General features: G+C 42.7%; 1 protein-coding gene across 2 annotated transcripts; it reads left to right on the top strand.

Annotated features, from left to right (window-relative positions):
* Window positions 1–30,412: 30,412 nt before the first annotated feature.
* COL2A1 (collagen type II alpha 1 chain) lies at window positions 30,413–141,152 on the top strand. 2 transcript variants are annotated; one of them, XM_069231047.1, is made up of 54 exons: window positions 30,413–30,655; window positions 38,251–38,460; window positions 40,782–40,798; window positions 43,146–43,178; window positions 43,643–43,675; window positions 43,834–43,887; window positions 44,034–44,135; window positions 47,422–47,499; window positions 48,150–48,194; window positions 49,753–49,806; window positions 54,335–54,388; window positions 54,685–54,738; window positions 58,190–58,243; window positions 58,359–58,412; window positions 62,411–62,455; window positions 62,742–62,795; window positions 65,838–65,882; window positions 66,281–66,334; window positions 75,419–75,517; window positions 76,979–77,023; window positions 77,277–77,375; window positions 79,176–79,229; window positions 80,995–81,102; window positions 82,247–82,300; window positions 84,250–84,348; window positions 86,544–86,597; window positions 87,443–87,541; window positions 90,391–90,444; window positions 91,118–91,171; window positions 91,887–91,940; window positions 94,290–94,343; window positions 95,068–95,112; window positions 95,941–96,039; window positions 97,763–97,870; window positions 102,145–102,198; window positions 102,981–103,034; window positions 105,799–105,852; window positions 107,314–107,367; window positions 107,771–107,878; window positions 109,042–109,095; window positions 110,240–110,293; window positions 111,038–111,199; window positions 115,731–115,838; window positions 117,519–117,626; window positions 118,388–118,441; window positions 120,463–120,570; window positions 122,698–122,751; window positions 123,190–123,297; window positions 124,315–124,368; window positions 125,449–125,556; window positions 128,052–128,340; window positions 138,041–138,228; window positions 138,395–138,637; window positions 139,689–141,152. In XM_069231047.1, the coding sequence occupies exons 1-54, from the start codon at window positions 30,562–30,564 to the stop codon at window positions 139,833–139,835; spliced, it is 4,476 nt and encodes a 1,491-aa protein (XP_069087148.1). In that variant the 5' UTR covers window positions 30,413–30,561; the 3' UTR covers window positions 139,836–141,152. The 2 variants fall into 2 exon arrangements, with proteins under 2 accessions (XP_069087148.1, XP_069087149.1); XM_069231048.1 differs by lacking the exon at window positions 38,251–38,460.
* Window positions 141,153–144,179: the final 3,027 nt, after the last annotated feature.

Raw genomic sequence — 144,179 nt, 5'->3', positions numbered from 1 at the left:
CTGGCTATTTAGGGTCTCTGCTTTGGGGAATTCCTTAGATAACGAATGCAAGAGCTCATCAGAGTTCCTCTGCATCTCTCTCTTCACCTTCTGCCAAGGAATCGACTGCTGACCGCGCTGAAAGCTTGCAAAACTGCAACAAAGTAGCAAAGATGACTACTGCAACTCTGTAACGCTGATCCTGCCGCCTTCTCGGCTGTTTTCCTGGTGGTGCATGCTGTGGGGGTAGTCTGCCTCCTCTCTGCACTAGAAGCTCCGAAGAAATCTCCCGTGGGTCGACGGAATCTTCCCCCTGCAACCGCAGGCACCAATGAACTGCATTACCGGTACTCTGGGTCTCCTCTCAGCACAACGAGCGAGGTCCCTTGATTCCAACAACTCTATCCAAGGGACTCCCACAGTCCAGTGACTCTTCAGTCCAAGTTTGGTGGAGGTAAGTCCTTGCCTCCCCACGCCAGATTGCATTGCTGGGAATCGCGTCTTTTGCAGCTACTCTGGCCTCTGTGCACTTCCGGCGGAAATCCTTTGTGCACAGCCAAGCCTGAGTCCACAGCACTCAAACCTGCATTGCACGACTTTCTAAGTTGTCCTCCGGCGGCGTGGGACTCCTTTGTGCAACTTCAGGTGAGCACCGTTTCACTCTTATTCGAAGTGCCTCTTCCAGCACTTCTGTGTGTGCTGCCTTCTTCTGAGAGGACTCCTTGTCTTGCACGATGTCCCCTCTGTTCCCACATGCAATTGGTGACATCCTGGTCCCTCCTGGGCCACAGCAGCACGCAAAAACCTTTACTGCACGATTTGCAGCTAGCAAGGCTTGTTGGCTGTATTTCCACAGGAAAACACTTCTGCACAACTCTCCACGGCGTGTTGGATCAATCTTCCAAAGGGGAAGTTTCTAGCCCTTGTCGTCCCTGCAGAATCCTAAGCTTCTACTGTCCAGTAGCAGCTTCTTTGCACCCAGCGTTGGCATTTCTTGGGCATCTGCCCATCTCCGACTTGCTTGTGACTTTTGTACTTGGTCCCCTTGTTCCACAGGTACCCTCATTTGGAAATCCATCGTTGTTGCATTGCTGGTTTGTGTCTTTCCTGCAGAATTCCCCTATCATGACTTCTTTGTCCTTTGGGGAACTTTAGTGCACTTTGCACTCACTTTCAGGGTCTTGGGGTGGGCTATTTTTCTAACCCTTACTATTTTCTAACAGTCCCAGCGACCCCCTACAAGGTCACTTAGGTTTCGGGTCCATTTGTGGTTCGCATTCCACTTTTGGATTATATAGTTTGTGTTGCCCCTATCCCTATGTGTCCCCATTGCATCCTATTGTAACTATACATTGTTTGCACTGTTTTCTAAGACTATACTGCATATTTTTGGTAGTGTGTACATATATCTTGTGTATATTTGCTATCCCCATACTGAGGGTACTCACTGAGATACTTTGGCATATTGTCATAAAAATAAAGTACCTTTATTTTTAGTATATCTGTGTATTGTGTTTTCTTATGATATTGTGCAAGTGACACTAGTGGTACTGTAGGAGCTTCACTCGTCTCCTAGTTCAGCCTAAGCTGCTCTGCTAAGCTACCATTATCTATCAGCCTAAGCTGCTAGACAACTATACACTAATAAGGGATACCTGGGCCTGGTGCAAGGTGTAAGTACCCCTTGGTACTCACTACAAGCCAGTCAAGCCTCCTACATAGGGTGTCTAGCAGCTTAGGCTGATAGATAATGGTAGCTTAGCAGAGCAGCTTAGGCTGAACTAGGAGACGAGTGAAGCTCCTACAGTACCACTAGTGTCACTTGCACAATATCATAAGAAAACACAATACACAGATATACTCAAAATAAAGGTACTTTATTGTTATGACAATATGCCAAAGTATCTCAGTGAGTACCCTCAGTATGGGGATAGCAAATATACACAAGATATATGTACACAATACCACAAATATGCAGTATAGTCTTAGAAAACAGTACAAACAATGTATAGTTACAATAGGATGCAATGGGGACACATAGGGATAGGGGCAACACAAACCATATACTCCAAAAGTGGAATGCGAACCACGAATGGACCCCAAACCTATGTGACCTTGTAGAGGGTCGCTGGTACTATTAGAAAATCGTTAGGGTTAGAAAAATAGCCCACCCCAAGACCCTGAAAAGTGAGTGCAAAGTGCACTAAAGTTCCCCAAAGGACATAGAAGTCGTGATAGGGGAATTCTGCAGGAAAGACACAAACCAGCAAAGCAACAATGATGGATTTACAAACGAGGGTACCTGTGGAACAAGGGGACCAAGTCTAAAAGTCACAAGCAAGTCAGAGATGCGCAGATGCCCAGGAAATGCCAATGGTGGGTGCAAAGAAGCTGCCACTTGACAGTAGAAGCTGAGGATTCTGCAGGAACAACAAGGGCTGGAGACTTCCCCTTTGGAAGATGGATCCCCTAGGCCGTGGAGAGTTGTGTAGAAGTGGTTTCCTGTGGAAATACAGCCAACAAGCCTTGCTAGCTGCAAATTATGCTGTAAGGGTTTTTGCGTACTGCTGTGGCCCAGGAGGGACCAGGATGTTGCGAATTGCGTCTAGGGACAGAAGGGGCGTCGAGCACAATAAGGAGCCCTCTCAGAAGCAGGCAGCACATGCAGAAGTACTGGAAAAGGCACTTCAAAGAAGAGTGAAATGTGCTTACCCGAAGTTGCACAAAGGAGTCCCACGCCGCCGGAGGACAACTTAGAAAGTCATGCAATGCAGGTTAGAGTGCCGTGGACCTAGGCTTGGCTGTGCACAAAGGATTTCCGCCGGAAGTGCACACAGGCCGGAGTAGCTGCAAAAATCACGGATCCCAGCAATGCAGTCTGGCGTGGGAAGGTAAGGACTTACCTCCTCCAAACTTAGACTGAAGAGTCACTGGACGGTGGAAGTCACGGGGACAGGGTTGCTGGAATCAAGGGACCTCGCTCGTCGTGCTGAGAGGAGACCCAGAGTACTGGTAATGCAGTTCTTTGGTGCCTGCGGTTGCAGGGGGAAGATTCCGTCGACCCACGGGAGATTTCTTCAGAGCTTCTAGTGCAGAGAGGAGGCAGACTACCCCCACAGCATGCACCACCAGGAAAACAGTCGAGAAGGCGGCAGGATCAGCGTTACAGAGTTGCAGAAGTCGTCTTTGCTACTTTGTTGCAGTTTTGCAGGCTTCCAGCGCGGTCAGCAGTCGATTCCTTGGCAGAAGGTGAAGAGAGAGATGCAGAGGAACTCTGATGAGCTCTTGCATTCGTTATCTAAGGAATTCCCCAAAGCAGAGACCCTCAATAGCCAGAAAAGAGGGTTTGGCTACTTAGGAAAGAGAATAGGCTAGCAACACCTGAAGGAGTCTATCAGAAGGAGTCTCTGATGTCACCTGCTGGCACTGGCCACTCAGAGCAGTCCAGTGTGCCAGCAGCACCTCTGTTTCCAAGATGGCAGAGGTCTGGAGCACACTGGAGGAGCTCTGGACTCCCAGGGGAGGTGCAGGTCAGGGGAGTGGTCACTCCCCTTTCCTTTGTCCAGTTTCGCGCCAGAGCAGGGCTAAGGGGTCCCTGAACCGGTGTAGACTGGCTTATGCAGAAATGGGCACCATCTGTGCCCATGAAAGCATTTCCAGAGGCTGGGGGAGGCTACTCCTCCACTGCCTTCACACCTTTTTCCAAAGGGAGAGGGTGTAACACCCTCTCTCTGAGGAAGTCCTTTGGTCTGCCTTCCTGGGCCAAGCCTGGCTGGACCCCAGGAGGGCAGAAACCTGTCTGAGGGGTTGGCAGCAGCAGCAGCTGCAGTTAAACCCCTGAAAAGGCAGTTTGGCAGTACCCCGGTCTGAGCTACAGACCCGTGGGATCATGGGATTGTACCAACAATGCCAAGATGGCATAGAGGGGGCAATTCCATGATCTTAGACATGTTACATGGCCATATTCGGAGTTACCATTGTGAAGGTACACATAGGTAGTGACCTATGTGTAGTGCACGTGTGTAATGGTGTCCCCGCACTCACAAAGTCCGGGGAATTTGCCATGAACGATGTGGGGGCACCTTGGCTAGTGCCGGGGTGCCCACACACTAGGTAACTTAGCACCCAACCTTTACCAGGTAAAGGTTAGACATATAGGTGACTTATAAGTTACCTAAGTTCAGTGGTAAATGGCTGTGAAATAACGTGGACGTTATTTCACTCAGGCTGCAGTGGCAGGCCTGTGTAAGAATTGTCAGAGCTCCCTATGGGTGGCAAAAGAAACGCTGCCGCCCATAGGGATCTCCTGGAACCCCAATACCCTGGGTACCTCAGTACCATATACAAGGGAATTATAAGGGTGTTCCAGTATGCCAATGTGAATTGGTAAAATTGGTCACTAGCCTGTTAGTGACAATTTAGAAAGAAATGAGAGAGCATAACCACTGAGGTTCTGGATCGCAGAGCCTCAGTGAGACAGTTAGTCATATACACAGGTAACACAGTCAGGCACACTTATGAGCACTGGGGCCCTGGCTGGCAGGGTCCCCCTGACACATACAACTAAAACAACATATATACAGTGAAAAATGGGGGTAACATGCCAGGCAAGATGGTACTTTCCTACACAACCCCCCCCCCCCCCCCCCCCAAACGAAAGACAATAAGACTAATCATTACCAGATGGGTCTTCATTGTCTAAGTGGAAATATCTGGAGAGTCCATCTGCATTGGAGTGGGTACTCCCAGGTCTATGTTCCACTGTATAGTCCATTCCCTGTAGGGATATGGACCACCTCAACAATTTAGGATTTTTACCTTTCGTTTGTTTTAGCCAAAGTAGAGGTTTGTGGTCTGTCTGAACAATGAAGTGAGTGCCAAACAGGTATGGCCTCAACTTCTTCAGTGCCCAGACCACAGCAAAGGCCTCCCTCTCAATGGCAGACCAACGCTTTTCTCTAGGGGTCAACCTCCTACTAAGAAAAGCAACAGGTTGATCCTGGCCCTCAGAATTAAGTTGTGATAGGACTGCCCCTACTCCTAATTCAGATGCATCAGTTTGGACATAGAATTTTTTAGAGTAACAAGGGCTTTTCAGGACAGGTGCAGAGCACATGGCCTGCTTCAGCTCCTCAAAAGCTTTCTGACAGTTTGCTTTCCATAATACCTTCTTAGGCATTTTCTTTGAAGTGAGGTCATTAAGAGGGGCTGCAATGGAGCCATAGTTCTTAATGAACCTCCTATAGTACCCAGTGAGGCCTAAAAAGGCTCTCACCTGATTCTGAGTAGTAGGGGGAACCCAATCTATAATAGTCTGGATTTTCCCCTGAAGTGGTGCAATCTGTTCTCCACCAACCAGGTGTCCCAGATAAACCACCTTTCCCTGCCCTATCTGGCACTTTGAAGCCTTGATAGTGAGGCCTGCCTTTTGCAGGACCTCTAAAACTTTCCATAGGTGGACCAGGTGATCATCCCAACTGGAGCTAAAGACAGCTATATCGTCCAAATATGCTGCACTGAAAGCTTCCAGCCCTTGCAGGACTGTGTTCACCAACCTCTGAAAAGTGGCAGGTGCATTTTTCAATCCAAAAGGCATTACTGTAAATTGGTAATGGCCTCCAATGGTTGAAAATGCAGTTTTAGCTTTAGCATCTTCTGATAATTTGATCTGCCAATACCCTGCAGTCAAATCAAAAGTGCTTAGATACTTGGCAGATGCCAGTGTATCTATGAGCTGATCTGCCCTGGGTATAGGGTGAGCGTCAGTTTTGGTTACCTATTTGAGACCTCTGTAATCTACACAAAACCACATTTCCTTCTTTCCATCATTGGAATGGGGTTTTGGTACAAGTACCACAGGAGAAGCCCATGGACTTTCAGAGTGCTCAACCACTCCCAGTTCTAACATTTTCTGCACCTCTTGCTTTATGCAGTCTCTGACATGGTCAGGCTGCCTATAGATCTTACTTTTGACAGGCAAGCTGTCTCCAGTATCTATAGTGTGCTCACACCAAGAAGTGGTACCTGGCACAGTAGAGAAGAGTTCAGAAAACTGACCCAGGAGATTTATGCAGTGGTCTTTCTGCTCAGCAGTAAGACAATCTGCCAGTACAACCCTTTCCACTAGAGCATCTTGTTCTGTGGAAGAGAAGAGATCAGGAAGAGGATCACTGTCTTCCTCCTGTCTCTCATCAGTTGCCATGAGCAGGGTGAGATCAGCCCTGTCATAGTAGGGTTTCAGGCGATTGACATGGAGCACCCTAAGGGGACTCCTGGCAGTGCCTAAGTCAACTAAGTAGGTGACTTCACCCTTTTTCTCAACAATTGTGTGGGGTCCACTCCATTTATCTTGGAGTGCTCTTGGGGCCACAGGCTCCAAGACCCACACTTTCTGCCCTGGTTGGTACTGAACCAAAACAGCCTTCTGGTCATGCCATTGCTTCTGGAGCTCTTGGGTGGCCTGAAGGCTTTTGCTGGCCTTTTTCATGTACTCAGCCATCCTTGATCTGAGGCCAAGTACATAATCCACAATATCTTGTTTTGGAGCTTTTAAAGGTTGTTCCCAACCCTCCTTGACAAGTGTTGGTGGACCCCTCACAGGGTGTCCAAAGAGGAGTTCAAATGGGCTGAAGCCCACTCCTTTCTGGCGTACCTCCCTGTAGGCAAAAAGGAGGCATGGTAACAGGATATCCCATCTCCTGCGGAGTTTTTCAGGGAGACCCATAATCATGCCTTTGAGAGTTTTATTAAATCTCTCCACCAGTCCATTTGTTTGTGGATGATAGGGTGTAGTGAACTTGTACGTTACACCACACTCCTTCCACATGGCCTTCAAGTAAGCAGACATGAAATTGCTTCCTCTCTCTGATACCACCTCTTTTGGGAAGCCCACCCTGGAAAAGATTCCCAGGAGGGCCTTTGCCACTGCAGGAGCTGTAGTGGTCCTAAGAGGAATAGCTTCAGGGTATCTTGTGGCATGGTCCACTACCACCAAGATAAACCTATTGCCTGAAGCAGCAGGAGGGTCAAGGGGGCCAACTATGTCAACACCTACCCTTTCAAAGGGAACCCCAACAACAGGCAGTGGAATAACTGGTGCCTTTGGAGTGCCACCTGTCTTGCCACTGGCTTGACAGGTTTCACAGGACTTACAAAACTCTTTTGTGTCCTCAGACATTCTAGGCCAATGAAACAATGGAACAAGCCTGTCCCAAGTTTTCATTTGCCCCAAATGTCCAGCTAGGGGAATATCGTGAGCAAGAGTTAGGAGGAACTTTCTGTACTCCTGAGGAATCACTAATCTCCTGGCAGCTCCAGGTTTAGGATCCCTTGCCTCAGTGTACAAGAGGTTGTCCTTCCAGTAAACTCTGTGAGAGTCACTGACATTCCCATTAGCCTGTTTGACAGCTTGCTGTCTTAGGCCCTCTAGTGTGGGACAGGTCTGCTGTGCCACACTCAGCTCCTCCCTGGCAGGCCCCCCTTCACCCAAAAGCTCAGCGGTGTCTGCTTCCAGCTCCTCTGGTGTACGTTCTGCACAGGGTGGAAATTCTTATTCCTCAGAAGTAGAATCCACTGTAGAGGGAGGGATAGTAGGTAGTGCTTTACTTCTACTAGCCCTAGCTTTAGGGAGCACTTGGTCCATTGTTCCAGGATCCAAGTCACCCTGTCCTTTTTGCTTTTTGGCCTGAGCCCTGGTTAAAGCAAAGATATGCCCTGGAATGCCCAGCATTGCTGCATGGGCCTCCAACTCCACATCTGACCAAGCTGATGTCTTCAAATCATTTCCTAGTAGACAGTCTACAGGTAAATCTTAGGCTACCACAACTTTCTTTGGACCAGTAACCCCCCCAGTTAAGATTTACAACAGCCATAGGGTGGCTAAGTGTGTTGTTGTGAGCATCGGTTACTTGGTACTGGTGACCAAGTAGGTGTTGTTCAGGGTGGACCAGTTTCTCAATTACCATAGTAACACTGGCACCAGTGTCCCTGTAGGCCTGAACCTCAACACCATTTATTAGGGGTAGTTGCTTGTACTTATCCATGTTAAGGGGAAAAGCAACCAAGGTGGCTAAATCAATTGCCCCCTCAGAGACTAACACAGCCTCTGTGGTCTCCCTAATCAGACCAACCCCAACTAAGTTACCAATACGAGCCCAGCTACTCCCTTGGATTGGCTTTTGTAGGTTTGCTCCCACCACCACTGCTATTAGTAGGGACACTAGGTGTAGCAGTAGGGGTTGTAGTGGTAGGAGACTTGGTGCTTTTCTTTGGACAACTGGGATCTGTTGTCCAATGGCCTTTTATTTTACATAAATAGCACCATAGTTTCTTTTCTTTGTTTTGATTAGAAGAGGATTTGGGCCCACCACCCCCACCAGAGTGTTTTTGTGGGCCTGATGAAGACTCATTTTTAGATTTGTCCCCACCCTTGTCAGAAGACTTACCATCCTTCTTCTTATTGCCATCTTTGTCACCCCTTGTAGGAACTTTTCTGTTCACCCTTGTTCTGACCCATTTGTCTGCCTTCTTTCCCAATTCTTGGGGAGAGGTAAGATCAGAGTCCACCAGGTACTGGTGCAACAAATCAGACACACAATTATTAAGAATATGCTCTCTCAGGATCAAGTTATACAGGCCGTCATAATCAGTAACTTTACTGCCATGTAACCACCCCTCCAAGGCCTTCACTGAATGGTCAACAAAATCAACCCAGTCTTGTGAAGACTCCTTTTTGGTCTCTCTGAACTTCATCCTGTACTGTTCAGTGGTTAAGCCATAACCATCCAGGAGTGCATTCTTAAGAACTGTAAAATTATTGGCATCACTTTCTTTCACAGTAAGGAGCCTATCCCTACCTTTTCCACTAAATGATAGCCATAGGATAGCAGCCCACTGCCTTTGAGGGACAACCTGTACAACACAGGCCCACTCAAGTGCAGCAAACCACTTGTTAATGTCATCCCCCTCCTTATAAGGGGGAACTATCTTGTGCAGATTCCTTGAATCATGCTCTCTTGCAGGATGACTATGGGGAATACTGCTGCTGCCACCATGGGTTTCTAAACCCATTTTCTGTCTTTCCTTCTCTACTTCTAAGGATTGTCTATCTAAATCCAGCTGTTGCTGCTTAAGCTTCAGTCTGGATTGCTCCACTCTCAATCTATTGAGCTCCCTTTCTAACTCTGTCATCAGGGTGGGTGGGAGAGACATTCCTAGACACAGAAGTATGGTGAGAATGGACAGAAGGAGACCTGTTCCTAACAGATGGCATCCTAACAGGTTGGTTAACAGAAACATCACTTCTACTGTGGTGAGAAGAAACACTCTTGCTATGATGTGAGACCACACTATCAGTATGGTGTGACCCTACTTCAGTACCAACTATGCTAGGCTGTCTGATAGGAGGCAGGCTAGGAAGTTTCTTTCCCGAATCTTTTTCTAGGGGAGTCCCTGGATCAGATTGGGAACCATTAGCTACTTTTTCAACAGAAGGGGCACCTTTTGCCTTATCTTGTTCAACAAGCATGTTAACCAACAGTTCTCTGGGGGGATTCTTACCTACACTCAAACCTCTTTCTATGCAGAGACTCCTTGCTCCTTTCCAGCTAAGGTGATCATAAGCAAGTTTGGACAGATCAACAGTTTGGCCTGTGCCAGACATTTTAGAAAGTGTTTAAGTGACAGAAAAAGTGAGAAAAAACTTTTCAGAACTTTTTGAAAGACAGAAAAAAAAACTTTTAAAACTTTTTAAGAACTTTTAGAAAGTTTAGAGGTACTTTTCCGCACTTTTAGAAAGAAGTGAAAAGAGGAAATGCAAAACTTGTTGGTTATGTGTACACACACTGAACTTGTTTTGTATATTTTTCTCTTATGAAAAGTACAGTGACAAAAGTGGTAAGTAGTTACAAAGTACTTATCCCACCGCTGCACAACCAATGTAGGAGGCTGGACTGGCTTGTAGTGAGTACCAAGGGGTACTTACACCTTGCACCAGGCCCAGGTATCCCTTATTAGTGTATAGGGTGTCTAGCAGCTTAGGCTGATAGATAATGGTAGCTTAGCAGAGCAGCTTAGGCTGAACTAGGAGACGAGTGAAGCTCCTACAGTACCACTAGTGTCACTTGCACAATATCATAAGAAAACACAATACACAGATATACTAAAAATAAAGGTACTTTATTTTTATGACAATATGCCAAAGTATCTCAGTGAGTACCCTCAGTATGAGGATAGCAAATATACACAAGATATATGTACACAATACCAAAAATATGCAGTATAGTCTTAGAAAACAGTGCAAACAATGTATAGTTACAATAGGATGCAATGGGGACACATAGGGATAGGGGCAACACAAACCATATACTCCAAAAGTGGAATGCGAACCACGAATGGACCCCAAACCTATGTGACCTTGTAGAGGGTCGCTGGGACTATTAGAAAATAGTTAGGGTTAGAAAAATAGCCCACCCCAAGACCCTGAAAAGTGAGTGCAAAGTGCACTAAAGTTCCCCAAAGGACATAGAAGTCGTGATAGGGGAATTCTGCAAGAAAGACACAAACCAGCAATGCAACAACGATGGATTTACAAACGAAGGTACCTGTGGAACAAGGGGACCAAGTCCAAAAGTCACAAGCAAGTCGGAGATGGGCAGATGCCCAGGAAATGCCAATGGTGGGTGCAAAGAAGCTGCTACTGGACAGTAGAAGCTGAGGATTCTGCAGGAACGACAAGGGCTAGAGACTTCTCCTTTAGAGGATGGGTCCCCCACGCCGTGGAGAGTTGTGCAGATGTGTTTTCCTGTGGAAATACAGCCAACAAGCCTTGCTAGCTGCAAATAATGCGGTAAAGGTTTTTGCAGGCTGCTGTGGCCCAGGAGGGACCAGGATGTCGCCAATTGCGTCTAAGGACAGAAGTGGCGTCGAGCAAGACAAGGAGCCCTTTCAGAAGCAGGCAGCACATGCAGAAGTGCCAGAACAGGCACTTCAAAGAAGAGTGAAATGGTGCTCACCTGAAGTTGCACAAAGGAGTCCCATGCCGCCGGAGGACAACTTAGAAAGTCGTGCAATGCAGGTTAGAGTGCCGTTGACCCAGGCTTGGCTGTGCACAAAGGATTTCCGCCGGAAGTGCACAGAGGCCGGAGTAGTTGCAAAAGTCGCGGTTCCCAGCAATGCAGTCTGGCGTGTGGAGGCAAGGACTTACCTCCACCAAACTTGGACTGAAGAGTCACTGGACTGTGGGAGTCACTTGGACAGAGTTTCTGGAATCAAGGGACCTCGCTCGTCGTGCTGAGAGGAGACCCAGAATACCAGTAATGCAGTTCTTTCGTGCCTGCGGTTGCAGGGGGAAGATTCCGTCGACCCACTGGAGATTTCTTCGGAGCTTCTAGTGCAGAGAGGAGGCAGACTACCCCCACAGCATGCACCACCAGGAAAACAGTCGAGAAGGCGGCAGGATCAGAGTTACAGAGTTGCAGTAGTCGTCTTTGCTACTTTGTTGCAGTTTTGCAGGCTTCCAGCGCGGTCAGCAGTCGATTGCTTGGCAGAAGGTGAAGAGAGAGATGCAGAGGAACTCTGATGAGCTCTTGCATTCGTTATCTAAGGAATTCCCCAAAGCAGAGACCCAAAATAGCCAGAAAAGAGGGTTTGGCTACTTAGGAGAGAGGATAGGCTAGCAACACCTGAGGGAGCCTATCAGAAGGAGTCTCTGACGTCACCTGCTGGCACTGGCCACTCAGAGCAGTCCAGTGTGCCAGCAGCACCTCTGTTTCCAAGATGGCAGAGGTCTGGAGCACACTGGAGGAGCTCTAGACACCTCCCAGGGGAGGTGCAGGTCAGGGGAGTGGTCACTCCCCTTTCCTTTGTCCAGTTTCGTGCCAGAGCAGGGCTAAGGGGTCCCTGAACCGGTGTAGACTGGCTTATGCAGAAATGGGCACCATCTGTGCCCATGAAAGCATTTCCAGAGGCTGGGGGAGGCTACTCCTCCCCTGCCTTCACACCTTTTTCCAAAGGGAGAGGGTGTAACACCCTCTCTCTGAGGAAGTCCTTTGTTCTGCCTTCCAGGGCCATGCCTGGCTGGACCCTAGGAGGGCAGAAACCTGTCTGAGGGGTTGGCAGCAGCAGCAGCTGCAGTGAAACCCCTGAAAAGGCAGTTTGGCAGTACCTGGGTCTGAGCTACAGACCCGTGGGATCATGGGATTGTACCAACAATGCCAGGATGGCATAGAGGGGGCAATTCCATGATCTTAGACATGTTACATGGCCATATTCGGAGTTACCATTGTGAAGCTACACATAGGTAGTGACCTATGTGTAGTGCACACATGTAATGGTGTCCCCGCACTCACAAAGTCCGGGGAATTTGCCCTGAACGATGTGGGGGCACCTTGGCTAGTGCCAGGGTGCCCACACACTAGGTAACTTAGCACCCAACCTTTACCAGGTAAAGGTTAGACATATAGGTGACTTATAAGTTACCTAAGTGCAGTGGTAAATGGCTGTGAAATAACGTGGACGTTATTTCACTCAGGCTGCAGTGGCAGGCCTGTGTAAGAATTGTCAGAGCTCCCTATTGGTGGCAAAAGAAATGCTGCAACCCATAGGGATCTCCTGGAACCCCAATACCCTGGGTACCTCAGTACCATATACTAGGGAATTATAAGGGTGTTCCAGTATGCCAATGTGAATTGGTAAAATTGGTCACTAGCCTGTTAGTGACAATTTGGAAAGAAATGAGAGAGCATAACCACTGAGGTTCTGGATAGCAGAGCCTCAGAGAGACAGTTAGTCATATACACAGGTAACACAGTCAGGCACGCTGATCCTGCCGCCTTCTCGACTGTTTTCCTGGTGGTGCATGCTGTTGGGGTAGTCTGCCTCCTCTCTGCACTAGATGCTCCGAAGAAATCTCCCGTGGGTCGACGGAATCTTCCCCCTGCTACCGCAGGCACCAAAAAGCTGCATTACCGGTCCCTTGGGTCTCCTCTCAGCACGACGAGCGAGGTCCCTCGAATCCAGCAACTGTGTCCAAGTGACCCCCTCTGTCCAGTGACTCTTCAGTCCCAGTTTGGTGGAGGTAAGTCCTTGCCTCCCCACGTCAGACTGCATTGCTAGGAACCGCGACTTTTGCAGCTACTCCGGCCCCTGTGTACTTCCGGTGGAAATCCTTTGTGCACAGCCAGGCCTGGGTCCACGGCACTCTAACCTGCATTGCACGACTTTCTAAGTTGGTCTCCGGCGACGTGGGACTCCTTTGTGTAACTTCGGGTGAGCACCGTTTCACACATCCTCGTAGTGCCTGTTTCTGGCACTTCTCCATGTGCTACCTGCTGCTAAGAGGGCTCCTTGTCTTGCTCGATGTCCCCACTACCTCCTGGTCCAATTTTCAACCTCCTGGTCCCTCCTGGGCCACAGCAGCGTCCAAAAACGCTAACCGCGATTTGCAGCTAGCAAGGCTTGTTGGCGTTCTTTCGGCGGGAAAACACTTCGGCACGACTCTCCACGGCGAGTGGGATCCGTCCACCAAAGGGGAAGTCTCTAGCCCTTTTCGTTCCTGCAGAAACCACAGCTTCTTCTGTCCAGTAGAAGCTTCTTTGCACCCACAGCTGGCATTTCCTGGGCATATGCCCATCTCCGACTTGCTTGTGACTTTTGGACTTGGTCCCCTTGTTCCACAGGTACCCTAGATTCGAAATCCATCGTTGTTGCATTGTTGGTTTGTGTCTTTCCTGCATTATTCCTCTATCACGACTTCTGTGTCCTTGGGGGAACTTTAGTGCACTTTGCACTCACTTTTCAGGGTCTTGGGGAGGGCTAATTTTCTAACTCTCACTATTTTCTAATAGTCCCAGCGACCCTCTACAAGGTCACATAGGTTTGGGGTCCATTCGTGGTTCGCATTCCACTTTTGGAGTATATGGTTTGTGTTGCCCCTATCCCTATGTGTCCCCATTGCATCCTATTGTAACTATACATTGTTTGCACTGTTTTCTAAGACTATACTGCATATTTTTGGTATTGTGTACATATATCTTGTGTATATTTGCTATCCTCATACTGAGGGTACTCACTGAGATACTTTTGGCATATTGTCATAAAAATAAAGTACCTTTATTTTTAGTATATCTGTGTATTGTGTTTTCTTATGATATTGTGCAAGTGACACTAGTGGTACTGTAGGAGCTTCACTCGTCTCCTAGTTCAGCCTAAGCTGCTCTGCTAAGCTACCATTATCTATCAGCCTAAGCTGCTAGACACCCTATACACTAATAAGGGATACCTGGGCCTGGTGCAAGGTGTAAGTACCCCTTGGTACTCACTACAAGCCAGTCCAGCCTCCTACATTGGTTGTGCAGCGGTGGGATAAGTGCTTTGAGACTACTTACCATTCTTGTCATTGTACTTTTCATAAGAGAAAAATATACAAAACAAGTTCAGTGTGTGTACACATAGCTAAAAAGTTTTGCATTTCCTCTTTTCACTCTTTTCTAAAGTGCTGAAAAGTACTTCTAAACTTTCAAAAAGTTCTTAAAAGTTTAAAAAGTTTTTTTTCTGTCTTTCTAAAAAGTTCTGAAAACTTTTTTCTCTTTTTCTATCACTTTAACTCTCTCTAAAAATGTCTGGCACAGGCCAAAATGTTGACCTGTCTAATATTGCATATGATCACCTTAGCTGGAAAGGAGCAAGGAGTCTCTGCATAGAGAGAGGTTTGAGTGTAGGGAAGAATCCTTCCTTGGAATTGTTACTTAACATGCTTAGAGAACAAGATAAGGCTAAAAGTGCCCCATCTGTTGAAAAAGTAGTTAATGGTTCCCAATCTGATCCAGGGACTCCCCCAGGAAAAGATTCAGGAAAGAAACTTCCTAGCCTGTCCATTACTAGACAGTCTAGCATAGTTGGTAATGATGAAGAGCCACACCATACAAATAGTGTTGTCTCACATCATAGCAAGAGCATTTATTCTCGCCACAGTAGAAGTGATGTTTCTGTTAGCCAAGCTGCTAGGGTGCCCTCTGTAAGGGACAGGTCTCCTTCTGTTCATTCCCATCATACCTCTTTGTCTAGAAATGTCCCTCCCACCAACCCTGATGACAGAATGTTAGAAAGGGAACTCAACAAGTTAAGAGTGGAACAAACCAGACTGAAGCTTAAAAAGCAACAGCTGGATTTGGATAGACAATCTTTTGAACTAGAGAAGGAAAGACAGAAGTTGGGTTTAGATACCCATGGTGGCAGCAGCAGTATTCCCCATAGTCATCCTGTAAAATAGCATGATTCCAGGAATCTGCACAAGATAGTTCCCCCTTATAAGGAGGGGGATGACATTAACAAGTGGTTTGCTGCACTTGAGAGGGCCTGTGTTGTACAGGATGTCCCTCAAAGGCAGTGGGCTGCTATCCTATGGCTATCATTAAGTGGAAAAGGTAGGGATAGGCTCCTTACTGTGAAAGAAAGTAATGCCAATAATTTTACATTTCTTAAGAATGCACTCCTGGATGGTTATGGCTTAACCACTGAACAATACAGGATAAAGTTCAGAGAGACCAAAAAGGAGTCTTCACAAGACTGGGTTGATTTCATTGACCATTCAGTGAAGGCCTTGGAGGGGTGGTTACAAGGCAGTAAAGTTACTGATTTTGAAAGCATGTATAACTTGATCCTGAGAGAGCATATTCTTAATAATTGTGTGTCTGATTTGTTGCACCAGTACTTGGTGGACTCTGATCTGACCTCTCCCCAAGAATTGGGAAAGAAGGCAGACAAATGGGTCAGATCAAGGGTGAACAGAAAAGTTCATACAGGGGGTGACAAAGATGGCAACAAAAAGAAGGATGGTAAGTCTTCTGACAAGGGTGGGGACAAATCTAAAAATTAGTCTTCATCTTGCCCACAAAAACACTCTGGTGGGGGTGGTGGGCCCAAATCCTCTTTTAATCAAAACAAAGAAAAGAAACCATGGTGCTATTTATGTAAAGTAAAAGGCCATTGGACAACAGATCCCAGTTGTCCAAAGAAAAGCACCAAGCCTCATACCACTACAACCCCTACTGCTACCCCTAGTGTCCCTACTAATAGCAGTGGTGGTGGGAGCAAACCTACTAATAGCCAATCCAAGGGAGTAGCTGGGCTCACTATTGGTAACTTAGTTGGGGTTGGTCTTGTTAGGGAGACCACAGAGGCTATACTAGTCTCTAAGGGGGCTATTGATTTAACCACCTTAGTTGCTTGTCTCCTTAATATGGATAAGTACAAGCAGCTACCCCTAATAAATGGTGTTGAGGTTCAGGCCTACAGGGACACTGGTGCCAGTGTGACTATGGTCATAGAGAAACTGGTCCACCCTGAACAACACCTACTTGGTCACCAGTACCAAGTAACTGATGCTCACAACAACACACTTAGCCACCCCATGGCTGTTGTAAATCTCAACTGGGGGGGGGGGTTACTGGTCCAAAGAAAGTTGTGGTAGCCACAGATTTACCTGTAGACTGTCTACTAGGAAATGATTTGGAGACATCAGCTTGGTCAGATGTGGAGTTGGAGGCCCATGCAGCAATGCTGGGCATCCCAGGGCATATTTTTGCTTTAACCAGGGCTCAGGCCAAAAAGCAAAAAGGACAGGGAAGCTTGGATCCTGGAACAATGGACCAAGTGCTCCCTAAAGCTAGGGCTAGTAGAAGCGTAGAAGCAAACCACTTCCTACTATCCCTCCCTCTACAGTGGATTCAACTTCTGAGGAAGAAGAATTCCCTCCCTGTGCAGAACCTACACCAGAGGAGCTTGAAGCAGACACTGCTGAGCTTTTGGGTGAAGGGGGGCCTGCCAGGGAGAAGCTGAGTGTGGCACAGCAAACCTGTCCCACATAAGAGGGTCTAAGACAGCAAGCTGTCAAACAGGCTAATGGGGATGTCAGTGATTCTCACAGAGTTTACTGGGAGGACAACCTCTTGTACACTGAGGCAAGGGATCCTAAACCTTGAGCTGCCAGGAGATTAGTGATCCCTCAGGAGTACAGAAAGTTCCTCCTAACTCTTGCCCACGACATTCCCCTAGCTGGACATCTGGGACAAATGAAAACTTGGGACAGACTTGTTCCCTTGTTTCATTGGCCTAGGATGTCTGAGGACACAAAAGAGTTTTGTAAGTCCTGTGAAACCTGTCAAGCCAGTGGCAAGACAGGTGGCACACCAAAGGCACCCCTTATTCCACTGCCTGTGGTTGGGGTTCCCTTTGAAAGGGTAGGGGTTGATATAGTTGACCCCCTTGACCCTCCTACTGCTTCAGGCAATAGGTTTATCTTGGTGGTAGTGGACCATGCCACAAGATATCCTGAAGCAATTCATTTAAGGACCACTACAGCACCTGCAGTGGCAAAGGCCCTCCTGGGAATATTTTCCAGGGTGGGCTTCCCAAAGGAAGTAGTATCAGACAGGGGAAGCAATTTTATGTCTGCATACTTAAAGGCCATGTGGAAGGAGTGTGGTGTAACTTATAAATTCACTACACCCTATCATCCACAAACAAATGGACTAGTGGAGAGATTTAACAAAAATCTCAAAGGCATGATTATGGGTCTCCCTGAAAAACTCCGCAGGAGATGGGATATCCTTCTACCATGCCTCCTTTTTGCCTACAGGGAGGTACCCCAGAAAGGAGTGGGCTTCAGCCCCTTTGAACTTCTTTTTGGACACCCTGTTAGAGGTCCACTCACACTTGTCAAGGAGGGTTGGGAACAACCTTTAAAAGCTCCAAAACAAGATATTGTGGATTATGTACTTGGCCTCAGATCAAGGATGGCTGAGTATATGAAAAAGGCCAGTAAAAACCTTCAGGCCAGCCAAGGGCTCCAAAAGCAATGGCATGACCAGAAGGCTGTTTTGGTTCAGTACAAAGCAGGGCAGAAAGTGTGGGTCTTGGAGCCTGTGGCCCCAAGAGCACTCCAAGATAAATGGAGTGGACCCCACACAATTGTTGAGAAAAAGGGTGAAGTCACCTATTTGGTTGACTTAGGCACTGCCAGGAGTCCCCTTAGGGTGCTCCATGTCAACCGCCTGAAACCCTACTATGACAGGGCTGATCTCACCCTGCTCATGGCAACTGATGAGAGACAGGAAGAAGACAGTGATCCTCTACCTGATCTCTTCTCTTCCACAGAACAAGATGCTCTTGTGGAAGGTGTAGTTTTGGCTGATTGTCTTACTGCTGAGCAGAAAGACCATTGCATAAATCTCCTTGATCAATTCTTTGAACTCTTCTCTACTGTGCCAGGTACCACTTCTTGCTGTGAGTACACTATAGATACTGGAGACAGCTTGCCTGTCAAAAGTAAGATCTATAGGCAGCCTGACCATGTCAGGGACTACATAAAGCAAGAGGTGCAGAAAATATTAGAACTAGGAGTGGTTGAGCACTCTGAAAGTCCATGGGCTTCTCCTGTGGTACTTGTACCAAAACCCCATTCCAAAGATGGAAAGAAGGAAATGCGGTTTTGTGTAGACTATAGAGGTCTCAACCTGGTAACCTAAACTGATGCTCACCCTATACCCAGGGCAGATGAGCTCATAGATACACTGGCATCTGCCAAGTATCTAAGCACTTTTGATTTGACTGCAGGGTATTGGCAGATCAAATTATCATAAGATGCTAAACCTAAAACAGCATTTTCAACCATTGGAGGACATTACCAGTTCACTGTAATGCCTTTTGGATTGAAGAATGCACCTGCCACTTTTCAGAGGTTGGTGAACACAGTCCTGCAAGGGCTGGAAGCTTTCAGTGCAGCATATTTGGACAATATAGCTGTCTTTAGCTCCAGCTGGGATGATCACCTGGTCACCTATGGAAAGTTTTGGAGGCCCTGCAAAAGGCAGGCCTCACTATCAAGGCTTCAAAGTGCCAGATAGGGCAGGGTAAGGTGGTTTATCTGGGACACCTTGTTGGTGGGGAACAGATTGCACCACATCAGGGGAAAATCCAAACAATTATTGATTGGGTTCCCCCTACAACTCAGACTCAGGTGAGAGCCTTCCTAGGCCTCACTGGGTATTACAGGAGGTTCATTAAGAACTATGGCTCCATGACAGCCCCTCTTAATGACCTCACATCCAAGAAGATGCCTAAAAAGGTATTATGGACAGCAAACTGTCAGAAAGCTTTTGAGGAGCTGAAGCAGGCCATGTGCTCTGCACCTGTCCTGAAAAGCCCTTGTTACTCTAAAAAATTCTATGTCCAAACTGATGCATCTGAATTAGGAGTAGGGGCAGTCCTATCACAACTTAATTCTGAGGGCCAGGATCAACCTGTTGCTTTTATTAGTAGGGGGTTGACCCCTAGAGAAAAGCGTTGGTCTGCCATTGAGAGGGAGGCCTTTGCTGTGGTCTGGGCACTGAAGAAGTTGAGGCCATACCTGTTTGGCACTAACTTCATTGTTCAGACAGACCACAAACCTCTACTATGGCTAAAACAAATGAAAGGTGAAAATCCTAAATTGTTGAGGTGGTCCATATCCCTACAGGGAATGGACTATACAGTGGAACATAGACCTAGGAGTAGCCACTCCAATGCAGATGGACTCTCCTTGTATTTCCACTTAGACAATGAACACCCATCAGGGAATAACTAGTCTTATTGTCCTTCGTTTGGGGGGGGGGTTGTGTAGGAAAGTACCATCTTGCCTGGCATGTTACCCCCATTTTTCACTGTATATATGTTGTTTTAGTTGTATGTGTCAATGGGACCCTGTTCTCCAGGGCCCCAGTGCTCATAAGTGTGCCTGAATGTGTTACCTGTGTAGTGACTAACTGTCTCACTGAGGCTCTGCTAACCAGAACCTCAGTGGTTATGCTCTCTCATTTCTTTCAAATTGTCACTAACAGGCTAGTGACCAATTTTACCAATTTACATTGGCTTACTGGAACACCCTTATAATTCCCTAGTATATTTTACTGAGGTACCCAGGGTATTGGGTTTCCAGGAGATCCCTATGGGCTGCAGCATTTCTTTTGCCACCCATAGGGAGCTCTGACAATTCTTACACAGGCCTGCCATTGCAGCCTGAGTGAAATAACGTTCATGTTATTTCACAGCCATTTTATACTGCACTTAAGTAACTTATAAGTCACCTATATGTCTAACCTTTACCTGGTAACGGTTAGGTGCAAAGTTACTTAGTGTGAGGGCACCCTGGCACTAGCCAAGGTGCCCCCACATTGTTCAGGGCCAATTCCCCGGACTTTGTGAGTGCGGGGACACCATTACACGCGTGCACTACATATAGGTCACTACCTATATGTAGCTTCACAATGGTAACTCCGAATATGGCCATGTAACATGTCTATTATCATGAAATTGCCCCCTCTATGCCATCCTGGCATAGTTGGCACAATTCCATGATCCCAGTGGTCTGTAGCACAGACCCTGGTACTGCCAAACTGCCTTTCCTGGGGTTTCACTGCAGCTGCTGCTGCTGCCAACCCCTCAGACAGGTTTCTGCCCCCCTGGGGTAAAGCCAGGCTTGTCCCAGGATGGCAGAACAAAGGACTTCCTCGGAGAGAGGGTGTTACACCCTCTCCCTTTGGAAAATGGTGTGAAGGCAGAGGAGGGGTAGCCTCCCCCAGCCTCTGGAAATGCTTTCTTGGGCACAGATGTGCCCAATTCTGCATAAGCCAGTCTACACCGGTTCAGGGACCCCTTAGCCCTGCTCTGGCGCGAAACTGGACAAAGGAAAGGGGAGTGACCACTCCCCTGACCTGCACCTCCCCTGGGAGGTGTCCAGAGCTCCTCCAGTGTGCTCCAGACCTCTGCCATCTTGGAAACAGAGGTGCTGCTGGCACACTGGACTGCTCTGAGTGGCCAGTGCCACCAGGTGACGTCAGAGACTCCTTCTGATAGGCTCCTTCAGGTGTTGCTAGCCTATCCTCTCTCCTAGGTAGCCAAACCCTCTTTTCTAGCTATTTAGGGTCTCTGTCTCTGGGGAAACTTTAGATAACGAATGCAAGAGCTCATCAGAGTTCCTCTGCATCTCTCTCTTCACCTTCTGCCAAGGAATCGACTGCTGACCGCGCTGGAAGCCTGCAAAACTGCAACATAGTAGCAAAGACGACTACTGCAACTCTGTAACGCTGATCCTGCCGCCTTCTCGACTGTTTTCCTGGTGGTGCATGCTGTGGGGGTAGTCTGCCTCCTCTCTGCACTAGAAGCTCCGAAGAAATATCCTGTGGGTCGACGGAATCTTCCCCCTGCAACCGCAGGCACCAAAAAGCTGCATTACCGGTCCCTTGGGTCTCCTCTCAGCACGACGAGCGAGGTCCCTCGAATCCAGCAACTGTGTCCAAGTGACCCCCACAGTCCAGTGACTCTTCAGTCCCAGTTTGGTGGAGGTAAGTCCTTGCCTCCCCACGCCAAACTGCATTGCTGGGAACCGCGACTTTTGCAGCTACTCCGGCCCCTGTGCACTTCCGGCGGAAATCCTTTGTGCACAGCCAAGCCTGGGTCCACGGCACTCTAACCTGCATTGCACGACTTTCTAAGTTAGTCTCCGGCGACGTGGGACTCCTTTGTGTAACTTCGGGTGAGCACTGTTTCACGCATCCTTGTAGTGCCTGTTTCTGGCACTCCTCTGGGTGCTAGCTGCTGCTAAGAGGGCTTGTTGTCTTGCTCGATGTCCCCTCTAACTCCTGGTCCAATTTGCGACCTCCTGGTCCCTCCTGGGCCACAGCAGCATCCAAAAATGCTAACCGCATGATTTGTAGCTAGCAAGGCTTCTGCACAACTCTCCACGGTGAGTGGGATCCGTCCACCAAAGGTGAAGTCTCTAGCCCTTTTCGTTCCTGCAGAAACCTCAGCTTCTTCTGTGCAGTAGAAGCTTCTTTGCACCCACAGCTGGCATTTCCTGGGCATATGCCCATCTCCGACTTGCTTGTGACTTTTGGACTTGGTCCCCTTGTTCCACAGGTACCCTAGATTGGAAATCCATCGTTGTTGCATTGTTGGTTTGTGTCTTTCCTGCATTATTCCTCTATCACGACTTCTGTGTCCTTGGGGGAACTTTAGTGCACTTTGCACCCACTTTTCAGGGTCTTGGGGAGGGCTAATTTTCTAACTCTCACTATTTTCTAATAGTCCCAGTGACCCTCTACAAGGTCACATAGGTTTGGGGTCCATTCGTGGTTCACATTCCACTTTTGGAGTATATGGTTTGTGTTGCCCCTATCCCTATGTGTCCCCATTGCATCCTATTGTAACTATACATTGTTTGCACTGTTTTCTAAGACTATACTGCATATTTTTGGTATTGTGTACATATATCTTGTGTATATTTGCTATCCTCATACTGAGGGTACTCACTGAGATACTTTTGGCATATTGTCATAAAAATAAAGTACCTTTATTTTTAGTATATCTGTGTATTGTGTTTTCTTATGATATTGTGCAAGTGAGACTAGTGGTACTGTAGGAGCTTCACTCGTCTCCTAGTTCAGCCTAAGCTGCTCTGCTAAGCTACCATTATCTATCAGCCTATGCTGCTAGACACCCTATACACTAATAAGGGATAACTGGGCCTGGTTCATGGTGCAAGTACCCCTTGGTACTCACTACAAGCCAGTCCAGCCTCCTACACCCAGTGACACATACAACTAAAACAACATATATACAGTGAAAAATGGGTGGTACTTCCTACAATCCCTGTCTAGCATTCTCTTTAATTGTCATAGGCCCAGTGGACAAATCCCACTGCCCAACTTTAAAACGTACAAATAGAAACTCTGAGAATGTATACACACACTGTTGGTTAGGTAAAAATCTCCAGACAGGGTGGTTTACATCCCCACAGAGAAGTAACCACACAGTGGACGATAAAGGGACTAAGCACTCTATTGCAGATCTACTCTCCACTTATCACACTTAATCAATAAAGTCACAACTGGCCAAGGTTAGACTTATTGTCCTTTGTTTGGGGGGGTTATGTGAGACGTAGCCACTTTCTAGCATGGTTACCCCCACTTTTGGCCTGTTTGTGAGTGTGTGTCAGTGTGTTTTTACTGTCTCACTGGGATCCTGCTAGCCACAATTCAAGTGCTCATAGTTAAAACCCTATTTGTCAGTGTGTTTGCTTGTCTCACTGGGATCCTTCTGGCCAGGACCCCAGTGCTCATAGTTTGTGGCCTATGTGTGTGTTGTCAGTAGTGCCTAACTGTGTCACTGAAGGTCTGCTAACCAGAACTACAGTGCTCATGCTCTTTCCACTTCCAAATTTGTCACTATAGTTTAGTGACTTCATATTTCAATTCCAATTGGCATACTGGACCCCCTTATAAGTCCCTAGTATATGGTACCTCGGGACTCAGGGCATTGGGATTCCAGGTTATCCTTATGGGCTGCAGAATTTCTTTAGCCACCCATAAGGAGCTCAGACAAGCTCTTTCACAGGACTGCAACTGCAGCCTGTGTGAAATAGTGCACACATTATTTCACAGCCATTTTCACTGCACTGAAGTAACTCATAAGTCACCTATATGTCTAACCTTCTTTTAATGAAGGCTAGGTGCAAAGTTACTAAGTGGGAGGGCACCCTTACACTAGCAAATGTGCCCCCACATAGTTCAGGGACAATTCCTGGACATTTGTGAGTGTGGGGACGCCATTACACGTGTGCACTACATACAGGCCAATACCTATATGTAGCTTCACAATGGTAACCCTGAATATGGCCATGTAAGGTGTCTAAGATCATGGCATTGTCCTCCCATTCAAAATCTGGTATTGGGGAGCCAATTCCATGCATCCTGGGGGCTCCACCACGGACCCCCAGTGCTGCCAAACCAGCTCTCTGAGGCTTGCAATGCAGCTACAGCTACTGCCACCTCACAGACAGGGTTTTGCCCTCCTGGGGTCTGAGCAGCTCAGTCCCATGAAGGCAGAACAAAGCATTTCCTTTGGGAGCAGGGTGTTACACCCTCTCCCTTTGGAGATAGGTGTTACAGGCTGGGGAGGGGTAGCCTCCCCAGTCTCTGGAAATGCTTTTAAGGGCACAGATGGTGCCCTCCTTGCATAAGCCAGTCTACACCGGTTGAGGGACCCCCAGTCCCTGCTCTGGCACAAAACTGGACAAAGGAAAGGGGAGTGACCACTCCCCTGTCCATCACCACCCCAGGGGTGGTGCCCAGAGCTCCTCCAGTGTGTCCCAGACTTCAGCCATCTTGCTTTACAAGGTGTGGGGACACTCTGGAGGCCTCTGAGTGGCCAGTGCCAGCAGGTGACATCAGTGACCCCTCCTGATAAGTCCATTCCTGATAAGGTTGCCAATCCCCCTCTCTGGGCTATTTAGGGTCTTTCCTGTGGGTTCTCTTCAGATTCTATTTACAAGTTTCCAGTAGGAATCCTCTGCAACTACTATTTCATCCTCTGACCTTGGATCAACCGCAGACTGCTCCAGGAACCGCTGTAACAGCAACAAACTATCCAGAAGGGATACTTTTCCTCTCTAACACGTATGCACACTCTGGGGATTCCCTGTCTTCACCCTGCACCAGAAGGACAAAAAAAATCTCCCGTGAAGTGACAGAGTCACTTCCCTGCTCACGCAGACACCTTCTAAGTCGACAACCGCTTCTTTTGGACTCCTCTCCTGGTGACAAGCGTGCTCCTTGGAGCAAAGAGGGTGGACCCCATCGACACAGACTGTCCTGAGGTCCTGCTTTCCAAATTTGGAGGAGGTAAGACCTTGCCTTTACCGAGAATGACAGTAGCCCTGTGCACTGTGTCTTCTTCACCTCCTGTGGCCTCTCTGCACTCTTTGCAAAATTATTTCATGCACAGCCTGGCCCAGGTCCCCATCAATCTATCCTGCGACGCTCAACTCGCTGAGTTGTTCTCTGGCGGTGTGGGACCTTCCTTTGTAGTGCTGCACGAACTACATTTTGCACCTCCCTTGTCCATGTGTCCTGGGTCTTCCGTGGGTGCTATCTGGTGTTCTGAGGTCTCTCTAAAGTGCTGAGAGGCCCCTCTTCCTCCTCACACAGAGTTGAGACCCCCAGGTCCCTCCTGGGTCCAGATAGCACCACTTTGATGCAAAATGCGACTTTGTCAGAACCAAGGCTTGTTGGAGGAATCCAGTGCCAAAACTCACTTGCATCCAACTTCTCTTCATGGGACATCCAGTGCATCATGCAGGAAACTGCTAACATCTTCCTTGGGTGCATTTCTGCAGTCTTCGTCCAACCAGGGGCTCTTCTTTTGAACCCTCTTCTAGGTTGGCAGGGGCTCTTGTCCTTCCTGGAACTTCTTTCGACTTCTGGACTTGGTCTCCTTCCTTTGCATGTCTTCAGGTCCAGGAATCCACCATTTGTTGTTTGCAGTCTTGCTTGGTTCTTGCAATAACTCTAATCACGACTTGTAGTGTGTCCTAAGGAAACTTGCAGTACTTTACTCCTGCTTTTCTGGGCTCTGGGGTGGGGTAATTTACCACCTTTCGAACTCTGCTTCGTGGGAATCTGCATATGAAACAATATATTTTGCACACCCTTCGTCCAATATTCTAAGCGATATATTAAACAGACTTTGTCTGGCATAATAGGCCCTCATGTGCTCTTTATTGTGCAATAACACCACAATTTTGATGACGACTACTTCTGCTGACCCATTATTTTATTGGTGACCCAGTCTTTCTGAATTAATTAATACCTGAAATGACATGCAGTGGTCACAAATTGTTTCAATTAGAAATATAAATGTTTTGGAGGTAACAAGGAGTAAAGCATAAGTGGAATTGCTGGAAATTGTAGAGTTGAATGATTTCTTAAGGTCATTCTTTTGTTTTGTTTTTTCTCATTTGGGGGGTTGTGTATGCAAAAGAATGGCCTTTTAGTGAGGAATGAGAAGTATTACAGCTCTAACAGCAAATTATGTAAATAACTTCAAAAATCAAAGTGGCAATAGAAATTGATCCCCTACGCCTTCATTTTACCACTGCTTATTTTCTTTGAAGAATGTGTAATGGAGAGGTGTTCATGTGTGAAAGGAAGTAAGAGAGACTTCTCCTCTGAAGCACATTCCACTAATTTTGCTAAGTGATGAGCATATTTTTGTGATTAGGTGTATGAATACCCATTTTTCTGATCATACATCTCACGAGTCTGTCCTAGACCACCTAACTCATTTGATGTTTACATAAACCAATCATTGTTGCTGGAAAGCCTCATAGCACAGGGTGCACTTCTGTTGTCCAGGTTTTTCTTTAAAACAATCATAACCAGTGAAACCTATTAGGAACTAGATTTTCCACGGTCAAAACGGAGTTACTAGTCCGTTGGTTGTTTTTGGTAATTTCTTTGTACAACAAAATATATATCTACAGAGTGTGGGGTATTGATAAATAGAATTACTCTACCACATCGTGTTTAGCAATATATATATTTTCTAAAAGTGCTATCCAAAATACACCACTGGATCCTGCGCACCCCACAACCCTGCCATGGAATGTAATTGTCTCATTATGTTCACTCACTGTTTAGGTGATTGCTGGGTTTTTGAGAGATCCTATATCACTAGTGAGGTGACGTTGATGGCCGGCACCTCAGCTTGTCTCAGCACCACTGTAGCAGACTTTGAGAGTCCCATACCATACACAGTGTGGGATGCTTAGATTGAGACTCAGTATATGCAGCAAATAGTGGGTGGTACATTCAGGAGAATCTCACAGACGAGCTCTTGCCATTGTGTCTGAATGTCATTTGGAGGAAAAATATGTCAAGGGTTGGTGTGATCTGGAGGTACCTGAGGGATTGCGAGACACATGTACAATGTGCAGGAGATATCCACCATGTCCTGCCCAAAACAGCAACATTTCAAAGACGTCCCCGAACGTTGTATTGTGGCAGAGAGTACTAAGGAGGAGTGCGGCCCACAATCAGAAGCACCCACTGCTTCCACTAAAGGAGCTCCACTATTGGCAGCAATGAGTACACTGGCCGAGCATGGTGCAGTACTTCAGCCTAAGTATTCTGGTCAGAGGATACTTATCCGTGCTATTGTTTTAATCCGACTTTAAGTCATATAGCAGTTTTCACATACATTTTTAAATACACGGTTTATAAAAAGAATGTTATGACGTCATAGACGCGATAAAGAAGTAGAGTGGCATTAGGAAATATTTATGAGAGCCGGGTAGCCTGCGTAACCTTAAGTACTCAGAGGGAAAATGGTAAATGAGGACTGTTAACCATGTGGGCGGGCATCAGCGCAAACAGAAGCAAAGCGATGAATAGAAATTCCAGAACGTTAACAAATAGCTGTTGTTCAAACCCCAGCCTGGTTCCACATTCGAGCAGCCCCGCCTGAGTGGAAAGCATACATCAGAGTTTAAACGTGATTATTTTGGTTAAACAAAATATATAAAAGTCGCTTGCTTCCCGATACGGAATCAAGCCTGCCAACGGGACTCAGGGTGATTTGGGAAACAAGGCTTACGTTGTGCCAGCGCGAGTTATATTTAGGGCAGAAAAGTTGGAAGCAGTGTTATATTAAGGGAACTCTCGTACAGGGTGCGGAGAGCTGCTTTTATGTTCTGGAGAAAGCTGGCCTCTGTTTCTGAGCCTCCTTTGCAGCACATGGAGCCCAGGAGGAAAAGCGAAGCTGAGGCTCTCGAGTACATTTGTACGTATTCTCATGTGCTCCCACCATGCCCAAACCTCAAGGAGAAGAGGCAGGATTTTTCCAGCGATGCTGCAGCCGAGCTACCTTGGTCTCCCATAGCTCTCTTTTTCAAAACGACTTCTGTTAGGGGTCGGGCGCCATAACAACCTCTTGAGGCATCTCTGTCTGTCAGCAGATTAAGTGCCCAGCGTGACTCCAGGAATGCCATCTGGGGACTATAAAGTACAACACAAAGACGGGGTGGGAGGCAGGGGGGCACACATGGAAGGGGTCATCATAAGGGGTGGGCAATAACCAGTGCTTGAAAGACGCTGCTCTAATTAGGGCGCCCCAGCAAAACTGTGTGCTCAGAATGAGCACGACTGAAAAACAGAAGTGAGATATGCCTTTGGGTGGTGAGCTACCTATGTTACAGGATACGATCGATCTTAGTCTAAAGGTGCAAATGCGGCTGCTGTACAGAGATAGGGAGAGAATCTCTCGTGTATTCAATTTGCATAATGGGCTGCCGCTGGAGTTTCTAGAGCACATGGTCCAGTGTGCCAACATCAAATAGAAAATGGCAACACAATCTCAATTATATTTTTAGATCAACGCATCTGCGCTACTCACTGAACGCATCACATTCAGAGAACGCTCACTGGTATGTCTAGAGCAGAGCCTCCGTGTATTAACCTCACTGTGAACGCTCACTTTATCGGGAGCTGAGCTTTACTGTTCTCGCATCACCACAGTTAGCTCTCGCGGATGATTTTATAGCAGAGCCTCCCTGCGTTCACCTCAGATACTCCGAGCTCCCGTGTTTTTAAAGCAAAGATTCCCTGTCTTCACACCTAATAGCTCTCACTCTTGTTTATATAGCATGCGTTCTTCGGTACTCCTCTCACATGCAAAATGAGCTGTCGCCGATTACAGCAAAGCGTCTCTGTACTCGTCTCAGATACAGTGAGCTCTGACTCGTCTTTCTAGAGCAAGTTCTGCAGTACAAACCTCACTCATAGAAAGCTCTAGAACAGAACGTCGTACATAGCTCACGGCACAGAGAGCGGCGTAGCACAGGCCACAGGTGCCTCTGAAGCCCAGGGGCCAACCCTTCACGGCTCCCTACCAATCCCAAGGGTGGGGGGGATTCCAACCGCTGATGTGTACACACTAGTGGTTCTTCTCTACCCATCTAAAACACACTGTATTGGTGTGTCTCGAGTAAAACTTTTTCTGTGCCCACCTCATATCTATTGTTGGAGAGGCTCTAAGTGTTGTGCCTGGAGCAGAGCATTTCTGCTTTTTCCGGACACAGTATGCTCTCTTCAGGATTCGCCACAAACAAGAGTACCAAAGGGGAACACCTGAACTCACCTCATGGTCTCTGGGAGCTCTTACGGGTGTGCTTGTGGTTCAGCTCCTTTGGTACCCGCCTTACATCCGGTACTGGTGAATACCTCAGTGTGTACAATTACTCCTGCAAATGGAGCTACCTGATGAGCAGCAGTGTTTTCTTTATTGAGCCCACCTATGAGAAACACTTCTCTCCCCTCTACACACACACACATCTCACATACACCTTAGGATTTTGGAAGAGGATGTGGAGTAAGGGCCAGTGCTGCAGGCTTTGGAGCTGGGGAACCAGGCTCCAGTCTCGTCGTCGGTTCAACATCCTGTGATTCTGGGGATATCTCTTAATCGCCCCGTGCCCACCCCAAAATGAATGTGTCCTTGTGTAAAATAACTGGCGCTCAGGTAAAGCACTCCAATACCTTCGGGTCCAGTTCCCGCTATGTTAAAACTGCGGGGGGGAACCTTGATCACCCTGATGCACCCCAGCGACTAAACCCTCTCCCCCCCCCCAGCCCCTCTGTCAAGTGGATTAACGACACTTGAGCCCCTCCGCCCCCCCACCCCCAAAGTACCTGGGGGGCTCTCCCCACTGTGCCCAGTCAGGGTCCTGCCGCCCAGGGGCACTGGAACTCAGGGGGGCCGCATCGTTGAAGCTGCGGGGGCCTTTGTACCGTCACTGCCCCTGTCGAGAAAAATTGTGGCTTCCCTGTCTACCTCTAGGAGAAGGGCCACAGTGTTACCGTCGCCGCTTTACTACACACCTCGGACTCTTCACTCTCCGCTCACCCCGTGCTCGTCAACAAGCTTTTAAATATATCACCTCACGGCGAAAAAAGTCGAGCAGATGTGGAGTAATTCTCCCTGGCCGCAGAACTGGTTCTTTTTCAGGCTTCTGGAGTGGGGAGTGACCCTGTTACTTACCGGTAATCTTCATCACCCGGTCGTAGACCTCCTTGTCCGAGTCCTTACTTGTAAGGTGGAATCGCCTCACAAGTAAGGACTAGATCGAGGATGACGAAAATGAGAGTATAATGAGAAGGGGCTGGGAGGGTAGAGAGCGGCTGGCGGCTCTGGTGGGGTCCCGATAGTCAGGGACTAGGCGCAGGAGGAGAAGGGGGGCTTTGAGGGCGCGGAGGGCTTTGACACTTGGGAGAGAAGAAGGAATGAAGGTTTCTGGACTTTGGAGAGGGATGAGTCCAGTACTTTCAGGGGGTGGTGAGAGGGGAGGGCTCCGAGTTTGACGAGGGAAGAGGTAGGGGCGTTGAGGTGATGGGAGGAGGGGCTTTGTGTCTCGGATAGGAGTGGGGACGGAACTTTGAAGAGAATGTGAAAAGGATGGTGGTCTCAGGTTGCACCTCCGCTGGGGGCAGGGCCGGGCTACGAGGCCCAGATATACGCCGACACCCGGAGGGCGGAGGGGACATATAACGGCGGTGCCTTGGCCAAGAGCAGTCGGGTTGAAGTTCCTGCTGGGGCCCGCACTGGATTCTCCTTCTTTTCCCGAGGGGTCGGCTGCATGAAGACTCGATAGCTGCTGGGAAAGATCAGCTCCTCCTCCTCCTCTCCACAAAGGTCCTGCATGTCTAATATTTAGACATGTTCAGCTTTGTGCACTCACGGACTCTGGTGCTATTAGCACTCACCCAGGTCATTTTATTAGCCATTGTCAAGTGTCAAGATGAAGATATCCGTAAGTAGCTTCAGCTGTACTTTTTTTCCTCTGTGGGGGCAGGTGCCCTTGTGATATCTCGCTAGACTTATGAGCGGGATAGCCTGTGGTCGAGGGCCTGGGCTGAGGGCTGTGGGTACCGGAGAATGGGGTAAATGTCGTTGCCAAATGTGAATATGTGAATACATTTTCAAATTTTCAGAAAGGTATGTATAGTGCATGAAATATGAGGGGAAACAGGCAAGCGTGGAGATACAGGGTGGAAAAATTGCAAAGGTGGATGTTCGTTTTGACATTTCTGGGAGTACTTACACCGGGTTAAATGTGGGGTATAAGCGAAGGAAATATGAAAGCTGCGGGCGGTAAATTTGAAAAAGGTAGTTGGGGGCTTACGGTATAGGCTTAAAGACAAGATGAACCAGTGAGTTATTGCTACCCACTGACACCTGCTGTATCCTGCGGGTCACCAGTTGGCTTCCCCTTTAGGGCAGAGTCGGTTGGTACATTTCGCACTATGAAGTGCATAATGACAACACCTGTTACGTACTAAGCTCCACACGACACGACACGTTTGGTATAACGTGGCGATGTGATAAAGCACATTCTTATTATTATTACGAGGACAAAAAGGAAGGTGTTGGATACCAAAGTCAGAAGCGGGCTTCGTGGAGACAAAAGTAGATAAGTTAGCGGGCAAGAGTAACATTTTAAGAAGCCGTTCAAAGTGTAATATAGCTTGAGGAGTGAGTTTGGCAAGCTTTGGAAAATCTGCAATTTTTGAACGATCTGGACAAATCTTCAGCAAGGCAGAGCTAACCCCTACTGTCCTGTTTCTCAGATTCACCCATGCTTAGTGTGTTTCAAGATTCAACTACCACTTCTGTTTTAGTCAACGTTTTAAATGTAAATCTACGCGTGGACTGTCAGCTGCACTCCCTTAGTGCTCACGCGCAGCTCGGCTTCCACTGAAGATGTGTTTTAAGCTTACTTTCTGTTAACGAGCCCCGGGGCTGCTGTTATTGTGAGACACTAACCCCCTGATAAGTGTTAATATATTCCATGGGCAGCTGCTGTTAAAATGGAGAGAGGGAGCCTCAAAGGGACCGACACAGAGATACTTTGCCCAGCACATTCCCAGACTATTTACAACTGCTTTCAGAATTAAAGAGCATTAATGAGCGGTCTGCGGCCAGGAGGAAGCACAGGTGTCACTCCTAGACACAACACAGACACCCACTGGAGAGGGCAGAAGCTGCGAGGTGGAGGCCGAATGCCACACCGGTGAGGCAGGGCCACAGGGATACACTGGGAAGGCAGGGGCTGTGGAACTAAGGCGCTGAGAAGGTAGGGGCATGCAACCCGAGGGACTGGGGAAGGAGAGAGCAAAGGACACCAGAGAATCTGTGGGCTAGATCCCTAGAGAAGATGAGAACTGTGGGGTTGAGTCACTGAAAATGTAGGGGCTAGGTCATTGGAATAGGTAAGGAAAGTGGAACTCCCGAAGCATTGCATATGCAGGGCCTGAACTATCAGTGAAGGGAGGGACTGGGCTCTACAGCACTGGAGAAGCAGATGTCTAATGCAGGCCTATGCACCGCCTATGGCTCCAGAGTCTCACCCATTCAGGTGGCTGCCATTCAATCTAAAACCTTGGATAGCTGTGAGATAGGCAGGTTTAGAGGGCCCCTTGTCCAACTTGTAGAGGGCGGCATCAGTTTGCTTTATGCCACTGTGAAGAAGGTGGTGGCCGGCATTTCAGTTTGTGGAGAGGGTAGAGGCTGGGGTTTAAGGACTCGGGAGAGCGTAGGAGCCTGGTACCTGGGCATTAAGTCAGTACTGAGGTTTTCCGGGGAAGGTAGAGACCGTGGAGGTGGAGCAATGGTTCACCATGGGCACAACAGTTTAGAAAGTAAAGGTTGCTTGCTGGAGAATGTGCTGCAGAGAAGGTAGTCCATGGGTGAAATCAGGCAAATAAAAATGACACCAGCAGAGTAGCTTATGCCCTGGAGAAGACAAACAGTAAACAGAATGTAGAACAAGGCATTACTCACCCAGTTACTGCAGATGCAGGGGTGACGTTAATAAAGAGGTGGGGCTGACGTACCAAAGAAGGTAGCACCTGGGGTGGTGGAGACAGCTGGCATTAGGGAAATGGGTACTGAAGAAGGTATGGACCAAGAGACTGTAGCAATGGAGAGAGCATGGGCTGTGAAGCACTAAACATGGGCATTGGAGAGGCTGAGGGTCTTGTATCCTGAACACTGGAAATGTCATGGCTGTGGGTTCTGAAGAAATAAAGAAGAAAAGGTCTGATGCATCGGGGCATTGGGAGGGCTATAGTCTGAGGTCTGTGGACTGTCCATATGGAATGCGGCAGAACATGGAGGAGCTTTGGCACCGGTAATAGCAGAGGCCGTGGTGGTTAGGCATTTAAGAAGGTAAAGATCAAAGGACTGTGGCATTGGTGAAGTCCTGCAATGTAGTCTGAGGGCTGTGGAGCTGGAATGCTACAGAGAAATGAGTTGTCCCAGCTGGTTACTAGACCTGGGATGGTGGGTGATGGGGCACTGGTGATGGAAGGTACCTTGGCCAGTGGGGCACCGGGGAAGGCAAAAACTGAAGTAGCTTGGGCTAGGAGATAGCATGGCCTGTAGTTTGCTGCCTGTGGGCTGTTGAGCTGGGGTAGGCTAGTGGCAAGGGGAAGTGGTGGCTGAGCAAGGCTACTGGAGGTGTGGAGGGCACCAGAGAAAGAAGCAGGGATTAGCAATCAGAGCCATGAAGGGGCAATTAGGGAGTTTGGAGCTATCCGAGAGGCCAGGGTACTGCCAAAGACATGTGAGAAGTAGGGAAAGAGATGGAGGTCCCAGTGGCAAGCAGCATTCTATGGCAGATTGATGGCCAACAGGTTGTGAGCCAAACAGAAGGAATTTCCAGAGAAAACACCTAAGGATGGCAGGAATGCAAGATTCCTCAGTGTGCTTTAAAATAGTACCCTAAAATTAAGTTGATGCAAACTAAAGTATTTTAAGCTCTCCAGGAGTAGACAGTTACCACCCTCTACATCTCACTTTGTCCTGTGAATGCCAATAGTTTGCAATCTGCAACACTGATGCTTTTCTGCAAGGAACAATGGATAAAACCAGCCTGGGGTTTTTCCAATAGTTCTTGTATGTAGAAGGGTGTTCCCCTTGTGCATTAGAGGAGGGCAACCTTCAGACAAAAAATGTGCTACGACATTTTTCAAACTAAGGTATTTCTTCAAGAGTATTTGGGTGGTAAAAACGTGTTTTTGGCCTGTGCGGGCAGATACCTGTACTTTGTACATTCCTTTTCAGTCTCCCCTTTCCAAAAGGTTGTAAATCAGATTTAAGATGCACTAGGGGAAACTGTTTATCTCTCTTTAATTATGCTATGCTATTTGGATTCCAGTACCAAGAAGTATAAAGATCCCAGAATCATTACATTGTGTTAACCGGTACAACCGAGAGGGTAGAATGTGTTAATGGTGGGTTTTGTTAGACAGAATGAGTTGTGTGGTGAGTGCAGACATGGAGCTTCGAAGACACGCCGCATTTAAAGAGTACTCTGTAAAGACCAGGGAAGCGCTGGATGTGGAAGACTTGTGGGAGTTCGCATGTAGCTAGCTTTTCAATGAACCAACCGAAGTAATTTGTCAAGTAATGTCTTGCTACCCATTAAAGAAATGCAGAGCTTCCAAAACTGTGAAATGGGCTAAACATGTCACCAGAGCTTATAAAATGACATTTTGAGCTGTAATTGATGTAATATGTGTATGGTGAGAGAATTCGAGGTGATGAGCTAGGACTCACAGAGCACCGTTTGTATTGTAAATGGCCACCGAAGCTATACTTTCCCGCTCTCATGTCTTGACGTGAATAAGCTCACCATTGCTCCCCCACTGTGCAGCGTATGAAGAGAGTGCGTTGTGGCCTCCAATGAAAGACGCCCATTCACCACTGTGGACGTCTATTTGCACTGGGAAGATTAGCAGCGATGTTTTCCAGATGGGGCTGACATGCCGTCCGTGTTTGTTTAAACCGGCCCCTGACCGGGAGCTCTGAATTGGGTCCTCTGTCTCCTTGAGAAAAGGCCCATTCATCAGTGGAAGGGTCCGCTGGGCTACCCAAGCCTGGCCTTGTCGAGGGCCGCCTTACCAGGCTCTCCCTACAGGGGCGGCAGGGGGCAACAAGACCCTACAGGAGTAGGACTGGGGGTCATACATTCATAAGCCCCCTGCAGAATATGCCCACAAGCCCCGTAGTGGAAGTACGCACCTAATGAGTCATCCTCCAGGTGTAGCGCGTCTCTTCATGGGCAGCAGTGGCATATTCAGGTACCCCTTTCAAGGGAAGAACCGGAGTACACACATGCAGCACCGAATAATAATATGCATGCCCGCTTGCAGGTGTGCCTACAAGGCTCCTAGTGGGAAACATACAAGCATCGACGCCCTGCAGCGGCAGCAGTTGCTCACAGACGTGCACGTTTTCCTGCAGAGGTAGCGGTGGATCAGGACACAGGGGCAGCAGTGGGGCACAGAGGTAAAGGGTTTCCTTGTAGCTGCAGAGCCCGCTATGGGGTACAGGTGCAAAAACAGTGCCCAGGGCGGAACCTAGGAGGACATACATTAAGTTTCACGGTGTTCCCCCAGGAAGGCACAGAGCACCATACCGTGAACGCAAATGGAATGGAAGAAGATGTGGCATAAGGACTGGAGCTTCCGACGTTGCAGCTGGGAAACCAGATTCGAATCTGGCCTCGGCTCAACGTCTTGTGATTCTCAGCACATCATTTTATCCGCCTTTACTTAGCAAATGTGTAAAGTACTCGAGTTCTCTTGTCAAGCGTTCTTATGTCACTGGGCCTGGTTCTTACTATACAAAACTACAAATAAAACAGTAGTTGGATTCAAACCCAGACCCAGCAAGACCAGTCATGGGATTCTGAAACCAAGGATGAGCATGAAGGAGAGTCGCAGGCCTTAGCACCATATAATTTACGTACAAGTACAGTAGCGTGGAACAGGGAACCCCACACTTTAACTAATGGTATCTACCTGTGGAGGAGCAGCAGGTCATAAAAATCTAGACTTTGTCTGCAGGGCCAGTGGAGGAACACATCACTCCGAATTTTACTGCAAGGGCCACAGGCAGCTATAAAGCTTCAGGTTCTGCGGCCAGTGTCAGTAGTTGGAGTTAGACCTGCAGGCTCTCCTTAAAGGGACAGTAGCAGGTTCTAAAACTCTGTAGGGACAGCAGATGCAGGCTCAGCCTGCAGAAGCAGTAAATGGCCACTCAGCTGTGTTTTGCTAATTACCAGTGCAGCAGATAGCCACAGACCTTTAGAACAACCCCATTGCTGGATAGTGGTGGAGGACAGAGATCCACAATTTGGTGGGAGTGGCAGAGCTCAGCCTTCTAGGCCCTATCAGACGGGGACAGCATGAAGAACAGAGCTCAGCTCCACTGTGCACTCTGCCACTGCAACTAGAGTGTCAATGCCCCCAGAATGCAAATTTCATAACGTTCTGAGAGTAAGTAAATAAGAGAATGCAGAAATGGTAATCTAGATCCCAAAATGTCTATACACGTCCATTTACCCAACACACCCCCTAAAGTAGAAAGAAATGTAAGCATATTACCATTAAAAAAAAATACCATTAAGAATGCACTTGCTGCAATGTTGCAAACTTTGTATATGCCCGTGTAACACAGCCAACCCCTCAACCACTCAAGTCTTTATCAAACTTGCATCAAGTTCCAGAAAACCATAGTAAACATGGCTGTAAAATTAATTCTGCTCCAGAAGTTGAAGCTGCTTGGCTGTCCATGCTCTACTACCCCTAGAATGCACATGCACTATCCATATGTGTGCATATTGACTACGGCAAAAGACCCTGATTGGTTCCTGCTATCTGACAGCCGTAACTGTAGACACAGAGCTCCATGTGAGGATTTCCGGTAAATATTGCTTGGCCAGACAACCAAAACACGGAGGGCGATCCCTTTTAATTCTGGCCCCTCACATACTGCATGACCTTGAGTCGGCCTTATCAGGACATCTGAAGTAATGCAAATTTAGGAAAGACCTTTAAATCTACCTTTTTGAATACACTTTCTGTACACTATTGCTTTCTCTGAATCAGCATTACACCATCTCAGGGACCAGCTTTTAAATTCCTTCAACTTCTCTTAAGACGAAACTTTCAGATATCCCAGGTACTCCAGGGTTCTCACTGTGTTACCTGCCTGGACCTTCATTTAAAACTGCATTCTACTGACCTGGTCTCTTCTATAAGGTTTCTCATATTGATTCCATCTAAATCACTTTAATTCCATCAAGCCCCTACAGTTGTCCCAAGGTGATACGGAGGAACAGCCAAACCTTTAATTCTACCGAGTATTTCCTCAGTGAATGGAACCCTTGGTGGCCGGTTTTGAAATGCCAGGGCCGCTGCTGGTGCCTCTGTCACTTTTCCCAGCTCCAGGTAATAATTGCGGCAATCATAGGAAGGCATAAAATGTGAGAGAAAGAGAGGGGTGGGTGGGCATGGTAAAGAGAAAGCATTCAGAGAGGAAGAAAGACAAGGACAGAGTTGTAATAGCCGGAATGGCAGAGAATGTGCAAGGAGAAGAAGTGAACGGGGCTGGTTTGAGCATTTGTGCCTGGGACACTTTTGGTTGCCCATTAGGACCTGACGATGTGCTAGTGACATATGAAATGCATGGAATGCTTTAAATTAACACGTGGGGCCAAAGAGTTTATTTTTGTACTTGTTCGACATATTATTCTCTCAAATGTTTAGGAAATTTACACTTAATCCTTTTTTATGATTGCAGCACAGAGCCAGGAATATAAGTAATGTCCGGCACAGAAAGTGTTAGAATGTGCTCAATATGTTGATGGACCACGTGTACAGTATTATGACTACTCATTAATTTCCAGTTCATTTGGAGTAGGTTTATAAGAAGGAGTTCAATAGTTACAGGAGGTATGGAAAATTAGGAATCAGGAAGCACACTGTTCTTTTGGGAAAGAGATTTTGCACGATAACCACTACTCTCAAAGGGGAGTAAGACAGAAAAGGTCACATATTAGGCTCTGACACCTGACTACTGCAGCACCAACCCTCCAGTGACACCAACCTGCCTTGGAATCTCAAGGCTTCACCAGAGTCCTTTTAATCTCGGAGCTTGTACGAGAGTGTGATTATCTTGGGTTATGAAATCCATACAAAAGGCGTATTGTGTACCTTCAGTGTTCAGGCACAGTAATATTCTTTAGCTGATGAATCCATGTCAGTCTGCTTCTTGACTTTTAGAATCCTTTGTGATCTCGTAATGTATTTGCATTGTTTAACTTGATGTCAGCCAATCTACACCACCCCTTTTATTGTATCAAGCTATTACATGAAAGCTCAGGATAAGTGAAACGTCTCATTGGTTACATGAAGTCATACAGTAAACCTATTTTTGTTGGTTACATGTCTGCATGCTTGCACAGAACGTTCAGCACTGTTCTAGAACTTGCAGGATGTGTGCTAAGTCGATGACGTATTTTTTCTTTCATTCTACATCTGTCTGGCCCATCCCCAGTGGACGCTGTGAGTTGCGTTCAAGATGGGCAGCGCTATAGTGATAAGGATGTGTGGAAGCCTGAGCCCTGCCAGATCTGTGTGTGTGACACAGGCACCATTCTCTGCGACGACATCATCTGCGAGGAGGCCAAAGACTGCCCTAATGCCGAGATCCCCTTCGGAGAGTGCTGTCCCATCTGCCCCACCGAGCCGTCCTCCACCACCAGTGGTCGTAATTTATTTATTACTGTTCCATAAATAAATTACCAGAATGTGCCAATGTCAGGATGTGCCAAATATCTCCCAGAGATTGCACATTCATGTGATGCTGCTGAGAGTGGAAGGTTGCACTGCTTCACTCAGTTCTGTCTCCTCCACAAACGTCCACGTGGACACCTTGCTATGTTCACTAGTCATGGAGATTAGAATGAATAGTAGACTGGTCTCGGTCCAAATATAGAGGGGTCTAGAGGCCAATTAGGAGATTTGTAAACGGATAATGATCTGTTAGAGACCAATGCAGCCGAGGGGGATTCAGTCACATGCCAAGCCTGGCATGTTGCTGACTCTACTCAGGTCTAATAGGCAGTTCAAATTGTCTTCCCTGTTTTTGTTTTGGAATCGGTGATCAAGTTTCCGATAGTGCATTACATCCCTGAGGAGACTTCTGCAGGTGAAGACAGCCTCCCAGACTTGCATTACCAGAGCCTAAAAGTACACCTCACAATGGACTTCCTTGTATATGAGCTCTATTTAATACACTTTTCTTGCACCCCTTTGTGCACCCTAACGCCACCATGTATGTTCAGTATTTAAAATCCGGCACATCATGGCGATAGCTAGGGGACTAGCATCACATTTTTTGATGCTAGTACGGTGCTTTGCGCTAATCCTGCAAAGCACCCTGAGGCCCATTATAAGCAATGGAAGCCTCCTTTTAATGCCTGCTATGAGCAGGCGTTAAAAGTGCTGAACAAAATGGTGCAAGAAAATCTCTTACATTTACTTGCAACATTTATTTGGCACCACTAACGGGGGATCGCCCCCTTTGCATACATTATGCCTAACGCAGGCATACTGTAGCACAAAGGGCTACAAAGTGGCACAATGCATGCAGTGCGCCACTGTAAATATGGTGAGGCATTTTTGGCCTTCTAACACCACATTAACATAAAAAATGATTCTAAAGTGGTGTTGGAATGGGGCTGGGGGCTCTTAAATATGCCCCTTTATTTACACACCAGCACTTCTTAGATGACCACCCACACCGACTGCTGCCGCTTAATAGGTCCGTTATCTCTTTCACACTGTTAATGCATATGTCCTGCTATCTCTTCCCTGTCAGCAGCACTTTTGTGGTATATATGGACCACCTGCAAAGACCACCTCGCTTCACTCACCACTCTCCATCACTCTCTCATATCACGCCCACTGCGCCTCCTCTCCAGAGAAATCATGCAGAGTCTAGTTTTACAGCATGCTCTCTTTTGTTAGGTAACAGTATATAAAAGGCCTCACGCGACTCACGGCTTTCTCTATATACATTAAAAAAACCTAAAAATAGTGCCACCACTACTTTTCCACCCAGTCTGATTCCACCAGTGCAAAATACTCTATGGAGATGTACACTGATGAGTGCACTTCCACACACACGGACCTCCAGCTATGATGTTATTCACCCTTTCTTCTATAAACGAAGCAAACATTTAGGGAGCACAGCTGTGTGGACCTTTATCTAAGAGACAGAACTGCCGTGAAGCAGACCGTGGTCTTTTTAACTCTTCACTTACTAGGGCTGCAAGATACCAGCTATTGTATGCTTCACTCAATATATGTCTACAAACTATAATAACCCGTGTAAGTGAAGGGTTAATTTACAGCTATTAACTGTAATCTGCATTTTGTATTTATAGTTGGGATAAATGCTGCTATTAATTCAATGCATTGTTATGCTTCTTGCAATCTTCTGAAACAGTTAGGCACATATTTATACTTTTGTTAGCGCCGCATTTGCATCTTTTTTTGACGCAAAAGCGACGCAAACTTGCAAAATACAATTGTATTTTGTAAGTTTGTGCCGTTTTTGCGTCAAAAAGCAGCGCAAATGCGGCGCTAAAAAAAGTATAAAAATGGGCCATGGTATCTAACATAAGCTTTTCAACTTGCATAATTTACAACTTGGGCTGCTAAATTAATACTCTTTTGTGGCTGAGCTGACATCTTTTACATAATAGCTTCTCACTTGACCCTTTGCGGCTCAGTGCTCTGATTTCACTCATTGTGCATGGATGTCTGACTCCTCTCACAACATACACCATAAGCCACATGCAGATTTAAAGACAACTCCACCCTACCAGACCTGCCACTGTACTACCCAGATGCGATTGGTGGAGAACTTTACAACTCGCCGTTGAATAGTCATCATTTGACTCTTTATTCCTTGTGCCCTGGGGTGCTGTGTATACCTGTGGACGAATCAAAGTGTTAGAATATGTTGAGTGTACATAGGCTCATAGACAGCTTCTGACCATCTCTTCTCTTCTTCAACAGGGCAAGCAGGACCCAAGGTAAATTCTTTTGAAACTCAGCTACCATTTGATCATACTTCTTTGGAGAAATGGCGATAGGACTGTTGGGCATGTAGTCACTGTGTTCACTAGGCTTATAAGATGCAGAAAGAAAATGTAAGGAATTCCCTCGATCTTTTCCAGGTGGGTGAGCAGGAGGAGGCAAAGACAACAGCTGCACGTCTTTCAGGAGAGGGTATAGCTAGCTACTGTGAGAAAATGTGCTGTTTGTGGCCGAATTTCTAATGACGAGGACACTAACGGGACTACTGACTGAAGATGTTCCACGCATTGGCAACGTCAATATGTCCGGGCTTTAATATTTGGCCATAAAGCAAAAAACATTCAAGGGTGGTGGGTTGTGTGCACACGTGCAGGCATTGCAGCAATCTTGTAATGCTTTTTGTTATGAAGTATAACATAATACATTACAACATTCTAAGATGGCCACCCATATAGGAGCACTCATGCTAAGAAATTATGTGCAGGACAAAAGCACATCAAGACAGGCAAACGGCCCAGTAGCAGTGTCCGGGGAGCTGTAGGGCCCTCACAAAATAAAAACAAAACATTGTTAAAAAACAGTAAATAAAAATCAGCATTGGCCCACGAGCCCTGGCACTGCATTACATTGCCAGAAGTGTGCTGATCTATTGCCCCACACTGTATGCTGTGATGGGAGAAGCATAGTGTGTTTGAAAATTTAACAGAACAAGAGATGAAGACCACTAACCTAAAGTCCAAATATGCATGTATATTACAAGTGATTATTTTGTTTGAAGAACCTATAGTCTGGTGAGACAACTAAAAGTCTTTCAAGGGCCAGACCTAACGATGTACTCTAAGTCAGAGAGCATAAAAGGTCAAAGAGAAAGTTAAAGATAAGTGTAGGAGAGGGCTACCACTACTTCAAGTCAAAGAGTATAAAGATGAAGTCAGTGGAGCAACACCACTCCTCCATGTCAGGGAAGAACATTAAAGTTGAGGATAGGAAAGGAAAGGGCTGCCTGTGCTCCAGGTCAAGGAGGAAGTAAACAGTGAAGGTATGAGAGGACAATCTGTAAGATCAGGGAAGAAGGTGAAGCAGAGGTCAGGAGAGGACTCCGTGTTCTCCTGGAGCGAATGTATTACAGATCAGCTAGAAAGGTAATCTATTCCATATCATTAAGGGAAAAGTGAGGCCAGAAAAGGACTGCCTGTACTCCAGGTGAGAGAGAAATCTAATGGCAAATACTAGTCAGCTGGGTGAAAGCGAGATAAGTGCAGTACTTCCAAAACGACACATCAGGAAAAAAGGTAAAGGTGAGGTCAGTAAAGTATTGTCTGTACTTCAGGTCAGGCGGGAAGGTAATAGCAAGGGGAAGGGAAAACTGTTTGCATCCCTGGTCAGAAATTAACGAAGAGGCAAAGGCAAGTGAGGGCTCTCAGTTACGAGGGCCTTTGTCCTAGAAGCTGTTTAAATTTCTTAGAGCAGAATAATTTAGGACGTGTTTATTGACTAGAAAAGGCAACAGGGCCCATATCGGTGAGTGGCATGCCTGGCCACCCTTCTCCCTTTATATATGAAGTGTACCAACCTGGCAAGTACCTGAGACAGAAACCTTATGAGGACTCACCTGGGAGAAGCACACACGAGTTAATTGTGTCCTGAGTGGGATTCTCTCTCTCTGGAACTGGTATCTGCTTAGTAACTGGAATTGGCTGAACTTCAAATTAAAGTGTAAAAGTTGGCATGTGTCCAACTAGACTAAAACAGTAAAGCCAGAGATCAAGTAGACCTCCAGTTTCCGCAGTAGATGAGGAAATAAGCTGCCTAATGTGAGGTACCTGTCCATCAATAATTTTTAAAGACTGCAGTCTAAAGGTGCTATGTGCCTTTGGCAGGCATTTCTAGTAGGCTTTGTCTCGGAGAAGCACAGCAAGATTGTGCAATGTGGGAGGGGGGACACACCTGTACTGGTTACATACTGTTTAATAGAAATAAACTATTCTTTTAAACATAACAGCACTTACTGACATGTAACCTATTACAAAAATAAAGGAGACATAGGAGAAAGGGAGGGTAGACCGGGTGAAAGTGAGAGGGGTAAAAAAAGACAGATAGAGGGGTGGAGAATGTACACAGAGAGCGTATGTAATGGACAAATGCTCGTGGTGCTCTCATCTCTGGTTTGATTGGCATTGTTAAGAAGTACGTTCATTTGACAGCAAACATATTCTCCAGTAAAATTAACTGGCACATCTTCTAAATAGCTTCATGGCATTACACTATAATTTTACTATCTTATTATTATGATGCTCCATTAACAAATTAATAAAACATTTTTTTTTTACTCTTACCTTTTAGGGACAAAAAGGTGAACCCGGTGATATTAAGGATGTAAGTTTGGCTTTCTCTGTATGGATGCAGGATTTCATGAAATTCTGATATGTATTATGGTGAAAAGAGTAACCCCACTATTGACCACTGTCGTTATAAGAGTGAAAAAGTCACATAACAAGTTACAGCCTGGCATTAACAAATTAGTTTGTGAGATTCAGTCACTTAGCATAGAATAAGCATAGAAAAAACTGACTACATTGCACGATGAAAGCTCTGGCAGACAAGCAGACGATTATGTGTCATGATTTATTATGGGCATATATCAATTATACAGGTCGATTCATAGAGTAATTACATCCAGGAAATAAGCTACAAGACTTAGTCTGCATTGCCATCAGAACATTTAGTCTAGCTGCTAGCATTAAGGACATTTTTAAATGGTCATGTTAATTGTTCAATGAAATTAACTTTCTCTTCACAACATTAATCCGAGTTTTTATTTTGTATTTACCGCGATAAAGGCCGTAGGACCAAGTGGACCCCCAGGCCCACAGGTAAATATTCAAATTTAAGACGTTATTCTTCTTAACATTTCGATTATGGAAAGACAATGATTTTGAAAAAGACTGTATCCCCAAAACGGTAGCCTGTGGTAACTAGCATGGCCATCACACTAGTCAGCAAGCTAACTGTTGCTGTTCCTCTATTTAAGGGACCATCTGGTGAACAAGGTGCAAGAGGCGACAGAGGTGAAAAGGGTGAAAAAGTGAGTATTTTTACTCTTAAAACAAACATCTGAATTGCGTTTGAATCTAACTAGCCTGAAAATGGTGCTCCTTGCTGTGACTTACATTCATTTGCAGGTTATTTGTTGTACATATATATTGTTTCAATCTTGTCTGTTGTACACAGGGTGCACTTGGACCACGTGGAAGAGATGGCGAACCTGGTACGCCCGGCAACCCAGGGTCTCCTGGACCACCTGGCCCTCCTGGCCCACCCGGACTTGGCGGAGTATGTGCTGTGCACTTTTTACTATCGTTTTTTAAGCCTTCATTGGTAGAATTGAACTCAAAATCTCACTGCTACTGTTTTTAAAATATACAGGGCAAGCCCTTATGACACATACGAGCCACTTAAACAAGCAATCAGAGGTCAATGTTCTTAATAGGGAAACTGAGAGGATGCGGTGGTGAAACGAGGAGCACACAGGGGAAAGTGGTAGGGTGAGAGGGAGGAAAGAGAGAGCCTGGCAGTAGAAGAAATGTCGAGCAAGACACATGGGAGGGATCCAACAGCAGCCAACAGAAAATCCTATGATTGAAAATTAGTCACTAGTGCAGTTCAAGGCAAACATTGCATTGGAAATAATACGTAACACCATAACAGACAATAGCATCAGGTGAGAGACAATCTTCCTCTGGACTCAGCCAAGATGCAATAAGCAGAAAAAAGCTAGTGGTCGAAGGGGACAGGCACAAAGCCCACCCTAAACCTATTGCAAGTAACAACTGTTTGACAATGGTGCTACCAACTCAGACCAAGTACATAAAACAATGTATTCAAAGAGTGCTTTGCAGAAAAGATAATAATCTAGAGCAGGCAAGAACCAAGCAGAGCATAAAATTTAAACTTAGAATTTTCAAAAAACCTAATTTTATCTAACCATGCCTTTCATGGTCCTGCTCCAAAATTCAAGATGTATTTACCAGTCTTTTAAAGGTCAGGCATTTACTGAACACCTTCATATTTCAAAACATATATGAAAAAATATATGAACGTTGTTGCATCACATATTCAAATTTATTGTACAGCTTACTTTAGCATGTTTTAGTTTGTGTTGCTGGACTGTAATCACCAGACGTATGAACACATTCTCTAGGTACAAACCGTCCAATTTGGTAAATCGTAGGATATGCAACAAAAAATTGTGTTTTTCAAATATGCTAAACCCATTTAGCAATTCGGTAACACGTTACTGAATCTCTAAATTGGTTTAGAAAAGCCTTTGAAATTGCTATTTGGAAAGGGCGTGTTTAGAAAGTCCCTTCCAAGTATCGATTCCTTATGGTATGTATTAACATTTTGCAAGCAAAATCTGATCTCAAGACATTCATATTTTCTAGACTACTGAACGGTAGTGGTAACCCATTCACAAATGTCTGTTTTCTTAAACATCCCGTTCTCCTTTAGAGAAGACAGGCTGCATTAAAAAAAAGATGATTGCTTTATTTAAAAACAATTACAGATATGGTATTCTACTGATCCCAGCAAACCTCCATCTCTCTTATGGCAGCGAATTGTAATGGGTCACAATTTGTGCCCTACCCCGTTAATGTTCATGAGATAGGATGAACAGTGATCCACTGCAATTCAGTATTTTGTGAAATTCCTATTAGTACATAGGTCGGTTCGCAAAATAGCATAGGATTTGCAAAAATTTGGCAAATTGCAACCATCTTTTGTGAAACCTCTCTTAGTACGTATGGCTCTAAGGCCCTCATTCCGACCCTGGCGGTCCAAGACCGCCAGGGCCACGGGCAACGCAAGCACCGCCAACAGGCTGGCGGTGCTTCATTGCCCATTCTGACCGCGGCGGTAAAGCCGCGGTCAGAAAAGGGGATCCGGCGGTTTCCCGCCGGACTTCCCCTGGCTGGGCTGAACCTCCATGGCGGTGCTGCAAGCAGCGCCACCATGGGCATTCCGACCCCCTTCCCGCCAGCCTGTTTCTGGCGGTTTTTACCACCAGGAACAGGATGGCGGGAACGGGTGTCGTGGGGCCACTGGGGGCCCCTGCAATGTCCATGGCTATGGCATGGGCATTGCAGGGGCCCCCTATCAATGGGGGCCCCAGCATGATTTTCACTGTCTGCGTAGCAGACAGTGAAAATCGCGACGGGTGCTACTGCACCCGTCGCACACCTGCAACACCGCCGGCTCCATTCGGAGCCAGTTTCTATGTTGCAGGCTGCCTCTAAGTTCCTAAAAGTGTAAAATAGTGTTAAGGGGCATGCAGTGAAGTTCCTAACCTTTGAACCGCTCTGCCACCTATGTGTACCACACATTTGGGAAAATCAAAGATGAAATGAACAAGGATTCCCTGAAAAAGTGAGAACAGACAAAACTGGGCTTGTGTCATCAGTACAGTTTATTTCTAGAACGGTCTGAGTATGCAGTACACTTGTTCTCCACTGAGACAGCGTTCCTTAAGGCAGATTCAACTGCTGAAATAATCTTTCTTCCACAGCAGTCCTCATGGATTTCAAGTCTAAAAGCCTTATGAGCACTCAATTCTATATGGGATGTACGCACAGTCCTTTGCTGAAAATTGATTTGTAAAATGATAATTGCCTTAAAAAGAACCATGTTGGATTTTGATTTTACCTCCACTTGCTTTCGTTCCTAGGAGGGGAACAACACTTTAGGGACCTCATTTACAAGGCCCATGGCGCAGCAAGTGCCTTGCTGCCCCACCCTGCACCACTGGGAAAGAGCAGGAATGCGGCGTATCTACAAGATATGGTGCATTTATGTCCTCTTCCCCTGTGCTGACGCACAAGTTGCTGCCTTGCGCCAATGTAGGCACCCTTGCACCATGGTGCAAGGGTGCCTGCGTTGCAGGGATGATTGTTTGTTCCTTCCTGTACAAAAACAATCACAAGAGGTGTTTTCCTCTTTCTACTTAGCACACATAAAAAGAGGGAGAAATAAAGATATTCCTCCCTTTTGCATCACTCTTACGTCACCCCTGAGGTGGCGTAGGAATCTGATGCACTCCCAGACTTGTAAATCTGGGAATGCGTCATATTCCTTCAGGTTCCATGGGAATTGAGTGGGAACAACCAGAGCAACACACATGGACCGCCCCTTTCATCCGGTGTTAAACGTGAAAGGGGTCCATATTTACAAGGCTACGAAAAGTAATGCAAGATGGCTTTCTGTTGCCTTGTAAATATGCTCTGGCACACTGTGCCCCTAGAGCATCAAAAACAATGATCCTCCAGTGATGCAGTTTGGCTCTAGAACCTCGTAAATGAGGCCCTAGGTGTAGACAAATAACAGCATGTGTTCATTACCATACTTCATATTTCACCACCTTACACTTTACATCTGCTTTTGAGCACACATTAAGAAATTAGATAGATTGAGAATAGGAGACAAAAAGTTAAAGTTAGCATGATCTGCACAATAAAACACAGCATTACGACCGCTAAAGCTCGGAAGAGTTTCAGCGGTAAATAGGAGTGTTCCCATGGGATGTATCTTCTATTTTTTGACAACTGCTTTACTTTGTTTATAGAACTTTGCTGCTCAGATGACAGGAGGATTCGATGAAAAGGCTGGTGGTGCTCAGATGGGCGTGATGCAAGGACCAATGGTGAGAAGATCTTCTGTCATTTGTAATCAGCCCCTTCAAAGAATCAGAACCTCTATGTTGCTGCTGTTAAAGCTGAAGCAGAAATTCTTGGCTTAAAGGTCACTGGAGAAGCCAACGTGCACAGCTTCGTGTTGTATCTGAGAGTGCTTATGTAACATAGCGGTGGACCCAAGGGAATGCTGAGATAATTGCTCTCGCCAATCTTCAAGTGCAGATGTCAAATACTTAACATGTTATAACACGGTAGCAAAAATGCCACATGCAAGTAATTAGAGGGTGGTTACTGCTTCTCCAGAACTCACTTTGCACTCTTTAATTTAGACAGCTGTTACTGTTCTTCTAAATTCCAAATGGTTACCAGAAGCAAATATCCATAATAGAGCATTTTTGGCGAGACGTGAATGAAATTCCAGCATGGTTCACATGGCGGCCTCCCATAACCACATACTGGAAGTGTATTTAAATAAAAATACTTGTGTTGTGGTATGTTAAGCTAGGCTTGAGGTCATTGCTTCAGTTACACATGGAAGTTATCACAAGCATGCGTCTTTTTTCTTTTCTTCTTGCACTATAGGTTTCAGATTTAGTGAACAGACAATGTTAGGGTACAGACACCGTCTTACTGATCATCCTTTTCTTTGTCATTATAGGGCCCAATGGGACCAAGAGGACCTCCTGGCCCCTCAGGATCGCCGGTGAGTATAATTTTACAGCACTATACAGTGTGTAATTGAGTGTACTCGACAGGCATGTAAAATAAACCAAAACAGATTGATTCAAGAATCCTCAAAGTGTTTGGAAGACTCATCATTAGCCTGTGAGGCGGTACTTGATGTGCACTATACAAATTACTATTTCACAAAATAGAATACATACTTGCATAATACAAAGGAATTGGAAGTCAGAGAAGAAAGCATCCCATTCTTGCATGCATGTACTTGAAGTTTCGATGTTTCCGGAAAGTAGACGCTATGTTCAAATAATATGGAGCACGTTTATGTCTGCAATGCCATTGCCGTTCTTTGAGGTGTAACCTAGACTGGTGTTCATTGTCTACTACAGCTGCATTATCTGAATCTCATCTGCTGATAATATTCACTTAGCAAAGGGCAAGGCCTTAACTAGAGGCACCATCGTGGCGAACAGCAGCGAAAACACTTCTTGCCCTCGGTCCTTTGTGGGGCTTTCCTGTTGGTTCCAGAGCATAAGCAAAGTAAGCAGACAGAACTCTCCTAAGTTGGAACGATTGGAGTTTATGGCATAGAAATCAGACCCTCTGGCTCAATGGTGAGGATCTATGCCCGTTTTTGCTACTATGGAGCAACTGTTGTCCTCGTGGGAGGACGTAGGCATTCTGAAGCTTTATGGCCATTATGTAAGGCAAAATGAGAGAATAAAAGAAATTCAAGTCTTGCTAAGAAAGCTAAACTGGGAAATTGTGCTGCATAGAGAACATTACCTTACAGAGACCATACGCTCTGCGTTCATGTCTCTTTTGCTAGTACCCACTATGAGGGATGGAAACACCTAGACAAATTTCACAGGGTTGTTGTTTAGTATGACATATCATGAAATGTCTTTTGTACATCACATTGCTGGGTTAATGGGTTTTCTATGATTTCATTCGCTGCAAGGCCTAGTTTGAGATTAAGTACTTTTTACTCTCATAGGTGAGTCTGGTAGAGTAGACCAAAAAGTTTCATATGAGCACCCTGTGTGTGCCATCTGTTCCAGGAGAGACCAATGGGTTTTCCAAGTGAGCAAATTCTAATTGCCATGGCAGTTTCCCAAGTGAGCAAATTCTAATTGACTAGGCAGTTTCCCAAGTGAGCAAATTCTAATTGACTAGGCAGTTTTCCACAATTCTTCATTGGGCAATCAAGAATGAGATTTTACCCTAGAAAATCAATTTATTTTTGTGCACAATAGAAGGATGAACTTCATGTCAGGCCTTTTCGATTCCTAGAGGAATCTTAGGGGAAGCCTTAAAGCGCTTTGAGGTAGGACCAACCAACATGTGAAGATACCTGAGCAAAAATGGACAGATAACAGTAATATTCTAACCAAACCTTGCAGCATTTGCAGCATGGAACACCGTTGAAACTACAGCACCATCACTACAAACACATTCACCACAAAAACGAGGCTACTAGAGGACAGAGACTGTGCATAAACTACAAGGCATGGCTCTATCTTTCAAGTTTTGCAATTGAGACAAACGTCACAAAGGTCTACTTCTCCGTTTTATTTTAGGGTCCTCAAGGTTTCCAAGGCAACCCCGGCGAACCTGGTGAACCTGGTGCTGCTGTGAGTATTATATCTTTACTATTAATATTATTTTCTCGAGACTGACGATCTTACCGTCACAGTGCCTCGCATCTCATTCTCACATGAAAATGCGGATGATACAAAAGAACCTTCAATTTGTGACATAATTTCTTTAAAATGACACAGCCATCACAGGTATTTCACAGTAATACTTATTAAGGCTACGCTATGAGGGCATATTCTTCCCTAATAAATTACTAACACACAGAAGATTGCAATCTCTTTTGCACCGATCACATCGACACGGAATCGTTTGAACCCTTAGTACTAAACTAGGGGCAAAAAGCTCCTTTGTTGGTGAGGTCCCTTTTCAAAATCCTCACCTCACAGAAATGTCATCTGTTCCGTCTGAAGGAACAGACTTTCGCTCGCGTTGAACAAGGCCCTTGTTACGTGGATGGTAAATCACATACTTTGACACTTAGGGTAAACGCCAGTCCACCAGCTGTACACACACACCGGCCCCCCAAAGACTGCAGCTCTATCAACATGGCTGTGTTTATTAGCAGTGGGGATGCTGAGTGTAGAATGACTCCAAGATAGCACAGTCTCACGGACCCTGGCACAGCATTAGTACTCATTCTCCTCCCTAGCTCCAAAAGTAGGGAACAACACATAACAACAGAGGCCAATAAAATACTATAACATTGCACACACTGCTCAAAATAATACCTGCGCATATCATAAGAGGTGTATTCAGACAGTATTCATTGGTATCAATCATGATTTTGGATGCTTTTAAAATAATGACATTTTAAAAGATAGCAGTATTGGAATGAGTTAACACTGTTCTTTGGACCTGTTGGTTTGACTAACTAATTGGTACCGAACAAAGGCAAGCAGGAGTTTGACTTGAGGACACTTCAGATTTTACACAAAATAATGGCATTTACAATTAAACGAAACAACATCTCTGAAGTCTGCTATTCAACCTGGGTCTAAAGTTATTTTCACTTTTTATCCTCGACACTATTCCTTTCTATTAACCACATTAAAGAATGACAGGGCTCAAATCACTTTCACTATTAAGCACATAATAAAACTTACGGAGCCCATGTTTAACTCGCAGCAGTAATAGTGCTACAAGAGTTTTCATTTTCCATAGCATGTTGTACACATTAATGTATAGCGTTCGTTTTGTAGTAATACTTAGTACAGTCTGAACACATAATACACATTTTAAAACACATCTCAAAATGAGACAAATAAATATATAGAGATTGTTAAGTGCGTTCAAGAAAACAAAAGGCAAAACATAAAATACAATTTATCTCTAAACACTACAGTGATTTTGGACAGATTCTGTCTATATATTGTCCCTAGTTAATCTCCAGTATGACATTTGTTTTTAAATTGACTCCAGACTAACATGTGTTATATTTCAGCGGCACATCCAGTCATTAACAATTGCATCTTGAAGTACCATATTTTCAGTACCAAAGCCACTGCTTGATGTTTAAAAAAAAACAGAATTGCAACGGCCCAGTTTTTTTGTAGGAGCTTGCACTTTGTGCTGCTCTCTTCTGGCACTGCTATCTGCCACCATCACTCCGATAGTTGCACCACTCTCTGACCTTCTATGTATTTTAGGCTATTGTTGCGTACAGTGCTTCAATGCACACTAGCTAGGTTTGCACAGAGCTACAGTAATACTAATGTATACTTTGCAGTTTTGCATTTTTTTAAAGAGGCAACATTCCACATGAAGGTAGATTGACCCCAAGTGTGACGGCCAGTGCCTGGTTAGTGTTGTTTTTATTTTACACACTGGCATTTGTATTCCTGCATTTATGATAGGGGAAGGGCGAGGAATTAGCACCTGGGACAGGTGAAGTGTGGGATTAGTGCCACTACCTCAATACCATAGAAGCAGTGCCTTTGTTGGACATCATTCACTATTAGAGATGCTGCTAGAGCAGTTGGAGGTTTTTCGTGGAAAATGCAAAACTGACTTACCACTGCTGAGCAAGTGAAATCATGAATGAAAGCGCTTTGATTAATTTCCAGTGATCTAATGAGTCTTCTGGTGTTAAGCTTAGTAAAATATCTAGTCAAAGTCAGTGCTCCATAGCACAAAGCAAGAACAGCTTCCAGTCCTCTTGTTTTAAACTCATTTAACATCAAGTACAGCCATTTCTGGTGCAGAGACGTTGTACACTAGACATGAAAAACAGAAATATGTAATCTGTTCAACTGACATGAGATCATGTTTAAGTGCATTGCCTATCCAAGGGCCAGTTCTCAGATATGCTCTTGGGCATGCCTTCTTTGAATGTTGGGTTACTGTGACCCTTTTCAATGTTAAAGAACATGCTTTGTGTGGGAAGTTAGATATCCGACCAGGCAGCTACCCACTGAAATGCATTCCCCGCTTCATTTTTTATGTTTTCATCTCCTAAAGGTTAAACACTCTTGTAAGATTAAATCCTTAAAATGTAGCCATTACCTTACGAAAACCAAATAGTACTTTGCAGAATGTGAAATGTACATTTTTGTTTCACACTATGGTAGCGACCTATACACCTAAGCCTTTACTTTTTAAACTCCCTAAAAAAATAGACATCTCCAGAATTCGATGGATAGTGGAAGTGAATTTATGCAAACTTCAACCCCCATTGACAGTGCATTGCTTTTTAATAGCATATTTTGTTGCTATTTAAGGAACATTCACAAACAAGCAACACAGAAAAAATTGCAGTGATAAACAGTCGCCCCCCACCCCCCCTCCCCGCAACTGCCTCTCTCCCAACTCTAGGACGTGGGACCATGATCAATTGAAGGATAAAGTCTTGCAATAGAGCATCGTGCTGAGGAGGGCCAGTTCCAGGTACCTGGTTCTCTGATACAATTTGACCTCCACCATGCCCACCCCAGCAGATGCCTGATAGGAGATGTCGCAGCTCTCAGACCTACTCTACCACAGACCAGTCGCCCCACAGTTTCTCAAACTTCTTTGGGCAGCACTGACCCTTGACATCGCGTTGTTGACAACCTGTCCCAACACTAGGTAGAGTAAGGGCTAGATTAAGGTCAAGGATTTTAAAGTAGGGAAATTAAAGTGTGTTGTTCGAGTCCTAATAATGTACAGTTCCTCCCACTTCCTTCATTGCCCTGCGCTTAATTTGAGCTGGTGGTTGCGGCGGGGCACTCTTTTTGTTTCCTCTCCTGACATTTTCCCAGAGCAATAGAAAGAAAAACATAGGGGAAAGAAGGAGGAAAATAAGGATGGGAATACATCACAAGGAGAGAAAGTAGGACCTGCAAAAGTGAAATAAATGACCAGGGAGTGTCTGGTAGTCAATGAAAGAGGCATGAGGCAGATTTCAGACCATTCAACCTTCGCATTCGGCATGCTGACATGAAATAGTACCAACCTTGGGCTTCTGAGCAGAGCTCCGGGCACCGGCACTCATGTTTTGCAAATTAAGCACTCGATTACCCCTGGTACCAGGGGTAGCTTGGCCAGTGCCTGGGGTGCCAAATGCATGCCATGGATAGCACCTGCTACCCCTGACGGCCCAAATTTGAAGTCCATGCCTAATAGTGGTTTCGATATGAGTTGTTTCTGTCTTAAAATGGATTACTTTGCACTGTGGTAATGCTCAGTGCTTCTTGGTTAAATGCCTTATCAAGCATTCGTACCAAGGTTCTGTCTCTTTCAATAAGGACACATTTTCAATTTTGCATGAGTTTATTTGGAACTCTGTTGTAAAATCTGGCTTCTGCAACTTCAATAAATTTTTCTTGGCCTCATCTGAGAAGATATGATTTTGTCATAGTAAATGCATACACCCAACATTCACATTTGGGCAAAATGTTATTCACACTGTCCAGTTAATAGCATACCTTTTGTACTTTAAATAATTTCCAAGTTCAAAATATATACATCCATCATTTCGTGCTTGGCATGGATTGTGTTGTAAAAGAAACATCATATACAATTAATTTTACTTTAGTTTGTGAACCTGAGGAGCATCATGGTCTTGATATCAAAGTAAGTAAATATCATGCAAGAAGATTTTGTAACCTAATACTTCCCTCCTACGTAGGATGGACAATATGCAAACAGCATGTAAATAGCTGAGTAGCTTCTAATGGGGTTTGGCCAGAGTTTCGGCTTCTGGAGCTCAACCTTGTTGTGCTTCGCAGAGAATCAACGTTAGTGTTTTCTGGGGGCGTTTATAGGTAAGCAGTCAGCCTTATCGTCTCATTCACTTTAGTGCTCACATACATGTTATGGTTTCCTCTGGCAGTGAAAGTAAGTGTTGTTTTCTTACGAATCTGAGATTGAGCAACAACACCTCACATGGGGAACTGGTCCTCTGAGAAAGAGTAGACAGAATTAAGACCACACAAGAAAATATATTTGGTCCAATAACTCAACCTTCGTTTGTTTGGCGTTTCTTAGTCTAAAACACAAAAATAAAAAGATTGTTTTGACTGCCAGCTTTTGTGATACCATAAATGACTAGGAATAACTGATAATTTGTGTTTTTTTCTATTTTAGGGCCCAATGGGTCCCCGTGGTCCTCCTGGCCCTGCCGGCAAACCTGGTGATGATGTAAGTAATAGTGCTATTCATGTAAAAGTTCTAATATCCAAAAATGATTCCAAATGTAAAAGTTGAACAAAGGTACTCAGTCCTAAAATCAGCACCTGGTAAATGATTGTTTATATTTTTAAAATAAAATAAATTGTCCTCATTCATGAATTATACAATTGCTATAGTTGTTAATCTAGCCTGCATAACATTAAAACTATATTTAGTAACTGATAGAAACAGCAACTGTATATTATTATAAATATAGATAACATTGGAAGTAGTGTTATAACCATCTACTTTTTTATTTCTATCAGGGTGAAGCAGGCAAACCAGGAAAAAATGGTGAACGTGGTCCTCCAGGTCCTCAGGTATGGCTTAAGCATATGATCATAAACAGGCAATTGCTGCAGCCAAAACACAGAGGCAAGTGGGTCAATAACTGACTGCACAGGCATTTCTGCAAAGTATGTCGTGCCCAGCATGAATAGAGATATGATATTTGTTTCCATTACTACTTTGTCAGCTAAGTTAATAAGAGAATCACAATAAACATTCACTATTGTCATATGTTTTCTAACTATGTAATTGGGTAAGACCCCCAATGTGATATTACCTCATTTCCCCCACTGTCCTGCAGCAAAATAGTGCAGGAATTTAGTTGTTTATCTTCATAGTAGTTCCCTGCTGAGGAACTCTGCTTTAAACGGTGATGGTTAGGTGTAGTGGTAGCATGTACCGGAAACGTTTCATTAAGATCCATGAGTGCTGACCACCGCACTGTCTTATTAGCTCTTGTGATTCCCCAGGGGAGGGAGCAATGTTAAAAATAGGAGGCTTTTCTCAATCTGCATGCTCCAGGACTCTCTCCAAACTGAATTCCAGATACAGCTTCATAGATCAGTTAGAAAAGTACATTGGACTATTAAGTAATAAAATGGTTTATACTCTAGATCTGCTAGATTCTTGTACAAATTATACACATTGAGGGGTTAAGAATATTTGTCTCTCACAATCATACTATTAGCTGTTTGTTGTATCATTCCAACTTCTTGGGAGTGCTTCATTTGCAATGCATGTAGGACTAACTTACATTTGAAAATGGCATTAATCCCCACACTCGTTATCACATTCAAACCATTATCTCAATCTCCTGCATAAATTCTAAAAACTAAGTAATCTATTTTTCCATGTAGCACTTTATGTGCTATAAGGCCTTTTTATGTATTAGTCAGGACTCAAATGAGCCTGACCTTATGATGGTGGCCAATAACATCAGGATAGCCCGACACTATGATGTCCACCCAAAAGTCTAGCAAGGAAATAAAAGCCACCATCGCAAAGATTTCGCATGGCCATCAAAGGGTCCGGCTGTCCAGATCATATAAAGAAAACCTATTCCCAACCCTGGGCCTTTACACTTCGAGTTCATTGTGGTTGTCTTGCTGCTGCTGCGTTTCTCCCAATGCGGACTAACGACTCACTTTACAATTCGAGCAACCAGCATCCAGCACTATGCAGCTGGGGTTGAGTAGGTTTTATTGGTAAATGTAGAGTCAACGTTTTTTTTCCTTCTAAATTACCCTTTCTCAAATCTGTAAGGAGTTTTTAACTAGAAGAGATATGCCAGCGGTGGGTGGCCAGATGTTTGCAAATGGAGCTGCAAAATATATATGCATTGGCTTTTCGACACCAGAAACTAAAAACATTTTTTGTTTTTTTTTCCACTTTCAGTTTCAAATGTTTGTGGGATGCTTGTTGGGAAATCGTTTATTTTCAGGGTGATATATTCCTCTCCATTGCACTGTTTTATAAATGGAAGTCCACTGATTACAATCAGTTTCATACATTTCACTGGAAAGATAGCATGTTATATTTTGGCTGGTTGATAAGACTTAATAATGCTGTGCTTCTCTGGAACTCCAGGTCTTCCAGAAGTTAAACACCATTTCGGAATTCCCTGCGTTGGATGTTTGTGTTTGCATGTGTTAGCACAAATAAAGCCAAGCTAAATGGCTTTGCCATGTTTGTGTAGATATTGCAGGACAGGTCCAAGTACTAAGGCTCATATGAACAGCAAACGGTAAAAAGAAGCAACTTGAATAATCATGTTTATTGTTATCATGTTAAATATTTCATGAATATCAAATATTGCTGAGTCAGTAGCCTTATAAGTACTTCGTGCATAAATTACTTAAACTGCTGCACTGAATTAGTACATATCACTTTTTTCTTAAATAAAGATTTTCTCTTGCTAGACATCTGTAATGACAATTAATGTGCTGCAAATCACTTGTTCATTATTAAATACAGGTATAGAATAGATGGGTAAGGTCCATTAAAAAGAGTGCATGCTGCAATGGCAAAGGGAATGATCTGAAAATGCTATTTCGAAAAGCATAAGATAAGCAACAATTTGATGAAAACACATAGCACCATATTTGCAGTATTTTTTTTACGCAGATGTGGCATTAAGGTGGCATTTTCCCCATGCCATATTTACAAAGCGGCGCAAAGCATCCATGGTGCCACTTTGTAACCCCTTAGTAGCCCCTTGCGCAAGGCATAATGTATGCAAGGGGGCGTTCTGGCGCTAGGAAGCCTGAAATAATGGCACAGTGAAATTTAAGAGATTTCACTGCACCATTTTTTCTGTCATTTTTAACTCCTGCTCAGAGCAGCCGTTTAAATGGCGCACTCATTTAAATGAAACTGATTCTTTGCACTTTGCTACACTAGCCTCAAAATTTGTGACGCTAATGTAGCAAAGCATCACAATAGTGTCATCAATTTCGACGCTATAGTTCTAACTAATATCTTAAAAATGGCCCAACCATGATGTCGTTAGGTGGTGTTAGAGGGCTCTGAAAAAGTGGTGCATCAGAGCTGATGCGCCACTTTTTCATAAATCTGGGCCATAATGTTTATTAGAATTGTGCAAATGAAATTGGAAACATACCACTTCGACAATCATTTCCCCTACTAGGGTCTCATACACATATTGTGGACATTTTTCAGATATATGGTAAAGGTTTAGATCTGTGCTTTTAAATTAATTGGGCCTACACAACTGTTTTATCAGATATAAGAACATTGGAATAGTGGGAGCTCCATTGAAGACAATGGAGTAGCTCCAGGCTTCTAATGGCTGGTAGTAGTAGCCTGGAGCTTCAACATTCCAATGTTTTTCACACAGCAACAGCTGTGAACAAAAGTCTCACAGAGTAATCCCTCAGGAATCTATGAGGCCTTTGTTTTATTTATTAGAACACTCTGCCCTCTAGTGGCGGAATGTTCTAATAGCCTTCTAGCCTTTCTTAACTAAGCTATATCGGTCATTAAAGTCCTGCTCCCTTGTTAAAGGCCCTCACCTTTGGCTCGGGCCTTTAAAACTGCAGCAGGCCTTTAATGGCCGATGTGGCCCACTACGGAGGGCTATAAGGCTATAGTAGATGCATCAAACTAAAGAAGAAATCAACAGTAGTTTACTACTCTGATTCACATTCAATGATAACCAGAACAATGGCATTTACAACTAAATCAAATGTAAAGATAGCTGCTCTTTTTACCGAACAATGTAGTCACAGTGATTGACATGGACATCAGTCATACTTTCAGTTCAGCAAAACAGGCATGGTGTGCGAGAAGAGATCAACAAGTGAAATGATTTATCATACAAAAAAGCAGATTCCTCAATATCTAAGATACTAGCAGGGTTTGAGAATGTATTATTATTGCAGTTAAAAAGTTACTGGAAATGTTAAGGTATTTTGTGCTTCCACTAAACAAAATCATTTTTTATTTGGTTCAAAAAATGTTTAGGGTGCTCGTGGCTTCCCTGGAACTCCAGGTCTTCCAGGAGTTAAAGGACACAGAGTAAGTCTACACTGTTTCAAATTAACACAGCACATTTTGTTCTATTTGTCATAGCCTGGGTCACAAGCTTGAAGTTTAAATTAACCCTTGTTCTTTTGAATGTATTTCTGTTCAGGGTTACCCTGGTCTGGATGGTGCCAAAGGAGAAGCTGGTGCTGCAGGTGCAAAGGTATTAGTTACACAATTTCTTAAATGTTTATAATTTAGGAGGAAGCTGTGGACATTTGCATTAATCGATTTACATCAAGTATGGCAAGACTGCAGACTATCTCTCTTGTTGCACTTTCCATCATCACCTGGGCCATATGCTGTGTAGTGTGCAGTTGGATAGACCTGTTAACATAGTGTCAGATCTGGTTTAGGTGGCCACAGGGAAATGAAAGGTATTGCGCTCCAGATGTGATAAATGGTGTCTTTTAACACTTTTGTCCTAGGCCTGCCACACTGTTGGATCCCAACTCAGCTTAACAAGTGTTCCCCTTCAGCACTTGTCTCTGGAGTAAATAAGGCAGAGCAGTTGAAGTATTAGGCAAGCAGCTGATAAGGCTTAGCATGAAAAATGCGGTGAAATACTCCAGTACCACTTCATACCTGAATATTCAGACAGTGCTTAACATATGATTAAAACTACTTTAATACATAGAATGAATACCTCTCATACAATAAACTCTCTTGCTTTTTCCACGCCATATATCCAACCCTAAATGTTGTTGAAGCCACCAAGCTCTGGAGTTGTCCTAAATGGAACCTCCGGCCAATGCTATTCTATTAAGATGTTTGAGATCAGTGTAGCACAGTCTGGCTTCGCAAACAAGTAACACAGGCTCACAACTTGTTGTCCTTTTACTTCAATGAGATCATCACTCTGTATACAAGCAGGTTCCAACTGTGAAACGCTAGTATACAATCTTAACTCGTCACTCCCTACAGTGCATGCAGCCGCCAGTAAGTCCATCAGTGACACTACCACATTTCATACAAAAATGTTTACCTTACTGAAATGTGTGCTACAGTTCAAAGCTGCATTTTTTTTAATGAGAATTCGATGCACATCAAGGATAAGTGACTCCCAGAAACCTTCCCAAATTGACCGGATGGGAACCCCCCAAAAGCCTGATAAGCCTAACTGTCATAAAAGGGTCAAGAGGACAATGTGAGGAACCTAGGGGCACGGTTCTGAGGGAGTCTACCAGCGCTACAGCTGTTCCCTGTACCCTACAGGTGGTTCCAAGTGCCCAGCCACTGGAATCCACCGTTCTAGGTACAATTCCTTAAAAGCCTTATATACCCTTATTACTTTTTTAAACACAATTTAATTGATTTTCAGCCTTTTGTGAAATTGTAATACAGACATTTCACACTGTGGGTGATACAAAGGTACTAACCAACTCTTCATACCATCATATATGATAACAACAGTAACAGGTTTACAATCTCATAACGAGGAATGATAATTGTAAATGGAAACACAACACCACAATGGCATTAGCAATCATCGTCTGTCAAACCTTTTAATCAGCACAAATCAAAAACAATTGAAACAACCTCCCCACCCTCCGTTAAACTTGACACCTCCCCTATAAGTTATCTCTTAGTGTAACATGTAAACATGGATCTTAATGGTGTATAGTAATATCTCTGAGGTTCTTGAGGTCCTGGAATTTTGTGGTGTGCAAGTCATGATAGTATCGTGGAGCATGTGTAATTGCGCTTCTGGGAGCTCTCATCCGAGTGCCCAAAGTGGTATGGCATGAACGGGACCATATGAGTGCATAAACCTTATCCTCTCCGCTAACCCCCTCCTTTCCACCTCCTCTCTTCGCTGTGTTATAATAGGCGCTGTTGCAGACTTCCACCACCTGGTCAAAAGCTGTTTAGCCAATAGTAATGATAAATCCACAAAGCATGCCATCACTTTTGTGCCCTTGGGCTGGGGATCAGCCCCAATATGCAAATTTCAAAGGTTTGCCAGGTTTCCCTCCCAGTCAGTTCAATCAGTGTTGTCTGGATCAGTATCAAGTAGAAGGATAAAGCAGGGCAGGACCACAACATATGTGTTAGGGCAGCACTAGCAGCATGACACTGAGGACACACCGAGGACACCACAGGATACATTACATTAAGCCTATGTGGTGTGAGGTACGCTCTATGCAATATTGAATATTGAATATATTTAAACCAGGAGTTGCAAGATCATTTTTTATGGTATTCGAGTAGGAAAGGCCAAGCTCCCAACCCAGGCCTTTCTCCCATTTAGTTTGCAGGGGTTTTATTGATATCAGTAAATGCTCCTGAAGCCCTCTGTACAGCCAACCAATCAGGTGTCTACCATGGCCCATAGTATTTATCGCTTGTACAAACTCATGTGTGGGGGAGTTCCATACCGCCTGGGTCCCAGTATTCTTTAATATTCATGTGATACTAGGATGCCTTAAAAACAAAGAATCTGAAATGTTGCGAACATTGGTAAAATCTGTGTGACTCAAAAGAGTGGTGTCACCAAATAAATCTCCAACAATTGTGACCCCCACCCCGCTCCCAGGAGCGCAACCTGCGATTCAACAGTACTCGAGCGGTCGTGGGTAAGCCCAGTAGGGGTAGATTGGGAGTGTATGGTGTTGTTGTTGCAGTGTATCGCAAGGCCAGTTTCCAGTATGCAAAAGCTACAGGCAGCAGTAAAGGAACCCTATAGGGGGTGGGAGACCTGGGGCAGATCAGGCTGTAAAGGTTGCCCTGGCTTACCACAGTCTGTGTGTAGCCTATCTCTTGCAGGTTCTGCCCTGCCAGTCAGTAAGAGAGCCACTGCAACTGGCCAGCTAAGCAGGAGGCTTTAAAATCAGGGGCCCCTATGCCATCCCATAACAATTCCCACAGGTTCCCTCTATTAAGCTTCCTCTGATTTTCTTGCAAACTGCACTCATACAGACAAGGTGCAGCACAGCTTATGCTTTCCACAGCCAACCCAGCATAGCTGCTATTCTTCCCCTTGTGTAGGGTCCAATCTTAGCCCACCTTGAGCAAAGGAGGGAAACCAGTATTGGAGTGCTGTCTCCGGAACTCAAGTTGATCTGCTACAGTGTTTGCAGCCCCATCTTTAGTTGATAAAAGTCACTGGAATTACTTACAGGTCAAGGTGTCCAGAACTTATAGTCATAGATGATAAATCAGCTCACTTGCACTGTTCAAATTAGGGGGACCCCTGATCGGCTCATGCCAGTGTCTTTGAAGCAGAACCCTCTTCTGAACTGATTCCCTCCAGCCCGGTGAGGATGGTTATTGGACTTAGATAGAAGGCAACATCTCTGGCAGATCAGTCAGTAAAGGAGGGCTGCTGACTCAGAGTGTTTGGGAGGGGGAGCAAACCTGAAAAAGGATATGCCCCGACATCCCCACTCACAGGATATAGGATCTATACAACAAGATAATCTGCAGGGGGGCTGGAGGAATGCACAGATGGCAGGCTCTCACATCACCAGTGACTTGAGAATACTCGCTCAATTCCAGTCACCATTTCAGACAACACACATATGGATCCCATCATATATTCTGTCTAATGTGCACACAGTCTTTACATACAAGACACAACACATGCGCACATACACATGCCATCCACAGATATCCAACACACATAAAGGTGAACATCTCATTTAAGTGAGACTTAAAGTGAAAGTAGTCATTTTCTTAAAAAGTGGTGAACGTTTGGAGCCACCTTGACCTTAGAGCACCACATTGAGTTTCATGACATTTTAACAGAGAGGCTCTCGGTGATTTCACCTGGTAGTTGGGGTTTACTAGGGTGAAAACAAAAAACACAGACTGCATAAGAAGAATGACGCAGGGGAGTAGTCTCTCAGGAGCCACGCAGGGACTTTCTTTCACAGCACCCAGTTATCTGAGCATTCCCATATTATGTTCATCCCTATTTGTTTTGCAGTTTCCACTTATTGCACAAATTGTTCATCCTTTACATCTACAGAAGCACGAAGGATGATGGACACCTAGTAGCTATTGACAAAGGATTGCCATGCTCTTGACTAGACCAATATGTCATCAACAAAAGTATCAGCAGCTCAGTGTTGCTGTGCCCTGCGTACATGAACAATCAGTTCTTCAGCACTTGTTTTATCAATTCAGAGCTCCAACCTGGCATTATATTTTTGTTCCTAGGGTGAAGGTGGTGCTCCCGGTGAGAATGGTGCTCCTGGTCCAATGGTGAGTAATGGACTTGCTGAGATACTATTGAAGAACAAATAAAATAAAATAAAATGACTTTGTTTCTTAATATAAGGTAGCTGAAAATGTATGGTTATATTTTAATTTATTGGAAGAGAAATACATTTCCAAACTATTATACTCAACTCTGACCTGCTTGACTTGGCTCAAATATTTTAATAGTTTTTTTTTGTGGTGTTTTCCTTTATGCATCCTAAGTATAAGGTTTAGAATGAAAACCTCATGAAAGTGCTCAGCTGAAATATGTGTCTTTTTTCTTTTTCAGGGTCCCCGTGGTCTTCCTGGAGAGAGAGGTCGCCCTGGGCCCTCTGGTGCTGCTGTGAGTATATCTTTGACGACCCTACTATCTTCCCCCGTGCAAAAACAAGTCTGTTCAACGTATGAAGTTAGACACAGAAACACAGTGCAACAGTGTAAACTGCGGAAAACATGCCACACCTACGAAACCCGGACTGGTCACCAGTGAATCTCTTCTCACATGTACTCTTAAACAGGAAGGTCCTGCTCAGTTTTTGCAGCTGTGACAGACCATGCAGGTGGAAGCATTTCAGCGTGGAATGCTGCTGCTTTCATAATTCCCGGAAGAGTCCACAACATTTATGTTGTCAGGTTACCTTGTAATTCTTGTTTTTAGTCACCTCATCTTCCATATCCCATGGCACCTGGTAATCAGTCTGCAGGCCTGAAACAATTCTTTTTAGGCACTTTGCTACTACCACTTTTATAATTAATTACCACTTTGTTAAAAGTCACAGGCCAGCCTATGTTACCGCCTCTGGATACGAAAGGTGCCTGCAGAATCCCTCCATGACCTTCACCGAAGGCATTATCTGAATAGCTGTTAAATGTATTTTAGGCAAGGTTATATTTCCAAATTCTCACCAAGACCTTTGGAAGATGCTGCTGATGCCAACATACTGGTTAGACACGTCAAACTATTTCAGTTTTCACCAGTGCGAAGTTTATAACAGTCATTAAATTAGTTTAATTTGTATCCCAGACATTGATAAAGGTGTCCACCAAACAGCATTTAATGGCTAGACCACCTATTCTTCAAGCTCAGCATCAAGATTGTGGCTGCCCCTTTCACCTTGTAGCCTTTATGCTTCGTTTACAAACAAATCTGAAAACTTTACCTACTGGTTAACTATTTTGCACGGGTGAGAGTTAAAGAGCTTTACAAATTAAAAAGGGTTATCAAGGTTGCTCCCAAAAAGCTGCGACAGCCACAGATCTCCAGTAGCCCTGTTTTTTTTTGGGTGACTTTTCACTTTCATTGTTGCGTACGGCATTATGCATTCATATTATTACGTTCAGTAAAACGTATTTGCATATCTATATTTGCACTTTTTCCTTTTTCTGCACATGAAAAAAACCACATCGAAAAACCCCTTTATTCGTTCCCCGACAGTAGTAAATCGGTGTTCTCAGCCCAGACAGTCGTTGAGTCTTTAAAGGTAGAAATGAGTAGAGAATAAGTTTATGAATAACCATAGGAGTCGGCGGACATTTTCAAATTTCCCTTGTTATCGCCACTGTGAAATGGCTTTGAGATTCCAACGCTGTGTTCCCCGTTTCTCTTAGGTATTTAAGCCCATATTTATGGTGGCCTAGGGCCACTCCAACGCCACATTAGCGTCATTGTTTTTACGCTAATGTGGCGTTGGAAGGGCAAAAGTGCCGAGCTACATTTACAAAGTGGCACAATGCTTGGATCCCAATGTGTTCAATCTGCAAAGCATCAGACTAGCGTAAAAAATAATGACGCTAGTCCCCCTGACTACTGCCATGGTGCGCCGTATTTTAAATACACGACACACATGGTGGCATTAGGGGGGCACTAAGGGACAAAAGAAAAGTGGTACTGCACTAGGTGCAGCACCACTTTTCATAAGTCTGGGCCTTAGATTGTCATGTTAACCACGGATTATTAGTGGGCTGTAGTTTTCCGACCTCTGCGCAGCTCCCTATTGGTGATGGGGTCGGAATTCCAAGTTGTCAGGTATTTATCATGCCAGTAATTACCGTGTGCAATAAAGGATGACTCTTCGTTACATTTCATAGGTCAAACCTGCTGGAATTTAAAAGGAGAAAAGTGCAGGATATTTTATGTAAGAAGACGAGTTGGGTGTAATAAGCAACACAATATAAACTTTAGTCCCTAAAAACTAAAATAGCTATTACACTGATTCTTTCTGAACACCTCGGTGTTTTTATAGGACAATACATTTTTCGCACCCATCGCAAGCCAGGACCTGAGTGTTTGGATTGCCTAGCTCATTGCTGCAGACATAGCTTTTTTCCAGTTAACTTTTGGGTGTTTGTATTGGCCAATTCACTGTCAGTAGTGTGGATTGTCTATTAATCCATTTGACTACCTAAAGTGTCTTGTTAGCTATAGAGTGGTTATATTGTCCTGCTACGAAAGACTCTTTGAATTTCCAGTCAAGCGCTATTCTCTTACATTATTTTCACAAGCGAGGCATTTCAATAAGTATCACTTGAACCCTTCGGTGCTAAAATCTTCCTAATTGTGTGATGACCGAGATATTGTTATGGGTTGCTTTGTATATTGTATAAGTGCCGCCCATTACCTCATGACTCAGTTATCTCTGTTTTTGCTACTTAATTTTCAAATCTAATCCTCCAAGAAATTCAAGTACTTATTTGAACCCGACAATACAGCAATATCGACCCACCTTAGAAGCTCGTGGTTAGGGATTTGCCAATCACGTGGTGCGGGCTAAGAATGTTATTGTAAGATGATCTCTCTTGGACCGCCCCCTACACACGGCGACATTTCCTGCAGTGCTTTGCACAGCAATGTGCTAGATGCTTTGTGTCTGGGCCTGCATCCAACATTCCTGGACTGCTCTCTATGATTTCTGGCTGTCGTGTTAACCTAGTTACTGTACCATAAAATTGCCCTCATTCTGCAAGCACAGTCTAAGCCATTTAAGCTACTGTGTGAAAGGCAAGTGTTTAGAGAGGCTTAGCACGCTATATTTCAGACTAGATCTGAGACTAGATCTTGCTCTCTGTTAGGGAAAAAGCTAGACAAAAGAGTGTATTAAGAGTATGAACGCCTGTGAAACCTTCGAGAGACACATATTTGTTAATTCTTATGTATTCAGAGCATTCCCCTTCGCTTGTCTCCTTAAGGCGACAGCACAATAATCGAGCTCACAAGTTCCAAACACCTCGACCACTTATATTAACAGTTATAAAATGTTTATGCTAAAACTTCCGTTTTTATTGTATTTATATAGCGCTTACTACCCACTACGAGTCGCTTGTAGTCTCAGACACAATATATTCACTATGTTTCAAAAGGAGTTGAAAAAGCCTTCTTTTTCTACAGGGAGCTCGTGGCAATGATGGCCTTCCTGGTCCTGCTGGCCCGCCTGTAAGTATAATCCATAGTTGATGTTTCTGTGATAACACCCCAGACCGTTTATGTCGAAAGAAGTATATATTTATGTTTTTGATGTATTTATTATTACGTTCGGTTCGGTATATTTCAAACTACACAAACTACAAGAATCAATTAACAATCCGGTAATAAAAAGTAACTAGAGACAAAGTCCCGTTTAGTCACTTATATTCTAAATTTGAAGTTCCTGTGATAAGAAATCCAAGTGAGCACTCTATGGTATAAACAGAGGTGCCTGTGAATTCACTCCCTGTTTACGACCTGTGTAGTGCTCGAGAACAATGCTTTAGCGCCCGCTTAGACTGTCTGCTTCTTCCATTATTGTTATATGACGATCGGTCTCTAACTCGACTCTGTTTCTCCCTCTCCAGGGACCCGTCGGCCCTGCTGGCGCTCCTGGTTTCCCCGGTGCTCCAGGCTCTAAGGTATGTGCAAAGTGCGCTGGTGCCCCTCCTAAACCACTGCTGGCAGGAAAGATTATGCTGGAAATTCACAGTCATGCACCTCAGGCTCTTAACCTTGTGAAAGCAACACTGTCTTGGTGCCTCCTTTCCCCATAGATCTCCCCCTTTCATCTCTACTCAGCTGCTCAGAACAAGTGAACAAACTAAGGGGCATATTTACAAGAAAATGGTGCATCATCTCTGATGTGTCACTTACTACGCCCCACTAACGTCATCATGGTAACACTGTATTTACTCTACAGCGCACCATGGCTCACGTCAGCACTATAGCGTCATACTTTATGAATCTATTGTGGTGCTTTGCTGTATTAACACGATAAATTATGGAACTAGTCCAGCAAAGCACAGGGAGGGCCATAGCTGTGACGCAGGCGTTAAAAAATGACGGAAAAAATGTCACAGTGAAAGAATGCCCCCTTCGCATACATTATATCTGGCGCAGGTATAATGTGGAGCAAGTGTCTACAAAGTGGCGCAATGCATGCATTGTGCCACTTTGCAAATATGGCGCACAATGGGGACCTCCTTTAATGCCTCCTTAGCGTAAATAAAATGATGCTAGGGCAGTGCAAGGGGGTGCAAGGGGCTTGTAAATATGCCCCTAAGTCTTTCAGCGTAACCTTCTGGAAGAGAAGCAAGCCTTTTGTATGAAGGCCAGCAGTGTTCCATACAAGTTGCTCATTGTTTGTAACTCTTTCTACAGAGATTTGCATACAGGTTTCAGACAGCTCGCTTTTCTCTCAGTAGAGCTTATATTGGGGACAAATAGAAGAATAATTGAATAGTCTCAAGTAGGACATATAGGTACTCACTGCAAACTTCTAGGACGCTGCATATATATGTGTGGCGTGAGGAACAACAAGTATGTGTGGTATATTATCAGGGAGGTGAAAAGGAGCTCTCAGTTGATGGTTTCATATGATTGACCTTAGCAGTACCGTGCTAGTTTGGCCTGTGGTGGACATCCAAAAAGAGAAACTGGAAGCATAAAGAAAGTCTGTTGACAGATTGGAGAATATGGTGCTATAATTAATTCCATAATTATCGCCACCAAAACAACTCTCAGTCCTGTTATTGGCATGCTGTGTGAGTTCCCGCACCTTAAACTAAAGGATGAAAAACATATCCGCTTTATGGCTAAGTGACCATTTGCATCCACTGGAGGGGCTCGAGGTTACCTCTGTGGTCAAAGGTTTGAATCAGAACACCTCCACGGACCATTTCATTCTTCTGACAATGGTACAATCAGCATTAGTGACATAGCTAACAACAAACGTTATCCGCACCAAGAAATAACTTTGGCAATCAGTGGCTTCATAACAGAATACTCTTATGTTATGTACGAGGTGAGATAAATTGAGTCTTCATTTAGTCAATGACTACCTGATTTTCAATCTCGCACAGTTGCTTTATCTTCTATCTCTGTAGCACCAATACATAAAGCTTAGCACTCATACTGTGGATGAATGTAGCCACAAATATAGTTGAATCAAGGTCTCAATTAAGAATGAATATTTGAATGAAGCTTTATAAACGTTATGGCAGTTAAACACATTACAGAAGTAGTCAATTCTTAAGAGGACTGCCCTGCCTCTCTTGGTCTATTAGACATACATTAATCCCATTCATAATTGGCCTGAAAGTCCCCCTCTACCTTAATATAAAGACATACATACATGATCATTTTCTGCTTCACCTTTTTGAGCGTCCAATGCTTTCCTCTGGCCTTGGTTTCTTCTTAAATTTAATTTAGTCTTTCTCTCATTCAGCCCCATAACTGTGGTGTGGTGTATATTTAGGCTGTGAGCAGTCAGACAGCAACCCTACATAGTATCTGCTTACTATAGTTTTGTATAAGGATGTCCTGATAGGCTATGAATTGTGATTCAATTGCTCTCTTCCATACAACACTCTGGTGATATAGCGGTTGTACAGATAGATCCATTATCAGCTGTAATTAAGCATCCATATACTCACTACCATCCTATGAAGATGTGAAAGGATAGGCTGCAGAGGAGCCTCGACTAAGCAATGCCCTTTTACATAGGCCCATCTGATGATATAAGCAGTGCATGGGTAGGCCATAAAGAGTGATCCAGCAATCCCAACATACTCTTTTTACTACAGAGACATTCATAAACATTCTAAATAACACCCCGAGCTTGATATTCCTTTACATGTTCTCCAACACATCCTCTCCAAGAGGACGTTGGGATTAGGATAGTGTGCACAATATAAAAGTTTTCAGTTAGCAACTCCAACAAAAAGTTGAGTAAAGGTGTTTACAGCATTTAGGGAGGGGGTGAGGCACTGCAAAATGACGTGGGACTGTTGTACAAAGGGCTGAAAGGATTGCCACTGCCTGGAACACAGTTCCAGAAGGATTGGTAAAAATGAGAAGTTACACATTCAAGCGCAAATTTACTTCTGCCAATAGTGCACTCAGTGCACAATCCTCGAGATTGAGAATGATAGAGGAGTATGCAGGGAAAGGCTCTACTTGTGTTACTAATGCATTAAACACCAGGAATTAGGACAAAACCTTGTTAAAATCTATGATGCATTTATTGAAAAATAATCTTTGGGAATGGAGCTCACAATGCATTGTTTGATCTCAGAATTTTATTTTTGAAAGTGCCTTTTGTACATTGTTAGTCCCGGGGGAGATCTTGGATTGAAATAGGAACATGATTAGGATTTACTTGTTCACATAAATTTGTTAATCTGCATCAGCCTATTCAATCATTTTTGTTTGCTTCACCTACAGTAGTGTGAAACAATGTCATTGAGTAAGTACCTCTCAGTGCCTATTGTATGCAGTGTCCCCTCCATTTTCATTAAGTACTTGTCATCTCATAATATCTCTAAACAACTAAATGCCCTGATTTGTAAAGCATACTAGACATCACTCAATTTTTAATATACATGAGGTAACTTTGATGTCTGTAGAGTACAAAATGCCACCAATGTCTATTAAGTGCTAGGGGCTTCATTTACAAGGAACTGGCGCATCGACTCTGATGCACCAGTTTCCTTGCGACGCCCTGCGCCCCCTAACAACACCATGGTAGCATTGTATTTACAGAGCTTTGCTTGACTAGCATCAACATTTTTGACAATAGTCTTGCAAAGCTAGGGTAGACCCATGGAAAAGAGCCTAGCGTTAGTTTAATGCCTGTCCTGAGCGGGCGTTAAAAAAATGATGTTAGAATGGCGCAGTGAAATCTTGTAGATTTCACTGTACCATTTCTTTTGAGCCTCCCTGTCGGGGAACGCCTCCTTTGCATACATTATACCTGGCGCAGGTATATTGAATCCAGGTGCCCTCAGAGTTTTGAGAACTATTCATCATAAATGGTTACTGAATATGAAATCCCCTTCAATGTTTATTGAGGGTGATGTGCTTTCAATGTGTATTGAGTACGAAATCTCTGTGAATGTTGATTCGGTGTTGGTGGACTTCATTATTTAGGAAGTATTAAGGTTCTCTCAATATGCATCGAGAACAAAGTACCTTTAAACGTTTATTAGGTATTTGTACCGTTTGTTATTGAATAAGTATGAGGTGCTCTCAATAGATATTGAGTATAAAGTCTCCATGAGTTTCGATCGGGTATTGGTGCTCTTCATTGCTTAAGAAGTAGGAGCTGCTCTCAGTGTGTATTGAGTACACCCCCCACCTCGTGAATATTGATTTAGCTTCAGTCACCTTCAGTACTTAGTAAATATGATGTCCTCTCAATATGGATCGTAAACAAAGTCCCCGCAAATGTTATTTGTGTCCTTTATTATTTAATGAATGTGAGGTGCTCTTAATATGTATTGAGTACAAAGTACACACGAATGTTGATTATAGGGTGCGTTCGATATTCAAGAAGCATAATGTGCTCTCTATTTTCTAACTACAAAATGCCATTGAATGTTTATAATGTATCGGGTTCCCGTCAAAGTTTAATGGGAATAAGTTGCTTGCACCCAGATGGGGGTTGGAAGAGGTGGGTGCGGGCGGGGGCCTCCAGAAGTTCAGAGAGAGCATTCTTTCAAGGTGGCGGGCTCTACAGATCTGCTGCTCAGGTTTCCAGCAACCTCGGCTCGCGGATGAATGGGAGTCATGTTGTTTTTAGCCCCAGGTTGATTTCTTCCTCGAGGTCTAGTTTCACAGATCGCCATGGTTACCAGGAAGAGCAGAAATCCGACTAAGAATCGAAAATACAAGAGCTACTGAGAAGAAACAGAAAAATGCTGAAACCCGGCCTTGTCCGAACACAAATAATTACACATTTTCAGCAGGGAGGTCTAAAGGCAGATGAAAGGAATGCCCGGAAATCTGATCCGCGGTTTTAAGAAAGGCACATTTCTCTGGCTGAGTCACCTGCGCCGACTTGTTTTTAAAAGCCTCTACCCTGATACTTACACTGGTCTATTCGTTTTGGCCTTACTTGGCATTTTTAGTAGAACGATTTTTAGGCGTTACATAAATAGTAAGGCTCATATTTAAAATTCTTTAGCGCCACATTTGCGCCATTTTGCGTCAAAAAGCGGAGCAAATTCGGCGCTAAAAAAGTATAAATATGGGCCTAAATATTTCTTCAAACGAAAATACATATTTAAGAGGACATATGCTTAACGGTGCCCTAGTATGAGTTCATGGGAAAACCTATTTTTAAAAGTTCCATATAACAATGCTTATCCATGCCTTTTTTAAAGGTAATGAACTTAGTTAAGTTAAACGGTCACTAGTGCCAATAAAAACACCAGAATGGAGACCATTGTATTGATCTATCTATAGTATCTATCTATACTATGGCGCCACACAATCTCTTATGTGGCCTGATTCATAAACCACGATGAGAAAAGGTCCACATTTGCTTCCATAGGAATTTGCTTGGAGAAAATACCCAGCTTGTATGGAATTCTCAAAGAATTCAAGGGCGATTCCTGAAAAACTAAGATGAAAGAACACACAGTCCAGCCAGTCTTTAAACATCTATTTCTTACTGGCTATAAATCCAATCACTATGCCAAAAATCACTGTGGCATGCAAAAAAACATCTATGAGAGAATGGACCATCTTACTACCATAAATATCCTAACTAGTTTCAGAAAAATACATCCCATCACTGTACCTCAAAATGGCAATAATGTGAAAGAAAATCATTGTATTCACACAGAAAACTCCCTAACGTTGGCATTAAATCCCTTTAGTTTTCCAAAAGAGCCCAATACACTGGCACAGATCTCTAATGGCAGCGAGAAGACACCACATGACTGTGCCAGCAAAATAAATCACTGTGCCAGACGATTCCAGAAACATCCATAAAATTGAAATAAAATGAAATCACTGTTCCAGAAGATCTCGCCAGTCTTCCAAATCCATATCCGTGCCAGAAAATTCCATCAAAGTGCAGGAATATTCTAGAACACTGCCTAACAAACCACCATGAAGACAGAAATTATAATATTTAAGTCAGTTAATTGCACTTTTGATAGAAAAATACTATAATTTTGTCAGAATATGCCTCGTTCATAGAGAAAATCTCAGCATTGTGCCAAAACATACCACCATATTCCCACGGTTGTTGCAAATCTATACCTCCTCCTGTAACACAAGAGATTTATGTATCAACTCGTAGGAATAGTTAGGTCTTTGGCAGCAGGGTCCTCAAGTCTCATTCAGTATTATTATTGATCAAATAGTACAATTATTTCCTGCCTCCTTTTTGACATATGTAAATTCATAATTTGGGAAGAAATCCACCGATGTGTATCCTCCTGAAAGGATTCTGTGTCCAACTACTACCCTCCATTTGTAACTTCTGTGCAATTGTAACTCATCAGCATTGTAGATTTATACATATCCTAACAAAGAGCATATTTTCCAATATTTGCTCTTGTAATTTAAGAGCATTTTTATTACGTACATCAAAAATTAGCAATATCTTTTTGTTCACTTTGCTGTGCCAGACTATATGATCATTGTGTCAGAAACTCTCATCAATGTGAAAAAATTCCAGTACTTTATCGAAATTTACACCATCAACGTAGGTCAGTCTCTTCATGCCCACCATGGACATATGTAGGAATCCCATAACATGAATTTGAATCCCAGCAAGTTCAACTCATCTTTTTATCCTTCAGAGGAAGGAAAATTGAGAACTATTAAAATAGGTGATTATGATACTAGCTAACCGCATTGCTTAGAAAGGTCAGCAGTGCAGAATGTGACAATGCCAGCACACTGCCCAAACAATACATACCCATTTCAAAGACAACTATTTTGCAATGACTTTAACATCTATAAAATCTCTCCTCAGCAGTGTAATCTGCAAATTCTGTGCAGTTTCTACCTATCCAGAGTGCAGATACTAAAACATGCAGTTTCTGGTCATTTGTACTAATAACATATGTTATAAAATACAATTCACCGTTACCCTTATCAGGACTGCGGGGAAAGTTTGTAAATTTAGTAGAGAGTGCGAGCTTTGTGTGCCTGCCCCTGTTTGTGGTCGCTAGATACCTCTCTACCCCTTTCCCCGTTCATTCAATCTTTTAGCAGAATGAGAGACCTCCAGGCTCTTACCAGTTAAACTTCAAGAAAGGGTGAGAAGGGCATTCCCAGTAGACTGGAAGTAATACTTCTTGATTGAAGCCATGGGGCTGCTTGGAGTTTTTGAGTGCCTTGTCTGAAGAGCAGAATGGCTCCTATGACCTTGACACAGAAGTAAAACTGCTTAAAAATGGGCATTTATTCTATACAAGCAAGGCCTGAACATCAATTCTAGTTAATCTGTCTCATTAGAATCTGTTGTAATTTACACATTACACGTTTGACAGAGTGATTGAGGACTTTCATATGCATAGAGATTCTTCTCTCATTCCAATTTATAAACACAATTTGTATCCCCCCCTAATGATTATCATCATTAGTTTATTTTTTACTGCAAATCTATTATGTAATGTAAAGTCTTTCTTTTACAGTCAGCCCTCACTCGATTAGCTTTTTTCATAGAAGTAGCTACAAAATTGGTTAATAATCTTCATTTCTTGGGCATTTTACCCAGAAGAGTGATCTATTTTCCACACTCAGGGGCATATTAAAGAGACCCTAGTGCCACCAGATCATCACTTTTTGTGACGCTCAGGTGGCACTATGCCCTGCGCCGTATTTAGGCCCGCCTCCCCCTGTGCATCTTTTTTGTACAGGAGGATAAATAAGGCGCTAGGGGCTTTGAGTAATGTTTGCACAGGAACACCTACCTTGCATCTCATTAATGCAAGGTGGTTTCACACATCCAAAAAATGACTTTAACTCCAATATTTTGATGCTAGACTGGTATTGCGTCAAAATATAAATTTGGAGTTAAGTTTGCGCTGAATTTGAGTCAACAAAATGATGCTAATTCAATGCATAGAAAGTGTAAATATGCCCCTATGTGCCTACCTGCATCAACTAAGAGGTGTTATCTTTGCAACTCTTGTATTTGTTGTAAACATATGGTAGAAGGATTACATAATTTCAGGACCAGCAAACGCAGAGAACTGATTACACTGATTATGTCATTTTCTTCAAATATGTCCAATGCATTTTTTGTGCCTGTTCTAAATTATTTGTTGGCTCCCAGAAACACATTCTAAAGCATAGATGAAAAGCGTATATACGAGGAATCAACAATTACGAAAAACAACATCCTGTAGTGATTCACTTTGCTAAAGGATAAACTATTGCACAACTAAAAGATCTGCAACTAATGTGGATCTACTATGGCAGATTGCATAGGCTTGATGGAGAAAGAAAAAAGCTATTATAAAGTGAAATCATCTCACACTAATCATCAAAATAGATATCAATAACAATCTTTAACCCTGTCCAAAATCATGCCAAGCCATGCATCCAGGATTGGTTATCTCCCTCTACAGAAATTAAAGAACTTAAATTTGAGATTTTATGGTATTAACAAGAAACAATGACATATGGCATGTAAAGTGAGTCTTAAAAAAGTCACATTAAAAAAGAAGCAGTTGACTATTTTAGGTACAATTCTGCAAAATCTCTAGATCTCGTACTACAGGATTAATTTATCACAAGTACTGAAATTTGATCAAATCTATAGCACTCAGTTCTGTTTAGGTTGAGCGTGCAAGTGCTCTGACGTGTTGTAATCTATCTGTAGGCTTTAAACTACGCCCATCACTATCACTCGTTCATGGGCTTGCCTTTCAAAATGCTTTTATCATCATTGGTAAATGCTTTACATTTGTCCCTCCTTGGGGCGAGTTTGTTACCGCCTTCGACACTGACACTGTTATGTGGATAATTGCACGTTTGCTGATAAGTTTGACTGCAAGTGAACTTCTTTTTCCTTTTGTATCTCTCTGACGCACTCACGCTCGTGGCGGCCATGGCGCTTTGAATTGGTTCACTTGTGTCAACTGTTATACTTTTCATTTTCAATTTATGTGTCATGAAAAGTCCAGTTAGGAATTTACAATGCTAATAGCTATAACTCAAGCAAACACGAGATCCATTGCATTCAAATGCTAGTTTAATCTATGAAAAGAAGTCAGACATCTGTCTTTGAAATAATTTACAATTTTCCAGAGGATGATGTTGGTATCAAATCCACACATCCTTATACATTACTCCTTTTCTTACAAGGATAAATGATCAGGTTATTTCTATGATGATTCGTAATGTGAATATAGCACTTCAACTAAACCAACTTGAAAACAATCTTTCATGTAGTTTCCTACCTCTCCTGTTGCAACATTATTTGCAATACAGTTTTATCACATTAACAGATGTCATATTTGTAGTTTGATGTCAGTTTCAAACATTTGCTTGATTACGTTATTAAGGTTGAACAGCAGCATGCATTCTGAAATAAGTGTGTGCGGGATCTATATTATGAGACTTCCATGCCATGAAATACAGATTGTACACCTGCACCTGACCATGCATTTTTGTTATAGTAAGTCTCTTTATCATATATTCATCAGATCAATTGCTGTAGTTATTTGAAATGTAATTTTGTGTTTTCCATTTAGGGTGAAGCTGGCCCAACTGGTGCACGTGGACCTGAGGGTCCCCAAGGTTCAAGAGGTGAATCCGGAACTCCGGGGTCTCCTGGACCTTCCGGGGCTTCTGTAAGTATTTGTAAAGTCAGTAAATATGACAGCAATTTCTGATCCTCTGGATAGGTCTGTAAAGGACTTTCATAGATGTGGGTATCTACTAACATAATGCTGCCTTTAGCCTGTGATCTCAGCATCTGTCAAGTAGGAGTCACTAGATCAGCCTAGAAGGATTACATAATGTTTGCAGAACTGCACCAGAGTTCTCTTAAGGGACACAGAGGGTGTCAGGCTTACTCAATGTCAGCAGCACTGCAGCTCTGCAACTTGGCTGTATTTTACAGCATGCATAGAATCAGTCTTACTCGACATTCAAAATGCACTATAACTCACATTTGATGTGGAAATGAGCACCGCAGATCGGGACACGTATGGCAGGTGTTGGGAAGTTGTAATACTCAAGTGCCTCCAGTAATTCAACTAGGGTCACAAACAAAGGAGGAGCATTGTGCTCTATGGAATATATGCAGCTGGGTAAAGAAGCTCAATATAATGCTGTTACAGGCCTATTTGACGTTTGCAGAACTGCAGTGGGGGACTATTACACCAGACAATGAGAAATTGTGTAGCTCAATATCTGCGGCACAGTGGCAGGGTTATTATACCAAATGTTGCGAAGTAGAACTCCAACGTACTTCAGCTTCTTCTACACCACAATATGGCCACAGCCAGCAGAGGAGCCCTGCTCAATTACATGGTTGTCTTTACCAGGTATAAAAAGTGGTGGCAACCAGTACCTGCAGCATTGCACCAGGGCTCTCACACAAGGTTTTGAGACATAGTCCTGCTTTGTGTTTTCAACTCTACAGCGGGGTTAGGTGGCAGACAACCAGTTAAAAGGCGGAGATGCAACTTTAAACATCTAAATCAATGCTTTTAATGAAAGTTTATTCCAACATAGTGCTTTATTTGAAAGTCAGGGTTATTGACTACATAAAAATATGTTGACCCACCTGTTTAGTCAGAACATTACATAATCATTGAGCAAAAATGTAATTGATAGCGTTGTGCGCCTCTCTCCATCCACTGTCAAATAAACCTTACATTACTCTAACATCTACTAAAGGTAGAATTAGAGTCGACAAGTTATTCAATACGGAATTGATAAAATCGACCTACTCAGAGTGATAACAGAAATACACATATTTAGCCTTAATTATTTGCTGTCAAATATTTCAGTAAATAAACTCGTAGAGAGGCGAACAGCTCCACACTTGCTTATTCAGTACAGCGGCCATCTTGTGACTCATAATATGAGTGAAGTCTCTAGAACCATGACTTAGCTTTCTTCTCAAGGACTGTTAAACAGAAAGGCAAAACTATAAAAAAAAGAAAACGTTGGCAAGGGAAAAAGTACTGCATCTTATCAATGATGCTGGGAAATCAGCTGTGCATGCTTTGTTCACTCTTTTTTATCATGTACTCCATTATATCATGAAAGTTTGGTTCATCTTTTCGTTTATGTATGTTTAGGGCAATCCTGGTACTGATGGTATCCCTGGAGCAAAAGGTTCAGCTGTAAGTATAAAATCATTGTTTTACTTCTCGTTGTCTAAGTTAGTTTAATGTATAAACAGCAAAAATATAGTCGGTTGTTGGTAAGCTGACACAATTATAATTTGGAGGTGGTTTTCTTAACTGTAATGTATGAATAAACTGAATGAATGAAGTGACCTCAACGTCTAGGGCTATTTGTTGATGGCTGAACACTGGTTGGTAACAGCATGTTTCTTGTGAGTAACTGTCCCGCTTCTTTTTTTCACTCTGCTAGGGTGCTCCTGGTATTGCTGGCGCTCCTGGATTCCCTGGCCCACGTGGTCCCCCTGGACCTCAGGGAGCAACTGGCCCTCTTGGTCCCAAAGGTCAAACGGTAAGATGCACACAACGAACATGTGTTATCATTTAGTTGGGAAATTATCACATTTTCACATCCAGCGTAAGCATGATATTGTTAACATCATCTGCTTTCAGACACATCACTATTCGAGAGTTATATGTAAAACGTTTTTACAGATAGATCTTACTACACCATTAAACACAATCGATTAGCACAATCGGGAAATCAGTGATATTTTAAATAATGCAAGTCCTGTCACAGTCTTCCAATAGATAATAGTAGGACATCAGTGTAATTTCATATTGACCCACATGCTACGCTGGCACAAATATGAACTGCCAAATGATGTTATGGTATACAACCACATAGAGGCGCACTGTCCCAATCTGCTTTTTAGGGTCGAGCCTGCTTTGCATGGGCTCGCGCATGCGTATAGCAGGGAGACTCTTTAGTGTTTAGAAAAGGGCTTTGCAGCCCTGTCAACTTCACGTCAGTGCTTTTTATTGGTTCGTGGGCTTCCCTAATTAAATCGGCTTGGTTTCATTAGTCGAAGGCATGCACACGTCATGCCTTTTCCGGTGGCAAGCCCTCCTCGAGCGCAGCGACCAAGTACAGAAAACATGCGAGGCTCGCTGTTTTCCATCGGGCTTGTGGACTTTTTTTAAAAACTAATTTACGAGCCCGATCTCGCTTGGCAGAAGTCGAGCGCTTTACCTACTTGAATTCACTTTTTCAGGTTGTGTACATAAATACACTTTTGCCCGATAGGTGAAAAGTCGGGTTAAGAGTTTACAACGCGATCAGCTCTAACATGAGCAAACGCGAGACCCGTCGCATTGTAAATACTTGTTGTTTCTACTTCACAGTGTCACTGCACTAAAAAAAAACAGGTATATAAACGTAACTATTACTAGAAATGTAAGCATTTTATTTGCTGAGTCAAGTTCTCATTCCGTGGGGGGTGCTTAGTTTGCATTAATGCATGAGAAGACATTTTATATTTTTTCACTCACCCATATCAGGACAATATAATACATTTGGTCAAATTTTCCAGGTGGTATACAACTTGACAACACAAGGCATATCACTTTCTCCTACTAGCCCGCAGTATGACAAGACAGCTCTTATTCCCCCACTAACACACATTATGTTTCCCCTCGTACATACAATAGAATTACAAAAAGGTGTGCTTTAATGTTAGGCAACCAGAACAAAGAAGGCGTTTTATTCCCCAATTTAAGAACACCGCAACATTATAAGATGTTATATTCATCAGCTCTCTAAAAATGGAAAGAGGCATCACCCTCCCTTTCCACTTTAATCAGGACAACAATTAAGGAAACACCTCGTCTTCCACATAAAGTTATTTATTTGATGGATACATTTACCCTTATGTTGGAAAATATTAACTGGCATTTTAACCTTAGTGCTACACTAAATGAGGAATGGCAGTGCCCCAAGATGGTCTGTTGTGTGCTTCAAGGCGGTAGAATCTTGAACCTCCTGAAGACACAAGAAGCAACCTTCGTAATTACAGTCATAAAGAAATGGAGAATAAGCGACGTACTGCTGCTTTCTTAACACTATAATAGACCCCAGGCCCAGTAACATGGGGAACACCGATTTTATATATGGATCAATTTGTTCAATTAGTTAGAAAGAAAGAGACAGAGTTTACCATGGAGGAGATTTAGCATCTCTCATTCATCAGATGAAATGTTGAGCTGATTTTCCTAGAAACACTACATATTTGAAACTCAAAATACTATCACTGCTTCAATTGTCAATGTATGAAGACTGCAAAGTGATGCATTTCATATATTTTCTTTTCAGGGTGACCCGGGTGTTGCAGGTTTCAAGGGTGAGCAAGGACCTAAGGGTGAAATCGTAAGTACCTGTCTACCAGTATTATAACGCAGCTATATTCAGATTATTGTGATGTATTTTTTTAATTAGACCATCAATATCTCCTAATAGGGTTCATATAATGTTCACTATCCATAACCAAGTGAATTATATGTGATGTCACACTTTAAGACATGCTAATGATTCATTGCTTTCCTTTAAAGTCAAAGTTGAAAAGCAACTAACAATGCCTTAGCTGTTATTGTCCTAAAATGATGTTGAAGGATCTTACTCCAAAAAACAGAGGGCCAGATTTAATGGTAAATGACAGTGCACGGCGCTCCACCAAATTTGCCAGCGTCGTGTACTGTAATTTTCAAAACACAGGGATGCACCAAATTTACTAGAATACGGTGCAGCCCTGTGTTTCTCCCTGCAACAGCACTAAATTTGCTGCAGTGCGCCAACGCAGCCACCCTTGCACCATAGAGCAAGGATGGCTGCATTGAGGGGGAGATTGTTTTTGTGCAGGAAGGAACACCTTCCTGCACAAAAACAATCTTAAATGACGATTTGCTCTTTCTATGTGTGCTGCAAAATGTAAATTCACAGGGTGGTCTTGGAAAGTATCAGCGCTCTCATAACCCTTCAATGCTTAAAATATGACTCAAATAGTACAGCGAATATATCTAACTAAACATGACCCTTTGTGCTGTGAGTTAGCGCCTCCATGTCCAGCCTATGTAGGAACCCTAGTTTTAGAAAATAGAGCATACACTTCACAACCACTCTTAGTCAGACCTATTGTCCTGGACTGGAAGATGCCACAGCGTCTCCTATATTTTATTTACTCAACTGTTGGTTTTCCTAAAAGATTTGCAAATCTTTTCCTGAGAGTGATGAATGAGGCAGTGTGGAGTCAAATGCCTATAAGATCTGTAGTGCGGCTGTAGTACATAATAAAGTTATATTTGAGTTATAGCTAGACTATTAAAATATATACAATCTCGGACTCGAAAGAACACATGTTCATGGTTGAAAAAGCAAACTCCAGAACTCCACAAATGCAGAAGCCCCCCCCCCCATATTATTTTAAGGAATTCTTGAATACACATATATTATTAACTTCTAATCTTTGAGCAAAATACTGACAAAGCATGCAGAAAGAGGCATACACCACTGTGTGACAGTAGGAGCACACGTCACTTTAGCTTCACATCGGGAGTGCTGTATTATCACACAGAAGTTGTCTCAGCTGTAAGTTGCATAGAACAATAATATCTGTCTCATAGAAATGTGCAAAAATATGCGACTTTAGTATTGCTGTTGGAAACCGGGCGGCAACATTCGTCCAGGCCAAAGGATACTCAGTGACAGCAAATATACTGCAGTGGAGGTAGCTGTCTTATGTTAATCATTTTTATATTGTATGTTTAAAACCATTTGAACAACAATAATAAAATATAATATAATACAGTACAATACAATATAGTGTAATATACTTCTCAGGGGCTGGCTGCAGTCTTTCGGTCATCTCTCAGTTTGCACAGTCTGTGTATTGGGCCATTTAAAGCTACTTTGGGCAAATAGCTTGTATAGCAAATGTGCAACTGTGGTCATAAAAGTGTCACATTAATTTTCACTGTTCAATATGTGATGAATTTTACTTGAAACAAATGAACCATCATAATATTACATTCCAAGAACATCAGATGCCTTTGATCCATGTGCTATGCATTAGAATGATGTCAGAAATATTTTTGCCTTGTGTACGGTATGTAGCAATTACTTGTGCTTTCACTTTTAGGGGCCCTCAGGTCCTCAGGGTGCCCCAGGACCTGCTGGCGAGGAAGGCAAGAGAGGTGCCCGTGGTGAACCTGGTGCAGCTGGGCCATTAGGACCCAATGGCGAAAGAGTGAGTAGATAAAACCTCAGTGACAATATGATCACATATGCATGCCATTACTATAAGTGTATGCATAGAGATTGTTTTTGACACAGACTAATGCAGGACAACTTAAAGGGATGGGTGTGTTAGATGTCATGAATCTTATAGATGGGACGTCAGTAGAATGTGGGAAGGCGGTGGTATCTCCATCTTTTCATCAGACACACTGATTGAATTATTTTACCTCTATAAAACACAGGGGCATATTTAAGAGCCCTTAGTGCCACTGGAGCGTCACTTTTCGTGACACTCCGGTCGCGCACTGCCCTGCGCCGTATTTACAACGTGGCGTTAAGCCACTTTTTGTGGCTTAACGCAACCTTGTAAATACAGCCCCTTCACACGAAGCCCTTTGCATGGAACGGATGTGCAATAGGTGTTGTTGTGGGGGTGCCAAAGCATACCCATTGCATTTTGACGCTGCCTCAGATTTACAAGTTTTTGTAAACCTGAGGCAGCACCAAAATCAAACACCACCCCAGGGGTGGCATTAGCAAGGCGCAACGAGGAGGAATACTTTAATTCCTCCTCGTTTTTTGCTTTTTCTATGTGTGCTGCTTATTGCAGCATGCATAGAAAGAGCAAAATGTCAGAAATGACTGTTTATGTGCGGGAAAGTGTCCCTTCCTGCACATAAACAATAATTTCAAAATTACGCTTTGGCACTTCTGTGTGTGCTGCACTTTACAGCGCACACAGAAGCGCCAAATCACCATTGGTGATTGTTTATGTGCATGAAGGGACATCTTCCCCCACATAAACAATAAAACCCCTCAATGCAGACATCCTTGCACAATGGTGCAAGGATGCCTGCGTTGGCGCTAGGCAGCTCAATTTAGCGGCAGCACAGGGGACAACACAGGGGTGCGCCGAATTCAATTAAATACGATGCATCCCTGCATTGTGAAAATGACGGAGTGCAGTGCTGCCAATTTTGGCGCAGTGGGACGCTCAGTCATTTTCTGTTAAATATGAGGCTCAATCTACAAAACTGAAAGTATGTACTTAGGTGGCTCTATGATTACGTTGAAGAAAGTTTTTTTTTTCTTGGACGTTTTTGTTTTGTTTTACAACTGTTTTTAATGCCGGCTGCATCTTTTGTTTTTGCTAGGGCGCTCCAGGTAACCGTGGTTTCCCAGGTCAAGATGGTCTTCCAGGACCCAAGGTGAGTGTCAAATACAGCTGCACTGCAGGTGGTGCATTAAGTGGATTTTTAAAAGCGAAATAAACATTGAAAATAAGGCAGACATCAATTAGCCTTTGTCCTGTGCGGTAGGATTAAAACAAGGTATTTTGTTAATTAAGAGCATTTTAAAGTCGTGCTCTGCATCACAGTTCAAATGTTGAGGAAGACTTTCGTTTTTCATTGGTCTTTGCTTACACTATAACAACATTTAAATACCTAATGTCCTTAATATCCAAGTAAAACAGTGCATAATGCAATAGCTCAATGAACGCATTATATTTCCGTACCTTTTCCAAATATTCAATTTTTGGCCAAGAGTATGATCAGCTGTGAGCAATAATGTAAACACTGCTTGTCTCCATGGAAATGAAACAATGAATCAAAGACAAAATCATCAACCTTACTAATCTTGCTTACTATCTCAGAATGTTCCAGCCGCACTAAATGCCTCATTTACGAGGCCCGTGGCACAGGACGGAGCAGCATGTGCCTTATTTCCCTGCCCTGCACCACCAGGAAAGGGCAGAAATGCACTGTAACTACAAGATATGGAGCATTTCTGCCCTCTCCCCCTGCGCTGGCGCACAAATTGCTGCCTAGCCCCAAGGCAGGCACCTTTGCACCATGGTGTAAAGATGCCTGTGTTGCAAAGGATGATTGTTTTTGTGCAGGAAGGGACACCTTCCTGCACAAAAACAATCACAAGAGATGTTTTCCTCTTTCCATGTGTGCTGCAGAACGCAGCACACATAGAAAGTGGAACAAATGGGGAGAAATAAAGATACTTCTCCCTGTTGCATCATTCCTGCACCATCCATGTGGTGGCATAGGAATCTGAAGCATTCCCAGACTTGTAAATCTGGGAATGCATCAGGTTCTTTCCGGTTCCATGGGTGTTGCATGGGAACACCCCAAGCAATACCCATGGAATGCCCATCCATTTCACACAGTGTTATGCGTGAAAGGGGTTCATATTTACAAGGCCATGTAAAGTCTGCTGCTAGGGCCTCATAAATGAGGTCCTAAGCATTTAATAAATTTCACTACCCAGATGTAGATGGGTAAGTATCCATTCTGCATTATGAACAGGCCTTACATTTTATATGGGCTCCTAGCACCATCAGAGCATCATTTTTTTGTGACGCTCCACTGGCTCTGTCACCGCACCATATTTACAAGGCGGCGCTAAGCTACTTTTTGTAGCTTAACAGCGCCTTGTAAATATGGGCCTCTCTGATGCAGTTTTCTGAGACAGAGTGGGGTGTAATGGGTGTTGCTGTGGTTGTTTCACCGCAACACCCTTTGCTTTTGATGCTGCCACAGACTTACAAGAATTCGTAAATCTGAGGCAGCACAAAAAACTTAACACTACCCGAGGGGTGGCTTTAGCATGGCTCAACTAGGAGAAATACTTTTATTTCTCCTCATTTTTGCTTTTTTCACGTGTGCTGCATTCTGAAGTACACATAAAAAGAGCAAAATACCATCAATGATTGTTTATGTACAGGAAGGTGTACCTCAATAATGATGATTTGCTACTTCTATGGATGATGCATTCTGCAGCACACATAGAAATGCGAAATCGCCATTGTACATTGTTTATGTGCAGGAAGGGGCACCTTCCTGCACATAAACAATCATTCCCTTCAACGCAGGCACCCTTGCACTTTGGTGCAAAGATGCCTGCGTTGGTGCTGGCAGATAAACTTAGCACCAGCGCTAGGGGGAAACACAGGGGTGCACCGTATTTTTGTAAGTACGACGGCTCACTGCATTTCAGAGGTGATAAAGCTTGGCGCTGCCAATTTTGACCCAGCAACACGCTGTACCAGTTCCTTGTAAATCTGACCCTAGATTTGTACATGCTCAAACTAGCTTTTTAGTAAAGCAATGGATTACGACTGCACATCTTCTCTTTCTTTGATCAGGGTGCCCCTGGTGAGCGTGGTGTGGCCGGCCTTGGAGGCCCTAAGGGAGCAAATGGTGACCCTGGCCGCCCTGGAGAACCTGGACTTCCCGGTGCAAGAGTAAGTTTTACAAATCATTTGCTGTGTAACAAACTGCATACGGTTCCCAACTGTAATTACATTTTGTTAAAAAGATGGCTACTAGAGGAGTATATAATACACTGTAATGGTGAATGTAGCTTGGACTGTTCAGAGTGCAATATTGAACACAATGCAAGTCATAACATAAGTTGCTGGATCCAACTGTGTTATGAGCACGAACTGCAGTGGAGATCGCATAAGAAGCCGTTCGGACCAGCATTATTAATCAAAACCAAGTTCAGTGATGCATCTGTCACATAGATCTGTCATCAACTTCTTGCTTTTTGCTTCCTCTCCAGACCTAATTCTCACTTTTAAAGTTCGACTTCTGGTTACTACCACTGATTTGAATAAACTGTCAGGACAGATAGGGTGTAAGAGGGGATACCAAGTGTGTGCTGCCGTACTTCAGTAGTTGCAATCTGTCAACTCAGTGTGTGAATGGCTTAGCCGCATATGATTGCATTCCAGTAGCATCACAGAAGACTGCTGTGGGGTGACCATTTGTGCTGTCATTAAGTCTGAGCATTATTTAGTTTAACTGTTCTAAACTTTAGTTTGCATTATACAAAGTTTATTTTGGTCTCATCTTCCTCTGGGTCGCTCTGTTTTCTGTGTTTTTTTCCTTGTTCACGTTTCCAAGTTATCCATCTCCCCCAAACCTCCCCTCTCATTCTCTCTCTCGCTCTCAAACCTCCCTCTCTATTTCTGTCTTCACACACTCTTTCGCTTTCTTTACCTTTACTTATTGCACCTCACTTCTTGAAAGAGATTCAACGACGTATAAAAGTGTTCTTTGTATAGCGAAAACCTAGCCAAATGACAGTGAAGCACCTTTTCTACACAGCCCTCACTCTTCATTTATCACATTAATTTTACTGCAGTAACAATTAGACAGGGATTGCAGCTCGTTTACTGTCTACTGTACTTACTTCCTGTTTAATTCCAGTTGTATGTACACTGTGGTGCAAGCCTGGCATCTTGCAAATGAGGTGCTTCTTCGTCTGCATGTGTGTGCATAGTGTGCAGTGATTAAGGACAGGGGGTGATTTTTGTATTGTCAAATGCACACACAAAACATAGCACAACTCGAAAGACTGCTGCAAAAAAACGGTTAAATGGGCAACCAGCTCTTTCAGCTCTAGTTCTGTGACTATCGGTAATAAATAATGTTGATCTTCAGGTACAATAAGTAACATGTTGTATTTGAAATTATCGTGGCAGTACTGAGCCTGATATCACCATGGCCCATGAAAGAATTGGGCTTCCATGTTATGTGCTTCCAAATCTCCAACTGGAGCACAGTTAACTTAATACTGAAAGGACGTTTAAACAGCTCGAACAATTATCGTTTTTTTCAGAAATATCCTGAATCATTCAAACCATTCCTGCTATGAGTTTCCTAAATGAGCCCCAAGAATCAAGCACGAATTTGAATAGGAGACAACTGCATTTGTACTGTGAATGTGGTGGAATGTATCTAAGTATCAATCAATACTATGCCAATACAATATTTTCCCTATTTTGGAAAAAGTGGTGAATTTGAGCCTCTGGGGGGCACCGGCCATCATTGTTTGGGGACTTGGACTTATTTTTTCACATTAGACGTTTACTGAGAGAAGCGAGGAAAAAACACACAAAGCAAATAGACAGAGGAAGAGAAAAACATAAAAACGCCATAAATTGAGAAAGCAGGCACCTGAAAGAGTGAGATAAAAGGACAGGGAGTTCCTGATAGTGAATTAAAAGGCATGAAGTGGTTCTAAGGTAGTGCAGCCTTGGCGTTCAGCGTGCAACATTTATTTGCACCGGCCACGGACTTCTGAGCAGAGTTTTGGGCACCTGCACTCATTCTTTAAGAAATTGAGCACTGTTTGGAAATCTGTAACTTTGCCATATTATCAGCTTTGTTATTTTTGCCTTACAATGGATCCAGTGATTCATGCCACATAGTGGGTTTCTACATGTTTTAAGTGTTAGATGTTAGTTGCAATCCAATAATATTAGTCTTAAGTTTGAAAATACCAATAACCGGGTATTCCCACCTAAAGATCAAACATGAGTAGGTAAGATAACATAAAATACACATGTCTATTTGTCTGAAGGCTGCCCTATCCTGCAAGTTTCGTCAGTAAGTGCAATTTGTGTTACTAATCTTTTTTGTTTCTACTTAGGGTCTTACTGGTCGACCTGGTGATGCTGGACCACAAGGAAAAGTTGGCCCCACTGTAAGTTAAGCACCTGCTCTCTCCTTTCAGTGTACACAAATGTAGAAATTGCAATAAACATCAAATAAATAATACTTTTGTCCTGGTGCAAACTGTTTATTGTTTTGTAAATATAATGTTGAAATATGCACAGAGGGAACCATCTCAAAATTATTTTATATAATTGTTTTTATTTAAAATAAGGATGTTTTAAGACTGCATAATAGATATTGAAGAAGCACAGTTTATGTTCCATACATTGCCTCTTAACAATCTCAGATATTACAGAAAACATCACCCACCAATAGGTAAACAATAAAACATGCAGACATTTAACTCATCCTTAGTCTACTTCTCAAGTGCTCATTGTATCTTGTAGAAACGTTTTGCACTGGCCTTTGACTCCCCTCATGTAGTATAACATATTAATCAAGACCAAGAACACCTGGGCAGGAGAATGATCTGGTGAGAATCTTTTGGCCACTGCAATCTAAAAGCTCCCGCTTATTTTACAAAACCATGTTTATTACATAGAAAAGTTACAGTCTTGCGTTTCCGGAGCACAGGTCCCTAAATGAGGTGGGTCACTTATAAATTAGCTCTAACTTCAAATACCATCTATTCAGTTGGCCAGGCACTGACCTGAGTTCACTATGTTTCTGTCATTGTCTATGGGCAAAATGCTGATCAATGGTTCTCATTGCAGTGCTGCATTTCAGAAAATACTCTCTTACAATGTATAAACTCATATGTTTTTGAAATACCTACATTTAATACAGTAAGATAAGTTCGGATTGAGATACAATAGTGATAAGGTGGAAAATCAGTAGTTTAGAACTCATTGAGATTGTTGTAATTTATACTAGGGGGCTGCTGGTGAAGACGGTCGTCCAGGCCCTCCCGGCCCACAGGGTGCTCGTGGACAGCCTGGTGTCATGGGATTCCCAGGTCCGAAAGGTGCCAATGTGAGTATATGCTTACTTCCAGCCAAAATTATTGATATGAACTTTGTCATTCACAGTGACTGAAAAGGTAGGGTAGCTTTTTAGAAACAAAATATGACAGAGAACAGATAGCAATATTTGAAAATTATAAATATATCAGGGCTGAATATATATACAGGACATCATTGTGGTGTATCTTCATGCAATTATGATATTCATTCCATACATATTCAATGCCACCTGTAGGACAATGAGGTATTGAGAGTATCCTCATCTGCATATTCATCAGAGGATGACATATGATTAAGGAAATAACACTGAAGACGTACTTAATCTGATTAATTAGACAGCTAAGCAATAATGAGGAAACAAGGTATTGCCTCCGCCTATGAGTTCGTCTTTATTATCAATTCACTGATCCTGGAGACTCTATTGTTTAGTGGACCCCCCATCGGGATTGTGATCAAAACCTGTTCAACAGGCCAAATTCTCTGCAATTGAATGATTCTTTTGCAATGGCATATCGTTTACATGGTCAAAGAACATTATGGGCCGAATTTAAGAAAAGTGGAGCTGTATCCAATGCAGCGCAACCTTTCTCCCCCCCCCCCCGGTACGCCTCCTAACGCCACCATGTGTGCACCATATTTATGATACAGCGCACCATGGTGGTATTAGGAACAAAAGTGTCAACATTTTTTACGCTATTGAGGCACTTTGTTCCACTAGCGCCACAAAAGTTGATGCTAGTGGAGCAAAGTGCAAGGAGGCCTTTTCAGCAGGTGTTAAAAATGATGCTAAAATGGCGCAATGAAATCTTGTAGATTTAATTGTGCCATTTGTGTGGGCCTCCTTGCACCGGGACGCCCCCTTTGCATACATTAGGCATTGCACATGCATAATGTTATGCAAAGAGTGACAAAATGGTGCAAAGCGTGCATTGCGGCACTTTGTAAATATGGTGTGGTGATTTTGCAATCCTAACTCCACATTAGCTTTAAAAAAAAATGACGCTAATGTGGCACTAGGCCTTCTTAAATTTGGGCCCATATCTTTTGAGACATGGGCCCTGCACAAAAATGTTTTTACCAGTGATGATTTCAGATTTTTACTCATCGGTGGGCAGGCGGAAGAGGGATAGAACTTCATGGTGTGGGAAAAAGAGATATATCAGACAACTTGTACTGTAATGAGGTGTCCCTTTCCAGCACCCAGGGGGCACTTCCAAGTTTACTCGCACTCATAATCCCCAAACTGTAAAAAAAAAACACCCACTGAGCTCATTCATGACTCATATTAGTTAAATGGTGAAATAACGAAGACTCAGCATTATATATTATTTATAATATTTGTATAACTGCTAGGAAAAAATAGTTTTTCATAAAGAAAGTGAAATCGGTGGCCAGCTCGCATTAGATTTGATAAACCTAGGAAGTGTTCGTAGTGGAATGTGATCTCAAACACATAGCACAAGTGGGTAACTAGAGTGTATAAACTAAAGAAGCCAAAGAAAGGCATTCTTCCAAACTGTACTTCCCAGGAAACTACATGCATCGTGTTTGGATTATAATCAGGAGAGCCTATCCTGTTGTTTTGACTACTGCCTCCAACTCTTATCAATAGGAAAACAACACTGGTGCGATTTGAAAATCCCCATGATTTTGTCTGATTGAATGCTGCTTGCCCAGCACTATGGTGACTTGAGATTGAAGATTGTATCGTTTGAGTTACCAAGAACACCCCTGGGGAAAAAGGGATAATCTATTTGAAAGCTGCATGTAGTCCTGGGATTGGTTTGATGTGCAACCCAGAGCCATACATTTTATCTTAATGGAGCAGGAACATGCATTTCTACTATGTTAAGAATCCTTTGAACCCCACCTTTGTCTCAGACAGTTGCCTTCTCATCAAAACTCACTCAGCGCTATTGGATAAAGAGGTTGAAAGGTCTGACTGAGACTAAGAAGCTACCCAAACATTCATAGCTCACGTAGATCGAGTTGTTGTTTCTCTTTTTTTTATAGGCCAGTTAATAGTGGCAGTGACTTTCAAAGAGAGTGCACCTTCACAGGCTCTAATGGATTTCCTAAAACTATTACAGCTAGGTGTGGGGCAGCTAGAGATTTCACGTGCAAACTTATCAAAGTTACACCGAGTATATTATTATAGGGCAGTGTTTAATATCAAGTGTAAGAATGAACAAAAAAGTATTTCATGCAGTCCTTCCATTACAGATTGTGGTAAAGATTGACTGTAAACACTGTTAGGTCTTCCTTTGTCCATATGAGATTCCTGCATATATCTTTTCACCCCCCACTTTACCTTTTATGGTATTTTCTACAATATTTCTGTTTTATATATGATACCATGAAGAGGCAGTGTGCAGCAGGGAGAGCCCACAACGTGAAAGATCTATTGCCTCTTGTTTTTCATAAGGACCTTGTCAACTGACATTTTCTTGCCACAGAGAATATTATAACATGAGGAGTGTAAATTTGTCTTATAGCGCCACAAAACCGGAAACTATGATAAGTAGTTTCACTAGAAGACCAAGCACAATGCACGTTTGTCTGCCATACTAAAGCATTGGGTTATGACAGTAATTAAAGCATTAATTGCAAGAATCATACCCTTGAGCTCAGCATCTGAATGAAGCAGCCATTTTTTATAGGTTTCCTCATCTTAACAACATTGTATTTAAGATCACATCAGTACTTTGTTCTGACCTATAGCTGCCACTCTGATGGTGTTTTTGTTTTATATATTACAGGTGCTACAACACTCTATCTTCAACGGCAAATAATGTATATGTTTTATGTTGTTAGGATTTTTGCTTAGATTTTACTAATCACCTGCCATCTTATTTCAAGGGCGAGCCTGGAAAAGGTGGTGAGAAAGGATTGCCCGGAGCACCTGGTCTGAGGGTAAGGAAGTGTATCTTTGTTCTCCGTCTGCAACCATCAAGTCATATAAATTTAAAAGTTTCACTCTCTCCAAGTATATTCTAAAGAATTGGGGCAAATTGTTTTTTTTTAAATTTACAAGACACACCAAAAATAGTACTACGGACAGATGTTCCATAATTTCACATGTAGCTGCTTGTCCACTCTTCAATTATTTCTGCAGACAAAGTCCTACACAAGACTATTGAAGAAATGTCATGTTATAATTTCTAGGGATACATACGGCCTCATGTCACTGTTCATTTAGTTTTTTGGAGGCAGATACTGCTATGTAGCACTGACATTTCAGGTATATATATTGCTAAAATCCTATATTTAGTTATTTCCAGGAATGCATAACACAACCCGACACTATTGCATAAATGTGCATAGTTTCTTGCAATAAATTGATACTACATGTCACTGTCCAGTTATTTCCCTGGACGTTAATTCACACTGCCCACAGAGATGTTAAGTATATTATTTCATTCAAATATTAAAATGCTTAGTTCAAAATTTTCTGTGCAATAACTATTTTTTCACAGACAGCATTTCTATTACTGTTATCTTTGTCCTCAGTTTCAGGAGTCACACATAATAATTGTATTTTGTTTCACACAAACTTAAAAATACATTTTGTATGCTTGTTCTCTAGGGTCTGCCTGGTAAAGATGGTGAAACTGGTGCACAAGGTCCATCTGGTCCAGCTGTAAGTATCAGTTGACTTTAATACTTCATTCCTGGTAGAGAATTCCATTTCATTCTCTATTACTGTTTATAATTGTAAGAACCATTGTATTTCTCTGCGCGATTGTATAACGTTTTTGTATTCCTTCAAAACATTATTTTGAGATAAATAGACTTAATAGACTTAATACACAATAGTGTTTTTTTCTACTGTTGTCTCTCTCACAGTCATTAAGCAGGGTACAGTATGTTCTGAATTTAAGACTTGGTGAATAAAACCATTATTGTTATTTTTAAAATAGGTTTATTATATTTTAGATCTTGGGCACCAGATGTAAAAATTGCATTAGAGTGTGAGTTTGGTGTTTATCAGATTTTGTTCTAATAATTATAGTTTATGGATCCCACACTAACACTGTACAATGTAATTGCTTGAAGGATCTGCCTTACACCTGTGGAACTTTGCTAGGATACCATAGCTAAGCTATGACTGATTATGCTTTTGGATGCTTATTGTTGCCACAAGTGCCTCAGAATTATGCTAGGAAAGTGTTCAACTTAGAGAAGGTTGCTTTATTCATTAGATATTTGTGTAGCATTGTGGGGTGGTGTGTCTATTTTAGGATTTCTATTTGACACCACATGTTGTGACAGTCACTTGAGTGAATTATGAGTTCTTGTGTCTGGTGCTAACGAGTTTTAAAGTTGTACTCACCATTGTCTTTTTTTATATTTAGGGCCCTGCTGGTGAGAGAGGAGAACAGGGTCCACCTGGTCCAAATGGCTTCCAGGTATGTAGAAATGTAGCAATGGAGCGGTGTGGGCTATCAAGCGCTAACAATCTGTACATGCCCTAAACAATACAACTTGTATTGATGGCTGAATTAAGAAAAACCATAGAAAAACACAGTCACACCTAAAATACATAAATGCTTATATATATATATATATATATATATATATATATATATATATATATATATATATATATATATGTAGGCTCCAAGAAAAACTGTCACACACTCCCAGAGAGAATATTTTGTCCAAACCAAATAGATTTATTTCACCATAAATCGGCCAGCAAAAAATGAACAAACTCGTTTCGGCACTTCACCTTCTTCAGTGTTCATGATCCTTGATTACATCATCATTGATTTAAATATATTTCATTGGATCAAAAATTGGTGCCAGAAATAAAAACAGACTAAATTGCAATTTACTTTAGGTGCACGTGAAAACCTGCCACCTATCTTAAAAGTGTCAATACTGATATTTACAATTCATGTAGTTTCAACCAAACAGAATACAATACTTAATGAGAGTACTTTGTTAAAGAAAAAATGCTATGCAGTGTGATCATTTAAAGTTCATGTGAACCCATCCGAATGTATATCTCATCAATTCATTTGTGGATTGCACAAGCTACTTTCCCCTCTGCACAATCATAATGAAATAACAACGAAACAAAGTGAAATAACATAAAATTCTTAGTGATATCATAATCCTGTATGAATACTTTGCCCTAACTACCCATTCCTTGTGAATAAATAATTTAAACACAACTTTGCTTTTTCAATAATTATCATAAAAAGTGCATATACTTCACATGGTCCATCTACATCTATCAATGTTCCAATATTCATGCACCAAATAATGTCTTATGGAGATCCTAAGTGAATTGCGGTATATTATCAGACTAATTCTGTGGTTCTATCGACCAATGTGGTAACATTACTCCGCACTAATATGCTGCCCTGAATGGGCAAAATGTAACCTACACAATCAACAATGAACCTATGTGTGCCCAAAGCTCCTCATCCGAGTTCAGTCCATGAGGCGAAATAGTGCTCAATTGAACAATATACCAGGACTTCAAATGTCTGGGTTTCCGTATATGGTCACCTCCCTCTTATCTCTGCATGTGTTTATATATATATATATATATATAGATATATATATATATATATATCATTATTTAAAAGACATAGGTGCTCTGATACCCATAAATAACCAATTTGCTGATTGTGGGTTTTGTTGATAGCGCACCCAGAACAACACACCTACATGTCATTATTAGTGTTCGAGTCACTGTTATTTGAAATGAGTCACATTTTTTAAGATATTCCTGTTTCAAAACCTGTACGTGAGTATGTTTTCCACAATCACCTTTTGGGCTTTGCTGGTCAATAACAATACACCTTATTTCCTTGTTGTCTAATATCCAGTTTCTTTTAAAAGCTTTAAAATAATATTCGGACCAGAAGCCTACTGACTGCTTCACAATATCCTTTTCGACGTTTGGTTTTAAAACATAGCGATTGTCACTGACCAAATTGAAGTTTGGCCCTGAGGACCCATGCAGGATGATTACTAACGATCAGTCATCTGTGCTGAAATTCTGGTGGTTAACCTTCTCCTCACTGTTTTGTTGCCTTCTTGCTGAGGTGTATCCAGTGTGAAAAGGTGAAAAAATCTCCAGTGTAAAATGTAGAAGAAATTTCAAAAAATAAATTGCTGCTCTTCGTAGAATTAACTCTTAGTTTTTTTTTTTACACCTCAGTCACAGTGGCAGTCTCAACTGTTATTTCATTTATCAGTCGCCTCAGAGAGGCTGCATTGGAATTCTCATGACACCAGAATTCCACAGACACTGGCCAATCCACTGAGGCTGTGGGGCAGGATGAGACAATATGCTTTTATATATATATATATATATATATATACATCTATATATATATATATATATATATATATATATATATATATATATATATATATATATATATATATATCATTAATTATTTTATATGATCCTATACCATTAACTATTGAATATAAAATCTGCTGTTTAATTGCATCAGATACCTACTATATGCTTATTTAGATCAGGGTATGCTGGATTGCTATGAATTATAAGCCCTCTGAGGCATACTACAGAATAATGCATACATTGAACTATAATGCACCAGAAGTGTGTGAATGTTAGGAATGGCATAGAAATATTATTTGCATACCATTGATCACAGTGATGCAATGCATATCTAGAACTCTGCCTTGTATGTAGCAGAACAGAAATTGTTAAAGCCTGGTATTGCATATTGATGTTATCTGTAACTGAAATCTATGTGTTCTTCTATCAGGGTCTTCCCGGCCCTCCAGGTCCTCCAGGTGAAGGTGGTAAACCAGGTGACCAGGTGAGTAATACAGCCACTGTGTGATCTGCAGTTCCACACGTGTTTAAGAGTAGAACCTCCCATGGGCTTGAAGTTCAAAATCAGATCTCAAATGATTTGTGTCCCTAGAAACACATTGTTAGCACTAAGATCTCATTCAGTCTGTTGAGTTTCTATGTTGGGACATAAAATATATACGTAGAGAAATAAACACAAATCTCAAGTCAATGTGCTCAATATATATAGCTACAAAACATCTAGAATACAGTTTAAAGAATCAGAAATGCCACTGCTTGAGGGCAGATGAAGACTCAGTGTTATGCTAATAGACTGACTAGATTCCCAAGGATGGAATGCTAATAATATTGCTGACACAGGAGAGAAGTACAGGACGTTTGTGGTGGCAATCTTGTTTGTTTCCATAGAAGGATACTTCCTAACTTATATGGTGACAATCAATGACATCTTCCACCTGCACATGTACATAACAGTGCCCCTCACCTTCCTCTGTAGTGGTAGTATGTAGAATAATTAGAGGTAAATTCTGCTTCCATTTATAATGTTCAAGCTGTACAGTGATATACGTTGTACAGATATGATGTGACCAACGTGCATTTTTTAGCAATTTGCCAAACGTACATTGTGGTCCTTTCTCTTTGACTACTGTATATCCTGTGTGTATAGTGTGCACTATTATATGGTGTGTATATTAATTGTGTTACATGATCTCATTTGTTTTTAACAGGGTGTCCCGGGTGAAGCTGGAACCCCTGGTCTTGTTGGTCCAAGAGTAAGTATATTAAGTATTCTTGACAAATATATATTTTGTGTCAGTAGATGAAAAAAACTCATAAACAACATCAGAATAAGAAATGACACAGATTTGTCCGACTTAATTAGTAGGAAGGATGGTTTTAGGAATATACTCCAAAGCAACAGTGGTTTCCAAGTAGTGTGGAATAAGAAATTCAAACCAAGCAAGCCTTCTCCAGCTGTGCTGCTGTGTCATGCAAATCCATAGCAGTCAAGATCCTTCAGGCACAAACTCTTCTCATAGGTTTTAGGAAATAAGACACTTCTCATAAAAATACACCTCATTACAGAATCTAAAATATTTTCCTCTCTGATGTAGCTTCTCCATGACCTACCCTAAATCACTACTGCCACTGGACCATCAACCCATTAATTCTTAGTCTCCCTTTCTCTCAGCTTTACTCGCTCTGCCTCAATGAATCACTCTTTTCTTTCTCTGATACATTGTACTTCTCTCACTACTGTACAGTACACTGTTGTTTTGTAGCTGGATCGTGACATATACTTCCCTAAGTATGCATAAAATGTCTTTCAAAGTACTTTTAGACACATTGAAAATGTTTTTTTCCACCATTGTCCATGCCACTGACTACTTTTCTTTCCATGTTTGCAAGTATTTTTTTGATGAAGCGACCAACTCCTGCAACATTCTTATTATCAATTTTGTTGTTCTCCTTGACTGATTGCATGAAACAAAATGAACATATTCGAGGGAAATGTCACACTTGAATTATGATTATTCTATTTGCCTGACACCGTCTGATTTGTTCTGTTAGATTGACTCTATGTCTCTTTTATTGAAAAGGGTGAACGTGGCTTCCCAGGTGAACGTGGCTCTTCTGGCCCTCAGGGTCTCCAAGGTCCTCGTGGTCTTCCTGGAACACCTGGCACTGATGGTCCCAAGGTATGTACCAATTTCAATGAACAGTGCCCTGAAAAGTACCAAACAACAACAAGACCGGTCTTACCGACAGCACTGTGTACATTACAATCTTAGTGCTTGGTATGGCACAACCTAAAGCAGAATATTAAGACACTGAACTCTGCTGCCACCGATAAAAATGAGAAAGGGCCCAGTGCATGAAATGCACTAAGCAAGGAAGAATTAATTGTCTGAAAAGAAGACAGTTCTTTGAACGGGCAGTTCTCTAAGAAGGGACATGACTACTTGCACAGTTATTTCTTGTGGGAAAAACATTGCTTTCAGAAGTCCTACTCCTTGTGGAAGTGGCATAGGTCTTACAAAAGCCTGTGCAAGGACCAATGTGCTAGGAACAACACTGCTCTAAGAGCACCCTGTGCAGATAAAAGTTTTCTGTTAATAGGATCACTGCAGGTGGAGGTAATTTGGTTCTAGAAAAGGCAATATACACAGAAGGAGCTTTGCTTTTAGCGCCACTACTTTTAGAAATGACACTGCTTGTGGAAAGAGCACTGCACAAAAAGTGGCACTGCTTGAGGCAAGGGCACGGCTCTGAAAGGGATGTCTCCTTCGGAAGAAGACATGCTTTTAGAAATGGCACTGACTGTGGTAGATACTCTATCCTTTACAAATTACTGTCATTGGAAGGAGCTCTGCTTGTGCAAGAGCACTTCTTGACAAAGAAACTCTAGGGTTTATTTACAAGTCCCTGTGTGCCGCCGGAATGTCACTTTTAGTGACATCCGGTAGTGCTCTCTGCAGTGCAATATCTACAAAAAGGCCATGCAAAGCCACCCTGCGTGGCTTTTCATGGCCTTGTAGATATGGATTGAGGCAATGAGGTGCAAGTCATTGTCTTTCCTCACCTTGCAATAGGGAGGTTTGCCATGAGTATTATGGTGAGTGTTCCCACGTAACATGCATAGCATTTGACACTTTGCCAAATTTACGAGATTTCATAAACCTAGGAATCATCAAAAGCCTACGTCTCTCAAAGGGAGGCACGGAGAGAAGAAATACCTCTATTTCTCCTCGTTTTTCCTTTTTCTATGTGTGCTGCATTCTGCACAAGGGTGCCTATATTGGTGCATGGAAGCCCATTGTGCATCAGCGCAGGAGGAAAAGACAGAAATTCACGGTATCTCCCAGATAAGGCACATTTCTGCCCTTTTCTTTTGACGCAGGGCAGTACAGCAAGACTCCTTGCAGCACTGCTGTGCATCAAAACCTCATAAACAAGGCCCTCTGATATTAGGTATTAGCACTTCATTTGGAAGGTGCACTGTTTGTGAAAGGAGTAATGCATGTAGCAAGAGAACTGCTTGAGAGAGCAACACTGCTCTTATGAGGAGCACTGCTTGAGAGAGGAGCAGTAATTTTTTGGAAGTAAAATTGTTGGTGGAAGGAACGATGTTCCTACAATTAACATAGCATTGGCCAAAGGAACTCTTCCTCTAGAAAGTACACTGTTGGGTTCTAATGTCCTAGAAGAAACACCACATGTGTCTGGAGCACCACTTGAGAACGACCATGGGTTTTGAAGAAGTAGTATTTGCATGAAAAACTTTGTTCTTAAAAGTAGAATGTATATGGTCTTGTGTTATTTTAGATCATCATTATGTTCACTCCTTGCTAAGACTCTTATATCCTTTCTGCACTATTTGATGCAACCACTGATTTAACCAAGTGCATTTCTTGGCTTTAGGGTGCAACTGGTCCATCTGGCCCAAACGGTGCCCAGGGTCCACCGGGCCTGCAAGGAATGCCTGGCGAAAGAGGAACTTCTGGTATTCCTGGACCCAAGGGAGACCGGGTAAGTAAGATATTCATAAATATCAAGTCCGTAACAAGATGCAAATTGTAATAAATTGCCATTTGCATTAAGGTATAAAGCATATAAACAAGTCCTAGTCCTGCATTCTGGTAGTGACAGGAGAACAGGCCAGATATCTGTCCGAGATCAGTTGTGAATTGTTCGTTGTAAGTAAACCACTTCCAGTGGTAATTAACAAAAATCTTCAGCATAAACAACTGAATAGGTGATAGATGAGAGTATTACATTCCATGCCATGTGCATTCTCCATCAATCAATTGTCAAGCCAGTGGTGTACGTAAAATGATAGGACCCCCTGCAGAATGTGATATAGGCCCCAAGTCTCCAAAATCTCACAAATGTTCATAGACTCTCAGCTGAATTGGGGGCCCCTTGAAGGGTTTGAGGACCTCGGATGGACTGGGGACCCGCCTGCGCCACAGGGACAGCAGGGGCATGTGCTCCACCCCAGTATCAAGCCTTGTTTTTGGCCTGCTCTGTTTTTTTTTTTACATTAAACACATTTATTATTGCAGAAGTTTTTATATACCTATAAGTATTCAATAGTTTTTGGGGTATATGTATCAATTTAAAACAAATAAAATACCAGTGATTATATTTGCATAAATACGATGCAAAATATTTCAAAAAATCTATTTCCAAATAATAGAATGAAATCAAAGCTGAATCTTCCAAGGGGATGAAAAAGAAAACACTCAACAAAATACAATGTGGCGCACATATCCCTGATGTCATCCATAACATAAAGTGTCTTTATCAATTTTAACTATAAACTGTCATGCATAAGCCACATAAACAATACATTTTCAGGAGACTTTTCGGAATGCTTACCAAACTTACACTACTATATTTTAGCTTCCTTATCCCTTTAAGGAACACGGTCAACTAGAGGAATCGGACCAAAATGCAGTTTTTGTATGCGGTAAATAAAAGCACCAGGTTCATTTTGCCAAAATAATAAGAAGGCCCACTTAATAGTGTCTATCAATTTAATACCCAGCCTGCTCAAGGTCCTTAGATGGTTTGCTTTTCAGTGAGTCTAGTCAATTATTTTATTACATCTGTGCCAGGGGACCCACTAGTATGGATGCTGAGAAATATGATAGACAGGGTTTGGACAGTAATGTATTATTGTATGGGAGTCATTCAGCATGGTTAAGAAGGTACCCAAACCCAACAGCACTGCACTGTTATACTAATGGTAATACAACACTGTACACATCTCCCTTAACAGAACATAACACGACATAACATAGCACACTGGTTCCCAATCTGTGCGCCACGACACCCTGGTGCGCCATCAAAACTAGCCAGGGGTGCCACACACAGTTTGAGAACCACTGACAACTCTCTGCTATCAGTAACAAAAGACATTATTGTTAATGAACATGCAAATTTCATGTACCATTATGTTAATTGCATCAGCTCACTGTTCAAAGAGGTACTTATTGTACGTGTAAGAGTACAATAAATACAAATCAAAAATATCAAACCAGTTTAGTTTGCTTCTAAAAATACAACATTTCCTACACCCAGAGCAGGGATATTTTGAACCACATGCCTAATTGCACTTTGGTGTGTATTTCCCTCCCTCTAGCATCCATAGTTGCTGTAATTTATTGCAATTTAGTGCCCTCTTGAGGCACACTCAAGGAGCTGCCTATAGATCCCTTGTTTGAATTAACCCTAACATTAACCATAATGGGGGGCTTCTTATATGTTTTTAAGCCTACTATCACCTGTGCATTTTATTTTCAGTTATTTTCAGTTACTTCAGAGACAGGTGTCAGAAACTGGAGAGGATGAAACGCTTCTGAAGCTGCCCCCCTGAAGTCAAACATTAGAGGGGACAAACACTGCATTTACTGTGATCATAGGTTGTGAATCGGGAGCTCAGTGAGAGAATGCAGTGAACTGAACTTAATGCACCACGACGTGGCATACTCTGTGGCAGTATTTCACTATTTTGTAATTTTTAACACACTACTAGTTAGCAACATTTTATCCATTTAGATGGTATTGGTAATGATAATCCTGCCCAGATTATTATATCCCAAATTATTATATATCGTTTTTTTTTGCAGTTTTATATAGCGCTCATTCCAAGCAACAGTTACATTATACAAGAACTCATTTGTTTCTTTCCCTAGGCACTGGGAGATTAAGTGATTTGCCCAGAATAACAGGGTGTTGAGCCAGTGTCTGAGACTCAAACCTGGTTCCCCAGTTCCAAAGTCAACAGCTCTGGCATCCTCTTTAAAGCTCTATTAGCGTAGCTCCCAACTCCCTTGTTCAAACAAATAAATGCTGCTATTACATCTTTTATTTGGGGACACTGTAGACACAGAAGATCTCTAAAATACTTGGAACTTCTATTCCAGAGGGGTGGATGGGCCCTCCCTAGCATGAGACTTCATTACTGGACTGCTACCTGCAAGAGGCTCTTCACATTGATTAAAGAACAGGACCCTCGCCTGAGCTTCATGGGCATCCATTTGCTTTGACAAACGAAAGCATTTGGATAAATGCCTTGAAAACATATCTTATCTGTGGTATCATAGTAATGGGCAACTGGGGTGAGATTACAGTGACCAGCCCCAAGAGTTAAAGCGTTCAGGAGTAGAATTTATATATCCATCGATTCAGCAATATGTCTTCTTTTTGTTTAAGATTCCTGAACGTTTGGCCTTATAATAATAATAATAATAATAATAATAATAAATCAATCTGTAACTGAACTGTGAGCAGCTAAACTTTACAAATCTATAATTGTATGACATCACTTGTGGCACTTTTTCGCTCTACCTTTTTGTTGACATCTGTAAATTTTGCAGCAGCTGGTTGGTTATGTGCCGAGATTGGTATATTAATCAGTATGCCGAAAATTAATTGGTCACAGGGTTGTTTATTCCAGAGGTCCTAAGTATGAGTGATTAAATACATTGGTTGTTGAGTTATAAAATCTACTAGCTAAACAGGGACACAACGAGGAATTGGATTTAGCTGGACCTCACACTGCAGTATATAAGCAAGTCACCCCATGAGAACGAGACACAGGCCTATTCTGAGTCACACAGAGCCACAGAATTGTGTTTAGCCTCTCCATGCACTTCAAGGGTTTCTAAAATGCTGGACTGCATCGTAAAAACGCTGACCATGTTGGGTTTGGGGAAAGAGAACTCTGTGCAAGAGGTATCCTTTGGTCCATACTCAACATGGTTACAGCTAAATTAAATTGTGATGGTCTGTGAATAGAATATCTTCATCGGCTTTGTCCAAATTATTTTCAGGGAGTAAAATGGAAGTACTCCCGAGGCCTGGCTCATTCAACCCCACCCCGCCAAAAAAACAAACATAATGAGGAGTCACGGCCAACAGCCAATGCGTTAAGGGAACCACAGGTCGAAAAAGTTTGAGAACCACTGTCATAACATAACATAATATAATATAGCATAACATAACATAACACAACATTGTAACATAACATAACATAATGTAATGTAATGTAACGTAACATAATACAGCATTAACAAAATAACATACTTGAGATCATAATACTTTATCCAGTCTTTTACAGTCACTCTTTGGAGCACAGGGGATGGTCCACAGTTCAAACTTTAAACAATTGACAAATGAAGACTCACCTGGTCCATTGCGACCATACTCATCCTTTGGAACACCTTACAATTTGGAAACTGAATAACTGCTTACAGAATGTATTTTCTATGATGTATAGCCTTGTGTATCTCATAACCCCTTAATTTTGATCCAAATGGCATTGCAGTCCGAGCTTTTCTGCTATGCGTTTCCATTAAAGCATCCACACTCTGGCTACCAAATTTCTTACTAAAAATCAAAAAGGTTTTTTGTTTTTTCTGCAAAAGTGTATTTTTCTTTACCGTAGTGCCAACTCGAGATCCTAGTGGAGTATATGCGAACTGCTGGGTAATAAACTGAGGGGGTGATTCCTGAATCTATTTGTAGGCCTTATTACGTTTTTCTTTCTACTAACACTCAGCATAGATGGGAGCCAATTGCTTAATAAGAAAAACACAAGACTTAGCTCTTCAGTGTGAATGTAAATTTGTGAGATAATGCAAGAGAAGAAACCACAACTAGTTTATTTCCCTTCTTGTGTTCCTAGACGTGTTACTCGCCGTTAATTCTTTAAACCAAAATGTTTCTAATGACCTGCTAGGATTTACATTTTTCTCAACATTCAACAAATAATTATGTACAACTTTCTTCCACAGGGTGACTTAGGTGAGAAAGGCCCAGAAGGTGCTTCTGGCAAAGATGGTGCAAGAGTAAGTACTGGAGAGGATTGACTTAGTCCTGGCTAATGGCATGAACTGCTGCCCACTACATTACAAGGTTATCTCCGTGTTCTGAGAGAATACTTGGCAAAGACTGAGCTGCAGCGGACATAGTGTTCTGTAATGTTAGCTCATCCACGTTGAGAGACTGGGAATGTTTCAGGCGGCTCCAGTGAATGACTTCTCTGCTTGCACTCACACATTATCATCTTCACACTATGCACACCCATCAAAAGCACCACTTACTGTAACTTAGTGATGTGAGCGCCAGCCACAGACGAGTCTCATAGTCGACCCAGCGCATGTGCTTAATGCTCTAAGATGCATTTGTGTGCATTCTGTGGAGACCCCACTGCAACCACATTCTAGTGATGTGAATACCCTGGAAAGTCACCTTTCTTTGCCACCCACCTATGTTGTCAGTAACTTGAACATTTATCTCCCCTCTCATTAGTGATGTATACATCCCATTATGAAAATAATAATTGTAATCACTTGTCTAGGCACCTCTGAGTGACAGCCTAGTGCCACGGACCCCTGAAGAGGTTCCTCTCCCTTTCACATTAGTAATTTAACTCCATGCAAGTGTTTGCTACTGTCAGAAAAGTGCAGTGCAATTTTAATTCTAATTCACGAGTTTGCAAAAACTGTTAGGTGATTTTTAAAGTTTCAAGCACCACCTCTTTGACTACAATGCATGTAAAGAACTGATTATCTTGCTTGAAATATTCCATCTGTAAAGTATACTAATGATTTGCTATTGTTGTCTCCAGGGTCTGACTGGACCAATTGGCCCTCCTGGCCCTTCTGGCCCCAATGGGGAGAAGGTAAGAACTACATATGCACAGTTATAAGGGGACAAAATGAAAGATTTACTATGATAATGCATCAGAGTTGCATCACTTTTGTGGTGTAGCCCCGATGCAAAATAATCTTCGGTGTTTAAAAAGCCATTCAGAGCCATTTTGCGTGGCTTTGCATTTAGTGAATACACTCCCTTATATTACCTTGCATTCCAGGTTTTCCATGGGTGGATCAAGAGCTTTCCCATGCATCCATGCATCCATGCATCCATGCATTTACCCATGGCTTTTGCCACATTCCAGATTTACTATAGCCAGTAAACCTGGGTATGCGTCAAAATGCTATGCCTTTCTCAATGAGGTGTAACAAAAATAAATTTGTTTCTGCAACATACATAGAAAGAGGAATATGCCTTTATTGATTCTTTTTGTGCAGGAAGGTGTCCCTTCCTGCACAAAAGCAATCCTGCCCATAATGTAGGCACCATTGTGCCAAGGTTGCAAGGGTGCCCGCATTGGCGCTAGGCAGCCTCAAGTGGGTCAGCCCAGGGAGAGAGCTGAAGAGTGCAATATCTTAGTAGATATGGCACTTTCAGGTATCTCCCATTCATGCAAAGCAGCAATATGCCTTTCTGCACTGCATTGCATTAATTATTCATACATCTGCCTCTAAAAGTTTAGAACCAGCAGCTAAACTACGTTCAGGAATGGTTGCCAAGTATAGTTAGGAAGAGCTAGCATTCTATGAAATTAAAGCAGCTAAAGATTAGCTACAGATTACAGCTGTCATGGGGGCATTCAATCCAGGGCTCTCATTGTAAATTATGTGGGACTACTATATTGATAATTGCACATGTGGACTTGCCGATTACACAGCATTCAGTAATTCAGGGATGCAGAATGACTGCAGTACTATATACTTAAACAGTTTTTACTATATTGCTGCTAATTATCAGGGTTAACAATCCCAGGAGTGAAATGGTAGCACTAAGGGAATTTCAACAAGATGTTACTTCTAAAGGTCTGTCAAATAGTCAGGCAGCTTGACGTGACTGAATCTACCTCAGCGATATTGGCCTTTGAAAGACACTTTTATTGTAAAATATTCCATTTTCAACATGGGTTAGTCAGTATCTATACATGGATACGTCATTCAAGAATGATGTAAAAGTCACCATAGCTGTAAAGAATGTTTGGTGACTCTAAAAAAAGTTGTCTGTCAGGAGACCATTGGCAAAAATATCAACTACCTACATATTGTGTCCAAAATATTGTTTACAACGTTGATTTTATATTATTAACTCATATGGGACAATATTTCTCGAAAACATATTCATAAAATAATATTTTGTCAGATATACAGTCCACCTTTCAACACGTTTTCCAGCAATCTACACTACCAAACACCCAGAGGTCTGCCCTTCTTCAGATACTCTCAAGTAGTATCCTGGTCACAACGGCTGTCTGTAACAACAAAGCAATGCCCCTCATCACTACAAACCCATTGAACACATAATTCTTGCCAGTGTGAATAATCACATTTTATTTGGCTGGTATGGAAATTGCAAACACTTTAAGGAGTGAAGATCACTGGAAAACTGGTATCCATTTTCTATAGAGTAGAATATTCCCAACTATTTTTATTGTCTACATTTATGAGAAGCCCACAAGAGTACCACATTTTGTTTTTGCAACCTATTAAAATTAACTTTTATACAACTTTGCTATTCACCACTATGGGGGTCATTCTAACTCTGGCGGGCGGCGGAGGCCGCCCGCCAGAGTTCCCCCCTCCGAAATACCGCACCGCGGTCAGTAGACCACGGAGGGTATTCTAAGTTTTTCCCTGGGCTGGCGGGCGGTCGCCAAAAGACCGCCCGCCAGCCCAGGGAAAAACTCCCTTCCCACGAGGATGCCGGCTCGTAATCGAGCCGGCGGAGTGGGAAGGTGCGACGGGTGCTGTTGCACCCGTCGCGTATTTCACTGTCTGCCAAGCAGACAGTGAAATACTTGTAGGGGCCCTCTTACGGGGGCCCCTGCAGTGCCCATGCCAGTGGCATGGGCACTGCAGGGGCCCCCAGGGGCCCAGGGGCCCCGCGACCCCCCCTACCGCCATCCGGTTCCCGGCGGGCGGACCGCCGGGAACTGGATGGCGGTAGGGGGGGTCGGAATCCCCTCGGCGGCGCAGCTAGCTGCGCCGCCTTGGAGGATTCCAAAGGGCGGCGGTACACTGGCGGGAGACCGCCAGTGTTGCCGGTCCGACCGCGGCTTTACCGCCGCGGTCGGAATGCCCTTGGGAGCACCGCCGGCCTGTCGGCGGTGCTCCCGCCGACCCTGGCCCCGGCGATCTTGGACCGCCGGGGTCAGAATGACCCCCTATGTATCCAAATCGAAATGACTATTCCAACGAAGATCTGAAGGCAGCTATTAGTTCATGTTCCGTCTTTACTCCTCAGCACAACCCTCAGGATCAGAATAAATGCAGAAAGAACAAACTGCCCTCTATGTCAATGTGTTTGACACTGCAGGACTTCGAGTATGTGGGTAAATCAGGCAGTGGCAGCTTGTTGGTGCAGTTTAAAAGTGCCATTGATCTCTCTCACAATAGAGAAGCTTGTGATGAGGTCTATTGAAGAATGGACACATGACAGCCTGCTAAGTGTATTACCATGTTATTGCAGTCTTCATACAGGCCATTGTTTTGTTTATTTATTCCTCCATTCACCACTCGTGTCCTTGGGATTGAGGGAAGCTGTGTCTCATGCATTGTTTCTTCTGTCTTTTTCAGGGTGAATCTGGTCCTCCTGGCCCTGTTGGAGCTGTTGGTGCCCGTGGCGCTCCTGTAAGATCCTCAGCATTATACTTTTATTTATAAATACTCTGTATAGACTTCAGGTGTGTCAGTTGGAAGTGGTCACCTGTATTCCACTTATCCGGAGAAGGCTTCTATCATTGGTTACTGCTCCCCCTTGTATGTTTTTACATTATCTGCCACACTTTCTCTGTCTGGGAACCTTTTGCCTTACTTTGAACCTACATATCCATGAGCCCGTATGCCCTTTCTGTATGTTTGTCTGTCATTTCTCCTGTCTGTGTATCTGTCTATTTAATAATCTGATTATAGTTGATTGTTCCATCAATTTGCTGTACTCTACCAATCTCTGTCTTTAAGGCAGCAAGCCAATCTATAGTTGTCTTGTAACAGTTCACAATCATGCATGTTCAGAGATAGTAACTTATGTTAACAGCAGGAAATTGATTTACTTTCTGAACCAAGTTGAGAGATTTCTTAATATAATAAGTCTAAAGCCAGTACCATACATGATGCATTTGTATGACTGTGACCCATCAACGGACCTCATAAGAGAGATTGTCTGCAAGGAATCTCATTTGAGCTAGTCACTCTAAGATGATTTTTACTTTGTCTTCATATTGCTCTCACTGTTTGCTACACACCACAATGCTGATTTGTCTTCCTCTCATTAGTTTTCCAAAAGCAGAGGCCAGCCTGAAACATATGTTCTGTAGGGAAGATGATATATCTATCATTATTTGCTGTTAAAAAAATCTAATCACATGAAGAAAAATATATGTATGTCAGCCCTTTTAAGAATGTAATGTTCAATAAATGAAGATGCCTGCTCCCATTGTTCCATTTAGAAGCCACAGAAACCAAGAAATGTTACTCCAGCTGTGTTTCCAATAGCATAAAATAGATAATATTTTTGGATATCACCAATGGCCTCGAGAGGCAAATCTGGTAACCCAAAAACATATGAAAGGAACAGTGTTTATGTTCTAAAAGTGTGCAGGCTTCTTTATCTATGCCCACAACTTATTTTTTTTAAATAAATACATGTAAGTTCCCAAACTCTTTCTTAAGAGCATTCCCCTTGTTCTGATGAATGTCTGGGTTGCAGAATACCAGTGCTACCTTGTCTTGATTAGGCCTCATACCCCTTTCTTCCACAACCCTACACCTCCTGTATCTTTTTCTCATCTTTGCAGGTTCTTTTTCATTCCTGATCTCGCTCTTTGCCGCTATTTTCCTATCATCCTTCTCCTTTTTCGAAAAAAAAGATTGCTGCTGCCCACTACCTGCCAAAATGAAGCACCAAGTTCTTTCCCGTTGTAGATTTTTAAAATTTAACACATATTAATTACCAACCATATGTATTTCTAGTACCTTCTGATGGTGTGCGTAATAGATAATAGTCCATGCCTTCTACTTCTACTTACTGCAAGAAATATATTTTATATTTGTGTTGGGAATTATTGTTAACCCAAGACCTTTCTGTTGTAGGGTGATCGCGGTGAGTCCGGTGCACCTGGACCTGCTGGCTTTGCTGGTCCACCTGTAAGCAATCATTCATTATCTTCTTCTCATACATTTGGAGACATAATAACGTTTGTTTATTTGCTTAAAGGCTATTGCTGTTATCTTTTTTAAAAAACAGGCGGTACTGTGTTACAGTCTCTAGCAGTCAGGATATGTATTTTATTTATGTTTTTCTGATAGTCCTCAGTAAGAGTAAAGATAAAGGTCAGAGCACCTCTTCATATAGTTCAGCAGCAAAGTGGATGTGGATGGTTGTATTAGCAATATGTCTGCTTTTCCGTTCGGAGAGAAGGTTTTCTCAGTGTAGCTCTTGTTTTGTGTTGTGCGCTTTCTTCAGCTGACTTCTAAATTAATGGGTCTGTTTAGCTTATAGAACAAATGGTGGCTACTGCAGATCCATTCACTCTTTCTTGTTTTTCAGGGTGCTGATGGTCAACCTGGAATCAAAGGAGAACAAGGCGAGTCTGGTCAGAAGGGAGATGCTGGTTCGCCAGGCCCCCAGGGTCCATCAGGCGCTCCTGGCCCACAGGTTGGTAAAATACGTATCCTGTCACACTCAACCCTATCAAGTATCAATAAAAGGGAAGGTACAATTGAAAAATATTAAATAAGGGAACTTTATAAACAACGAACATGGTTTCACTACAAAATCACTATTCGGCCCCCACACCATAGCCCTTGTGCATTTTCTAATAGTGAGGCCACAGGGGTGTGAAATCTACATGAGAAGTAAGTGGAGACCAGTGAACAGGTACTCATCCTACACTGTGCTGACTCTGCCTTGCCTCATGTCTGCAAAAAGGTATATTGATGATACCATTATGGTGGAATTGAGGCGTGTGCACACTGCACTGAGAAAATAAGCATTTCTGATAACTGTTCCACAACACCGCACTCTACCTGGTAACAAATACATTTCTAAATCAGATTTAAAGTGGTAATTAGGAATTTGCCACAACTATCATTTGAGTATTGTCCCCGTCCCACCTCCACCGACTCAAATTGCCAATACCATATGGATTGGTAATCCCCAATGCAAAGTTCTCAAAGTATTTTGAGCTCAAGTTCCCACAATTGGGAATTAGGAAAAGAAAAACAGTGTGTGTGCTCTGTTTCCTCATGTTTTTTTTCCCTGAGCACTTTCTGCAAATACATTTCACCATTTGTTTACTCATAAAAAGGTGTATGGGGGAAACACATCAGCAGTGCTGTGTTACTAAACAGGTTTTAATCATGATTCCATCAAAAAATCATGTTTATAATTGGAATCGGGATTACTGCAACTATTTTAATGCGGTGCTGGCAATTTTTGATTAATTGAAGGTCCACCAACAGAGTGAACATAACTAATCCTGTTATTCTAGATATCAACATGTCTTCTGGTCTACTGCATGACAGTTTTTGGTACATGAGATATTTAAGTGGGGCCTTGCAAAATGTTCTCAAGAGCACCCTTTCTCTGTGTTGTGCTCTCTTTTGTTCAACTATAACCTTTTCCTACACATTTTACATGCATGGTATGCTACTCTTTTGCCTTCAGCGTCCGCTTGACACTCAGAAATAATATTGTGAATCTTTGAGAAAGTGGAATTATTCTGTTAACAAACTAGCTTAAGAAACAAAACCTACTCAAACTGGACATTCAGTCATCTGTATGTATATTTAATCTATTTTATGCCCTATTCTTCATAGGGTCCAACTGGCGTGAATGGTCCCAAAGGAGCTCGTGGTGCACAGGGACCACCTGTAAGTATTGCATGTCATACATACTCTCATTCAGAAACAGGGAGCCAGACACTCCACAGGTGCCTAAGATCAGTGTTTTCAACCAGTAAAATCACGAGAGCCTGTCACATATTACATTGGATGGTATCACTGCAATGCTCAACAGTAAAACAACTATTCACAATTGACTATTAAATACATGACAACTCATAGCACTTATACATTAATGCCTCAAGTGACACTGAAGCCTTTGTAAAAAAATATTGCAAATATGATAGAATTACACTGGAAATAACAGTCCATTTATTTTCCAGGCATATGTAGCTATGATAAGTGGCTAAAGTTGTTGCTACCGTTTTCTGAAATAAAACCTGTCCCTGAACTGCACAGTGTAGATAAGTTGTTGATGCAGCAACTTCATCTTTGAGTGATGAAATAATTGATCCTTGCATATTATTAATGAACAGAATTTTGATAGAGTCAAATTTGCAGCTGACACCTGATGTCTTAAATGGATTTGACACACAATGGCAGACTCATCAGTTAGAGCGGATCATGTCATCCAATGACTGACAGAGAGACATGTTCTTGCCACTAAAGAATAGCTGATGTGCAAAGAAGAACCTGGGCCGCTGGATTCATAGCGGGCAGTGATTTTTTTCCAGTTAATTTGAGGATTGCTTTAGAAAGCTCAATTGGATGTCTAACTCACAGCTCACATTTGTAAAAGATGGACAATAGAGGCAGCAAACAGAAATGAGCTGGATGGGAGGTCTGTGGTTTGTATAAGGATTTTGCTTCTGTTTCTTTTCTGCTGATTGTTTAATTGTCTCTATACCTTGTAGTTTCCAGTTTGAAATATAAAAATGTTTTTTTCTGATTTGAGGCATGTAGCTAGGAATGGAACATAATTTAGGTCTTTCTTATACACATCAAAAGTCGTTCTCCCTCCAAATCCAATAGGGCAGAAGGAAAAACAGCTGTGATTAATACTCCATGATCAGAAACACTAGTTGTGAAAATTGTTATTGTAATATTATATTTATAAATATTATCTTTGAAAATAATACCCTAATCATAATGTGCTCTGGAAATACGAGGATAAAGTAATGTATACTGGCATTTTCTGATTTTATTAAATTCATTTTTAATTCTCTCCTTATAGGGTGCTACTGGTTTCCCTGGTGCTGCTGGCAGAGTTGGCCCACCTGGCCCTAATGTAAGCCTCAAACTGCTTTACTTGACTAATATGGTTTTGGTAATAGCCTTCCCTGAATTATGAAGTCAATCTGTAGACATCATGAATAAAAAGAGATTTCCATTACATGGGTATAGACTCAGATCATGCACACTTGAATAGAAAAAGAGGGTGGCCCTGAAATTGGCAGTGTCATCACTCATCAATTCCCCCTTAGACATTCCCAGTGCAGTGACTCAGGAAAGAGTAGTGACTGCTGAAGAACAATGTTAACACTGACCTGAGGATAAAGTGTGGCAATTCTGTTAACCCACAATATACATGCTGCAGACAATGTAATTGTTCTGTAGTATTATTTGTGAAGATTCTTGGAACTCTATCTTAGGCTTGAAAAACAATTACTGGATATCATCCTGAACATGAAGGAAAATAAAATTAACTACGGTAGTTCAAGGTGTCAACAACTAAAAGGGGTGACCTAAAGAAATAGGTCTTATTATGGGTAGGTGCATGTACAACCCTCATCCTCTCTTATTCTCAATGCTGCACATTACCCAAAATGGATAATAAGTACTGTTCCCCAAGCAGAGATCAACATACGCAGGTGTATGCCACCTAACTCTTGTGTTTTTTGTCCCAAGATGATGAAATAGCTATTGTTTTCATCAGTTAGATAACATGAGAAACTGTTTTACAGTGCAAAGTGTACATATCCATTGCCTGTTTCTAGAATTATATTGTGAAGTTTATGAAATTTTCTTTCAGGGTAACCCAGGTGCCCCTGGACCACCTGGTTCTGCTGGTAAAGATGGTCCCAAGGGTGCTCGTGGCGATGGTGGTCCTCCTGGCCGTTCTGGTGACCCTGGTCTCCAAGGCCCTGCTGGCCCTCCTGGTGAGAAGGGTGAGCCTGGTGAAGATGGTCCTAATGTGAGTAGTAATGTGGATGCTATCATATCTTGAGATCACTGAATTTGAAAATCATTAATGCTTGAACTTGTTTGTGCTTCCACTGTGTGAACAATAAAATAAAATGTTTATATGATTTATGGGTTGATCAAACAGTAAACACTTTATAAAAGTAAAATAAATTAGATTAAATAGAAAGTCTCTATAGATAAGACATAAGCTGATTGCAATTTGTTGAACAATGCTGACTTTTTTTTAATTGGCTGGGAATATTTACATTAAGTACAGACTGAGAGCATGGGTCAATAAACTGATAGGCCACACACAACAACACTCAGAGAGCATTCTCTCTACTCAATGAATGATCTCCGAACTGGTTGACAATAGGCTTTAGAATGGCTTTTAATCTCAGTGACATGAGATCAACTAGCGAGTGACAGTCCATCAATGGACTAGCTCTGACCACATTGATCGACCACTGACAGTGATCTCTGACATCAGTGGCAGGTGACCAGCCAGTGATCTGTGATGATATAGACACACAGTGAGGGTCAACTTTATTAGTACACCCTTCAAGTGTACTCTAAAGTTAAGGTGATAAAGTGATCTGTGACTTGATTGACAGGTGATGAACAAGTGGGAGTTTCAAGCAAGCAACCATGTCTGAATCTATGACCTCACTGATAGGTCACTGCAGAGCATATTTTGTGTCTCCAGTAAATGCAGTAGTAAAACATGGTGCCCAGGCGGTGACTGGGGCCAGACACTATGGCCAATTTCCTAACATCTGTACTCAGCGCTCTTCTGATATTCTTTTGCCCTGGTGACCTAAAAATGTGGAAAGCTGTGCTCATACTGATAATCCACTGGATGTCATAGCATTGTGTAAGTACTGTAATCCTGCTTCATATTTCACCAGAGACAGAAAATCTGTCTCCTTTTGTAAAGATTATTTTAATTTGTTTAGTGTTAACTACTGTTTGTTGGCTAAACATAAATTGGATATCCCATTTTTCATTCATAATCAGAAATGAAGTGATCTTTTCTTAAAGAAAACCTGGCTTAAACCGTAGCTCTGCTTCCAAAAAGGTATTATAATATCAGGGCAGATCACTTCAACAAAAGGAGAGGTGGTATTGCCATGGTTTTTAAATCAAACTTTACGTACACCGCAGTTGACCATTCAGTCCCTGATTTTGAAGGTGCCATTTTCTCTTTTATTCTTTTGCACAGTTTCTCCTTTTCAGGTACATCCACCACTATTTCTCAAGCCCCTTCAGAAGTCATTGCGCCTTTTACATTAAATTCTCCAACTTTAACATCCTTGTGAAATATAATCTTCATTATGACAATGATGGCTGCACCCTAGTGTCCAGTTTAACCAATGGCCTGAAAGCTGTGCAGCTCCCACAACTGGTCAAGGCTCCTACCCATCATGCAGGGCATACATCAGACTCCGTATTCTCTAACCTTGCTACTCTAGCAGTTTGCTCACCTTTTCCTTTTGTGTGGACAGATCATTATGAGATCCCCATGTCTATACTATTAGATCACATATCCTACCCTAATCCTAATCTATTGTGCTTGACAAGTAAATGGTCAAAAGTCGATCCTTCTTTCTGTGACTTTTTAAGTGTGTCTAAACCTACCTTAAAGTCAACTATGTGGATAAGGTAGTTTAAATGATGGCTCTGTTCCACTGTAGACAGACCCGCTGATTGCTTATCCTAAACCCAATGCTAAACAACATGCACCCTGGTTCAGTTGTCAATTTGTGGTCCTTAAAAAAGCTCGCAAAGTGGCTGGCATAAAATAATGATCTCACCACCATAGCAAAATATACGCCTGACAGTAAATTTTATCACAAAACCATTAAGAAAGCCTGTTATGATTTATATGCTGCTAAAATTGAGAGTCCTTCAAGTTCCATCAGGGAGTTATTTTCTTTTGCCAAATCTTTGAAAGATTCCATGTAAAAGATACCTACAACTCCCTCTTCCATGGAGAGATGTTATGAACTTGCAGGATTTGTTCTCCAAAAAATCTTGGATATTTACACTACTTTTCCTGTGCATGCTAAGAATATGAAGTTCCCTGCAGCCTCGAGTCTCCTGAATCTCCTGGACCCCGCCTGTGCTCTTTTACCCTTGTCAGATTGGATGATTTTTATGGTCTTATTACGTTTAGCAAATCAGGCTCACCGCTGGACACCCTCACCACCTCATGCCTTAGAAAGTGGCCCTTCTATTATTTACTCTACATTGGTGGACCTCTGCAAAGGTCCCTCAATTGTGGAAACATGCAATGGTAATGTCACTGGTGACAAAGCCTTCTTTAGTTTCCCCTAAACAGGGGAAACACCCTATATGCCTTTTCTCCCTTTTGTTTAAAAACCTGGAAAAATATATTTATCACCAACTGTCTGATATTGAATAAAGCAACTTTCTTCACTCCTCTCAGTCAGGTTTTCATTCTTATCACAGCACTAAGTCTGCCTTTCTAGCGGTCATAAAAAAATTGAGATGAACTCATAAATAAGCTGTTTATGTAGTACTGATTTTTCTGGATTTGAGTGTTGCATTTGATACAGTGTCTCTGTGAGAAAGTAGCCTCTTTCTAGCATGGTTACCCCCATTTTTGGCCTGTTTGTCAGTGTGTTTTTACTGTGTCACTGGGATCCTGCTAGTCAGGACCCCAGTGATCATAGTTTGTGGCCTACTTGTCAGTCTGTTTCACTGTTTTTGTCAGTGTGCTTAACTGTGTCACTGGAGTCCTGCTATCCAGAACTCCAGTGCTTATGCTCTCTCTGGTTCCAAATTTGTACTTACATACTGGAAACCCAGTATTCCACTCCAAATTGGTATACTGAACCACCCTTATAAGTCCTTAGTATATCGTGCATAGGTACTCAGGGCATTGGGGTTCCAGGAGATCCTTATGGGCTGCAGCATTTCTTTTGCCACCCATAAGGAGCTCATACAAACACTTCTTCAGGACTGCCATTGCAACCTCAGTGAAATAGTGCAAGCACTATTTCACAGCCATTTTCACTGCACCAGGTCACTTATAAGTCACCTATATGCCTAACCATCAGACCCTGAAGGCTAGGTGCATAGTACCTGTGTGAGAAGGCACCCCTGTTCTAGCAGAGGTGCCCCCATGTTGTCTAGGACCATTTCCCCACATTTCATGAGTGCAGGGACGCCATTATAAGTGTGCACTACATATAGGTCAAAACATATATGTAGATTCACAATGGTAACTCCGAATATGGCCATGTGAGGTGTTTAACAACTGGGAATTGTACCCCAATACTGATTCTATATTGGTTGCACAATCCCTTGCACTCGGGGGGCTCCACCATTGCCCCCCAGTACCACCATACCAGCATTCTGAGGTTTTCACTGCACGAAACTGGACAAAGGAAAGGGGAGTTAACCCTCTGCTGTCTATCCCCTTCTTCCACAGGTCTTCAGGTCCAGGAATTTATCTTTAGTGTCTTGCAGTCTCTTCTGGTTCTTGCATTATCTTCTATCATGACTTCTAGTGTATTTTAGGAAACTTGCTGTGTTTTACTCCAGCTTTCCTGGGTTCTGGGGTATTTTACTTACCTTTGCCTAGATGGGAAACCGACTTTCGCATTCCACTATTTTAGTATATGGTTTGTGTCCCCCCTAGGCCCATTTCAACCTATTGTGATTTTCACTATTTGCACAGTTTTCCTACTGTGTACTTACCTGTTTTTGGTTACTAGTGTATATATTGTATGATTTACTTACCTTGTAAGGGAGTATAGCCTACAAAGTATTTTTGGCATTGTGTGACTAAAATAAAGTACCTTTATTTTTGTAACTGAGTATTGTCTTTTAAGTGTGTAAGTACTGTGTGACTACAGTGGTATTGCAAGAGCTTTGCATGTCTCCTAGTTCAGCCTTGGCTGCTCTGTCTACAGATACCTCTAGACAGCCTGGCTTCCAGACACTGACTACATTTCACTAATTAAAGATAACTGGACCTGGTATAAGGTGTAAGTACCTTGGTACCCACTACAAACCAGGCAAGCCTCCTACAGTCTCACAAGGTTAACTTTGGAAGACAAATGCACTGTGATATTAGGTATAAAGCTTTAGAGTACTTTGCATCCTTTTTGGAGCTTTGCTACGTTCAACTATCTGTAATTCCCTTCTTATCTAAGACATAGCCAGTCTCTTTCTGTTGCAATGGGTCATTTTGAAGCCCAATCCATTAAAACATATATATTGGCATTTTGGTTGGTATTGTGAAAGCATTTCGCCTCCTCATGTACTCATACACAGACAATTGTCAGCTTGTGATTGCACTTATACCTTAATCAGATAGCTATCCTTTGCAATTGAGGAACTGTCTATTGACTTTGGCATATTGGATGGGCACCAGCTGCCTGAAATTTTACAGAAGAAAGACCACTGTTCACTGTTCGTTGTTTGTGATTTCTGTCCATGTGTAGATAAAAATAATGAAATTCTACCAGTAATGAAACGTTAATTTTAACCTGTTTTGCCTGCCATTTCAGGGCCCTGATGGTCCTCCAGGTCCTCAGGGATTGGCTGGTCAGCGTGGTATTGTTGGTCTGCCTGGACAGCGTGGTGAGAGAGGATTCCCTGGTCTCCCCGGGCCTTCTGTAAGTACTTTTAGTTATTTAGTCACAATTTTAAAACTCATAGGGGCAAATTTACAACTCCTTCCGACACATAAACAATCATTCAATAATGACAATTTTCTACTTCTATGTGTGCTGCATTCTGCAGCACACATAGATATGTCAAATCACCATTGTAGATTGTTTATGTGCAGGACAGGACACACTTCCTGCACATAAACAATCATTCCCTTCAATGGATACACCCTTGATGCAAGGATGCCTGTGTTGGCGCTAGTAGCTACATTTATGGCCATTGCTAGGGGAAACACAGGGGTACGCCATATTTTTGTAAATACGGTGCATCCCAGCATATCAGAACTGATGAAGACCACCGCTGCCAATTTTGGCGTAGTGTCGCGCTGCACCAAAATCTGGCCCATAGTGTGACACTGACAAAAACAATTAATGATGGGACATAGGCCAGGGTTGGGTTGGAATGTTTTTCCTTATCTGTTTTCGTAATTTCGTTCTCATTTTATATTTTTTTATTTTATATGTTAATGTTAGTGATGGATTAAATCACTTTCTAGTGCCCTTTCTGCCTTAAGCCAAGGGTGCCAACTTTAATAAATACACACACAAAATGATATTTAAAAAAAACAGCGAAAACTGCCACTTACAATTAAAAGTCTACTTTTGCTGTGCCCTTATCGCTATGTAATTACAACAGTAACACTTATGTCTTGTTAATGTTGATAATACCAACTGCAGAAAAAAATGGACATTTAGAAGCAGGTTAAATGTGTGTTTTGTTTCACTCTCACTATTCCTGTAACAACTTGTCATTGGATATGGCTCATAAATTTACCAATGGTCAAGTTTACTGTTAAGATCATATTTAATATACAATCCATAGAGATGTAGTAATTGCTGTGGCTCATCACTAACTGACACTGTGTATGAGCCTTTTCGCTGTGATTATCAGTGTAGTTCTGGCCTCAGTCAATTATAGTTTCCGTTCTGTGGTTCTTATCCACTGTGCAGTCAACATATTTCATCTATTTGTCTTTTAGTACAACCTCCTATTGCAAATTAAATAATCTATTTAGCACATCCAAAAGCTATTTGTCAAAATCCTCTTCATTAGGAATGTCTGTTGTTTACTAAGGGCCAAAATACTCCATATAAAAGGGGACATAACTGAAGGTAAAAATAGCCCATCTAGAGAATGGTTCAATGTGATGGGTGATTGCAAATAGGGACGTGAGTGCAGTAGCAAAATCAGGGCCTGGAATGCACAGAACCACAAACTATATTTTGTGTCACGACATACCTAAAATGATTTCCACAAACCCTAAACTACAAATCAAGCCAGAAAGCAATATTATTAAATTGATTTGAAATGTTTACTATCAGAAAACATCACTTAACAAGAAAATTATATAGAAATCAAACCCGGTAAATTAAGAAGGAAAACCTTTTGAATACCTTTCCATCAGAAACAGCACTGACAAAATCAGGGAAATAACTTAAAAGCTTGGTATATAACGGGCCATCAGCGGTCTAGGAGTCCTCTAAGTTAGGGGAGGCAGAGAAATAGCATAAATGACCAGGCCAGGTGGTGTTTTAATGCTATGGAATTGTATTCTGTATGTACACTACACAGCTGATCAAATGTGTTTATTACCTTGAATAATGGCATTCCCTATTTCTTTAAAGGGAGAACCTGGCAAACAAGGGGCCCCTGGATCTGCTGGTGACCGTGGCCCCTCTGGTCCTGTTGGCCCTCCTGGTCTGACTGGCCCTGCTGGAGAACCTGGGCGTGAAGTAAGGAACCTAAGAGATCATTTGAACCAAACCTTCTGGTAATGTGGCAAATAGAAGTAATGTTTGGTGACAGTTTTACAGGGCATTCTTCTATCCCACATTACAATTGTAGAAATCAAGGGAGGTATGACTGAAATATTGCTGACCTCCCAGTTATGTCCACAAATGTTTCCAGTGTATTCCCCCAAATTAATAGACATCCTCTGAGTATGTTGGTTTGGACTGCCAGTAAATATATTTGCTACCTAACTGCTACTGCTGTATTTACTGGGATGTCTATAATTGGTGGACTAATCTCTTAGTTAAAAGATATACTAGCACCTGTCTTCAAAACAGGTTCCCACTCTAAAGATTTCATGCACAAAGACATTCTCCAGTGTTGCCTGTATCATCAGAGAGTTTTGCGTGTCTGGTTTTGTTTTGAAGTGCTGAATGACATGTCCGTATTCAACCACAAAAATGACCTCATTGTATGTTCTAAGAGGCAGATAGACCTTTGCGAGGAAATAACTCAACCCCAACACTTGTGCTACCACTGTCAGCAACAGGTGACATGTTTACTTCATCCCCTAGAAAGCAAAAACCTCTTAAAAAATGTAAAACTTGGTAATGTTTAAATGCTGGATGGTCTTGATTGCCTGTCAATGAATGAATAAACAGTCAAACTGAATGTGGCAGTAACAAAGACAATTTATGTAAAATTCTCATTATCCCTTTACTGGATGGTATGAATCACGATTCCACATTCTTTTCTTTTATAGGGCAACCCTGGCTCAGATGGTCCCCCTGGTAGAGATGGGGCTCTTGGCATTAAGGTGAGTTATTTGTACCGCCTGCAGATTTTGTCATAGATGTTATTAAAAGTTTGGCATATATTATGACATTAGTTTATGATATTGAAAACTACTCAAGAGTTGGCTCTTTACTTCATAACCACCATATTCAAACAGCTATGGACTGCATATATTCTAGTTTTATATATATATATATATATATATTCTTTTTTTAGAAAATATGTATCGCTACTATGTCATAACAATAAACTACACACATACTCTTTAAACCTGTTTAATGTATATTTACTCATGATTTAAATATGTATATGTATGTACATATGTGTGTGTATATATGTGTGTATGGTATCCTATGCTTAACATGTTCATAGGTCATAACTCCTAGATAAGTTGTTATACTAGATACTTATGAATCCCTGCTCTTATTTTATATCACACTTTGTCTACCCATGTCATGTCTCGATCAATCTATCCACCATTCCCACTCTGGCTCATCCCAAATCCATTCTACTACTTTCTTCTCCTAAATAACCCTGCCTCAGCTCTTCCCTCCTCTTCCACATCTAACTCACCCAAAACTCACTTTACTACCATGATCTCCCAAACAACCCTGCTAAATTCTCCCTCATTTATCTCACCCTGCTACTATGATCTCCCTAACCCTTTCCACAGACTCTTCCCTCCTCCATCCTCCCTTTACTCATCCCAAGCATAAATCTTATTACCATAAACTCCCAATTAACACTTATGGATTCTTCCCTCCTTCACCCCTCCATTACTCCAGTCAATCCAACTAACAAACTTGCATATCCGCACCTCAAATTAACTCATAATAATACTAAAACTGTACTCCTATTTCCCTATACTTCCCTATACTAACCCACCACTAATTCCTTTTGGGTTCCGGAGTAGCGTGCTACTTGGCGAAAAGCGCTTCGACGCCTTGTCAGGGGTAGTAAGCGCTATATAAATACTATTACAATACAATACAATATATAGTGACATTAGCTTCAACATAGTTTTAAAAGTTTACGATTAATAGTAAAATGTAAAGACACCAGACTATAATTTTTTATAAATTGGTATTCATTTGTCTTTCAGACTAAAGTGCCACACAGCTAGCTGGTGCTTTTTTAACTATATTTCTTTTTTTGTGGGGAAAAAAATCCTTTCTGACTTGCAAAGGCAGTTCTCCAACTCATTTCAAATTGCAGTTAAGAATGGGTGTGAAATAGACTTTCCCTCCTAACTGTGATTGTCACGGGCATCTATTATTGTTTTTGACTGAAACTTTGGTTGCAAAGCATTGATCAGATACTAATTAATGAGTAAATGTGGTATTTGGTTCACAAAGGGGAAGCTGTCCATGTGGCCTCCCCACTGGGAATAATATTGGGAGGCCTCAGAGGGAATCAATAGTGGTCAATGGGACTCCGGCATCCTCAGCTCAATGTCTTCCCAGATAGCCAACTTTTTCTTACAGCATAACTTGTCTATTCAGGAGATATGCGCTATTTTTAATAAAAGGTTTCCCAATTGGAAATGTGAACACAAGTCACAGAGGGTTGCATATAACAATCTGCTTAATTAATATTCATTAGGCAGGTAATTTTGTGACACTCTTAATAAGAGCATTGTTGCGATGTGATCTATTAGTGAATAAGTCACTTCACAAAATCACTGGCAGGTCACAAAAAGTCAGAGTGTAATCTGCACCCCCTACTTTTGACCTGCAAAAATGTAATTTAGACCCAACTATTTGGCACTTTGATGTACTAAGATACAAAATCACAGATAAAGCTGCTCACATTTGAATTTCAAAGTTAGAAATGTTGCATCGAATTCTAGAAAAATTGACATATTATCTACATTCTTATGATCAGAGCATATGTTTTTTGTGGACTAGTGCAGTGATTCATAATGACCTATAACATAAGTGAGAACTTTGAACATGTTTGTAAAGGATGCACAGATTATTATGTTTTGATTAGCAGCTGCTATTTCATGCAAACACAACTCAAAATATATTTGTTTCCTTGCAGGGTGACCGTGGTGAAACTGGGCCAGTTGGCGCTCCAGGAGCTCCTGGTGCTCCTGGATCTCCGGGACCTGTTGGTCCAACTGGCAAGCAGGGAGATAGAGGTGAAGCTGTAAGTACCTTTTTTATGAAATATGAAATGACCCCCATTTGGCAGGCTTGTGTAATTTAACATTATGATAAACATATACAGGTTGGTACTATCAAAAATGTCCTGGGGGTGCCACAGGGGAGTGCGCCCAGTACTTTAACCACTGGAGCAGTTTGGTATATTGTGTCTGGGCTGACAGAATCTCAAGAGGGTGTGACCTAATTTGTATGGGGCTGAGCACAATGCAAATGAGGAAACACTGCCTCTGCACAGACACTAATTATGTGCCACAAAGAGATAGTGCACAGTCAGCATGCCACAACTGCACCCTGTGGAAGGGGGCAAGGGTCCTGTGGACCCTCCAGACATCCCCATGCAGGTGGGTGCAAAAACTCACTGCACCTAAGTGGAAGGGGGTGTCTGCCCCCTTTTCAAATGCAGAATAGGTGCTGCCTCCAGAGTGATGCACTATTCTGCAGAACAGGCAGGTGTTCACAGCTGCACTGGGAGCAGCACATTCATTGTAATAGGACGCATTGACCCGGTCTGCCGCCCAGACCAGAGCAGTATGATCTTTCTGTGATATGGGCCCAGGAATGATTTCCCAGGGACTGTCTACCAGAACCCTTCACTAAACTGTAAAAAATACCATATTTTCCTTCTGCTCTGTGCCTGTAAAATGTACTCAGAAAAGCAAGTTCCGGGGTTACAAAGTCTAAAGTTGAGATTGCACTTGCCTTGAAACTAAGGCTTTGGAATGTCTTGACTGCATCAAAGGCTGAACTTGTTAAAGCACCACAATACTGAAGAATTAAGGAAGATAGGCATTGTGTTTCCCTTCCATATCTTAGACCAGTTATACACAACAATGTGAGAAGCACTTTGAGGTCCTATATATTTACCACAGTAAGACAGTGGCGTAAGGGAAGGTAACTAAGGGCCTCATTTACGAGGCCCTAGCAGCACACTGCACTACCAGAGCGTAATTAGTTTTTTACGTTCTGGTGGCGCAGTGTACCAGCCCATATTCAAAAAGCCATGCAAAGCCAACTTGCGTGGCTTTTCCTGGCTTTGTAAATATGGACACTTTTCATGCATAACACTGTGTGAAAGGAGTGTTCCATGGGTGCTGCTTGGGGTGTTCCCAAGCAACATCCATGGAACCTGAAGGAATCTGATGCATTCCCAGATTTACAAGTCTGGGAATGCGTTAGCTTCCTATGCCACGTGATGGGTGGCATAACAATGATGCAACGGGAGAGATATCTTTATTTTTCCAGGTTTTTCCTCTTTCTATGTGTGCTGCATTCTGCAGCACACATAGAAAGAGGAAAAACAACCCTTAGGATTGGTTTTGTGCAGGAAGGTGTCCCTTCCCGCACATAAACAATCATCCCTGCAATGTAGGTATCAAGCACCATGGTGCAAGAGTGCCTGTGTTGGCACTAGACAGCAATTTGTGTGCCACCCCAGGGGGAGGGGACTTAAATGCGTTGTATTCTGTAGATAAGACACATTTCTGCCCTTTCCCAGTGGTGCAGGGTGACACATCAAGGCACTTGCTGCTGCACCCTTTGCCATAGGCTTTGTAAATGAGGCCCTAAGTTATCACACTGCACGTTTCCTCTTCCACAATGTGCATCCTGCTCAGAGGTTACTTGAGAAGCCTTTGATCAGTGTAATTCTACCACCCAGTTAGTGGGTATTTCCTGGCCAGTATCAAAAAACATAATTAGAAAAAGGGAAGAAAAATACTATCAATCTTTTTATGCTACAAGAATAGCCCTAGTTTGCAATTTGCTACATAAGACAGAATCTCATTTTTTTTGTGCCATTGTTCAGTCTGTAAAAATCACATTTGCTCAAATCATGCAGTACTGCAGTAGGTCAGCGGACTTTTGGAGGACTAAAGAAGAAATTATTTTTGTTTCTGGATAATCAAAACATTTAACTCAAAATTTTCAAAAGAAAGTTAACTCGAAATCTAATCACAAATTAAAGAGCGGAATTAGTCATATTGGCTTATCTTTATTTTACAGAACAGAGGAGACATTATTTTGCTGAGAAATGCACTCACACAATGAGTAGGTGCAGTAGTTTATTCTGCTTCCTAAATATGATGAATATACGTTATTCCTTTTCCCATAGGGTCCTCAAGGTCCGTTGGGTCCATCTGGTCCTGCTGGCGCTCGTGGTATGCCTGTAAGTAGCTTCTGTTTTCCATATCTAGGTGTAAAATCTGCTTTATCCTTTGTATGACCGATAGATATTTGTGTAGAACACAAACAGAATAACATAAACAGAATAACATCAATATATACTATGCTAAAACACATCTAATTATTGTATGATTTACTTCTGTATACATTTTTGTATAGTATAATATATTAAAGCAGTATACTGTATTAAAGCAAGGTTGGTGCTTCGCTCTGATTAACAAGAATGCAGAATCTGTAAATGTTAGTGAGAAAAGTAATATTAATATGTATAACATATATATTTTTAAGAAAATATTATCTAATCAGAATATCTGTTTTGTTAACCAGTAACTTACTTACCTGTTCCTCTAAGATCGTGATTGAAAGCTTTACGAAAAAAGCAATGTGATGAGTTACCCATTTTCATTTACCATTGTTCTAGGGTCCACAAGGCCCTCGCGGTGACAAGGGTGAAGCTGGTGAGGCTGGTGAGAGAGGACAAAAAGGTCACAGAGGTTTTACAGGTCTTCAGGGTCTGCCTGGTCCTCCTGTAAGTATTAGTTTAAAAACACATCTTATGCTTCATGAAAACATTGCACACAGAACACTACTGGTTTGTGGGCACTATCATCTCTGTTACACAGGATACTAAAATATAAAAGAGTGCCTCAAATAGCAATAAGTGACATTAGTCAAGTTGACTCTCGGCAACTTCATTAAGGTATTTTTACTCTCCCTCAAGTTTCTAATTGCTCAAAGGTTGGCAAGGTTTTAAAAGTGAATATTGTGGATGAAAAATTGAATAAATAGGTTTTGCTGGAGAAAAATGATGAAACATTTTTGGGATAAATCTCCTATATAGACATCTTTTGGGAAGTTTATCGAGGCCTAGTTGGGCCTGCTAGATTAGTAGATTGCATTTTCAAAAATAAAAGTGCTGCAGCAAGCTCCAGTGCAGAATAGAGGCGGCCCTAGGACTTAATTTCCTTTTCTTTCCATTGATTTTGGATCTTGCAGGACCTATTACCACAGCAGTAGTTTTACCTTGATTCCAATAAAAATCATGAATTTTCTCAAGGAACAATCTAATTTTAAAGTGAAGCATATTTTTGATTCACACTTGTAACACTCATATCCTTTATGGCTAAGGGTTCAACCATAGTGTTACATATTTCTGAGTAAATCATACAATTGCAGCAGTCCCAGTAACTAGGAGTCTGAAAGGTACTGAAAAACAATAAAGATGAACGGAAACCCAGGGTACTGAGCTTCACCGAATGCTATTGATTATAGTTTTCTGTGCTGCTGAGGTATAGAAATGCATTAACTGTCTTCCATTTATGAGCTCTTTTACATCAACGTTGTTTCACAGAATATTTGATACAAGCACAAGGCATTTTTATAGAAAAAACAGCTAATAGTTTGATCTTGCATGTGGAGCAGGCTTCTAATTCACTTGTGCTATTGCATTACTGCATAATAATGTTACAATGTCACAGAAAGTATGTACAAATGACCTAGTAGATGGTAAACCATAAATGATGCTTTGACTATCTTCCTTCAATAGGGCACAGCTGGTGATCAAGGTGCAACTGGTCCGTCTGGCCCTGCTGGTCCCAGAGTAAGTATCAACCATGTATCTATAACAGAGAAAATACCTTGACTCATGGTAAACACTAGGGGCCTGATTTATGAAAAGTTAGCACCGCCTTTGCATAATTTTTTGACGCAAAAGTGGCGTATACTTTGCACGCTTTTGCATCAAAAAATGATGCAAAGGCGGCGCTAACTTTTCATAAATCAGGCCCTAGATACCTTCACCCAGCCAGGAGTAGGTGATACTAAGCAGATTTAGAATGTTTAAAAACCTGTTTCTTTCAATAAAAAATGTGTCCCAATGTTTAATTGTTTTTTGGTTAGTGTGACATGAAAATAATTCTTCTTTATTTAGCTTGTTAGCATCTAAGACGCGAACAAGATGCATATGTTGACAGTAAAAAATATGCTCCTACTTTGTAAGACCATCCCCCATTGCAGGCAAGTTTAGGATTGTGAGAGTCTGATTTAAGAGGCCCTAGCTCCATCTTAGCACCCCCATAGCATCATTTTTGTGATGGGAAGGCGGCACTAAAGTGGCTTTTTTTACACGCGCCATACTTACAAAGTGGTGCAATGCATGCATTGTGCCACTTTGTAAACCCTTGTGCCACATTATGCCTGCACCAGGCATAATGTATGCAAGGGGGGCGTTCCCCCGTTAGAGGGGCTGAAAAAGTGGTGCAAAGAAATCTAAGAGATTTCATTGCGCCATTTTTTTCGCACTTTTAACGCCTGGTCAGAGCACTTGTCAAAAGGAGCATGCCATTGAATATAATGGGCGCCTATGTACTCTGTAGGAGGAGTGCCAAAATGTTGGCTCTAATCCGGCAGAGTACCTCAGTAGCGTCAGGAATTCTGACGCTATTGCCCCCTACCCTGCACCATGGTGCGCCGTACTTTAAATATGGCGCACGCATGGTGGCGGTAGGGGGTGCTTAGGGGTGCAAGAAAAGTGGGGCTGCACTGTCTGTAGTGCCGCTTTCCTTAAATCAGGCCCTTATTGTTTGGTATGCCACTTATTTTTCATTTGTTTTTAGCATACTTGATGGTATGAAATTAATTTGCAAGCAGTCTCCTAACTCTTTTCTTGGTATAATTTTAGGGTCCTCCTGGCCCGGTTGGTCCTTCTGGTAAAGACGGCTCTAATGGTTTGCCTGGTCCAATTGGTCCTCCTGGTCCCAGGGGTCGTGGTGGTGAAACTGGCCCTGCTGTAAGTATATCACAACATTAGCTTCAGAGTACAGTTAAATGCACAATTATGCTTAAATTTAAAGGCACATCTCTGTTTATGTTACACCATGAGTCAGTCAAGGCAAGCACAAGATCTATAAACAGCCTTGATAACACGAAAGATTATACAGAGGGCAAAAACAAATGCATAATCCATGTACTGAGCTTTAGCTTGGTATGGTTCACAGATATTAAATATTTATTATTTCCTCTATCTAAAAGGTATACATTACCTCAACCACCTTTATTCAACTCTAATTCTCAAAACAAAAGGTCAGCGTTTATAGTGTTTATTCATACTTAGTTGGGTACTTTCACTGTCCTCATTCTTAGTTATCTAAGAGCACATCACACAATTGTCTTAGTAGAGATGTGGTTATTTCTAAACTACTTATCTCAATATCTTTTGTTAAAGATAACAGTGACCGTCAGAAATATTCATGTCATCACCAAAAACAAATCAGATCACTGGATGAATTATTGGGATATAAACTGCTGTTTATGATTATAAATACTTTTGACTATAAGCATGAAGGATTTTTAACAGCCTCTTATCAGTAGCGTCTCATAAATATATGTTCTACTGGATAATGTTTCACCTATTGCCATACATTAGATCAAATATGCCCTATGAGTTATGACTTATTTCTTCCTACAACTCCTATTCCATAGCCCCATATCAGAAATGGTGAACCAAAACAGTAGGCAAGCACAGCAAGTTTAGTGACACATATTGAGAAGGAGTACTAAGAAAGAGAGTGCTGAGCACAAATTAAAGACTGTGTTATCAATAAAGGATGGACAAATGATGAAACTGAATAGGACTGGTGATCCTTGTTGGCATCAAAATGGCATGCTATCTATCAATCCCTGATTCATTTGTAACTGATCGTGTTCTGGTATCATTTAGATTCTAACAAGGATCACCAGTCTATCCAGTTTCATCATCCACTGCTTCCAAGAGGGACTGTTTTATGTATGCACTACATTTTCAGTGGCAACACATGCCGTTGGAATGCATATCTAACAACACCCTCTTCAGCATCATAACACCTTTGTGTTTCATTAGTTGGCTTGCATCCTACATATATTGATGGGTTTAGAGAAAGGATCGCCAACGTTTTTTTAACTGAGAGTTACACCTGCTCATGGAAAAGTCTTCCTTAGCTGTTAGCAAATTTATCACTGAAAATAGTGAACACATGTTAACATTACACTATGACAATGCTAAGCAGGATTATCAGTAGTGACAACCCAAATATTTCTGGCAAGGTCACCAGCAGAAATGCCACTAAAACACTTATCAATATTAAATACATCCATTTGACTAATGAAGTAACAGCAAAAGCAGTGCAAATCCTCTAGTACAAACGATGTAATCATAGCAATAAGTCACCCCATTTTCAATTGACTTATCATTCAACTATTAACTTTATATGTGTTTTGGAATTTCAGCCTTTTGTCTTCATCAGCATGTCGGCTTGTGAAAACACACATACTTTTCTACGAAATACCACTTTCCATCGTGGGTAAAAAAAACACAACTTTTGAGGAAAAACAATTCTTCCAAAAATCAAGTTTTGCATTTAAAACATCAGTTTTCTATTTAGGCTTCCAGTGGGGAACATTGTTTATTAGAGAATTACACAATTTGAAATAGACAACGTGAATGTGTACACGTACATACACAGAAACAGATGAATGCACAAGAGGCTCCTAAATGTCACACCTCTGGATCGATATCTAACTCTCCTCAGCTTTTTGGCTGACCATGCACCCACTAAGATTTTCATTACGGCTCCTGCAATCCCATTCTTTGGTGGGTCAGCAATTGTTACTGCTCACATTTTTCATGGCACTCTTATTTCATTTATTGTTCATGCAGATGATGTGGCTACAACATGGCAAATCACCTTGTGACTTAGCTAGATTTAGAGGGGAGACAGAGTCATGTGTCAGACCTGTAGGCAGATACAGGTTGTGTCTGAAGGTTTTCATGAGACCCTGCAATTGGTTTGGCTGGATGTTACTTTACAAATCTTGAGACAAGCGTTGCTGTATTTTTTGAATATGCACAGACTCTCTGAATGAGGTACTTGTCTTGGCTGTACCTCTGAGAGTTACTATGAGGGTGCTTGTAAGCTACCTGTAGCTCCCAATCTACTCATTGTAGACCCCTGGTTTAGAGCTACCTAGTAAAATCAAATAATAATATATAACAGAAATAGTAACTGCACAGTCTGTACACTACACTGGTAAGTATTAGCACAATCCACATGTAGGATTGAGCCCTCCTTGACATGGAAAATCTTTCCCTCTAATAGATGAACAGTTATAAAGATTAGAAGTCACTGTACACAATGAACATGTTTTAACTTGTCAATGTTTCATGAAAATAATAGTTTAAAAAAATCTAGTGGATTAAAAAAAAATATTTTTTTCAAAGTAACTCTAATTTCTCTTCGACTCCCATAGGGCCCTCCCGGTAACACTGGCCCACCTGGTCCACCTGGTCCTCCAGGTCCTGGCATTGACATGTCTGCCTTTGCTGGTTTGTCTCAACCTGAGAAAGGACCTGATCCTCTCCGTTACATGCGAGCTGACCAGGCCTCAAGCTCACTTCGCCAGCATGATGCTGAGGTTGATGCTACACTGAAATCTCTGAACAACCAAATTGAAAGCATTCGTAGCCCTGAAGGCAGCAGGAAAAATCCAGCCCGTACTTGCCGTGACCTGAAGCTGTGCCATCCTGAGTGGAAGAGTGGTATGTGCTTCCAGATTGAGTCCTTTGGACTTTTGTACTTGGGAATTGTATATTTTTCTGTGTAAACAAATTATTGCAGTGGTTATTACAGACGATAGGTGTCCAAACTATCAGGGAATAGTGCAAACACAAAGGTGACTATGAAGTCATGTGAGTGATTGAGTGAATCATAACCCTTGTATAGCCTATTATGTGTAGCTAACCACCTCTAGAGATATTCATATTCAGTAAATCCTTGGTAACCATATGTTAATCAGACATAAATAATAATTGAACCATCAAGTTGTCTGATCTGCAGATCATGAGCTGACCAGCGAAATAAGCTCCTTCTATGCTAACCGAGCACCATTAAACTGGGTAATACTCCCACCAGCAATGGAATATACTATGACATAAATGTCATATGAGGCACTTTTAAAGCATATTGTAATTAATATGACATTACTGTTATCATTATTAGGAGCTTGTTAGGAATCACCTCTCAGCTCTGTTCTAAGACTACTATAGAACATTTCATGGATTGTATTCATGTTGATCTTTCCCTCACACTCCACAGATATTCAATCCAGCAGTTAGACACCATACAAAGAAAGTAGGCTCCAATCCATTTCAAAGGAGACCGCATATCTGCTGTGGCTTAAAAGTGTCTACACAGTGATTCCTAGAGGTGTCATTGGGAGAAAATGACTTACTTGAATCCGAGAGGGTTTGGAGTAGTATGAAGCAATGCACTCTTGTGTAGCTCATTTTAATGCCCTCAGTTCACATATTTTGCACAAACTTAGTGCTTTTTCACAGAACAATTTTGCCAGGTGAAATCTGATGACATTTTTGAAGTACAAACCTCAATACTATCAGTCCTTCAGATGTTGTCAAACATGACAAAAAGAATAGCATTCAATGTTATCCCACATTCTGAGCCAAGCACCTTGGAATGGGAAGGCAGGACCACACTGGAGAAAACTGTACCCCATAGTATTATAGTTTCCCTGGCTAGTATCACTACAATGAAGTTACTCAAAACACCAATGAGAGTCTAAGTATTTATTACTATGAAATGAAATATGTTGTTGTTCAAATGAAATGCAGCTTTTATGTTTGGTGCCCATAGAGCGCTTTGTCATGCTGAAGTATGCTATATAAATTCAGTAGCACTACTAACAATAGCAGGAGTGCTTTTTTTTTTTTTTTTTTTAAAAGAATGTCATGGATTAAATTGCTATAGATTTGACTGTAAATAATCAGTTTTCCAGACAAAACAGCACAATTATGTAGGTCCTTGGTGTAGGAAGTTGGCTCTGTATGTGCTATTTCAAAGTAAGGAATAGCATGCACAGAGTCCAAGGGTTCCCCTTAGAGGTAAAATAGTGGTAAAAATAGATAATACTAATGCTCTATTTTGTGGTAGTGTGGTCGAGCAGTAGGCTTATCCAAGGAGTAGTGTTAAGCATTTGTTGTACATACACATAGACAATAAATGAGGTACACACACTCAGAGACAACTCCAGCCAATAGGTTTTGTATAGAAAAATATCTTTTCTTAGTTTATTTTAAGAACCACAGGTTCAAATTCTACATGTAATATCTCATTCGAAAGGTATTGCAGGTAAGTACTTTAGGAACTTCAAATCATCAAAATTGCATGTATACTTTTCAAGTTATTCACAAATAGCTGTTTTAAAAGTGGACACTTAGTGCAATTTTCACAGTTCCTAGGGGAGGTAAGTATTTGTTAGGTTAACCAGGTAAGTAAGACACTTACAGGGCTTAGTTCTTGGTCCAAGGTAGCCCACCGTTGGGGGTTCAGAGCAACCCCAAAGTCACCACACCAGCAGCTCAGGGCCGGTCAGGTGCAGAGTTCAAAGTGGTGCCCAAAAACACATAGGCTAGAATGGAGAGAAGGGGGTGCCCCGGTTCCGGTCTGCTTGCAGGTAAGTACCCGCGTCTTCGGAGGGCAGACCAGGGGGGTTTTGTAGGGCACCGGGGGGGACACAAGTCCACACAGAAATTTCACCCTCAGCAGCGCGGGGGCGGCCGGGTGCAGTGTAGAAACAAGCGTCGGGTTCGCAATGTTAGTCTATGAGAGATCTCGGGATCTCTTCAGCGCTGCAGGCAGGCAAGGGGGGGATTCCTCGGGGAAACCTCCACTTGGGCAAGGGCGAGGGACTCCTGGGGGTCACTTCTCCAGTGAAAGTCCGGTCCTTCAGGTCTTGGGGGCTGCGGGTGCAGGGTCTCTCCCAGGCGTCGGGACTTTGGATTCAAAGAGTCGCGGTCAGGGGAAGCCTCGGGATTCCCTCTGCAGGCGGCGCTGTGGGGGCTCAGGGGGGACAGGTTTTGGTACTCACAGTATCAGAGTAGTCCTGGGGTCCCTCCTGAGGTGTCGGATCGCCACCAGCCGAGTCGGGGTCGCCAGGTGCAGTGTTGCAAGTCTCACGCTTCTTGCGGGGAGCTTGCAGGGTTCTTTAAAGCTGCTGGAAACAAAGTTGCAGCTTTTCTTGGAGCAGGTCCGCTGTCCTCGGGAGTTTCTTGTCTTTTCGAAGCAGGGGCAGTCCTCAGAGGATGTCGAGGTCGCTGGTCCCTTTGGAAGGCGTCGCTGGAGCAGGATCTTTGGAAGGCAGGAGACAGGCCGGTGAGTTTCTGGAGCCAAGGCAGTTGTCGTCTTCTGGTCTTCCGCTGCAGGGATTTTCAGCTAGGCAGTCCTTCTTCTTGTAGTTGCAGGAATCTAATTTTCTAGGGTTCAGGGTAGCCCTTAAATACTAAATTTAAGGGCGTGTTTAGGTCTGGGGGGTTAGTAGCCAATGGCTACTAGCCCTGAGGGTGGGTACACCCTCTTTGTGCCTCCTCCCAAGGGGAGGGGGTCACAATCCTAACCCTATTGGGGGAATCCTCCATCTGCAAGATGGAGGATTTCTAAAAGTTAGAGTCACCTCAGCTCAGGACACCTTAGGGGCTGTCCTGACTGGCCAGTGACTCCTCCTTGTTATTCTCATTATTTTCTCCGGCCTTGCCGCCAAAAGTGGGGCATTGGCCGGAGGGGGCGGGCAACTCCACTAGCTGGAGTGTCCTGCTGGGTTGGCACAAAGGAGGTGAGCCTTTGAGGCTCACCGCCAGGTGTGACAATTCCTGCCTGGGAGAGGTGTTAGCATCTCCACCCAGTGCAGGCTTTGTTACTGGCCTCAGAGTGACAAAGGCACTCTCCCCATGGGGCCAGCAACATGTCTCGGTTTGTGGCAGGCTGCTAGAACTAGTCAGCCTACACAGATAGTCGGTTAAGTTTCAGGGGGCACCTCTAAGGTGCCCTCTGTGGTGTATTTTACAATAAAATGTACACTGGCATCAGTGTGCATTTATTGTGCTGAGAAGTTTGATACCAAACTTCCCAGTTTTCAGTGTAGCCATTATGGTGCTGTGGAGTTCGTGTTTGACAGACTCCCAGACCATATACTCTTATGGCTACCCTGCACTTACAATGTCTAAGGTTTTGTTTAGACACTGTAGGGGTACCATGCTCATGCACTGGTACCCTCACCTATGGTATAGTGCACCCTGCCTTAGGGCTGTAAGGCCTGCTAGAGGGGTGTCTTACCTATACTGCATAGGCAGTGAGAGGCTGGCATGGCACCCTGAGGGGAGTGCCATGTCGACTTACTCATTTTGTTCTCACTAGCACACACAGGCTTGCAAGCAGTGTGTCTGTGCTGAGTGAGGGGTCTCTAGGGTGGCATAAGACATGCTGCAGCCCTTAGAGACCTTCCTTGGCATCAGGGCCCTTGGTACTAGAAGTACCAGTTACAAGGGACTTATCTGAATGCCAGGGTGTGCCAATTGTGGATACAATGGTACATTTTAGGTGAAGGAACACTGGTGCTGGGGCCTGGTTAGCAGGGTCCCAGCACACTTCTCAGTCAAGTCAGCATCAGTATCAGGCAAAAAGTGGGGGGTAACTGCAACAGGGAGCCATTTCTTTACACAAGCCCCCCCCAGCCTACAGGCCAGGAGACTCAGCCCAAGCTGGGAGAGTCTTCCTAGTCTGTCAGGCGAGGAAGAGTAGGAGAAATAGGCTGGTTAGTTGCAGGGCCTACTCTGCCTTACATCCTTCTGTTCAGGTCATTCCCTTTGGGGAACTGACCCACTTCCACAGTGATAGGACCTAGTCTGAATTGCCTCTTGTCTGCCTCTTCAATGTCTCCACCCATTCTTTCTATTTTGGTCTTAGAGGTATCCACCTCTGCTAACCTTATCTTGGCCAGGGTTACCCCTAGCTTACCCAGAGAGGTTACCCAGAGCTGGAGTAACCCCACCATGACCAATAGGGTCAGGGGGCCTAACTTGCTATTTGGCATGGGGTCAGACCACCATGCTAAGGATAGTGCAGCCATAAAGGCTAACACCCAGCAGAGGCCACTGACAGCTGTCAGTGCCCAGAACCACACCTTTAGCTCTTCACCTAAAAGGGAAGGGGCTAAGTTATAGGCTTCTTTGGGTTCAGGTTGCCTGTCTGCTGTATTAGAGTGGGGGGTTACCACATCTTGTAGTAAACACCCTTCTTCCACTCTTTCTTCTGTTAGCTGAGGAGCCACCCACTCAGGTTTAACAGTTGCCTGACTAGCCAGGACTTCTTGTGGGTCAGGTTGGACTTTATCAGGGCCATTTTTGGAGTTCTCCCCTACTGGAGCAAAATCTCCTTGGCTTGCTGTAACCTTGGCTAAAGGTTGTCCACCCTTCCTACTCTGTTTTCTTTTCTTCTTCTTCTGGGGCCTGCTTGCATTTACTGCAGAGGCAGGACTTCCAGAATCCTTGGGAGAGGACTGGCACTGGACCAGTTTCTCTCTTGGGCTCTGACTAACCTCTGGGTAGTCATTTCCAAGGAGACAATCAAGGGGGAGGTCTGTACTGACTACTACCCTTCTCCAGCTAAGAGTGCCACCCACTTCTATGGGCACTAACGCCACAGGCCTCTTAGTGACCCTGTCTAGGCTAACTCTTACCCTGGCAGTCTCACCTGGGATGTACTGGTTTGAGAGCACCAGCCTGTCATGCACAATAGTGTGACTGGCACAAGTGTCTCTCAGGGCTGTGGTTGGGATTCCATTCACCAGTAGGTGGTGGAAGTGTCTACTTCCCTCTGGAATCTCCAACTCACCTGTTGGGCCCTGTTTCCAGTTGAAGGCTAGGAAGACCTCCTCATCTGAGGAGTCATCTCCCATGGCTACACTGGTTACCCCTGGAATTTTGTTCTGGGGTTTGTTTTTGGGACAAGAAGTGTCCTTGGTGTGGTGCCCAGACTGTTTACAGTTGTGGCACCATGCCTTAGTGGCATCCCAGTTCTTACCCTGGTACCCACCTTTGTTTTGGGTTGTGTCTTGGGGCCCACCCACCTGTTCTGGTTTTTGGGGGCCTACAGAGGACTCTTTTTCTTTGTTTCTAGTGTCACCCACTTTCTCCTGGGGAGTTTTGGTAACCCCTTTCTTTTGGTCACCCCCAGTGGAAGTTTTGGATACCCTAGTCTTGACCCAGTGGTCTGCCTTCTTTCCCAATTCTTGGGGAGAAATTGGACCTAGGTCTACCAGATACTGATGCAACTTTTCATTGAAGCAGTTACTTAAAATGTGTTCTTTCATAAACAAATTATAAAGCCCAACATAGTCACACACTTCATTTCCAGTTAACCAACCATCTAGTGTTTTTACTGAGTAGTCTACAAAATCAACCCAGGTCTGGCTCGAGGATTTTTGAGCCCCCCTGAATCTAATTCTATACTCCTCAGTGGAGAATCCAAAGCCCTCAATCAGGGTACCCTTCATGAGGTCATAAGATTCTGCATCTTTTCCAGAGAGTGTGAGGAGTCTATCCCTACACTTTCCAGTGAACATTTCCCAAAGGAGAGCACCCCAGTGAGATCAGTTCACTTTTCTGGTTACACAAGCCCTCTCAAAAGCTGTGAACCATTTGGTGATGTCATCACCATCTTCATATTTTGTTACAATCCCTTTGGGGATTTTTAGGATGTCAGGAGAATCTCTGACCCTATTTAAGTTGCTGCCACCATTGATGGGACCTAGGCCCATCTCTTTTCTTTCCCTTTCTATGGCTAGGATCTGTCTTTCCAAAGCCAATCTTTTGGCCATCCTGGCTAACTGGATGTCCTCTTCACTGGGGCTATCCTCAGTGATTTCAGAGGTGTTGGTCTCTCCTGTGAGGGAACCAGCATCTCTGACTATTATTTTTGGAGTCAGGGTTTGAGGGACCCTGTTCTCCCTAGATAGGACTGGTAGGGGGCAATTTTCCTCCTGGTCACTATCCTCTTCCTCTGAGTTGCCACCCTCAGAGGGGTTGGCCTTTTCAAACTCTGCCAAAAGCTCCTGGAGCTGTATTTTGGTAGGTTTGGGGCCCATTGTTATTTTCTTTATTTTACAGAGTGCCCTTAGCTCCCTCATCTTAAGATGGAGGTAAGGTGTGGTGTCGAGTTCCACCACAGTCACATCTGTGCTAGACATTTTGCTTCTAAAAGTAGTTGGAATACTTTTTAAGAATCTACAACTGGTTCTAGAATCTAATTCAAACTTTTACAAACTTTTAAACTCTAAAAGAAATGCTAAACAGGATCTAACACAAGGCCCTAGCAGGTCTTTTAAGAATTTAGAAAACTTTTCAAATTGCAAAAATCAATTTCTAATGACAATTTTGGAATTTGTCGTGTGATCAGGTATTGGCTGAGTAGTCCAGCAAATGCAAAGTCTTGTACCCCACCGCTGATCCACCAATGTAGGAAGTTGGCTCTGTATGTGCTATTTCAAAGTAAGGAATAGCATGCACAGAGTCCAAGGGTTCCCCTTAGAGGTAAAATAGTGGTAAAAATAGATAATACTAATGCTCTATTTTGTGGTAGTGTGGTCGAGCAGTAGGCTTATCCAAGGAGTAGTGTTAAGCATTTGTTGTACATACACATAGACAATAAATGAGGTACACACACTCAGAGACAACTCCAGCCAATAGGTTTTGTATAGAAAAATATCTTTTCTTAGTTTATTTTAAGAACCACAGGTTCAAATTCTACATGTAATATCTCATTCGAAAGGTATTGCAGGTAAGTACTTTAGGAACTTCAAATCATCAAAATTGCATGTATACTTTTCAAGTTATTCACAAATAGCTGTTTTAAAAGTGGACACTTAGTGCAATTTTCACAGTTCCTAGGGGAGGTAAGTATTTGTTAGGTTAACCAGGTAAGTAAGACACTTACAGGGCTTAGTTCTTGGTCCAAGGTAGCCCACCGTTGGGGGTTCAGAGCAACCCCAAAGTCACCACACCAGCAGCTCAGGGCCGGTCAGGTGCAGAGTTCAAAGTGGTGCCCAAAAACACATAGGCTAGAATGGAGAGAAGGGGGTGCCCCGGTTCCGGTCTGCTTGCAGGTAAGTACCCGCGTCTTCGGAGGGCAGACCAGGGGGGTTTTGTAGGGCACCGGGGGGGACACAAGTCCACACAGAAATTTCACCCTCAGCAGCGCGGGGGCGGCCGGGTGCAGTGTAGAAACAAGCGTCGGGTTCGCAATGTTAGTCTATGAGAGATCTCGGGATCTCTTCAGCGCTGCAGGCAGGCAAGGGGGGGATTCCTCGGGGAAACCTCCACTTGGGCAAGGGCGAGGGACTCCTGGGGGTCACTTCTCCAGTGAAAGTCCGGTCCTTCAGGTCTTGGGGGCTGCGGGTGCAGGGTCTCTCCCAGGCGTCGGGACTTTGGATTCAAAGAGTCGCGGTCAGGGGAAGCCTCGGGATTCCCTCTGCAGGCGGCGCTGTGGGGGCTCAGGGGGGACAGGTTTTGGTACTCACAGTATCAGAGTAGTCCTGGGGTCCCTCCTGAGGTGTCGGATCGCCACCAGCCGAGTCGGGGTCGCCGGGTGCAGTGTTGCAAGTCTCACGCTTCTTGCGGGGAGCTTGCAGGGTTCTTTAAAGCTGCTGGAAACAAAGTTGCAGCTTTTCTTGGAGCAGGTCCGCTGTCCTCGGGAGTTTCTTGTCTTTTCGAAGCAGGGGCAGTCCTCAGAGGATGTCGAGGTCGCTGGTCCCTTTGGAAGGCGTCGCTGGAGCAGGATCTTTGGAAGGCAGGAGACAGGCCGGTGAGTTTCTGGAGCCAAGGCAGTTGTCGTCTTCTGGTCTTCCGCTGCAGGGATTTTCAGCTAGGCAGTCCTTCTTCTTGTAGTTGCAGGAATCTAATTTTCTAGGGTTCAGGGTAGCCCTTAAATACTAAATTTAAGGGCGTGTTTAGGTCTGGGGGGTTAGTAGCCAATGGCTACTAGCCCTGAGGGTGGGTACACCCTCTTTGTGCCTCCTCCCAAGGGGAGGGGGTCACAATCCTAACCCTATTGGGGGAATCCTCCATCTGCAAGATGGAGGATTTCTAAAAGTTAGAGTCACCTCAGCTCAGGACACCTTAGGGGCTGTCCTGACTGGCCAGTGACTCCTCCTTGTTATTCTCATTATTTTCTCCGGCCTTGCCGCCAAAAGTGGGGCCTGGCCGGAGGGGGCGGGCAACTCCACTAGCTGGAGTGTCCTGCTGGGTTGGCACAAAGGAGGTGAGCCTTTGAGGCTCACCGCCAGGTGTGACAATTCCTGCCTGGGAGAGGTGTTAGCATCTCCACCCAGTGCAGGCTTTGTTACTGGCCTCAGAGTGACAAAGGCACTCTCCCCATGGGGCCAGCAACATGTCTCGGTTTGTGGCAGGCTGCTAGAACTAGTCAGCCTACACAGATAGTCGGTTAAGTTTCAGGGGGCACCTCTAAGGTGCCCTCTGTGGTGTATTTTACAATAAAATGTACACTGGCATCAGTGTGCATTTATTGTGCTGAGAAGTTTGATACCAAACTTCCCAGTTTTCAGTGTAGCCATTATGGTGCTGTGGAGTTCGTGTTTGACAGACTCCCAGACCATATACTCTTATGGCTACCCTGCACTTACAATGTCTAAGGTTTTGTTTAGACACTGTAGGGGTACCATGCTCATGCACTGGTACCCTCACCTATGGTATAGTGCACCCTGCCTTAGGGCTGTAAGGCCTGCTAGAGGGGTGTCTTACCTATACTGCATAGGCAGTGAGAGGCTGGCATGGCACCCTGAGGGGAGTGCCATGTCGACTTACTCATTTTGTTCTCACTAGCACACACAGGCTTGCAAGCAGTGTGTCTGTGCTGAGTGAGGGGTCTCTAGGGTGGCATAAGACATGCTGCAGCCCTTAGAGACCTTCCTTGGCATCAGGGCCCTTGGTACTAGAAGTACCAGTTACAAGGGACTTATCTGAATGCCAGGGTGTGCCAATTGTGGATACAATGGTACATTTTAGGTGAAGGAACACTGGTGCTGGGGCCTGGTTAGCAGGGTCCCAGCACACTTCTCAGTCAAGTCAGCATCAGTATCAGGCAAAAAGTGGGGGGTAACTGCAACAGGGAGCCATTTCTTTACACTTGGGATCTACCTTAATGGCCCTAGTCAAAGCTGAAAACTTAACCATTCTTGAAAGGATAATGAGAAGATACTAAAATTAAAAGTACAGATTGAATCCAGTTTTGTTGTTATTATATGTAATTAAAATGAAATTGTTTATAGTAGTAACCAGATAGAAATATGTTTGATTAGAATTAAAAACTATTAAAAGAAACACAATCATGCACATTAAAAAATAAGGAACACTAATGTTTGAATTTACATTGCAGGTGACTATTGGATTGATCCCAACCAGGGTTGCACTTTGGATGCCATTAAGGTTTTCTGTAACATGGAAACTGGGGAGACTTGTGTCTATCCCAATCCATCAAAGATCCCCAGCAAAAACTGGTGGACAAGCAAAAGCAAGGACAAGAAGCACGTTTGGTTTGGTGAAACAATCAATGGTGGCTTTCAAGTAAGTATTTCCCATCCTTTTTCTGTAGCACATAATGAATGTTAAATGTTGTGGATAGGTCTTGTGGTTAAAAATATGCCATTTTAAAAAGTGGGTGTGTTAAATGTTTTCATTATCTGCATAGTTGTATGAATTCAAAGCTCTCGTTCCATATTTCACTCTACAGTTCAGCTATGGTGATGACAGCTCTGCACCCAACACAGCCAGTATTCAGATGACCTTCTTGCGTCTGCTGTCAACGGATGCATCCCAGAACATCACTTACCACTGCAAGAATAGCATTGCTTTCATGGATGAGGCTAATGGCAACTTAAAGAAAGCTCTTCACCTGCAAGGATCTAACGATGTGGAGATTAGAGCAGAGGGCAACAGCCGATTTACATACCATGCATTAGAAGATGGTTGTAAGGTAAATTGCAGTTTAATAAACACATTGCTTCAATATTAACTAAAATAACAACTATAGTGCTGGGTGCATAGGTTGAAATGTTCAAGCCTGCTGTTGAAAAAAGCAATAATCAACAGGTAATAAGCACATATCCCAGCAAGGCCAACTCAGTCTCCCATCTTCCCACAGATCAGTAAATTGAGTACTGTAAGAGTTTGGATGTCATTGTAAGGTGATGTCACAATGGTAATTAGTTATATAGGTACTGCTAAAAATGATTCTATTTCATGAAGGAATGTAGGACTGCAAATAAAACATCAAGTAACCTAGATATTAAATTAGCTTTCGCAAAATGATTATATGTATAAAATTAAAAAGACAGATTTTTTTATTTACTAAAGTTTCCTCTAATTAATGTAGTAGATGTGGTATATGTGAATTAATTCAAGGATCAACCCAACTTTGCTACCCACAAATAAGTTTCTATATAACATGTAATGAACCACCTTAACTAAAATGAGCATCAGATTCATGATTTATATTTAACCTGTGCTCTGTGAAAGCTAGTGAAAGTTGATACAGGTTCAGGGAACCATAAACTGTCATGTTCAAGCCAGCAAATCTTTAGGCCCTTGCATTCTGTACTTTTTGGGACTAGGGTTACTGCCTTTGTGCCCTTGAAAAGGTTGGAACTTTAAAAGCGAGTAAGGAAATACTATCCAGCAAAGTAATGTAGATAAAAATATGGTAGGTGTCCATGGAAACGCATAGAAATTAAAAAATGTTCTGGTACTGAGTGGAAGGTCAGGAGGTTCAGAGGTGGTCAGTAGAATGATTGTTTAGAAAAAGGCAGTGAAAAGTACATTAGCTTGTGTAGGATGCTTAAAATAAAAAAAAAGAACAAGCATGCTAAATAAATAATTGATCGTGCAATTATTTTGCTTCTGCTTTTTAGAAGCACACTGGCAAATGGTGAAAAGTACATTAGTTTGTGTAGGATGTTTCAAATAATGAAGCATAAGCATGCTGAATAAATTGTTGATCATTCAATTATTTTGCTTCTGCTTTTTAGAAACACACTGGCAAATGGGGTAAGACAGTCATCGAGTACAGAACGCAGAAGACATCTCGCCTGCCTATTGTGGACATTGCGCCTCTGGATATTGGTGGAGCTGATCAGGAATTTGGTGTTGACATTGGCCCAGTCTGCTTCTTGTAAAAAACTTTTACAACAATCCAATAAAGTTAGATACAAATCCAAAGGGCCTGAGTACTTTCCAATCACTTTTAGAACATCTGCACTGAAAGGCTAAACCAACCCCAAAATCCCTTTTATCCACATGGTTATAGTTTGGACTTTTTTGTATTCTGATGCCATAACTAGTCGAAATAAAATAATGATGTTATTTATTTATTGTCTCCTTGAAAGACCCATGGGTCAGGTGAAAGTGGGAAACTAACTAGCATGTTTGAAGGCTGCCCAAATGGATGTGCGAAGTGCAGGTTTAACACAACCCCCAGCAAATTTCAGCAGGAGTGCTATGTATGATAATAAACAAAATGGTGCTATTGTTGTAAAACAAATGTGTATTTTTTATCATCAATTAATATAAAACCATTTGGAAAGTACAAACTGTTTCCAGCTTTTTCATTTTTGTTCCTAAAATATTTCTTGGACAGTGCAATTACCTGCCCTCAACTTTTTTTCTCAACCAAGATGAAGGAAGTTTATTACAAAATCTTTAACTTCCCTGTTTTAAGCTACCTCACACTAGGTGAAAAAAAGTAACTAAATCTTGAAGCTGAAGTAAACATACAGTAGCATTAACAAAAACTGGGATTTATGTAGGAAAGTCCTTTGGATTCCCTTGACATAATCATGCCAATCTTGGGATTGTAGGTTTAGAGAAGGCTAAAAGAGGAAGGGAGCTTCTGATGATTCAATAATGCAGGACAGAACGCCTGCTGATTTGTTGGACAATATCATGGAACATCCCAAGTACTTTGTAGCGGATGGCAATAAATTCAGCATTGCGGTAGCCATATGAATGATGTATAAAATGTAAAAAGAGTTTTGGGTTACAGCCATTCAAATTCTTTTAATGCTTTCCAAAGCCAGGTGTGTTGTCTGATCCAAACTATTTCCTAATGCCCTTTCCCAAAACCTCTAAATATTCCTTTTTTCAAATTGTCTTATCCTGTACACTTGTGGGAGGAGTAGGGGGGTTCTGGGTTGGGGGTATAAAGTGTTAGGGAATGGGTCAATTCATAGGCCCTATTCAGGGGAAAGGGCAAAAAGGATAAGTAAAAGAAGATATGTACTATTTTGTATATGTAAAATAGATTTTTCTAAAATATTTTGCAATACGGATTTTAAGTGTGGTAGAATAGGAAACATGCCCGTCTCAAACACTAATCTTTCTTCTGTGAAATAGTTCTGCCACACTGTACATGTCTCTATTTCTAGAGCCCCTATATTTTCAGCAATAAAGGTAGAAAGCTTTTCTATAAAAAATAAAAACACATTTTGTTTGAACATTTCTATTTGTATTATTTTCCATCTTATAATGTACTCTTTGTTGAATGATGTTTATCTTACCTTGGATATTTCATGACAAAATGAAACAACACAAATAAAAACGTTTAATTAAAAAAAATAAAAACAGTGATTCGTATTTCATCAGATCAATGGCATACCTTGTACCAATTGGAAGGAGAACAGTAAATGTAGTTTTGTGCAGGAAGGAGCACCTTCCTGCACAAAACAATCCTCTGAGGCATTTTCCTCTTTCACTCTGTGCTGCAGAATGCAAAATCCATGGGTGGATACACAGGAAAGTCCATGCTCCACCCACAGAATGCCTCCCTTGGGCAGAGTAACACAATGCACTGATTTGCGCAGTGTTACGTTACTCTAGATTTATCAAGCCACTCACTTTCCCTGTAATCGTAATATGAAGAAACAAGGTGGATAACCAGGCACATGACTTGTTAAAATGAACAAGGTATTAAAAATTAAAAATTGAATGTTCCACTTTGAGATGGTCATCCAAAAAATTTGTCATTTTTTCTTTTCTTTTCTTTCAGTGCAAATATTTAACCAGGGAAAGTTCGAACCAAATTTTATATTGTTATATTTTATGAACCAGTGTTTATTAACCCTTAAGGCGACATTGTTCATTAAGGTATAAATAGAGGTTTATCTTTCTGTCAGCTTTGTTTAATTACTAACCAATAATATATACAAAAAATCATATTGGGGCTTTTGGTCAGCCTCCTTTAGCCCTTGCTCTGTTAAGAGTGCTATTCACATGTTGGGTAAGCCTACTGAACAGCATTCATACAATGGGCAAAGGGTCAGCCCTCTTCAACCCTCAACCATTGATTTGCTTGCCAGTTCCATGCAAATCATGTGTCAGTCAGTCCATAGGACAGCCTTTGGGTGTTTGGAGATGTAGATAATGGGAGTGACATTATTATGCCTGTTTAGGTATGCATAAGCATTGAGAAAGGCGAGCATGGGGCGGCAAAGACAGGCAAATTAGTTGTCTCCAGCTATTACCACTGCACAAAGCTCATTCGCCCTCTGGGCAGTGAGGCTGGATATATCACTAACACCTGCGAAAAATGTGATAGCATCCATAATAAAAGTTTTTTGTTATTGGCACCTCCATCCTTGTAAAGCTTAATAAGCTTGAACCTAAGGAAAGATGTATGTCTTAAACTCACCCAAGTAGTTGTCTGATTTTGCCTAGCCCGCCTCTTTGCTGTCTGTAAGGCACCTAGAAGTTTGACATCAACCTGATCCCTCAAACAGACCACTGCCACTATAGAACCGTTTGTTAATAATTGCTTCTGTTTGCAGGTTAGAAAGTATATCGATAAGGAAGGACTGTCAAACCACAGAATAAACTACACTGCCTGTACCTTCCTCTATGAATTTTCTTTGGTAAAACATAGCTTTTGTTCTCTTGACACGTTCAACAATATTCATATCTTAGGTTGTGATACACAGAAGCCATTCTAATTAAATGGCTGTCACCTTTTCACAATTATTTGAGTCCCTGAAAGTTACTGTTTGGTCAGATTCATTGCTTTGCGAAGTGAGAAGTCCTTTGCATGTTTCTGCAGGACATTTGTTCTACCACGTGTTGTACACAAATCTCATTGGTGCTTTTACAACGGCACAAAAGAATGGATTCTTCAGGCTGTAATGACATTGATTACATTTTGTTAGCTGCTGATAGCACACTGTACTTTAGTTGCCTAGAGACACAGACCTGCCAACTCACACAGTCCCACCATGTGACACACAGTATTAGCTCCCATCACACGGTCACCCAGTGAGGAGCCAGTATCACACGGTGGCAGAGAAATGAACTGAAAACCACTGTGAACAGTAGTTTCATCTTGTTTTCAGAGGCTTTCAACTGCTGATGTCCATTAATGGAAGTGAAAACACCCCAGGACATGGGCAACAGCCTCAGGAGCGTTTTTTGTTGAGGGGGTATGGGGCCGAGTGAGGCATAATTGCCTCTTAGGTGCTTCTCAGCATGAGGCCATGCCTCCAAGGCTCCGCACCTCCTCACACTGAGATTTTTCTTGGAGTTGGCTGGTCTGAAGGCAGTCTCAAATTTCTGTCTCTGCTGTGGTACTAGAGAAGGCTGTTTATACACAAACCCATGCCCCTGTTAGCAGCACAGAAGGTTTGCTTTTTGCAGAAATTTGTCAGACAGCAATAAACGACTACAACTAATTCTTTAACTGGCTTCGAATTTATGCAGAGTGGAGCATTTGTGAAAATGTGTAGTTCAAAGATAACTGACAGCTCGACTGATTACTATCTAACTCTCTATTACTATGTGCCCTCTCCTTAGGTAATATGCTCAGTGGTACGGAAGGTGATGTGAGATTTTCCAATAGTTATTCTGAAGTAAAGTATAAGTTGTGAAATATTTATAGAAAACACAAATATAAATTATAATTTATATGATCAGATCAAAGTGTACGTGTGCCATTGATTTTCTTTGTTGAGGATGTTTTTCATTATAGCCTGATATTGAGGTGGATTTCACTGGCAGGCACGATTGGTCACATTTATACTCTGTTTGCGCTGAATTTGCGTCATTCTTCTGACGCAAATCCAGTGCAAACTTAACTCCATATTTATATTTTGGCGCTAGACATGTCTAGTGCCAAAATATTGTAGTTGAAGTCATTTTTTGCCTGCGGAAAACTACCTTGCGTCAATGAGGTGCAAGGTAGGCGTTCCCGGGCAAAAAATACACTAAGGCCCAGGTGCCTTATTTATCCTCTTGTGCAAAATTCACGCACTGGGGGGGAGGCAGGCCTAAACAATGGCGCTAAGCTTGCTTAGCACTATTATTTAACGCCTGGGTGAGGACAGGCGTTAGGGGACCTGTGGGCCTACTTCAATGGTGAAACACCATGGAATAAGCCCACAGGTGCCCTCCCCAGTCCCCAGGTACACCCCCACCCACAACAAAGGGACAGCGGAGGATGGGGGACCCCATCCCAGGTAAGTATAGGTAAGCAGAGGTAA

The sequence above is a fragment of the Pleurodeles waltl genome, chromosome 4_2 (assembly GCF_031143425.1).
Source record: "Pleurodeles waltl isolate 20211129_DDA chromosome 4_2, aPleWal1.hap1.20221129, whole genome shotgun sequence".
NCBI classification, from domain to species: domain Eukaryota; kingdom Metazoa; phylum Chordata; class Amphibia; order Caudata; family Salamandridae; genus Pleurodeles; species Pleurodeles waltl.
This window is presented reverse-complemented; position numbering and strand designations above follow the sequence as displayed.

Coding starts and splice junctions, on each gene's coding strand:
- COL2A1 (XM_069231047.1), top strand. CDS start 30,562: ATGTTCAGCTTTGTGCACTCACGGACTCTGGTGCTATTAGCACTCACC. Junction 105,853..107,313: donor TTGGTGCCCGTGGCGCTCCT/GTAAGATCCTCA, acceptor TTTCTGTTGTAG/GGTGATCGCGGTGAGTCCGG. Junction 117,627..118,387: donor CTGGAGAACCTGGGCGTGAA/GTAAGGAACCTA, acceptor TTTCTTTTATAG/GGCAACCCTGGCTCAGATGG.